Genomic DNA, 144,179 nt, shown 5'->3' on the forward strand with positions numbered 1-144,179 from the left:
GAAGGTTCCAGACTCATTTTAGCCACACCCACATGGCCAGAAAGCAACATCAGTTACGCCAAGTATAAACCAGACAGTCATAGACAGTGGTGGGGCGATTAAGATCATGGCAGTAGAGAATTTCAATAGCTAGTCTCCTCTGCCATGCTTCACCCATCAAACGTGAAGGTATACATGTGGGCTGCCTCTGAACTGCTGCAGAGTCAAGGGTTATTCACAGTGACAATGTGACATAAAGAAGTATCAGTTCAAGCACTATTCCATTTTCTTCAAGGAACTTCATCCAGGGAATGTCAGTTTTGCAATGGCTGCTGACATGGGATTGGTATCTCTCAGTTACAATCTCTACACTCAATCTGAAACTGTGAGGCAGTTCCCATCATTGTTTCATTGCCTAGGAAGGCTCAATATAATAAAAGTGCAAAGTCACATTAATGCCCTGTTGCCCAACGGCACTGCAGAGTCACTTTTCACTTGAAAGAAACTGTTGAGTAGGAACTGGAAATTCTGCTGAAGCATGACATCAATGAGCATTTCGCCGGTCCTACGTCATGGGTTTTGCCCATAGTGGTGGTGCCAAAAAAAGGCAGTGGAGGTACAGTGCACATCTGTGCTGATATGCACCAAGGGAACAAAGCAATTCAGAGAGAAAAACCTCATGGTCCATACATACCAGAAATGATCATACAACTGAACAGTGCCATAGTCTTCTTCCGTCTTGACCTGAGCAAGGGGTGTCATCAACTTGATTTGGAAGACAGCTGTAGGCACATAAATACTTTTTCAACTTTATTCAGATATAAAGGTTTTGGAGTGTCATCTGCTGCAGAAATATTTCAGGATGTTGTATGACAAATAATTCAGCCTTTCACGCATGCTTTTAATCACAGTGATAACATACTGGTATTTGGGGCAATGCAAAAGGAGCATGACAAGGCTCTTACAAAAGTATGCTTGTTACTTGCTGATGCAGGTCTCACTCTGAAAGCAGCAAAGTGTGAGTTTCACAACACCAAACTCAAATTCTTTCTGCACTTATTGTCTGATGGGGAATGCCTCCTGACCCAGATAAAGTGCAAGCACTGTCAGGCACCTGCCCCCTGCAAGATATTACCATGCTGCAATCCTTCTTAGACATGGCCAGTTATTGCGCAATGTGCATTTCTGGTTTACAACTATGAGTGCCCCATTAAGAGTTTTCAAAAAATAAAATGTCACTTTCTAGTGGTCTGCTGAATGTGATCAAAGCTTCAAAAGAATAAAACATGTGATTGAGTCGGCAACCAGGATGGTCTATTTTAACCCTAAGTTACATACTGATATCACAGTAGATATGAGCCCAGTGGGGCTAGGGGCAGTTTTTGCTCAAATTAATGGTTATCTAAATGATTAAAGACACATTGTGTCCTATGCTAATCGGAGTCTGTCTGACACAGAACATGCATATTCTCAGCTAGAGAAGAAAAGTCTGGCTTTACTATGGGCCTGTGAACATTTGCATGTGTTTCTATTTGGAAAACATTCGCTATCATTACAGACCATCAAGCGCTGCTCACCATTTTTGGAAACCCAAGAGGCCAAGAAACCCCCTCAAAGTGAGAGGTGGGGCTGTGAGGACCAGAGTACGACTATGCAATTGTAGACAAGCCGGGTAAAGAGTACCTCTACATCATCACAGTTTGTCATCCAAAACAGCTGAGGAGTACATTAACTTCACTGTGGGGTCCAGCACGCAAGCAAGCCTATCCATTGAAGAGATTATTGCTGCTACTAATGCTGACAAGAACATACTTATCCTCCAAGAAATCATTTCAATTTAATCATGGAAGAAGAATGCTCAAACTTTTGCTGATGATTTTGAATAAAAAAAATTACAGGATGTACTGTCCATTACCAGGTAAGGTATTGTATTAAGAACTAGAGAATCATCATACCTCAGAGTCTAAGACAGCAAGTCTTTGAACAAGCCCATGAAGGACAATTGTGGTATTGTAGCCACCGCTATAATACAGCACAGAAGAATCTGTCAACAGATTTTAACAGATGTGACAATGCACCAGCATAACCCTGGGAGGGTATTTTACAAAGTATAATTATTGGTATGGAGAAACACCCCCTGTTCTACATAATAGTATATTTTCTGTTTGGGATATACCTTGCAAACTACACATTAGACAGGGAGAAGAGCGTATTTGTGTGTGTGTTAGTTTTGCTACGTTTGTGTCTCTGTGTGTGTTTGTCAGAATAATTTTGTGCAAGCCATGATAATGCATTGGAGAAACCAATATAGGCAGAATAAACACAAACTGTGTGCAAAATCTGCACCAGTGTGTTGCACAAATGGGAAAATAGTTGTGCAACATCATATTACCCCCAGGTCCCTCCTGTCCTCATCCCATTCATTACAAAGTGGAGATATTCATCTCTAGACAGAAAAAAAGAACAGAGGAATGCTGGAACCTAACCACAGCCCATCCCACTGAAAATACATAAGCAATACTTACCCAGCTTTCCACCTGTTCTTTTTTCTGGCTGTCGACAGCATTGTGACGAGGTGCTGGGGTTGTTCCTGCTGGGCTGGAGTGGCATTTCTTCATCCTCTCCCCGTACGGCTCCTTGGCTGTGTGGACAGGGAGTCTGCTTATCTGCCTCCCAGCCTGCCGGACTTGTTGGGAGGCTTAGTTGTTCCCAACTGGCTCTTACCTGCTGGCCGGCCCATTGCGGCTGGTGTGCTGGCCTCTCGGCTGCTTCCGGATTGCTGGGCTTGTCTTCCTGTGGCATGGCTGGGTGGAAGACCCACCACAATTGCTGGTTCCCCTGCCTTCCTCTCTAGCAGGAGCCTTGGGCTGGCTGGTGGTGGAAGGGGGGCCTTGTTCCTCTCTCTGGCCCACCCAGGGTGAATGCCACGTAGCAGTCCCTTTTTTCTACCCTCTTCATTGGGAGCTCCTTGCTCCTTACGCCAGTGGGGCTGCTTCCTCCTGCCCAGGCGTGGTTCCGGGTGATACGCCATTGGGCTGGCTGGAGGGGGTTTGTTCTGGCTCCCGCCCCCCAGGTGTATGCTGCGTGGCATGGCGGTGTCTTCTTCCTCTGTGTGCTGTCCACTGGCTGCTGCACTGTGCTGGTGCTCCTCCCGCCTTTTTAGTCGCTTGGATGGGCGGTGGTGCTTTCTGGGGTTCCATTTCATCGTGCTCTGTTTTTCCTTCCGTCTACTGCTTGTTTTTCCCCCTCTTCCACTGTTTTTCTCTTCGTGGATGTGTGGGATAGGCCCTGGTAGTGTGCCTTGGGCAGCGTTGAGGGGGAGGCCTTGTTCCTGTTTCCTGCCCCCCCCCACACTCTCCCCCAGGTGTGTTCAGTGTGGCAGTGGCTGTTTCCACCTTTGCCCTCATGTTGCCTCTGTGCTTCTTTTGTGTGCTGTTCATAGCCTCGTGGGACCGGGGGCTTGTTCTGTTTCTACGGGCCCGCCTCACCCAAGTGTGTGTCATGTGGCAGTTTTGGCCATTTTTCTCTGGTGCTGGTTGGGGTTGTCCTGCTGTGCTTCTGGCAGGAGTTCCCATTCCTGGCTGTGTCTGTTCTGGTTGGGTGTCCTCCTGGGCCTGCTGGGTGCTGTAATGTTTGGCATCTTCTGTCTTGCTTTTGGGACTGGCGATACGGGTTCCTGGCTCGTCCTGGTTTCCCTTGCTTCTCCTGTGCCACGATTCCTCTTGTGGGGATCCTTAGTCCACCCTGCCTTGTTGCTCTTGTGGTTTTTGTTAGCACCCTTGGCCCTGGCTCAGTTCTTTTTCTCTTGGGTGCATTTGCCCTCCGCTTGTTCTGGCCGGTTGCTCCCTGGCTGGGTGCCTGCCTGAGTTTCTGGGGACTGTGGAGTTGTGCCCCTATGCCCTGTTGGGCCCTATTCTTGCCTGTAGCTGTTGGTGTTTATGTTGGCTGCCTGGGGCTGTTGCTCTCTAGCGGGTCAGTCGCGGGTAATGGGTGGTGTGGTTCTGGGGCTCCAGTCTTTGAGGCTGTGGTTCTGTTCTTGGGTCTCTGGCCCCTCTTTTTGCCTGGTTTTGGGCTGCGTCCTTGCTGCCTTGTCCACCCCTGTTCTTGCCTGGTTTCTGAGTGTTTTGCTGGTTTGGGTCTGGTCCTTCCCTGTTTGCATGACCGCCTGTGTTGCCTCTGCCTGCAGTGTTTGTTCCTCCTGCTGTGGCACCTTTGGGTGTGTTTTTTTTCATTGCACCCTCCATTACACCAAGCTGGGCTTCCCTGTTAGTCCTCGATCTGCTTTGGTCTAGGCCCTTTTGTGGTGAGTCGGTGCTGGTTGGTAGCCTGCGTGTGCTGGTCTGGGTGGTCCGGGGGTCTGAGTCTCTGCTGCCAGCTGTTCTCCTCTGCCCTCTGGCGTTCAGCAGGTTCCGGCCTGGTTGTTTCCTGGTTGGGAGACTCCCGGGTCTGCGGCAATGCCGCATTGTCTCCTTGCTCTCCTCTACTCTTATAGGGTTTTGGCTTCTGGCCCGGCTGTGGTCTCTGGCTGGCTTGGTCTCCGCCTGTGGGTGGTTGTTCCCTCAGTGGTTGTGTCCTGCTCCTTGGGGGGTGAGTTAGTCCTGCCCCTTGTGGCCTCGTCCCTCCTTTCCGGCTGCGCAGGTCTTTGCCTGGTCAGCCACTCCGGTCTGCCCTGTGTGACGCCTCTTTTTTTTGGGCCCGCTATTGTTGGCGGTGTCTTTTGTTCTGTTCCCCTCCCCCCTTCCTCTTTCGGGAGTGCAGTCACTGGGTGTTTGTCTAGCCCTTTTGCTGCATGTCTGCCTGGCTGCTAGTTTCCCAGGGCTTTCTGCTGTGGTTTGGGGAGGGTGGTGGGGGGCTTGTGCCTCTGGCTGCTCTAGCCCTCCCTGGCCTTTGCTTTTCCTCTGCCCTACTGGGGCCTTCCCTGTTTTGGGTCTTCCCTAGGAGTGGGTTTAGCCGCCGGGTCATCCTGTTTGTGTGGGTTGCTTGGCTTCTGCCCTGGCTTCCGCCTGCTTGGCACTCTGTTGCCTTGGTACTGCCCTGGAGATTGCTCCCCTACTCCGGCCCTCCCTTGGTGTGGCTGGCCCATGGAGTTTGAGGCCATGGGCAGTCTGCTTGGCTTCCGTCCTGGCTTCTGTTGCCTCTCTGGCTTGGCTGGTATTGGCCTCCTCTCATGGGTTGGGGGTTTCAGGGTTGCGGCTGTAGGCCCTGTCCCGCCCCTTCCGGGCCTGTGCGGGATCCCGGTTGTTGGTCCCTGGTCATTTGCTGGCCTTTATATTATTTGGTTGGCTGTCTGCCTGGTCTCTTTGGCGGTTGTTCTCGCCTGCCCTGGCTGCTCGGGCATTTCGTGTAGGCCGTGGTTCGGTGTGGGGCCTTGTTCTCTGTGGGGCATTTGGCCTCTTGGGTTTTTCGACTCTGGCTCTTCCCCTGCCCTTTTTGGTTTAGTTGTGGTCTGGCTGTCATGTTCTCCTTCTTGGTCTTTGGATCTTTCGGTGGCTGGTTCTGTTGAGTGCTTGTCCTTCTCCCTTCTGGCTCTGTGGGCCTTGTGGGGAGGCGCTCCGGGGGTTATGTTCTTGTTTCCCCAGCTTCTTGTTTGTGTCTTGGCCTTGGCTGGCTCTTTTCTTGTTCCTGGGCTCTCGCTTTGGCTTCACCTTCCTGGCTGGGTGCTTGGTGGTTGTCAGATATCGTATCTGGTGGGTGGTGCTGGCCTTTCTTTCCTGGGGCCTGGTCCTTCTCTGTGGGGTTTCGATGGCTTTGTCCTCTGGGCTCTCTGGGAGCCGGTTCATTCTGATTGAAGGGCTGGTGCCTGGCCAGTGCTTCCCTCCTTCCGGATTTGGTCTACGTGGTCCTGCCTTTCGGTGGTCCTTGGGGTTGGGCCCTTGCCCTGTTGATTGACCCTGGCCTCTTTTTTGTCTTCTCCAGTGTGGCTGTCCTTTGGTGTTAAGGTTTGTCCTCTGGTTGCCCTTTTTTGCCCTTCATGCCTTGGTTGCATCGGGGGTTGTGGGGCCTACCTCTCTTCCCCTTGTCTTTTTGGGGTTGCTTGTGTGTCCATTTGGCTATCTGGGATTCCCTTCTGCTCTTGCCGGGGTCGCTCTGTGTCTGTACTGCTGCTGGGTCCTGTGTGCCTTCAAGGTGGTGCTCGGCTTGTCAGCCCTTTTGTCCAGTGGGCACCTTTGGTCTTGTCCTGTTGAGGCTTCGCCTTCTGTGGTCCACTGGGTTCTTGAGTGTTGGTTGCTTTGGTGCCTGTTTCCCTTCTTGGGCTTTGCCTTTTGGGGTCTCTGTAGGGTGCCTCCTTGTCAGCTTTTGCCGGGTCGACTTTTTGCCATGCTCCCCTATGCTTGGCGGTATGCGGTTTCCCTTGGGTTGGCCTGGTTGTTATGTTTCCCATTTTTCTGGTTGACTGCCTCCTTGCTGTCTCTGTTGCCTTCTGTTTTGCTTGATTCTGGTTTCCGGTCTTTGGTTGTGTCCCTGCTGGCATGTTCTGGCTTGCTAGCCAATTGGGGTGCTGGGGGTCTCCCATTGTATTTGGGGAAAGCATCCCTGCTATGGTGGGGTGCTTTCCTGTCTGGGTGCTCTGCCTGTTGTGTCCTGCTGTTCCTTGGGTTGTGCCTTTGGTGTGGTTTCCAGGGTATGATTGGGGTTTTGGAAGGCTGAATTTTCTGCTATGGTATTCTCCACTTTGTCATAAATGGGACAAGGACAGGAGGGACCAGGGGGTTATGCTCTATTACGTACCCGTAATCCCCATTACTCCGGGTCCCATTTTCCTCTTCCCATTAATTACGCCCACCAACTCTCCCTGACAATCGGCCTTCCTGTTGGGGGCTTAGTAAGTACTGCTTTAGTACTGCCAGTGTGAAGCGCTGGGGTTAGAGTCCCGGTACAAAAGGGGGTGGTGATGGACGGAGCATCTGAACCAATCAAACACTCACATCCATTCAACAGATCTGGGTTTAATCCATCACCGTTCTTTAACCCACTCTGCCACCCAGTTCAGACATGGCCATATGCAAATCAGTCTGACCCTGTGCCTCATGGTGCAAATCAGTCTGACCCTGTGCCTCATGGGTACAGTCCAGCCCGAACTGCCAAGCCATGCCTTCCCTGGACCGGAATAAAGCTTCCTAGGACTGGTTTCTGGAATTCCAGCCGTCTTCAGCCAGGCTTGCTTAAATCCAGTGGCAAAGTGAGCAAGGGACTCAACGTCTGAGCATACCTTGCCAACTTATGGCGAAAAAAGCGGTACAAAAGGGGGTGGTGATGGACGGAGCATCTGAACCAATCAAACACTCACACCCAGTCAACAGATCTGGGTTTAATCCATCACCGTTCTTTAGCCCACTCTGCCACCCCAGTTCAGACATGGCCATATGCAAATCAGTCTGACCCTGTGCCTCATAGGAGCAGTCCAGCCCGAACTGCCAAGCCATGCCTTCCCTGGACCAGAATCAATCTTCCTAGGACCGGTTTCTGGCATTCCAGCCGTCTTCAGCCAGGCTTGCTTGAATCCAGTGGCAAAGTGAGCAAGGGACTCAACGTCTGAGCATACCCTGCCAACTTATGGCGAACAAAGCGGTACAAAAGGGGCTGGTGATGGACGGAGCATCTGAACCAATCAAACACTCACACCCAGTCAACAGATCTGGGTTTAATCCATCACCGTTCTTTAGCCCACTCTGCCACCCCAGTTCAGACATGGCCATATGCAAATCAGTCTGACCCCGTGCCTCATGGGAACAGTCCAGGCCTAACTGCCAAGTCATGCCTTCCCTGGACCGGAATCAAGCTTCCTAGTACCGGCTTCTGGCATTCCAGCCGTCTTCAGCCAGGCTTGCTTGAATCCAGTGGCAAAGTAAGCAAGGGACTCAACGTCTGAGCATACCCTGCCAACTTATGGCAAACAAAGCGGTACAAAAGGGGGTGGTGATGGACGGAGCATCTGAACCAATCAAACACTCACACCCAGTCAACAGATCTGGGTTTAATCCATCACCGTTCTTTAGCCCACTCTGCCACCCCAGTTCAGATATGGCCATATGCAAATCAGTCTGACCCTGTGCCTCATGGGAACAGTCCAGCCCGAAATGCCAAGCCATGCCTTCCCTGGACTGGAATCAACCTTCCTAGGACCGGTTTCTGGCATTCCAGCCGTCTTCAGCCAGGTTTGCTTGAATCCAGTGGCAAAGTGAGCAAGGGACTCATCGTCTAGAGTCCCAGCATTCCTCTGTCCTTTTTAACTGTCAGGAGATTATTATCTCCAATTTGTAATGAATGGGACTAGGACAAAGGGAGCAGGAGTAATGAAGATTACCAGTAAGTAATAGAGCATTCGCACCCTACCATGTAATGATGATATCATCCACCAGGCAGATACCTACAATGCAATGTTGTGTGAAGAAAATCATGGTTTAGCATCGCTCAAAGGCAGGCCAGTGGTATCTGGCATCACATTTGAATATGATGCATACAGCCGAATGTCCAGGGTTCAATTCTGCACAAGGTGTATTTTTTCTGAAAATGACTTGCATTATCTGTCAGAATGACCTGATTTCGTCTTTCCAATTGTTGGTGCCTAATTTGGATGACTTTTGTTGATCTGAATTAATATGGAAACCTTTGGATGTTTGCACTATTCCTGTCATGTCACTCCCCCCCCCCTTTGTACTCAGGTGCCCTCAGATTTATGTATGGTGCAAAACCTGAAAGTTAATCATTTTTTATCATTCGTGTCGCCTAGCATCACTTTGCATAATGTGAGCATGTGTGCAAAAATGTAATAAATATGTCATAACATAATTTTACTTTATTTGTGTTTTCTGCATCTAAGAAATCATGAGAAAACTGTGCCTGCTGCTACTTTTCCTGACTGATGGAGGTTTGTAATGTATATAAATATCTTTTTTTTAATGTTTTAAATGTTTGATGAATATTGATTCAGATATTCAAACAACACTAAGCCTTGGCACAAGAGCTACACATCAGATGACAGTGTACAGGGAGAAAGCAGTTGAGTAATCATGGATGACACTGTGCTCTTGTTTGCTGGACGTTCAAAGAAACAGTTTCACAAAGATTAAACAAGATTATTCTGCAAATATTACTTTAGAATTAGGATAAGAATTTCAACTTCCCTCAGGGCATTTTATAGTAGGATTTCCCATGTTCAAATGAATTGATAACAAAATGATACATCAACTAAGATTGTCGAAGTTTTTTTTCAACCCTGGCCAAGGACTATGGAAACATTTCCAAACTCTTTGTAGTTTGCTTAAGTATTTTCTTAGGAGACCCGATGACCGAATGAGTGATGTTTACCACTATTTAACCTACTTATATGCTTATTCAGTGCAAAAATGAACGTTTCCATGGAGATGTTCTTTAAAAGCGTACAGCTAATGGTCGCCTTTTCGTGGAAGATGTTCTTTACAGAGAACAGCTTACGTTCTTCTGATCTGCAGCGCATCATACTTTAAAAAACACCATGAATTAAAATAAGTGTATGGCCATATATTATTTGATGTGGTGGAACTTTCATAAAAATACACCTGGAAGTAAATTACCTAATTGACACTACTCGGCCCGGCTTTCGCTACAACAACAGAACCACGGTTGCCCTGATAACCGCAACTGACAACATCAGATCCATCCTCGACCATGGTAAGGCAGCAGCCCTGATCCTCCTCAAGCTTGTAGCAGCCTTTGACACAGTATCCCACCACACCCTCATCACCAAACTCCACCACATCGGTATAATAGGAAACGCCCTCAAGTGGATCACCTCTTCCTGCACACAGAAAATCCACCTACTGACCTTCGCCTCCGAACCCAAGAGCATTATCTGTAGAGCTCCACAAGGATCCTCCCTCAGACCCACCCTCTTCAATGCCTGCATGATTCCTTTAGCCAACATCACCCACCCTCACGGATTCACATCATCTCCATATGCTGACGACACCCAACTCATCCACTCCTTCACGGAAGACACCGTAAACAACAGATTCAACTTCCAGAACACCATGATCAACGTCGCCAACTAGATGATATCCAACTGCCTGAAGCTCAACACTGACAAGACGGATGCACACATTTTTAGAATGAACACCTCCCCATGGGACAGCACATTGTGGCCCACTACACTTGGACCCTCGCCCACACCTACCAACTATGCCGGCAGCCTCAGCATCATCATAGACAGCGATCTCTACATGAAGTGCTAGGTCAACGTAGTAACTTCCTCCTGTTCTACACCTTTTGCATGCTTCATAAAATCTTCAGGTGGATCCCCTCCAGCACCAGGACAACGGTGACCAAAGCCCTTGTCATCAGTCGACTGGACTACAGAAATACACTCTATGCTGGATCTACCACCTGCCTCTTCAAATAACTATGGACCATATAGAACACCTCAGCCAGACTCATCCTTAGCCTCCCCAAAAGGGCCAGCATCACCCCACAACTCAGAAACCTCCACTGGCTCCTCGTCAAGAAGAGATGCCATTTCAAACTGCTGACTCATGCCTACATGGCCCTCCACACCGCTGGACTCACCTACATCAACCACCACATGACCTTCCACCAGACAAATCTGATCCGCCTCCCTTGAACTCACACATATCCCTTGCATCCGGCAGAGCAGCAGTCGAGGTCGTTCTTTCTTCTACCTAGCTGCAAAGTCCTGGAATAACCTCCCACTCTATCTCCTTACCTCCCCTTCATTCGCTGACTTAAGGAAGGGCCTCAAGACCTGGCTCTTTGACTAAGGCTCACCACTCCTGGATACCCGCCTGTGATGATAATCTGCGCTATATAAATATTGATTGATTGAATCATTTGGTTACATCCCAAGAAATGTACCTTTTCCCCAGAGTTTGGGTACATTAGTGATAAGGTATAAAGTTATATAAAGCTCTGAGCTTTGAGGTTAACTTTAGGTAGATTCTGTGTTAGAACCCATACACTGGCAGTCCTTAAAAGGTAAGAGTTGGGAGAATCAACTTGGTCCAAGCCAACTAAAGAGGAACAACCCGGATGAGGCAGTCCTTAAAAGGTGAGATTTGGGAGAACCGACTTGGTCCCAGCCAACTAAAGAGGAACAGCTCGGGTGATCAGAGGGGCATAATATGGTGCAGATGGCAGTAACTGAAGGATGGTTCGAGATGCGGGCTATGGGAGCTAGGGTAAAGGAAAGAATGACTCTCCCAGGTGGCAGATGAAAAAGTAGGACTTTGGGACAGTTTGACTTGTCAGCAGGTCCTTGTTAAACTCTGCCAGCCATCTTGATCTTGTTTCACTCAAATTGTTGTTGTTATTCTGTTGAAAGGAAGTACTCTGAGGCAGGGTGAGTACAAACGTCTTTATTCTGTCATCCACTCTCCATAACTGACATGCTCCCCAACATTCTAAAGTGAACTCTCATGGAACGCTTCAACTGGGAAGGAGGGAGGGGGGGGAGGATTGTACCAAGGGAAGAAGGAAGAAAGAAAGATTACAACACATCTCCCTTTGCAGGGGAAGTATACAAAGAAAACAGACAGATGTTGAAAATGGGTACAGATTGCTGCTAGGGGGAAAATACAGTAGGTTACATCTAAATAGACGTTTTGTCTACATACTGTTGGCAAAAACTAGTTGCGAGAGACTCATTATCAGGATGCAGATTACTCAAGAGATCAGAATTCCCTTGACCTTGCAAAGTGGTTTCCCCATACTAGATGCCCATATCGTTTAGGAATGCCCTCAATTCAATAAAAGAGACTTAATGCTTTTGTTGGTGACCATGCAATCTGATACATCTTCACATGGGAAAGAATCTCTTAAGGCGAGAACACTGCTGCCTAATTGAAGGAAGCTGGAACAGAATTACATTATGATGAGGGCAATAGGCACATAAATCCGGGAATAGTAGGTTTGGCAATCGGATCTCTTCCCCTGATGGAAGCAAAAGGGGTTACTCCCGTTACCAAGTCGGAAGAGGTGTGATATGCCCAAACGCCCAAACGCTATCTCTTAACGTTTTGTCTACATCTATATTGTTGGCACAAGCTATGTGTGTGAGATTTTTTATTTGGGAGATAAACATCCAAATAAACATCCAAATGGGGTCATTGTCCCTGTGGTCTTGTACAGTGGATCTCTCATGCTTGATGTTCAGTTCATTAGGGAATGCCTTCATTTCCAATTAAGAGAATTGTATATTATTGTTGGTGACTATGTAAGCTGGTTCACCTTCACATGCGAAAGAGTCTCTTAAAAAGTCAATGAGAGTTTTAGTCGAAACACAGTGAACCAACTTATATTTGATCCAGCGAGAAGTGTAGTCTATAAGTACAATCACAAATTTCTTCAGGAAACCTAACTGTCCCGTGGGACCAATTATGTCTAGTGCCAACTTAGTCCATGGTATCTTAGGGACTGCTGTGGGATTATCTGGCACGGTGCAAACTTCCTCTGCGAGCCAACATTTTACCACGTCAGTTCCTGAAGCAGCATGAAACAGCTCAGGTAACCCCTTTTCTATTGGGGTTTTAGCATTATGATTTGTAATGATGTTCACTCTCGTGGGAGTTACACTGCAGGCTATAGCATTTACATTGTGGTCAAATAAGGAGAACAATTCAGGATGAATGTTTAAATTACTGCTGGTTCCCTCCTCCCGCTCAGTTAAGAGAACTTTATCTTTATTGTTAGGATCAAGAATCATCCCCAACTCTCTTTGATGATGCCAACCGAAAAGATTGGCACCTTTGCTTACCATGTACACCTTGCCCCATGTAGTTCTCCGTTTGAATTTAAAACAAGCCATCATCATCCCTAACAATGGAATGTTCTTATCAGCATACCCAATAGTTGAAATGTCATGTTCCAGCATATTGAGGTTGGAGGTGTCAATTATGTCCTTTATGCCATCCATGTTAAGTACGGTGACCGGGGCACACGTCTATAGGAATATCATTCACAAAGATAGTGCATTTTGGATAATCATTAGATCTGTGGTCATTGAAATACCCTAGAGGAATATGAGAAGTTTGGTAGCCCCTTGCTCTTATTTGAAACACATGCTTAGGGGTAACGTCCCCTTTGCTGTGCACAACTTTAACTTGACTGTTCTCACTATTTTTGCAGACTCTGCGTAGGTCCCCCCTCTTATTACATTTGACACATGTGACGTTGCGGGCAGTGCAACGCACATCATTGGCCAGATGATTGCTGCTGCCACATCTATAGCATTTTAACCTTTCCTTCTCTCTAAATGCATGGTTCTCCTTGACCTCGCTAGGTCTGACGTTGAGCACTTCATTTTCACTGTAATTGCCTAACATATCATTGCTGTTTTGAACACTGGCAATGAGCCCGTTTGGAGCCTTCATCTCTTTAATTCACGTAGCCGTGTGTTCTATCTAAACTTTATTGACCGCTTCTTTTAATGTGGGGGTTTTTGCTAGAAGCTTTTCTTGGATGCGACAATTATTCGTGCACCTGACTAGTTGGTCCCTGATGAGTGAGTCAGTAAGCTCACCAAAGTCACATAGTTGTCTCAGGCCTCTAAGTGCCGCAATATCATTATTGACAGACTCATGTTTGCCTTGGATGCGGGTAAAAAACTTATATCGCTCCAAAACTACATTCACCCTGTCACCAAAATGTGCTTCTAACTTTAAAAGGGTAATTTTAATTTACTCATCTGTCTCATCCACATCCTCCTCTAACTCAGGTTCAGGTAAGGTGTCATAGATTTTCCTGCCTTGTATCCCTAGGTTATGCAGCAATATATGTTCATAATTACAATTAAGGTCTCCACCTATTATTATGCTTGCACTTGAGTCCACTAAGTTTAAAATGGAGTCCATTTGACCAATTATTATTGACTCCTTTGATGCCAAACCTGGTCGGTTATAAACATTATATATATGCAGCACCCTTTTCTCCTTGGTCACTATTTTAATCCAAAAGTATGTCTAAGGAATCCTTCACTAATTGTGTTACACTGATATCAAGGGTCACTTTGACCCAGGTAACTAGACAACCAGAGGGTCTTCCTCTTGTGGACGGAACAGCTGCTATATAAAAACTTTTGTATTCCACCCTGTGTGAAATCTTAGTTGCCCAGGTCTCCTGTAACAAGCAGATATCACTTGATTCAGTCAATTCATTCCACTCAGGATCCCTGGCATTCTTTTTAAGGCCCGCCATATTCCATGAAATAATTTTTAAATCGCCGCGGGCTTTATAATTTGCATCTCTCATGGGTTCTTCACTAAATAATATATCAATGCCATTTAAAAGTAATGACTCGTCCTTGCTCACACACATTTTTCATCCCCTCCACCCTCTTTACACAAATTCCTAGTTGGTGCTAAACTTATCCTCTCTACTTCCCTATCTGGTACAGTAGATACATTTACAATAGCTTTTGGCCGGTGCAGTCAATCTACTGCTTCCAACAGGGACAATTCCTGGAATCTATTAGAGGTTTCTGGGAATTGTGGATTATCTTGCTTTTTGTTCACTCCAGTTTCAGAAGGTTTATAAAAATATCCCAGTTTTAATGCGTGAATATTGGCTTTCCAAATTGGCAGTTCCTCATGTGCTCTCAATAGGGTACGGACTACGTGAGGGTGTCTAAAATTTACAAAAATGCAATCTCCCTGTATGTCTTTAGGAGAAACCCCCACCCACCCTACCCTACACACCATCAGGATCTTGCTTGTATTGTTTAAGTTACATTTTTTGTATTTGGATAACCAATCTACAACTTTATTCCTCAAATTATGTCAGGATTCATTTTGGTCCCTTTTCAGTACTGGGACACCTGCTAGAACTAAGACATAAGGACATGTAGCAGGGGGAAGGTTCAAAATGTCTGAGTTAGGAATCCAGTCTGTCCCCTTTGGGCTATACGTTGTTGCCCTACAACTAGCACGCTCCGGGCTAGATGTGATGTTATCGGGACAGACAGGAACCTTCTTCCTTGGCTCATGTGCCCCTATAGCCTCTGTGCTATTTCTTAACTGGGCTCTACTTGAAAATGCTGCACTTGATTGATTCAAGATTTTCAATGTTCTGTTCACGTCATCACAAGCTCTCTTGTCCCCTAGGAGCAGTTTTAAATCGGCTATTAAGTTTGCCCCTTCTGTAATTATTGCATTTCCTTCTCCAATATTCTTGCCTAAATGATGTACTTCGTCATTTAACTGGGCGATTTTGTTGTCCATGGCCCTTAGTTTGCTGTCCTTACATTCATTTATTTGTAACTGGATGGAATTTAGGGCAGTTTTAGAAATGTCTGCCACAGTTTGTTCTACGTATTACCTCATTATCCCTGCCTAGACCAAAATGATCATTTGCATCAGTTTGTATTCCTATTGTTCCAGGCCTGCTACCCTTAGTTTCCAATATGTTTGAGTCCCCATTGCATGAGTTCTCATTCCCCCCTGATTTCCTTTTTATTGGCTAGCTTTTTTCCCCTTCTGAGATTTTTCACTTTTTTCCTCATTAGATGTTCCCACTGTCCCCACTATTTTTTGTGTCCGCAGCCTACTTGAGATCCTCGGGCTTGCCTGAGCATTTACATCAAGCAATTCCAATGGGTCTATTATCGGGTTGTTCAAGGATGGTTGAATATTATCACTATCATGTTGTTTATCTATGCCTGAATTTGAACGCAAAGTATTTATTGGAGACTGTGCTGCAATCGATGTATATGTAGGAAGTTTCGAGGGGTCTAGCGAGAGTCTTCTTTGTACAAGTTCAATTTCATGGCATAGTACAGATTCTGCTCGTGTTCTAAAATCATCTAATGTCCCAGCCGTTCCCTTCCTTTTGCTCATCGTTAAATTGGACATAATCAAGCAGCAAACGCTGGACAATAAAAATAAACAAATAAAACCAAAATGATAATTCAATGCAATCCAATTAGCTACTTGTAAATTCCAAGCACACTAATAGATAAACCAACTTGGCTAGAGTGTGCCGCAAAATGGAAAATCCTCTATAATTGTGCCTTACAGTGTGACTTTAAGGAAGCCAAATGCCTCCCATTTGCCACAAGGTATCTAATAAGTGTCCGCAAAAGAAAGTCAGTATAATGGCGGAACACAAAGGCAGTCAATGATAATAAACAACCAAGTCATTTGGCCAGGCAAGTTAAAAGTCAATAAAATGACAATGCGAGGATTATCTCAGAGTATATTTTGCCAGAAGTACCTTAAAACAAGCCGAAACCAAGAGGGCGGGCCCGGCCCGACCTCCTTCGGCCTCGGACGGCCTTTGATGGCCCCGCCCTTGTCCCCGGCACGCCCGCACACGTCCCACGTCACGGGAGCCCCACTCCTGTTTTGAAGTGGTCAGTAGCTCCGCCCTCTCGCGAGACCGCGCTGCCTTGTAGTTGTTGTAGGCAGCGCGCAGTCCGCGGCTGAGGAGGAGAGGAGGCCCGGGGCGGCAAGGACAAACAGCAGGTAAGGTTCTATCCCCGGCAGTGCAGCGCACAAACGTAGAAGGGCAAGGTAAGGTCAAACAGGAGTCCCGTGTTGCGGGAGCCCCGCTCCTGTTTTCAAGTGGTCAGTGGCTCCACCCCTCTCGCGAGACCGCGCTGCCTTGTAGTTGTTGTAGGCAGCGCGAGGTCCGCGGCTGAGGAGGAGAGGAGGCCCGGGGCGACAAGGAAAAACAGCAGGCAAGGTTCGATACCCGGCAGGGCAGCACACAAACATAGAAGGGCCAGGTGAGGTCAAACAGGAGTCCCGTTCACTTAAAACATGCTTATGCGCAGGAGGGGGCAGTAACCCAAGCTCCAGCACTGTACAAAAATCATGCAGGGTTGGGATGAGAATTCAACCTACCTCGTGATCCCGTTAAAAGTTTCATCTAATGCTCAAAGGCAATATCCTATAAAGCAAGAAGCTAGAAAAACAGGTCAGGGAGATCTTAGATGAACTTGATTACCAGGGGGTCATTGAAAAATGTACCTCTCCAATGAACAATCCTTTGTTTCCTGTCGCTAAATCCAACAATACATATCATCTAGTTTTAGATTATAGACATTTAAACTCATGCACAATGATATTTGCTGTCCAAAATGCACATAGTGACGCATTAATAAATAACTATGTGCGCAAAAAATACAAAACCACTCTTGATATCTCAAATGGATTTTTCGACCAAAATATAGCGCCTGAAAGCAGGTATCTGACTGCCTTCAGTGCTTTGGGGTCCCAGCGACAATTTTGTAGTTTACTTCCTATATTCCCAATAGGCTCTGTGCATTGGAATAATATATACTATAGATTAGACGTAGGACTGAGGTCGACTAGGTCTCTATCAAATATATTAGACTTAATTGTGAGTGCCAGCTAGCTCGGAGGTCACTAGAAACTTTCTCGAATAAACAAGAAGGTATTTTTTTCTGACAACCGCTTAAAACATGACAACTTTGTTTGCCGAGATAAAACTGTATCTTCAGAGTCGTGGAAACAATAGATAGTTTTTTTACTCACTCAACCTAGCATGCTACGTTTCACCAGAGGTGCAGAGAAATAAAGAGACGGGCGTTTTCAATAAAAGTATTTATTGAACAGTCTTCTTTCTCATGCAGAGGAAATGAACTGCTACAATCGTAATACTGGTTGCAAAGTACAATGCGTACAGTACGAAGAGTATTATAAAATAATACTGTAAAAGCATGATATGGTTTCTAAGCCATAAAATACAAAGAATACATAAATTAATAAATAAAGACTAAAAGTACTCAACTGGTGCTTCTAAAATAAGCCTACCCCGGTGTACCTAACCTAGGTCTAGTACAAGGGAAGAAGTAAGTGAGGTGTAGCTTAGTTTCAGCATTCTTTTGCCAAGAACCTATCCAAGATTTCTCTAAGGGTCTAATCAGCTCAGTACCTTGGTTTTAGAATGAAGGAGGTCTTGTATCTCTCTCTCAGGACTCGATTTCCCAACAACCTGCAAGGGTAGATTGGAAACACTGGAGCTGGATTTCTCGGCAAGAGAAAAGACAGCGTATCTCTCAGTGCGTCTGCTGGAGGATCGGCTTCCTTCGGCACTTGCTGCGGCAAGTTGTGTCGTGTAGGTAGATAGTCGAACTGCTTCCAACCACCGTTTGTTTGTCTGGGCAAGTGTGGGCATATTTATACCTTGAAGGTGCCTAGTTTGATGTAAGGTTGGACATAATAACCTCATCAAAGACTCAGTTCTTTGAAAACTCCATGAGTTCTTGGATAAATCAATATTCATGCAACGGGCAGTCCCTGTCTGCTGAAGGCCGATTTTTCCAAGAAATCGTTGTGGATTTTCGGTACTAATGGAAGTAGCCATGCCGTATTTGGATTGCATAGGCTAAGTCTAAATATGGTTATGATTTCTATGCCTATACAAGGACAGGGTGATTTATACCTGTATATGGGCATTATTTGGTAAAATTACACTAGGATCCTAAATTCATATACAACAATTTTGGCGACTAGCCCATGGGTACAAAAACAGCCCAGGTGTATTTTCAGCAAGAGTAACAGAGTTACTTCACAAATTTGATGAAGGAGCGTTGTCCTATGTGGATGATATTTATCTGACAGACAACGACTTAGAGAGGCATTTTACCAGGGTAAGCACCATTATTATGGATTTACCACAGAGGCTACAAGTTCAACTTTAAAAAGTCAAAAATCGCTCACCTCAATGTCCTATTTTTGGAATATGAGCTGTCAAGTGAAGGCAAAAGTCTAGCAGATAACTTTTTAGAAAAGTGTATGCTGCTCCAGCCTCCAAAATCTTTTAAAAAGTTACAATCAATATTAGGATTCCTAAATTTTGGCAGGACATACATTTTAGATTACGCACAAAGGGTAAAACCTTTCTATGAATTAATAAAACCTGACTTTTCAGTCAAATATTGGACACAAGAACATACTATTATTCTTTGTTTACTCCAGGAAGACATGATTGCTTCCCAACACCTACAAACACTCATAAACGTACGCCACTTAGTGAACCGAATAATTGCGGGTCAATGCGGGTACACTTATTTTACTTTTAATGAAGGAGAAACTGTACCAATCTCATATAAATCATACCTGTACAGAAATGCAGAAATGTTTTTCACTTCAACAGAAATAATCCTGACAGCAGTTCAGACAGTGGTAGCAAGAGATGGAGCACTGGCTCAGGGGAAACGCAATATTGTCGTAACTCCAGTACCAGCTTTAGAAGCTGTTACAAAAGCCACCGTCCCAAATGTGAAAGCGTTACATCCCAATGGGCTAATTCTCTCACAGCAACAGACGTTGAATACAGATTTGATCCCAGTTTAAAAACACAGGCATTCCTGCAATATGAACAATAATATACTCTACCAAATGAAATCTTGCCTCTAGATCAGTATGAATATATAATTTACACTTACGGATCTGCTCGACCGGCAATAGGGAGTAGGCAGCAATATTTTTTAGCGTGTGCAATTGAAAAGGTCGCATGCATGATGGCAAGTTCCATCCTAGTTGCACAAAGACGTAATCTCAAGGAGACTGACCGGCTCAGTTGGCAGAATTAAAAGCACTGATGCTGGCACTTGTAAATATGGATCATGAATTCCCCACACTAATCGTGTGTGATTCCTTTTACTGTGTACAGTCCTACAATGAGTACTTACGACATTGGGAGCAGAACAGGTTTAAAGATGCAAAAGGTGGCACAATAAAGCACAAAATGCTATGGGAACAGGTGGCGGAATTGAAATCCAAACTACCAAGGACTCACGTGATCCACACACCGAGTCATCAGCGTGATGACATGCACGTTGAAGGGAATTCATTGGTTGATAAAGCCGCAAAAGGGGCTGTATGGAAAGCTTTCTTATCTGCGCTGACTCGATCAAAGACGAGAATAGACGGAAATATAATGATAGCTGTCATCGCATCATGCAAAGGCAGAACACCTAAATAATTTCCACTCAAATACTCCTACAAGTTAGATGCACAAAACATTCCATATGCTCAGATTCCTGGAGCGGGGGATAGAGGAATACCAAATAGGGATCGTAAGCAAGGGTTAATACCAGCTGCACACAAGGGTTTGGGTTCTGCGCACACAGGCGCTACAGCGACAATTTCTTTACTGAAACAGCACTATTGGTGGCGCTATTGGTGGCCAGGGTTATCTAATCCAACTGAAGACAGATGAAAGGCTTCAGCCTTGCATGCCCGGCACAGACACTATTACTGAAGTCAGATAAACGTCTCACATGTGTCTACTTGGACCACTGCGGCCACCTTACAAACGGACGGGCTTACAGATATATCATGGTAGCAGTGCATTCCTGTTCAAAATTCCTATGGGTATGGTCCCAGCGTTCTGCTGATGCTCGAACTGTTATAAATGATTTGTGAGTCTTTATCGGTACATACGCAGTTAGCACGTTACCCTCTGACCGCGGCCCTGCTTTTAGCTCTCGGGCTTACAAAGAGGCCATGGAAGGAATTGGCGTAGCATTGCGGTGCTCATCTCCGTATCATCTTGAAGGAAATTCAGTTGTGGAGAGAAAAAACGGGACTTAAAGCAGTCTTTCACAGCTAGGGTATTAGGCAAGGGTGGTACATGAGTCACACACCTTTATGGGGTTCAGCGGGCATTAAATAACCAGCCAAGAAGCTCTCGGGGGGGAGTCACTCCATATGAGGTCCTTTTCGGGACGCAAATGTGGGTAACTGATCTTGATTGTGAAGGCACGGTGGTGGAAGAAAAACCATTTGATATCCATGATCGTTTGACTATTTTACAAGATCTGAATGAATCCAGGACTAAACAAAGCAATGTCCATCTAAAGCAGAACGCCACTGAAGAGGTCAAGGTACTCATGGCAAGACCTGTCAGGATCCCAAAAGTCAGGGATCTGGTCAGATAGAAACTTGCGGACAAAAAGGAATTTGGACCTTCTTACAGAAAACCTGCACCAGTCCTTGCAGTACACGGAACAAGAACTGTGCTGCTGCCGTCTCTTGCCAGAAAAAGGGAGAAAAGATTTGTCTCAATTGACTTAATCAAACCACACTATGTGGCCGGTTCTAAACAGTAGGCCCAGTGGACTCTGATGTAGCAGACGTCCTCCTCTAGCTAAAATCCAAGAAGTTCAAACAGAAAGACTCGTCACGTTTGAAGAGCCACCTGTAAGGAATGAAGGACTGAGCAACAATGGTATGGAACTTGTTCCACTTGAACTAAACATTCAAATTCAAAACAAAATTTAGAATAATTCACAAGTTGCAATTCAACCATATGCAGACGTCTACATCAACTTGCCTCATTGAGAGGATAATAACATTTCAACCAATCCCGATGCAATTCCTACAATTGATCAAACAGCACCTGGCTATTTCATTAATTTGATACGTTTTCACTGGATCCAAGCAAGCCGGAAACGACGCCAGCCAAAACACCATTCATGCAAGAATTAAAGAACTTTCTTCTCTTTTTTCAAAAGACATACCTGGTATCACCTTGGATTGAACTCTGGGTAATTTCTGGGATAATGTTGTTCTTTTATGGCTAGGTTTAGTATTGACTTTTAGAAATGGTGGGACGTATCTTTAACATATGTGATACGAGTGGCATTATACACCTATTTAGGACCATAGTGTCCGGATTCCTTAGCACTTTCTAAACAATCCTCGGAGTACCTCTGATACTGCTTGCTGTGGCTGGAATCCTGATTGTTGTTTACCTGCTTTGCAATGGATGGACCATCCGCCAGCAAGATTGCGAGAGCTCTCCTGGAAAGATATTACTGTGAGCGTCTGGGTGCACCTCGCCAATGGAAACTAAGTGCTTTTTGGTTCCTATCCTTCAGACCAGTCTTTGAGGACTATATCGTACCTGTCTTCGTTTACTCTCAAAAGAATTTTCTTTTTTCAAATTGACACTTTCTATCTCAGTGCATGGCCTTCTAAGTGCGCTTACAGTAGTTCAACTTGTATGATCGAACTCATTTAAAACTGTGACTTGCAGAACGTTACCACATATCAACACTACCAAAGAAACGTTTTCCTCTTTTTTTAACCTGTTTCTAAATGAACATTTGACAGTTTTTAAACATTTTAAATGACTGCTTGATAATTTTATGCACTGACACTGTTATCAATGTGCATTTCGAAAATGTTCATTATTATTGTTAAGTAATAGGTGGTGTGGGTGTTATATCTCATATTGGTGTACTAATATAGCTCCAGGGAACATCGTACACTTTCCCTACATCAGCTCCCGTCATTTCATATGAACGAGCCTTATAAGGACATAACTCCAAATAAGGAAAGACTGCCTTGTATGGACATACCACCGTATAAGGTCTGCAGCCTTTTATGAACTAAACCTTTCACCTAGTTCATGACAAGGGTGGGTTCTCCCCGATCGATACTGCTAAGACGTCATCCTTAGCACATATGAATAATTAATGAGTACACTCTCCAGGAGGTACACTTCAACTCTCCCATCGACGCAGAAGGTTTATTCCCTATTTGTCATCCTCATACCGAACAATGGGTAACACACGTACATAGACTGTGTAAATACAGCACCTCTTACTATCAGTAAGCAGGAGGGAACCGAGACATCAAGGCCGACACACTGACCAGAGACGCTGCGGCTCCGGCATGACATCACTCCAGCTGACAGTGGTCTAACAATCCCTTGTGGTGTGTCCAACTCAAGTCCAGGATGTAGTCCAACACTCTCACTATTCAGGTATGGGGGTTCGACTAACTCTTAGCAGGATTCTTGGTTCTTATATTCTAGGCTATTAGGCTATTTGGTTCTTAGACTCATTAGCTCTTTCGCACCTACTCACATGCTAGGTACACTTAGGTACATCTAGACAGGCATCTTAGGAGTAAGCACTTGTTTTTGTAAATGCCTTTTTATTTTCATGTATATGTTCGTGACTGTTGCAAAATGGTAGAACAATACTATTCCTTTTTATTCATTGAACTGCTGGTTCTATATCTCTGTTACTGTGTTAGGGTCGTAAGAGCACACTTATTCTGCATGAGAAGAACTACTGTACAATCAATTCTTGTTGTAACCACATTTGATTGTTTCTTCTCTGTATCTCTCTGAGAGCAAAAACAAGCTAGCATAAGTGATTGGGTCAAAAGTAATATATTGTTTCCACAAATCTGAGGTTATTGTGTCCTAAGTTTCACAAACTAATCTCTCTGATAACAGGAGATTCTAGTGGCACTGCGAGCTAGCTAATGCAAACTATAGGCTAATAAATGTGGCGGGAGTACAGAGTCAGTCTGCCACTAGACCCACAGTATATGTTATCCGTAATCGTCGTAGGTCCTGCATGACAGGGTACTTTTTGGGGCAACAACACAACCTCCACCGTTGGTTCTCCAACTGTGCCAACACACTGGATCCCCTCAGGAAACCCTCAGGCAAGTAGGCCTCCAAGAAAGCCAGACGACTCTCCCACACCCTTAAAGAGTTCAGGCGTATCTGCAGATGGCTCGAGAAAATGTGGAGGAGCAACAAGATCATGGCATACTACGCCGCCTTCAAAACCGCCATCACTGCTCACCACCACCTCATCAGAACAACAAAGAAATCAGACATGCAGTAATGCATCAATGCCAATGCACACAACAGCAAATAACTCTTCACGGTGGTCAAAGAATCCACCAAACCCAGCACAGAGACAGCAGACTTTTGCCCCTTTCAAGACCTTTGTGTCAACCTCGTCACCTTCTTCAACTGCAAGATCAAGGAGGTTTACCACAGCTTTTAAGCCAAAACCCACCCACCCCACCTGCAACCACTGCACCCAAAAGGCTCCAGACCCCACAGACCTTGCCCAACTGGACCACCCTCACTTCTGATGACACCGTCAGAGTCATGAATAACATCCACTCCCAAGCCCTCTGAGATCGATGCGCTCACCATATCTTCAACAGAGCCTGCATCTCCATCACACACAAATTCTGCCACACCATCAGCTGCTGCATCGAGTCCACTAACTTCCCTGGAGACTGGAAGCATGCAGGGATAACCCCCCTGCTGAATTGACCCTCTGTCAGCCCGACAGACCTCAAGAACTACTGACCCATCTCTCTGCTCCCCTTCCCATCCAAAGTCATTGAAAAAGCCATCAAAGCCCAACTCTCTAAGTTCAATAAACCACATCCTGGACATCTCCCAATTGGGCTACAGAACCAATGACAACCGCTATTCCTCGTCACTACAAAAGACATCTGCACCCTCCTCAACTGAGGCGAGACTTCTACCCTCATCCTCCCGGAACTCTCAGCCGCCTTCAACACAGTATCCCACCACACCCTCTACGCAAGACTCCACAACTCCGGCATCCACGACAAAGTCCTGGAATGGATCCGCTCCTTCCTCACCGGCCGACCATAGAGAGTCAGACTTCCACCGATCAACTCAGAACCCAAAGAAATCAGCTGAGGAGTGCCTTAGGGATCCTCCCTGAACCCCACCTTCATCAACATCTACATGGCCCGTTTGCAGTCATTGTCAGAAGCGACAGACTCAACATTGTCCCCTACACCAATGACACCCAGCTGATTCTCTCCCTCACCGATCAATCCACAGCCACCAAGAGCAACTTCCACAATGGGATGAAGGCAGTCATCACCTGAATGAAATACGGCTGACTCAAGCTTTACTCATACAACACCGAAGTCCTAATAGTGGGCCTCTCCCCCTCCACCTAGGACGACTTCTGCTGCCCGTAGTGCTCGCAACCCCCCTACTGTTGCAGGGATTCTGCTCACACACAGAACTGTGCAAAGAGACCCAGGACATCAGTGAATTGTGGTGGACCAAAAAACTCACATCAGTACCTAGAACCCCTAACCGACTAGCATCAGTGTCACAGTGTAGCTCTTCGTCCTATAGAAAAGGTACCAAGGTACCAATGATTAGACAACCCAGAACATGCGGCATAGGTTACTCTGAGGAATGGTGGGAATCAAGAACATTCTTTCGTTATATTCTCATACCAGTCCACAACATGGGAAAAGAAAGAGATACGATAAAGTTTAAAATATTATTTTAACGCCGTGCTCTAAGATGCAGTATTTTTGCGAGCATAAACAGACATATGATTAAAAACAATATGATCAGCATGGTTACAACTCAATAAAATACAAAAGGAGAAATCATATTATAATGATGGTGGGAACAGGTTATGTAGCACCTAGTATGCCACCCTCTCTAGCTAAGAACTATGGGCCAGATGTAGGTAGCTAAATACCGGTCGGTAACGGACGAAAATAGGTGAATTTCCCATTACTGACCGGTATTAAGCCCTTCCCAATGTAGGAGACTGTAAAGAAGGATTCGGTAATTTACCGATTCGTTATTTTAAGGAATCTGTAAAATACCGATTCCTTATTTTAAGGAATCGATAAAATACTGAATCCATATTTTAAGGAATCAAATTACTGAATCCTTAAAACCTATGTAGGTAGCACTTAAGTGAGTGCATTTTTGCTTAAGGACTTGTTATTTACCACCAACTACAAGTTGGTGGTAAACACCGAATACCTTTAAAAAAGCAATTATTTGCTTATCTTAAATTGCCATGTGCAGACATACATGCCCTTAGGGCATGTATGTGCACCACATGTGCACACATGAACAATTCAGGGGTGCAACAGAGTGTCAATGTGACACTGTGACACCCATGAATATGCTCCCGCTATTACCAATTTGGCAATAAGGAATATTACAGAATCGGTAAATGTTACCGATTTTTTACCTACATCATATTTACCGATTCCTAAATATCGAATCGGTAAAATTTGGTATTTAAGAATCGGTAAATTGAGATTACCTACTTCGGACACTATGTTTTATCATATATAGAAGGTCTCTTAGGCTAGTGTGGGGGACCCCATACCTCCAAGATCAGCAAGAGTGAATCACATCAGGATCTGCAAAAGCTCTCTGTTTCTCTGGAAACGGAATTATTCCAAGTGCCTGAAATCATGCCTACAGTGCAATATCAAAGGCACCAGAATCTCAGTAGACTGCAGCTGCATGTATGTTATGTCTAAAACGTGTGCCGATCAGCCCGAACAACAGCCACCTTGTTATGATAACCCTGGAGGCTTTAGCACTCACTGTGCAAACTAGGGTCGCAATGTAAGTCTAGGGATGCCGAAAACAAGCGATTCTCATGTGAAGTATTTCACGTAGCCTAACTTACAACAACAGCTATATGCAGTGTTGTGTGCAAAAAGCAGCAAAAGGTAAAATGGCCTTTAAACTTCTAATAAGCCTATGCAAACAAAGCAATGTGTGCAAACAAGGCCCAGCCCTCACTACACTACACCCCCGGACCATGCCCCTCAGCATCATCCTGGACGACTCGTTCTCAATGAACTGCTGAATCAACACTGTTTCGTCCTCCTGCTTACACATGCTCCACCTGCTTTCTTCAAATCGATCTCCACTGAGTTCAGAAAAACGGTCACCCATGTGTTCTTGAGCAGCAGACTCGACTACATCAATGCACTCAACTCCACCACCACCCAGAAACTCCTATAGAAGCTGCAGAACATCCAGAATGCCTCGGCCAAAATCTTCCTGAACATCCCACGCCACAACCAAATCACCGGCCACCTGAGAGACCTTTACTGGCTACCCATCAACAAAAGAATTACCTTCAAGCTCCTCACTCGCTCCTACAAAGCCCTTCAAAATGACAGACATGAATACCTCAACCGCTGCCTCTCCTTCTACACCCCCACCAGACATCCCTGTCCCATCCAACTGGCCCTGGCAACCATTCCACATATCGTTAATAGCACTTCTGGAGGAAGATTCTTCTCCTACCTTGCTGCGAAGACCTGAAACTCCTTGCCACCCCAGCCAATCACCATTGCTGCAGCAATTCAGAAAAGACCTCAAGATCTGGCTCTTTGACTGAACTGCAGATCCACCCTCCCCCACAGTGTCTTGAGATCCTTAAGGGTGAGCAGTAGTGCTCTACAAAGCCCTGATTGATTGATTTTTTGGGTAAATGATGGACTTGGCTTTGTATTGATGTTAATATCTCCTAGCTATTGCATGTAGGGCTGGTGATGTCTACTTTGCTGTCATGCACTGTATGAGTGGGATAACAAGGTTTTAATTTTTGTATACTATTATATTGTTAAATGTTTGTAGAATGTGACTGTCGATTTGTTTAGTTTATTATACTTCTACACAAATTAATTATTGGAAATAAAGACATTTATTTGAATTGAGCTGAATTGAATTGAATTTCATTTCATTGAATAGGATTGCCCCAATATAGCACTTTTGTAATGTATAACCATACACACAAAAGGCAAAGTGCGTTGCTTCTGAAAACTAAGCCGCAGGCTGAAGGAGTACCTTGCCTATTAATTATTCACCTACTGGCACCATCTTGCTGTATTAGAATGTGCCTTTGTAATTTATGAACAAATGTGAAGCACACATTTGCACCTGTGTACTGAGTGAAAGCTACCTCATTAAAAGACTGATTTTCAGTATCATATTTTGGCCTTATTATTTTGATTGGATTCAAAGGAAAATGTCTCCATATTTTAATTTTGATAAATGGTTAGTTTTTAGAGGCAACGAGCAGCATGGTATAATCTTAGACAGATGAGTAGAAATTATGAATGACTGACTTGCCATGATCAAATCCATTATTGTATAGCATACCCCATTCCTGTACTCACAAATTTCCTTTTTTTGGTATCTGTTCTTGCAGCCTTAATTACAGGCAATGAACGTCCAAAAACAAATTGTCTCTGTGTTCAGGGACAGTGTGATGACGGCTGGGTTCAGTATATGAATGCCTGCTACAAGCCAGTTATGGAGAGGATGTTTTGGCCCGATGCGGAGGTAAGAATTATTGTTATAGTGTAATAAACGTACATTCTAGTTGGTGGATAAAGGTTTGGGAGCCGCGCAGGTTTGACATATAAAAAACTTGTGCAGAATGTGTTGTAGATTAAGTGTTCAGAAAAGGGAATCATTTTGTCCACCATAAGCGTGGAAGGGTATACTCAGATGTGAGTCCCTTGCTCATTGCACCATCAGGATTCAAGCAGGCCGGGCCGACGACGCCTGAAATGGCAGAAACCGGTCCCAGGAAGCTTGTTTCCTTCCCAGTATAAGAATTGGCTTGGTAGTTTGGTTTGCCCTGTTCCCATCATGCACTGGGACAGGAACATACTAATTTGCATATAGCCAAGTTCTGAGCTGGGATGGTGCAGTGAGCTAAAAAACGGTGATGGATCAAGCCCTGATCTTTGGACTGGGTAAGAGTGGTCTGCTTAATTCAGGCACTCTGTTCATCACCACCCCCTTTTCTGAATCATTTTGTCCACCATAAGCGTGGAAGGGTATACTCAGATGTGAGTCCCTTGCTCATTGCACCATCAGGATTCAAGCAAGCCGGGCCGACGACGCCTGAAATGGCAGAAACCGGTCCCCGGAAGCTTGTTTCCTTCCCAGTATAACAATTGGCTTGGTAGTTTGGTTTGCCCTGTTCCCATCATGCACTGGGACAGGAACAGACTAATTTGCATATAGCCAAGTTCTGAGCTGGGATGGTGCAGTGAGCTAAAAAACGGTGATGGATCAAGCCCTGATCTTTGGACTGGGTAAGAGTGGTCTGCTTAATTCAGGCACTCTGTTCATCACCACCCCCTTTTCTGAATCGGTAGATTAAGTGTGGCACTGATCACAACATTCCGTCTTCGATTACTAAAGCACTTATGCATTACTTCCAGCTCTTGGGGTACCTAAAAAGTCAGGTAGTACCTGAATAGACTTCTCTACCTGGACATGTTAATGTGAGCTGCATGTGGTTCTTAATGTCTCACTCTCACATATATAGTTACTTTCAATCTTTGCGGTGGTCCTCAATAATATGCAGCAGTGATTCTTACACTTTTGACTCCTGTGGACCCCAACGTAATTATTACTGGAATCCGGTGACCCCCACTGAATAACTATTCGAATCTGGGGACCCCCACTGAGTCGTTGCTGGAAGCCATATACACCGGCCCAATCAATTTGAGGAGTCGAACTGCAAAAAATACTTACAAATATTAACACAGTCATTCTTTAAATAAATTAACAAATAAAGAAATCGTTTATTTAATTCACAGACTCATATAAAAAATCAGTATTTTGTATTTTAATGGGAAGGTAGGAGCTTTTCTTAATTCAATTGAGGTCATCACCATCCACAATATATTCTGTTTGAAGCACTTGCACTGCTTCCACGATTCCATTTGAGGATACCAAATATATGTTTAGTCTCCAGTTTTCAAAATCCTTCACATTTACAGAACGTTTTGAACTTTTCAGTTTTAATACGGTGCTTCTATGATTTATATACATCTTATTATTCTATTAATATTATATACATTTTTAAGCAGTTGCTGATCCCTTGAGTAGGTGTTTTGGGCCCCAGTAGTCCCCGGACCACAGATTAAGAACAGCAGATTTACAGTATTGACTGATGAACAGTAATGGGGCTCTTTTGGTCCTCAGTGGGACAAGCCGGAGCACAGGAGGGCGAAGTGTTTGCTGATCACAAATGTGTGCATCTTTCCTTTGCAGGGCATGAAGCTGGCACAGTGTAGACCAATGGATCCTTGGGCTGCAGGCATTAGTAGTGACTTTCTCGAAATGTACCACAGAACTCCCAAATATTGTTAGCTTGTTCTGGCCAATAGAACCTTCTTCTCACAGTACTTTGTTTTCTTGAAAAAAAAACTAATCCAGTTTATTCCGTGAAGCTACGTTAGAATCATTCTTGGAGCTTCAGGAACAGTGCAACTATCTGATACTGGTCTGAGGGGATCTTCTTGGCCTCTATCAGATTGCTCTAGAAATAGACAGCCTTCTCCAATCTCCTAAGAGGATCCAGACCTATTCATGAAAAGGCCTGCGCGAGCACAATCAATGTCAAGTGTCATTTGAACCAAAATGCCATACTAGGGATGGGAGATTATGACCTTATGGCCATTCACTGCCGTCTATTTCCTGGTTAGGGGCTAAGGAAGGCCAAGGTGAAGACACCATAGCAAATAAACATGGCAGTCGGTTCCCCGTGTACTTTCTATTCCTGCTGATTCTTTCTTTCATGAGCTCTGGGACTGTAGGTTGCAGATGGCTGGATAGATGGATTAACTCTCTTCTCAATCCTATGGTGTAATGTGGAGGTGGTCAAACCTTTGCACCAGAGCTGCCTTGTGTTTCTTCCCTGGAGGCTGGAACACCTCAGGTGATCACCACTCCCGCTGGGATAGTTTGAGTGGGCCAGGCCAAACCATGGCCAATGAACAATGTGGGCAGGGAAATCAAAAACGCAAATATTTGGTATAAAGGATGTGGGTAAAGTTAACAGATGCCGGCGGCTGTTAAGATGTTTTAAAGAATGGATGACAAGTGCCACAGCATTCTGACTCACATCTCAGTCTGGCTCACATTGCTTTTTCTAGATGACATTTTGTAATGTGTATCCTCTCATCTCTGTCCTCTCTGTGTTTTTGCAATGTGTGATGAGTCCCTCAGCTGAAATCTTATTGTGCCTTAGTGTGTGGCATCAAACACCAACCCACTACTTGACACTTAGAAGCTCAGAGACTGCCCACACAATCACAGACTGCCCACACAATCACCACCGCAACCAACCTAACTCCTTTCTTCTTCTTTAAGGCAGCGTGTGTCGCTCTCGACTCTCACCTGACTTCCGTACATTCCATGGAAGAAAACGAATTTATCTTTAATCTGATGGGGCGACCCCTGAATCATGGGGCAGGACATGCCTATTGGATTGGAGGACATAATTTATTTAAGGTTAGTGAATGTCTGTCAGTCAATTCCCATGTATCCATTCACTCATCCATACCCATTCCTCTATCAATTCATGGGTCCATACATACTCACATACATTCATCCAAGCACCACTCACCCACTATATCCATACATGCAACCATTCATCTAGAAATTCATCTTGCCATCCATAACCAACAATTCATTCCCACGCTATCCATCCAACCAATCCTTTAACCATGCACCCACTCACACTTTCTGACTGTCTTCTAAATTCCACATACTTCCATTTACGCCCAACCGAGGCTTGCATGCCTCCAGCGTTTGATCCATCCATCCCTCCCTCCATCCATCCATCCATCCATCCATCCATCCATCCATCCATCCATCCATCCATCGATCCATTAGAAGGAAGCATTAATTTAAAGCATTGCACGTGTTGAAGGACAAGACTGCATAGAAACCAAACGAGGTATTCTAAAGTGAAAGTGAAAATGTACACCAGCACTTTCCTCACAACCGATGTTAATGCACTCATTCATTTTTTTTCATTTTTGCTGTTATTAAGCAGACAGCATTGTTTTGAAAATCCATAATTTATGGCACAAAGTTGCTATAAGAGCACACTTGTTTATCGTAAATCAAACCAGTTACCTCACTCCTTTAACTTATGCATTCACACAATGGAAATGTTACAATGTATTTTTTAACATTTAATGTAGCGAATACACAGGTGGCTCATGTTCCAATTTGATAATTACAGACCGCATGGGTAAAGTACTGTCAAATCTGCAGTAGAAGCGTGATGCAATTCACAGAAGGGTCTAGTGATCAGATACCGTGACAAGGCTGCAGATAGTTTACATTCAAATGGGCTCGGAACACCAGGAAACTTGAAGTAATATTTTAACACATGGGCACTCTAAAAAATCTAAACACACCCAGGGGTCTGTGATGTTAACCAGGGGGCGCAATGATGTCAGCAGGGAAGGTAGGTGGAAGGTGAGCGTAGGGGAAGCGAAGCATTTACTTGGTGTGAACAGTGAGTTGTGTAGTTATCTTGAGGATTTCATTGCACACTGCCCTCTTAATTAAGCCCCTAGGAGAGCCATAGATTTGACAATATTGTGTGATGCCGTATCTAAGCTGCTATCCCTCTACCACACCCTCGGGTAAGTCTTCACTACTTGCTCTCCCTACTTTTGATGCACTAAGTTCGCAAAGGAAGTAATTTGATTATTGAATTGGAAAGAAATACACTCGTAGGCCTCACAATATCATTATGCCTTCAGGGTCATCATTCCTTTAAATATGTAGGGGTTAGATTTACAATTACTTGCACATCCCTGCATATCAGCAGGGATGCGCCAGTAATTGTGCGCCGCAGCTCGCACCATGGGGCAAAAACGGCACAGATGCGTCACGCATCTGTGCCGTGAAAGCGGCGCATTGCTGGAGTTGCATCGCAAGTGCGACGCAGATTCAGCAATGCTCTGGCGGGCTCTATCTCCACAATGCTGCATCAATCCTTACGTGTGCTTCAAGCAGGAGCAGGGTTTTGACGCAGCATGGGCCCAAAAAGTGACTGTAGATTTCACTCTGCCACTTTTGGAAGGCGTTCCTGCGCCGGAACGCCTCCCCCTGCGATGGAACACCTCCTTCTGGCACAGGGCTTTACAACATGACGCGTCACGTTGTAAATACCCCGCACCATGGCGCATCTTTTGTGCCGCCCCTGCGTCACAAAAGGGACGCAACGGCGGCATAAAAGAGGCTCAAGGGGCTTGTAAATCTGCCCCAATGTTTTTGGAAAGCTTTAGTGGATGTTTTCACAAAACAGCATAACACGCCGCTTGCTGGTGAGGATGATTCCGTAGCACATTAACGAACGCTCGTGCAAAGCTATTGAGTTTCCCAGGTCTGTGCACAAGTAGCTAATTAAATCAAGGGTTTTAGTTTGCATTCTGCTACTTGTGATATTGATCTTTTAATTGGATATAGAGAAATACAAGTCCCAGGATGCAAAGAAAAAAACCTGTGATAGTCACATATGGAGATCATACTCTTTTCGTTGCAGGGCTTGCATTTGGCATAAATCGATAGGGCAACAATACTTTCTCCTCAAAAACAACTTCTTATGATTTCTGCACAGTGAAATTAACTACCGCTGACAGCTGATTGAGGGTAATGGACACTCAATTGCCAAGCCCGCATGCTTTCACAGCACCTCCTCCTGCAGTATGGATATCACTGAAGAAAGCTGACACATTAATGCGAGATGAGTATCTCTGGTTCATCCACTCTCCATGTTTTAGTATTCTTTATATTAGCCTAGCAGAACGCCTTCACCCCACAGTGACGAGTTGGCGCATTCGTACAGTACATCCATAGTCTAGATATAGACACAAATGCTTTCATGATAATAAGACAAAACCCATGAACCTGTGAATCACGTACTCATGTGCTTTGTCTTATTGTTCTCTTTACATTCATAATTCACGGTATTTAAGCACTCTTTTCATACTTTGCATAATTTTTCCAAGATTTTTCTAGATATTCCCTGTATTTTTCAGTTTTGAATTGAATATAATTTCTATTTTTGTTATATGTCCTTACTGGTTGGTTTTTAGTTTCTTTAAAAACAATTCTCCTTGAAGAAACAATGTCCTGGTCTATACACATTTGGCTTGGTAGCGAGGGTTTTTAGGTCTCGTCTAGGCGGCGCACATGTACTGCATAGTTGAACCTTTAGCCGTCGCTCTGGTAATTTTCAAGCACTGCATTTGTGCTTGTGAAGGCATCCAGCTTGCAGGAGCGAGTAGGGGCGCCCCACAAGCATGAGTGCAGTGCTTGAAAATTAGTAGGCTGCATGTGCACGCAAGCAGCACTCGCAGGCTCACCTCCTGTTCCCCCTCTCTCTCAAAACAATTACCTTTCGTGGGAGCGGGGCTGCGCTTGTGTTTCATCGCTTGTCTTTACCACCACCAACTTCTCAAAACTAGGAAAATTATGTATCAAATGTGCATCAAAGTATGGGCATGTCTATTCTTCACACCATAAAATTACCAAAATCCAGTTTTGGACAATTTTGTTCACATGCAAATTCTTGTCGCAACTGGGCATGAAGGGAAATATTGTTGTCCTGCTGATGGTTTCTGGATGAATGATTAACGCTGTCACCCTGCTCATTTGATATGGGTGATCTTCAGGCATTCCTGTGTATTTAGTCACCAGCACTGAGTGTGCTGTGACTTGTAGTTTCTCTTTCTCCATTCTAACGAGGGGCCTACAAGTCCCTGCATGCCTAGTGCTGTTGTCTGAAAGAACAGGCTTGGCTATAGAGCACTTTTTGGCGTGGGCCAGTTACTTCTACGAGGCCGGCTTGATCCCACAGACTTTTCCACAGGCTAAGTATGGAGTTTGGGCACCTGATGTTGGGTCACTGCATGACAGTCAATATAATGGGGGCTAGGGGTTATCCAGCAACTGTAGACGTGTCGAACCTGTACACAAAAGTATGGACAACTCTAGCCTGCTTTAGTATTCATTTGATGCACAACCGTCTACACGTCAATAAAGGTGGATTGTTCCTAGTACTGTCTATGCTTAAAGACAAAAAACAGCTTCTACATGCTACGTAACAGCAGTGGATGTATTTCCTCTTGAGAAGCAAAATGTCCACCTCATTTTCTTTTTGTTGAAAATATTCCCGTAATAAACATAGTTATTTTTTCGAAAAAGTTGCAGGATATTTCATAAACACGTTATTTTTTTTTCCATCAAAATCTACTGCCACTTTGTCTGAATGTTCCTCTATATAAAACTCTTTCTTCTGCATTTATCACTTGGAAGTGACTGTCAATGGAGTGAAAAAAGTTATAAATTATGAAAGCTATATAAGGTCATACTCTGGGCAACTTGAATTATGTGATTCTGCAGTTTGTCCCGCATAATGAAGACTTTCCCACATAATCCATCATCTGCTGCAGAATCTACAGATAGTAACAAAAGAAAACTTTGTTTCTAGCTCAAAGAGATCAAAGTTTATTAAAAAAACAAACAGAAACACATGTTGCTGCTTTTTGATGTGTTTAAATACGTATTAATTAGGTGAAACATTTGACCATACAGTGCTAATATGAGTAAACAAGCATTTGCAATGCAATAGGTCTCGCATTTACGCAGGTTTAAGCTATTGACATTGTAAATGACAATGCCTTTTATTTAAGTTTTAAAAACCAAAACATAAATAAAAGGCATTGTCATTTACAATGCCAGTAGCTCAAACTCATGTGAAAGCGAGACCTGTTGCATTGCAAATGCTTGTTGGGATACATATCAATCGATATACAAAGCCGCTGCTCCCCTTCAGAGGGTTGTCAGAGGCCTTCTGATAAAATACCTACAGAGGGCGCTCCAGTGCTGGAATTACTCAACAAGCAGCTGCACGTGTTCCTTCCTTATGTTTATTTCTAGTGGCACAACCATTGGAGCATGATAAATGGATGCAACATCCTTCCATGGAAAGCTTTTGCCACGTCACTCAAAAATTATTCGACCCCTGGCAATCAGTGCCTTATGTTATAGATAATCAGTGCATTTATTGTGAGAATCATGTTAGTAGTGGCGGCTGACGACTTTTCAAAGTGGTGATGGTAAAAGTTGGGGCAAGTTTGACTTAGCAAATGATCCCGACTGCCATAAAGAAGGATCTGGGGGGTTCTACCCCTGAGAAATTTTTGAAAGAGAAAGGGGCAAATAATGGGTAGAGAATGAAGCCTTACAGCTAGAACGGTCGACCTTGGACCTAGGGAACCGGGCTCGAGTCTCTGCAACGACACTCAACATCCTGTGACTCTGGGCAAATCACATACAGCCTGATTCATGAAGCGAAATTGCGCTTGCAATAGCAGCGAAAAAGCTATTGCGAGCGCAATTCACAAAATCGGCATTCATCACAGAATAGCGTATTCGCTAAAAGAATCGGAGAATTCCCGCAGGAAAGCATTAGCGATTCGGAATAAAATAGCGATTGCGCAATACATTTGCAATCGGTATTCATGAAAAATCGCTAATAGAGAAAAAGCCCAAAATCGCTTATTGCAAGGCGCAAATTAAGGACAACCCAAAGCAGGTGGTAACCATCAAAGCCATGGACATTTTTTGGGGGAAAAACCGTTGCCCAATCAGTAACAGATGCAGGCCTGACCAATCACACATAAGGAGATGCAGCAGCAGCATTAGGAGTTTCACAATGCCAGGACTGTACATGGTGGTCAGGCGGCGAAGGCTACAGCGAGCAGCACGGAGGAGACGCAGAATCCAGGAGAGGATATTCCACCAGCGGGTCACCCTGCTGGGCCAAACCAGAGAGCAGATATATGCCAAGTACCGCCTGAATGGGGCAATGATTATCAAGCTAATACAGGACCTTGACCCCCTGATGCAGCACCCAACAAGGCGGACCAATGCCGTGCCTACACATGTCCAGGTATTATGTAGCCTGCACCTCCTGGCCTCCGGGAGCTTCCAGGGGATAGTTGCGGCTGCTGGGGGGATATCCCAGCCCACCATGTCCCGCTGCCTACACAGTTTCCTTGACGCAATGCTGACCCAGCTACACCAGCACATCAAATTTCCCACCAGCCAACAGGATTTGGATGTGACCAAGCAGCAATTCTACAATGTTGCGCAGTTCCCACATGTGATAGGATGCATTGACTGTACTCACGACCACATATGCCCACCAGCTGCAACGGAGTACTTGTACCGCAATCGCAAGTCCTACCACTCCCTGAACATCCAGATGGTCTGCAATGCTAAGTCATACATCACGGACATTGTAGCACAGTACCCGGGGAGTACACAAGACTCCTTCATTTTCCGGCACAGCGGCCTCCACACACGACTGGCCCGGGGAGACTTTGGTGAAGGACACCTACTTGGTAAGTACACTTGCCCCACAATGTCACACTGTGATGTAGTATCTGCACTGCACAGGCACTCACCCTCTGCTCCTCTCATGCAGGTGACAGTGGCTACGCCCTCCGTGAATACCTCCTCACCCCATACCTCAACCCTGCGACACCACAGCAAAGGCGTTACAATGTAGCACACATACGCACAAGGAATTGCATTGAGCGGACATTTGGGCTACTGAAAAGCAGATTCCGCATACTGCACAAGACTGGTGGGGCCATGTACTACAGTCCTGATGTGTGCTGCCGCATTGTGGCTGTGTGTGCAATACTACACAACATTGCTACCAAGCGCCGGATACCTGTAGAGATGTCTGGCAGTGAGTCGGAAGGGGACGACCGGCCACCTGCACATGTGCATCATGCACGCGGGGAGAACCCAGCTGAAGGACACAGACGCCGCAACCACATCACAATGAACAGTTTCTAGTGCACCCACTCCCCTCACCCAACAAATCACAATTGCATGCCAATGTAAATAATGACAGGAGGCCGATGTATGATGCATGAATAAATATTATTGTTGCTGCTGCGCCAGGGAGCGTCGTGAGAGCTGGGAGGTGGCATTCCCGATTATATAGTTAGAGCGGGTGTAGGCTGACAGGCGCGTAAGAAGCTGCCGGTGGCGGCGGCGGGCGGAGTTGCGCTGCGATATGAGCGCAGCAGTGTTGGCCTCCATGGCTGTCGTCATGCGCTCAATCCTCTCACCCACATTGGCCACATTGCGGCCAATGTTGTTTAGCTGCAGTTGAATGGCCCCTTGCCGTCGTGCCTGCAGTTAGTGTATGCGTAGCATCCAGTGCTCAATGCTCAGGCCTGGCACGCGCACAGCCATCCCCCTCCTGGCGCTGCGTGATGTGTTCTGCTGGCGAGCCCTGCCATGCTTGCTCTGCTTGCTCTGCTGGCTGCCCACAGTGGGTGTGTGCACTGTCTCCACAGTAGCTGCACCAGATGTAGATGGTCCAGCTGGTGGTGGAGTTGTGGTTGTCAAAGGTGCTGCGCCGTATAGTGCTGGCGCAGTTGGTCTTGCCCTGCCTGCAGGGATAGGTGCTGCGCCTGATGGTGCTGGCGCTGTTGGTCTTGCCCTGCCTGCAGGGATAGGTGCTGCGCCTGATGGTGCTGGCGCGGTTGGTCTTGCCCTGGCTGCAGGGAGAGGTGCTGCACCTGATGGTGCTGGCACAGTTGGTGTTGCCCTGGCTGCGGGGAGAGGTGCTGCGCCTGATGGTGCTGGCACATTTGGTGTTGCCCTGGCTGCGGGGAGAGGTGCTGCGCCTGATGGTGCTGGCACAGTTGCTGTTGCCCTGGTTGCGGGGAGCGGTGCTGCGCCTGATGGTGCAGGAAGTGTCGGTGTTGGCACCTCCTCGGCATCCTCTCGTGCCTCGTCAATAAGCAGCATGTCGCTGTCGCTGCTGTTGTCAGCGCCACCTGTGAGGGGAATTGGACGTACATTAATTGCATGTCTCTGTCACACGTGCAGTTGCTACATGCATGCTGGTTGACATTCCCTGCCTGGCTTTGGCATTGCTTATTTTGGGACATGTGAGGCTGCATTGGGGTTCATGTACATTATGGGCAGACTACATGTCCCACAATGCTTTTGGGCATGACCTAATGTGCATGGTTTGCATGACTTGGGATGAATATGGGAGGCTATAGGGCCATGACCATTGTTAGGGGACAGGGTCACAGTCGCATGCCACTTACCTTGGCTGTCTTGGCTGGGTCGGGATGAGTCCAGATTCACAACACCTATGCACGCCTCTGGCTCCAGGGTGTCCTCCACGCGGTCCTCCATGGGGGTGTTGGGAGGGACTGTAGGTTCTCCGCCCCCAGTAGCATGGGTCTCGCCCAGCCTCTCTGCCACCCTCTCCTTGGCACGACCTCGGAGGTCGTACCACCTCTTTTTGAGCTCATCCAGTGACCTGTGTGTCACGCCCACAGCGTTCACTTTAGCAGATATCCCAAGCCAGATTCGACGTCTCTCCACCTCCGGCACCCTCCTGGAGTCCTTCCCAAATAGTTTGGAGTGGTTATCAACCACTCCCTCAATGAGGTGCTCCAACTCCTGCTCAGAGAACTTGAGCTTCCTCTTGCGCCCGGTGTCACTGGGCCCTGGTGCAGGCTCCTCTGGCATTGCTGCAGTCACAAATGGGTTGGTTTAGCAACTTTGGAGGTGTCCTGGTAGGAGCTCTGTTCAGCTGCAGCCTCGAGATCAGCCTCACAGTTCTGAACGGGGGTGGGAACTGCCTGCTTCCTGGTTGTGATGTCATCACTGTGCTCGAAAAGCGACTTCCCGTTTTTGCGATCTCGCTACTTGCGAGATTTCGCTAATGGGGATTTACGATAGCGCTAAATAGAGACGGGTTTTGAGGGTAATAGCGATTTTTTGGCGATTTTAGTATATCGCTAACGCTTTTTGCGGCCGTGTGCGAATCGCTTTTTTTTCTCGCTAACTATGATGAATTCCGATCTGCGACTTTCAAATTGCGATTCGCCTTTAAATCGCATTTTGAGAGTCGCAGATTTCCTTTTTCATGATTCAGGCCGTTAATCTCCCCTGTTTACCAAAAATGGATCCAGAATCCAGGAGAGGATATTCCACCAGCGGGTCACCCTGCTGGGCCAAACCAGAGAGCAGATATATGCCAAGTACCGCCTGAATGGGGCAATGATTATCAAGCTAATACAGGACCTTGACCCCCTGATGCAGCACCCAACAAGGCGGACCAATGCCGTGCCTACACATGTCCAGGTATTATGTAGCCTGCACCTCCTGGCCTCCGGGAGCTTCCAGGGGATAGTTGCGGCTGCTGGGGGGATATCCCAGCCCACCATGTCCCGCTGCCTACACAGTTTCCTTGACGCAATGCTGACCCAGCTACACCAGCACATCAAATTTCCCACCAGCCAACAGGATTTGGATGTGACCAAGCAGCAATTCTACAATGTTGCGCAGTTCCCACATGTGATAGGATGCATTGACTGTACTCACGTCCACATATGCCCACCAGCTGCAACGGAGTACTTGTACCGCAATCGCAAGTCCTACCACTCCCTGAACATCCAGATGGTCTGCAATGCTAAGTCATACATCACGGACATTGTAGCACAGTACCCGGGGAGTACACAAGACTCCTTCATTTTCCGGCACAGCGGCCTCCACACACGACTGGCCCGGGGAGACTTTGGTGAAGGACACCTACTTGGTAAGTACACTTGCCCCACAATGTCACACTGTGATGTAGTATCTGCGCTGCACAGGCACTCACCCTCTGCTCCTCTCATGCAGGTGACAGTGGCTACGCCCTCCGTGAATACCTCCTCACCCCATACCTCAACCCTGCGACACCACAGCAAAGGCGTTACAATGTAGCACACATACGCACAAGGAATTGCATTGAGCGGACATTTGGGCTACTGAAAAGCAGATTCCGCATACTGCACAAGACTGGTGGGGCCATGTACTACAGTCCTGATGTGTGCTGCCGCATTGTGGCTGTGTGTGCAATACTACACAACATTGCTACCAAGCGCCGGATACCTGTAGAGATGTCTGGCAGTGAGTCGGAAGGGGACGACCGGCCACCTGCACATGTGCATCATGCACGCGGGGAGAACCCAGCTGAAGGACACAGACGCCGCAACCACATCACAATGAACAGTTTCTAGTGCACCCACTCCCCTCACCCAACAAATCACAATTGCATGCCAATGTAAATAATGACAGGAGGCCGATGTATGATGCATGAATAAATATTATTGTTGCTGCTGTGCCAGGGAGCGTCGTGAGAGCTGGGAGGTGGCATTCCCGATTATATAGTTAGAGCGGGTGTAGGCTGACAGGCGCGTAAGAAGCTGCCGGTGGCGGCGGCGGGCGGAGTTGCGCTGCGATATGAGCGCAGCAGTGTTGGCCTCCATGGCTGTCGTCATGCGCTCAATCCTCTCGCCCACATTGGCCACATTGCGGCCAATGTTGTTTAGCTGCAGTTGAATGGCCCCTTGCCGTCGTGCCTGCAGTTAGTGTATGCGTAGCATCCAGTGCTCAATGCTCAGGCCTGGCACGCGCACAGCCATCCCCCTCCTGGTGCCGCGTGATGTGTTCTGCTGGCGAGCCCTGCCATGCTTGCTCTGCTTGCTCTGCTGGCTGCCCACAGTGGGTGTGTGCACTGTCTCCACAGTAGCTGCACCAGATGTAGATGGTCCAGCTGGTGGTGGAGTTGTGGTTGTCAAAGGTGCTGCGCCGTATAGTGCTGGCGCAGTTGGTCTTGCCCTGCCTGCAGGGATAGGTGCTGCGCCTGATGGTGCTGGCGCTGTTGGTCTTGCCCTGCCTGCAGGGATAGGTGCTGCGCCTGATGGTGCTGGCGCGGTTGGTCTTGCCCTGGCTGCAGGGAGAGGTGCTGCACCTGATGGTGCTGGCACAGTTGGTGTTGCCCTGGCTGCGGGGAGAGGTGCTGCGCCTGATGGTGCTGGCACATTTGGTGTTGCCCTGGCTGCGGGGAGAGGTGCTGCGCCTGATGGTGCTGGCACAGTTGCTGTTGCCCTGGTTGCGGGGAGCGGTGCTGCGCCTGATGGTGCAGGAAGTGTCGGTGTTGGCACCTCCTCGGCATTCTCTCGTGCCTCGTCAATAAGCAGCATGTCGCTGTCGCTGCTGTTGTCAGCGCCACCTGTGAGGGGAATTGGACGTACATTAATTGCATGTCTCTGTCACACGTGCAGTTGCTACATGCATGCTGGTTGACATTCCCTGCCTGGCTTTGGCATTGCTTATTTTGGGACATGTGAGGCTGCATTGGGGTTCATGTACATTATGGGCAGACTACATGTCCCACAATGCTTTTGGGCATGACCTAATGTGCATGGTTTGCATGACTTGGGATGAATATGGGAGGCTATAGGGCCATGACCATTGTTAGGGGACAGGGTCACAGTCGCATGCCACTTACCTTGGCTGTCTTGGCTGGGTCGGGATGAGTCCAGATTCACAACACCTATGCACGCCTCTGGCTCCAGGGTGTCCTCCACGCGGTCCTCCATGGGGGTGTTGGGAGGGACTGTAGGTTCTCCGCCCCCAGTAGCATGGGTCTCGCCCAGCCTCTCTGCCACCCTCTCCTTGGCACGACCTCGGAGGTCGTACCACCTCTTTTTGAGCTCATCCAGTGACCTGTGTGTCACGCCCACAGCGTTCACTTTAGCAGATATCCCAAGCCAGATTCGACGTCTCTCCACCTCCGGCACCCTCCTGGAGTCCTTCCCAAATAGTTTGGAGTGGTTATCAACCACTCCCTCAATGAGGTGCTCCAACTCCTGCTCAGAGAACTTGAGCTTCCTCTTGCGCCCGGTGTCACTGGGCCCTGGTGCAGGCTCCTCTGGCATTGCTGCAGTCACAAATGGGTTGGTTTAGCAACTTTGGAGGTGTCCTGGTAGGAGCTCTGTTCAGCTGCAGCCTCGAGATCAGCCTCACAGTTCTGAACGGGGGTGGGAACTGCCTGCTTCCTGGTTGTGATGTCATCACTGTGCTCGAAAAGCGACTTCCCGTTTTTGCGATCTCACTACTTGCGAGATTTCGCTAATGGGGATTTACGATAGCGCTAAATAGAGACGGGTTTTGAGGGTAATAGCGATTTTTTGGCGATTTTAGTATATCGCTAACGCTTTTTGCGGCCGTGTGCGAATCGCTTTTTTTTCTCGCTAACTATGATGAATTCCGATCTGCGACTTTCAAATTGCGATTCGCAATTTGAGAGTTGCAGATTTCCTTTTTCATGATTCAGGCCGTTAATCTCCCCTGTTTACCAAAAATGGATGTTTTCATCTCTAAAGAAACTGGTGCTCATGTAAAACGCTCTGATACCCGATGCCTCAGGTCTTGTTCGCACTATATAAAAAAACAAAAGGAAAACAAATAATGTATTTTTAGCTAATTTTGGCAACAATCTTTTTGAAAAAGCAGTGAGAATATAGACCACATAATAACTGAATTGCCTGTTAGTTCATTAATGGCATTATTGTAAGGTGGAGGGAAGATGAATATTTGTAGTACAGTACACTTGCACCCAAGTGTGCATTATTTGGGGACATCGTGTTGGAATAAACCTGACTTGAATTTTTATCTGTCACAAATCTAACATAAAATAAAAAACATCAGTGGACTGTGTAAGGTCCAACACCCACTGTGAAAGCTGAACTGTGAAAACACACTTCCTTCCATAGTAGATAAGTAATACACAGCAATAGTCCTACCTCAACATCGTGGCTTTTATTAAAAACAAGGATACTAGTTAGAATACATTATCTCCCAAATACATTCCTTATATTACATAGCAGATTTATTTTTCATAGAAATATGGTTACATCCAGGGAAAAACTTTCCCAATATGCCCATATTAAATAAACTAGTATCTGGAAGGAATTGACTAGCATCTGGAAGTTAATTGAATTCTACATAAAATAGACTGGTGAGTGGTTTAATTTTTATAAAGAGGATGTCAATCAATCAAGTAGTATTTGCATAGCCTGGCTAATCACAGAGCTGTGCTGCAGGTATCAGTTGAAGAGCCAGTTCTTGAGTCCCTTCCTGAAGTGGTTCAGCGAGGGTGAGGTGCAGAGTTGGAGGGTGTTCCAGGCTTTGGCGGCAAGGTACGAGAAGGAGCGTCCTCCTGTGTGGTTGCAGTGGATATGTGGTGTCTGGGCAAGGACAAAGTGTGCAGAGTTGAGGTTGCTGGTCAGCTGGTGGAAGATCAGGCAGTGGTTCAAGTAGTCAGGTCCTTGATTGTGGAGGGCTTATAAGGCATGGGTGGACTGGCATCTCTTCTGTACTGGTAGCCAGTGGAGGTCTTTCAGTGCTGAGTTATGTGTCTTCTCTTCGGGAGGTTGAGAATCAGACTGGCTGCTGTGTTCTGGATGGTCTGGAGTCTTTGCTTGAGTTTGGTGGTAGTGCCAGCATACAGTGGGTTGCCATAGACGAGCCGACGGGTGATGACTCTGCCTGGAGCAATATTGCTTCTAATTTGCTGTTGTGGATAGAACATCAGTTTTTCAGGCCACAGTGAAATTGCTAACATTAAAGTAAGGTCTGTAGCTGTGTTACTCGTATAACATGGTGTAAAAAGGCGGTACCATCAAGCGCTTTGTTTTTATTTAACTTTCCAGAACCCTCAAACCAGTGCTAACTACATTGTTTCTAACATGTAATATCTGTGATAAGCTACTTACAAAAGAAAAGAAAAATCCTTCAACATAAAGATTTCTTCAAGTTTCCTCCTGATATAATCAAATAGCTCAACATACAATACAAACATAAACCGTGATTAGTAACATTCGGGTGGTTGGAATTTGTTGATGTCCCAGTATGCACATCAGCGGGAGATGGTGTGGCTTTATTCTCTTTTAGAAGTAAACAGCATGAGAACAACAAATGGATTGGTGGGAGCAGGAGACCCCAGAGCTCCAAAGGAGACCAGGGGAGCAGTACTATGTTCCCCTGGGGTCCTTATCAGCACTGGCTCAGCAGTTTGTCTGGTCGGCCACCCTATGAAACCTGTCCAACCACACATGCACACTTAACTGAATACCTGCTGCCTGCAAATCAGCAGGTTTGGCCATGCCCTGAACATGAGTAGAACACATGCTCAACAGAACGCCAGCCGCACTTGGTCAGCCTTTATGAATTAATTAAAAAAATCAATAGATTTTTTACATTATTGGTAATGCATGTGGCTGCTCATAGCAGGAGTGGGGGAGTGACACTCCCCAATGAAGAAACCACCCCTGTTTAATTGTGCTTTCATTCTGCAAATAGCATTTAAGCACATACAGCTGCAGGTGAAATAATAGAGGATGTGTGATGTTCACGTAGCACTTTCTGTGGGCTAGATTCATGTAGAGGAGGTATATCTTGCTTTTGACATACTCCTGACTTCTAAATTAACTACTCATGGACCTGAATCCGACACTTTGAATCTACTTTCCTCGCATCTTATAACAGTCATTCAGCCAGTTGCCTTATGCTCCTCTGCTGTACCTTCAATAGTCAGGCGTTTAGTTGTTACATCTAATTGATCACAATGTGTTTTTATTCATTTTTCAAAGCAAGAGGAACATATGTGGACCGATGGATCTAAGATGATGTTTACAGGATGGGCCGTGGGCCAACCAGACAACCCCACCAATGAACACTACATTGGCTCTTGGTACATTCAGAATGGTGAGTGGATATTGACTGCACTCCACTTGGGAAATGTGCCACTGGTCGCCCACTTCAATGCTTTGTAAGGCGAGACCCAAACATCAAATGTGATCCAGAAGTTACAGGGCATTTAGTCTGGGGAAATGGTTTATCAGCCAATATCAACTGAACAGGTTATAGGAAACAATTGTTCAGTACTTCATATCCAAGTGGTCAACTTATAATCTGAATTCACAGTGCTGGGGTTGATAAGAAACTTCATATTATTTTGCAAGGTGGACATTTGTGGAATGGGGATTTATGATTTGGTTTGCAGACTCTACTTTTATCAAATAAACGTACAAACAATTCCCTTAGTAATACCTTGATTGGTCTAATGCATTATATGGTATATTATCTTTAATACGTAAATGCCAGAATCTAGACACTGCACACAATAACTTAAATTTACTACATGGACCACATTAATGAGGCGAAACAGTTCCAAGATTCAGAAAAGGACTAGCCTGAAATTCTAGTGAAATGAAATCACAAGATTATACTCATAGTAGGAGTAGAACAGGGAGGTACATACAAAAATAGAACATTGTACTACTGACTAAACCTAAATAATGTAACAGATTAAAAAAAATTAAAGATGTTAGACATAATGGAAATCTCAACAAGGAAGTCAATCTAGAGCTGAGGCCTCGAATCACGTATTAGACACCTCCTTTCAAGCAAATTGCAACTCGTGCTGGATCTAAGAGCACAAGTTGTGGTTCTGCTCTTCGAAATACTATGTGGCTGTTTCATGAACACGTACAGATTTTGGGTACAGATCATAGCATATAAATATAAAATATACAATCTTCTAGATCTAGCAACGCATTAACAAATATCAAATGCTTTGAGCGTTCTTCTTGTATAATTTGTACATAATATCATATATTCTTTATTTTTCAGGGAATATTACCTGGAATGACTATCCCAAGCAGTGCCACTTTCCTTTTGTTTGTAAATACATCCAGGGAAACAGGTAAAGCTCCTGCCTTCTGTATGTGGGTGCACATATATATTGCACTGCTTTGAAAGGCCATGTGATGCCTCGGTGTCAAAATGTCAACTACAATCCAAGAGCCTATTTAACCCCTTCCATGCTCATGACGAGCTCAGCTCGTCATGCAGTACACTGCTTGTGTGCTGATGACTAGCTGAGCTCGTCATGAACAATGGTAAATATGCATCTGCAGCACAGAGCATGAATTGCTGTAGCATTCATGTGGTTAAGTAGTTGGATTTGCCATAGTGATATCAGAATGGGGCTGGAGCCATATTACACAAAGTGCCTGAAGAACCTAGAAACCTTCTCAGGGGTCTCACTGATACGTGGTCCTTTTAAACCAACAACAAAGAAATTGGCACAGAAGCTGAAATATAAAAAAAATGCATTCATTCACCTCAGATGAGGAAGACTACGTCACACAGAAGCCTTAGCAACTGAATGAGGACGCCCAAGGAGTACAGAAAACAGAGGCCTTATATATGCTTAGGGTTACATAGTCAGCATAAGACCAAGGGGCAGTCCTGGCTCATGTAAGCATGCAAAATGACTAATATGGGCATACAAGATCTGCTAGCTCAACAAAGTGGGAGGAGCTAACAGTTGCTAATTCTGGTGAACACAACCTGACATTTACAGACGCTGCAAGGACAGCTGCAAGCTCAACTGAGTATGTGCGAAGGTGGAAGATGTTAAATATAGTTCGTTTCTAGGCAGATTACAAGAGCAGTCAACACTGAGGGAGGACAGAGCACATGGCGAGCACGTGGCAGCACATGGCAAACAAGATGGCTGCCAGAAATACAAAATGGCTTTCAGCTCATGCTAACAAATCCCTCCAATCTTTAACATGCCCTTGAGGCACAACAGACGAATGCGCCCGTTTTGTGGGTCCCCTGGGCGCTTTCTGCGGACCATTCTGTAATACTGATATCCTTGGCGAACATGTAGCACCAGAGCTATCTTGAGAGGGTATTCCCTCATTTTCATGGGGATGTGGCCCTATGCAAAGGAGGGAATCTGTTTGCCTCGACACAGCCCTTGTGCAGTGTAATGAACGTGGACGCAAGGGTAAAGAAGCTGTCAGGAGGTACACTGAAAGTTTGCCACAAAAAGGTGATGTCAGCTCTCTGGATGAGGGGGAAAGGCTTGCCTGGATCCCTGCAAGACATCCCTTTGTACACTTGTGCAGTCCTACGCTGGACCCGCCTGCAGGGGGATCTCTGTCTCCTCACTAAACTACAGAGATTTGTGCAGTCTGCACAATGAAACAGAAAGCGGCTGATTAAAGCAGCACATGCAATGTAATAGAGCATTCACTGTCATAGAGCATACTTTCCTTGTTTGTTTGCTCATGGCAAACCTATTTAAAAATAAATAATAAAGTTGTACCATGGCGCAAACAGGGAAAGGGTACTCTAGTTTTAATACAGGCCCTGGTTCGCTGTGGATGACTGAACCATTAGGGAGAAATAGATATGCATTTAGTCTTACCTGCCATCTTGGAGAGGATTAGCTTTAACATCTTGGGTCGGTATTAGTGACAGGGAACCAACTGAAGGAATTTACAGGTTACAGGCAGCCAGGGCAAATTATTTACAGAGTCTCACCAAAAATGACAGGAGCAACCCAGTGTTTTTCCTTGTTATTTTTATATTCAGGTCACTTTCAGTACCTTAAGCTACTTCTAAAAACCATAAATATTAACTAACCGCCTGCCAGCCTTTAGGTTTTTCCAAATGTTACCATTCATTAAGGTCTCCTTCTATTTTTGTTTGAGAATTTCTATGTATTTTATTTGCCATTTGATTTAATTGATGTGCTGAACTGTTGTAAAATGATTTGTACTTATCACGGAATGTGGGAAGTGTACTTTTAAGGTTTTAACAAATCAATAAAGTTTTGATTTGTACTGTAAAGAGTTTTTATCTTGGGGATCAAAATATATCTGCAATGCAGATACTGTATGTCACTGGTGACTCTATATTTACTTTTTGTTTTTATAGCATATTATGCTATAATAAACTAATTGACTAAATGATAAGTGGAGATCAGCGAGAAATGGGCAGCAAGTTCAGTAAACTTTTACCCAGAAGTCAGCTCCAGCAAAATAACATGCCATTTCATCCATTACACTCTTATGAAAACACATATTACAATGTTAGTGGTGTGTACAGAAATGCAAGATACCCAGAGCCAACAATTGAGCCATGGTTTTGTTGGGTTTAACTATTGTAATGTGGTTTGGGGTTAGAGTTGGACTGTTGTGGGTGGAATCTTGGGGAGATTGGAATGTAAGGTGCTGGGTTCCAGGACGGTGGTTGCTGCCTGGAGCCTGGTGTCGCTGGTGACTAATAAAGCACCTCCGGTCCCTTTACCAGTCATCTTCCTTTTAACGTGGCGACAAGCGCCAGCAGCAAAGAGTTCAGCATATATGGACACTGCGGTGGTCCAATTGAGCCTTTCAAGGTAGGGCGATTCTGACATCATGATTTCCGTGCTGATTGTTATCTAGCTGTGTGCCGTCCATCCAGGCATTACCAACTGATTCTTCACAGCATTGCATGTGTCCTACGTGCCTGAGGTGTATATCCAGGCAGGTTTCCGGCAAGCATCAGTGCCTCACAGGACTCGATTACAGGTGACACAATGCACTGTGCATATACTGCAGTTAAAGGCCATTTCAAAGTCCTAGTGCACATACTTAATGCAACAAACATCATGATCGCCTGCCATTTTATAACATTGGGAAAGTTTCCTGACTGATGTTGAGTTCTGATGACCATTTTAGTTTGGACTTCGCAATTTCCAAATCGGACGGCCATCTTTCATTTTGGAGATATTTTGCCAGCTATTTTTGACTGGGCATTTACAAACAAAAAAATGTAATTATGAACAGATTGTCATCAACAGCCATTAAAAGGGAAAGGAAGTAAAAACAAGCTTTGGTAAATGCAATATGTTGCACCTATGTGATTAATAATAAGCTAGTGATAGTAGCGCTGTTCCCAGTTCCTAGGGAGCATCCCCCAACTGCACTCAAGACTGTTTGTTCATCAATTGTATTCAGGTAATCAAGTCAAATTTTTATTTCATTATATTTTTCTTTCCATGAATTATGTTCTGATTCCTCTCACAGAATCCATTCGGATTATATGTTTTAAACTTTTTTGTCCATAAACATAAATGTGCCCAATGCATTTTGGGCAACACCTTTCATCAGGGGCTTACTAGGATTTATATATGTTAGTGTACGCAACAAATTCATCAATGATCTGATCAATAGTTCTTAATATAGTCCCAGGAAATGCAGTTTAATTGAATATAGTGACGATTGTTGACTTTTACCTAGTATGCTCATGCCTTTAACAAAAACTAATTATAAAAGATGTGTTTGTGCCTTTTATATAGTAGTCATCTGTGTACATTGCGTGTGTGAAGAAATTGCTAGAGATAGAATGCTGTTTTAAAATTTGTCCAAAACGTAGCACCCAGTAGTGGTGATCCGTGCAACAAATCTCCCGTATCACGTGTAACTCAAGTGATTTTGTAACCCTTATGCCCCAAACTACCAAACTCTTTTGGAGAAGCTGTAGAGTAGTTTTTAATACAATCCGACATGAAGTTAACCCCGCTGCCTTGATTTATACAAAACCGATTATGACAAAACGTTCAGAGCATGAAAAAATAAAATTGAGTATGTGCGGGGGTGCTCTGCAGAGTTTGAAAAGTACAGGAACCCTGAAAATGCCAAGGAAAGATAATAGGGTTGAAAGACTGCATGAAAATGTAAACCACCCAAGAGTTGGCTTTGATCAGGAGCCCCTGGAATTATTCTGCACACAGAGTTTTATTAGATTACAAAATAACGCCCTGAAGAAAACAACCAAAAGTAAGAAAAAAGCAAAGGAGAAAGCGTGTCATGCATATGATAATGTGGAAATCTCATGGTAATCTCTCTTTGTAAACTTTAGTAAATATGGCACAATTAACCTTTAATTACCATTAACATTTTTCCGTGCCATCATCTATTCTCAAGATGATAAATCTTTGCCATCGTATTTTGACCAAAAATGCTCCTTCATTAACACAGGCAAGTAATGAAATACAAATAAACACTTTAGTCATTAATGAGAATTGTTTGTAATTTTAAAGGGATTTATTTTCTAGTTAATATTTAAGATTCTCTGACTCTTCATTCATTAGTCAGGGATCAATCAGGTTACAAAATTTATAATAGAAAAATACAGGTAGTACAGAGCATATCATAAATTCCATACAGCGCATTCCGTAATAGAAATGAACCCTATTCTAGGCAAATGCACCCCAAATGATGTCAGAACTCATAAAGAGTTAAAAAATAAAGGAAGGGTGAGATTATCACAAAGCATTAAGCTTGGGGATTTTAATAAACGTCAGAATGGGACAAAGCCTGCATCTAATCTGCCTTTATCTGCCTTAGTTATGCTATCCATCAAGTTCTGATCTCCCCTCCTCTGCAGTTCTGAAAAAGTCTGCAAAGGTCTCCGTCCCTAAATCTGTCTGATTCTGCCTTTCGCAAAGATCTCTGCAAAGGTTCTGAAACTCTTAAAACTAGGAACATGTTTATATAAAAAATAGTGTTACAAAGCATTTGACATGACTTTTGTTCTGCATCCAATTGGAATCCAGCATTCTCATCTCCACCACGCTGAAGTGAGCATACGTCATCCATCAGATAGGTGAAAATCCTTTCCACAACATATTCTGCATCTTATTTAAAAGTTACTACATCTCCTAACCTTCCTTTAAAGAAACATTTTATTTTCAACTAAACACATAACATAATTTAAGTAAATGGCAAGAGTTGTCCCAACATAGGGGAGTCATGTTTTAAATGTGGCAAGAAAGTGCATTATGCTCAGGTATGGAAATCAGGCATGAATCAAAAGGGTTAAAAGGTTGATGCAGTGGATGATGTGGAGACTGTTGAAACTTCATGTTGACATTATCCCACCTGAAGATGAGGAAGGTACAGTTGTATACATTGCTCTGTAGGGTCATTTACGAAAATAGAAAATAAAACTACCTCATTGTGGCATATTGGTGAATGGTAGGAAGATCAAAGCAATGGCTGAATCTTGTGCCCCTTATACGTTTGTGTATATAGGCGACTTTCAAGTATTTCCTAATATTCAACTTGAAACATCCCAAATACAAATCTTTGTGTGTGGGGGAGAAGGAGTGGAACTTTGGGTAAATTTCACGCCAATATTAAATTCGAGCACAACTCCACACAACATACAATAAATGTGATGAAACATTGATTAAGCCTTTTAGGATGGAATGAGCAAGGGGAGTTAAATATTTTACTTGACTCCAATCATCCCAAACAAGTATTTTCAAGGAACAAGCAAGTCAAAGAAAAAGAATTAAGTTAACTCCAAAGTGTATTGTTGGTGCATAATTGCAAGTGGGTTTTTCAGTGTCCCAGTGTGTTTTCACAAATGATTTGGGAAAGTTGAAAGTGTTTCAGCAACAAGGTGTTCTTAAGAAGAATGCTTGCCCGGTGGTTCACAAAGTACTTAAGGTGCCATACATTTTTAGAAAGGAATAGAAAGAAGAGTTGGTAAGATTATGTGTGTTAGGTTTCATCGAGCCAATGGAGGGATCTGAGTGGCTTGCCCCACAGTTCTAGTGTGCAAAGTTGAATATCTGTGCATGTGTGGATCTGTGTGATTTGAATACAAATATTTGGGTGGATCGGCAACCTCTCCCAAATATTAATGAAATGTTTACCACTCTTGAAGGGGCTGACGTTTCTACATTCCTAGATATGTCAGCAGCCTACCACCAAATAGAACTGTGCAAGGAATCAAGACATTATGTGCGCATGCCGTTCAGTCTAGCTTTTGCCTCAGCTGCATTTCAGAGGTTGATGGGGAATTTATTGAACAATATGCTTGGTGTAGTGTATTTTCAGGACAACAAATTGGTGTATTGTACACATTCGAAGGAACATGATTTAAGGCTAAATGATGTGTTGCAAATAATCAGAGTGGGCTTACATTAGGGAGAGATGAATGTAAATTCAGTCAACCACAAGTAGACTACTTGCAACACTATCTGTCTGACAAGGGAGTAGAGGCTTACTTTGAGATCTTGAAAATTATTGAGGATGTGTCCGCAACTAGAGACAAATAATAATTAAGAGCATTCTTGGGGCCCATCCAATATTTCTCAAAGTTTGTTGATAATTTTACTGCAAAAACTGTGTGTCCCTATGCATGCTATTGAAAAAATACTGCTATATTCTTGTTGGCCGTGGAGTGTGATATGGCCTTTAATTCCAACAAGCAGGATATTATTGCAGCTGGTCCTCTAAAACATTTTAACACTTGTGGTGTGTGTATCACTACCACTGATGAAAGTACTTATAGCTTAGGGGCTGTCCTCATAAAAAAAGAAACAGCGAGGTAGAATAGCTTATTGCATTTGCATCAAGAGCCTTACAGGGTGCTAAATACACTTACTCTACCATAGAGAAAGAAGCTTTGGCAATGTGGCAGGGTGTCCAGCACTTTAAGAACTTTATCTGTGGCAATTAATTTCTTTTGAGAACCAACCAGAAGCCACTGGTAGAATTGTTCAAAAACAAAAGTGGTGGTAGCGCCACTCCACACATTGCCAAATGGCAATACCAATATAAGTTGCAATATGTTCCTGTGGTGGCTAACTTTGCTGCTGACTGTTTATATAGGTTGTCCTTGGATGATCAAATGCAAGAAGTTGATCAGAACTCTGAGGACATTGAATTTGTGTGTGCAATAGATGCAGTATTGAATATCTCACTTTCAGAGGGAGAGTGGAATAAAACATGTTTGGATAATGAGGGTTTGCATGAGGTTGTGCAGTATTCGTCAAGTACATGACCCACCCAGTTCTAGGGAAATGTGAGAAACTCTAATTCCCTTTTGGAGATATGCATAGGAATTGTCTATAATGAAAAGAGTGATGTGCTGATGTGAGCTTTGGTTGTGCCTTGTGGTCTTTGCAGTAAGATATAAAATTTTGCTCATAAAGGCCGTTTAAGCATACGTATCATCAAAAGAAGAGTCAGGGAAGACTTTGGTAGTAGGGTGTGGACATGAATATTGAACATCATGTAAACATGTTATGCAAGTGTTTTGAGGTACAAAACACAAGTAATTGTCCCTGTACCTGTCATGTCAGTGCAATGCGACAATGTACTATTGAGCTAGTTAGCATTGGACATCACTGAGCCACTGGCCATTTGCGGTGCTACTCCAAACTATGTTTTGGTCCTAACAGATTATATGTCAAAAAGGTCTGAGTTATAGTTTCGTAAACATTGAACACTACAACGGTCATTGTGTTTGTTAGAGAAGGCTACCCAGAGCAGCTGGAAACTGACAGTAGGAATCATCAAGCACATCGGACACTCATTATATTATCCTCGCAGCAATGGGTTAGTGGAATGATTTAATTGCACCATTAAAGATCAGTTACAATTGGCACTAGTTAACTGGGTGAATTGGAAAATAGGTATCAGAGACATGCTTAGGACAATCAGGGCAACGCCTCACATGAGTACTGGAATTTCACGTTTTTCAATGCTGAGGGGGAGGATAGCGGGTTCCATATTGAAAAAGGAGTGGATGGGTAGAAAAGTTATTGCTTTGAGTAAACTTGAATGGGTAGCAAACATAAGAAGTACGGTGCAAAAGAAATACAGTACAGTTGAGAGTTTTTGGAGAGCTTTACAGGTTAAAGAGGTCATCCAAAGTTCCGTTTAGAGTCAAAGAGATCATAGAACACGTTGTGGTGCTAGAGATAGGTAATATATAGAACAAAAGTATGATTGCTACTGCTCCTGATGTCATGTTTGATTATGTGTGGAAAGGTTTAAGCACCAGTCCCACCCATGAAAGATGTGGTGTGCCAGATTCAGAGGGGCATTTCATGCCAGTAGAGGCTAAATCCTCGCCATCCGAATTTAACTATTATGTAATAAATGGAAATTGAACTAATTCTGACCATAATTGTATTCTTGAGTTAATGTATTTCTTCTACACTATGATGATGCTGGTTCAATGTTATGTCACTGTTAGCTTGTTCGTATTCTACAAAAGGATTTCTTATTGTGGAGTTCTTATTGGTAAACAGTTACATGTGTAAGTGTACTTCGTCAATGTTATTTTTCCTCTTGTAACTGAGTGTCAGATTTTGGTCATTCCATTTGTGAATGATTTCCCATTTTATTTTATTTCCATAGTAATGTTGTTGAATATTATTTTGTAGGGAGGGAGATTTGTTGTGCTAAACTATAGACGTGGCGTTTGGGGTTTGAGTTGGAATGATGTCAGTGGAATCTTGGAGACAATTGTAATGCAGGGTGCCAAGTTCCAGGATGGCAGTTGCTGCCTAAAACCTGGTGTTAGTGGTGACTAATAAAGCAACTCTGGTAGCCTTATCAGTTATCTTCCTTATCAGGTTTATAGTGTGCTTTCACTGTGCATCATCCCCACATCAGTTGATTGTAAAACATCTAGGGCCAGATGTAGGAAGGCAAATACCGGTTGGTAACGGCCGATTTCGGCCGTTACCGACCGGTATTCAGAGTTTGGGATGTAGGGGCATGTTAAAATACAGATTCAGTAATTTTACCGAATTGGTAAAATACCGAATCGGTATAATTACCGAATCTGTATTTTGACAAGTAGGTAGCACTGTAATCAGTGCTACAGGGGTTTAAGAATTCTTAATTTACCACCAACTAGAAGTTGGTGGTAAATTATGAAAAACCTTTAAAAAGCATTTCTTTTGCTTTTTAAACAGTGCCATGTTGCAGACATACATACCCTAAGGGCATGTATGTCTCTAAAATGTGCACCCATGCACAATTGAGGGGTGCAACAGGGTGTCAAAGTGACACCCTGCCACCCATCAATGTTTCCCCCAATTACCGATTCGGTAATTGACATTCATTCCTATGGGCCAGGCCCATACCGATTTGGTAATTAAATCGGTAAAATTACCTACATCCTGATTGCCAGTTCTTAAGAATCGGTAATCTGGGATTACCTACATCTGGCCCCTAATGAATAGGATTTACGGGGAATGGAATTATACATTTCTGTAATGTTCCCAAGAATCTGAGTTTAGGGATACCAACCATTTGTACCACTCCGGATTATGGGTTATGCATAATGCCAAGAGATGTTAAGGAGATTTTTTCAACATGTTTTGTTTGCAGACACTGATTTACAGCACCAGAGCAGTAACACAGCTGACAAACAGCATAAGCACTACACAAACACCCATAAGTATGCTAAACTACTTCTGTGTGTTTTCCCTTTGCTGCCTCTGTGTATGTCTGTCTGTTGCTTTTCCACAGAATAGTCTCATTTGGGCCTCAAGACAATTCTACAAGGCTCAACTATTCTGAATTCTAGAGGATTTTTATCTTCATTTGACAACTCAGGAAGTTCTAATTTTAGTTCTTTGCACTCTAGGCCATTGCATGTGGATTTTTGGCATTCAAGGTTTATATTGAGTGATCATTTGTTGCCAGCTTTAATGCAGGGTTGTTTCTCCCTGTAAATATAGCGTCCTTTTCATAGTTTATTTCATGGCATTTACCGCATTCTCCAATGTGTTCCTTAAAACGTTTTCACCATCTTATCTTACAATATCGTTATTGTTTCTATAATTCTGACATTGGAAGACGGAAAATTAGTTTATAATATAGAGAAACCAAACCAAAGAAAAAGCTTTAGAAAAAGAAACTGAATTTCCTTTGAAGAGAAACCACAACAGAGAAAAGTGATTCAAAAGTAACAACACCAGCCCATTCAGTCTTCCTCATCACAGTCATTACCACATGAGGGGGAAGTGCACCCAAAAAACACAAAATCTTGTTCCTCATTGCAATAAGTGATGATTTATTTGAATGACAAATAGTGAAATTATCTCAGATACCTCCTTACCTCTTAACTAGTGGTTTAACTACAACATACCACCGATTTTAGCATTCCAGATCACCAAGTAATGCCTAACAAGCAAAGTATTTTTTTTCCTTAAAGCAAAAAATAAAGTTAAGAACTAATGATTAGGTAAGGTATTTAAAGAAACAAATGACACTACTTCTGAAAAGCAGCATGACAAATAAATCAACTGAACCCTAAAACAAACATTTTAATGTAAACTCTGCACAATGTCAAGGCTTGATATGATCATTATTCAAATAAATGAAAAGTGTTTTTTTAAAAAAAATACTCTATGATAAAAATGTTAAAAAAGAAAACAAGGATAGGATCAGCCAATCTGCCTCACCTTTAAAGCATGCTCCTGGCTTCTGAAAGACGTTGCACTCAGGGGCTACGCAGGTTTCTTACAACCACCTGTTATGACTTCCCAAGAATGAAGAGTCAGCCAGACAGTAGAGAATACAAGCAGTTAGTTTATTAGAAATACTCTGCAGAGGCGTCCATCATGATCTGCACCCTAAGATGTCTGCCAAGGGACTGGCCCCTCAACAGTCTACAGTGGATAATCATTCCTCTCGTGAAGCCCACAACCACGCCCGCAATGGAAATATACCGGCCTGGGCCGAACATGAACAAAGAGGCAGAGTAGGATGAGCTAACACTTGCCAGATGGGTACACGTTATCAAGACTCCAAAGCCACGATGCTAGGTCTCAGCATCTCCTAACATGGGAGAAGAAGCTACACATTCAGCTAGGCATGCAATGGCAGAATAACCTATTCATTAGCAAGTCGAAAAAAACGGCCTTGGACTGGAGAGAAAATAATACCGAAATACAGAGTTCTGCTGAGGCAAGCAATATGACAGTGAGGCCTAACTCGGGCACAGTCTAAGCAGCCAAAAGGGGATACGAAAAATGGAGTCACACTTGTTAACTGAAGCCTACACATTATGGGGTTAACTCAGTGGGTTGCATAACTTGAGCACAGATGTCGTCTATTTAGCCACGCACTGCTAAGTAATATAGCCTGAAACAAGTTCTTTGCATGAATGGGGGTTTCAAACCTAACACTTTGCCACTGCTTGTTTAGGAAAAATAGAATGTGCATTATGAAAGGGCAGAAAAAAAGCATTGGATCAGATGCAATCTGCTCTTCATTAAGATAAATCTAAATTTAACTGGAAGGGCAGGAGTGGAAAACAATGATGAGAGAGTCGCAAACAACAGAAGTGTAAACTCATAAAATTAAAGGATGGTCTAAATGAAATTCTCAGAAGCTGTGACAAACACAAAACAAACACAAGACTATAGAGGAATGCCAATGACTCAGAAGCATCTAACTGATATAGACTATAAACTTAGCCAACCATGACTAAGGGCTGACCCAAAGCCCATTCTACGTTTTATCTATTGCATTGGAGACAATATGTCTTCAACAACTGACAGCTAAAGCTCCCTGTAGACTAGAACAAAAGAAACCGACAATACTAATTTAAAAAAAAATGTACCTTCCTGCTCAAAAAAGAGGTGTTTTATGGATTAATGTGGACTTGAAAAATAGATGCCATATTGAAACTAATTCATTGAACAACAAAGAAATAATATATAAAAAGCATAAAATAGTATATCTTATTTTACATGTCATGTAATGGATTAATGACAGAACGAGGAATACATTCAGTGGAACCAAAAGAGAATGTTATAACTTAGAAAAGTGTGTTGGTGAATTGACCAAAGTGCAATGAATATCTTGTCTCAAAATGGTGAGGCCCTTTTGATCCCTTCCCATGTAGGGTTGCAAGGGTGGCTCTGCATAGTAGTGGCCTGCATGGACCTGTTTTTTTTGTGCTTGTTAATCTTTTCACCACCCTACCTGCCTGTGGCCTCTGCCCCACAGAGTACTTGCATTGTAAGTTACGGGCAGATCAGCCGGGATTGAGGTTCCCACTGAACATTCCAGTGGTACCATGACATACAGGGAAGAATCAGGAGTGAATTCCTTACCCTTCAGGACGCTTTGCCACCATAGTAATTTACTCACTTCAGCAGGAACCAGGATATCGTTCAGTTATTTTATCAATCCAAGTTTTTTTAAGTGAACTTAACCCCTTCCACGCTCATGACGAGCTGGGCTCGTCATGAGGTAGCCTCCTCGCACGCTCATGACGAGCCCAGCTCGTCACGTAACATGCGATTTAAAAAAACTCAGCGTACGGGCGGAATTCCGCACGCATGCGGTTAATACAGGGTTACTTTTACCTCTTACCTTTCTGTGTTCATAAATCAATAGTAACTAGAGTACACATTATTAATATGTATATATTAGGGAAAGTGCCCTTGTCCTGCAATAAAACCCAAAATATAAAAAAATCCTACTTAATTTTACAGGCTATCACAAATTCAATCAAAAGGATAGTAAAGAGTAGAGAGGATTTGAAAAGGGACTTCTAACTGATATAAACAATAAAGCTAGCCAATCACGAGCAAGGGGCTGAAACAAAATCAAGTTCTTTAAAGGAAATGTTGCTTTAAAATTAGTGTATTTGTGCTTTTGATCTTAATAAAAATGAAACGGTGTACAATTAGGTGGGGTGTTGTATTTGAAAGTTCGAAATGTTAACTTTTACATTACTCAACCACAATCATACTGAAATGAAATTCAATTGATATCTTTTTAAAAGCCAGGTTCTGCTCTCCTGTGTAAATCTGTGGTAGTCAGAAGCATGTTTTAGCTGAGACTTCAATTCTCATGCAGCTATTACAGAACAAGTTTGTCCTCCCAGCATAATATGGCAAGCACTGAGGATCAAGCAATTGGTTCTGTGACCTAAGACAACACAGTGGCTGATATAGATGAAATTGCAGACTTGGAACAGAGCTAGTTGGAGAGAAAATGGATCTATATACCAAGCACAAGGGCATAAACAGAATAAAAGCTTTCACTGGCATCCAGTGTAACAGATCAGGGCGGGAATAATGTGATCTCTCATCTACAACCTTAGAACAAGTCTGGCTGAATTTTTTTTTTTTTTTTTTTTTTTAAGTATTTTTATTGGTATTTTTACATTACAATATGAGGCATGACATATAACAAATAGCACATTTCCCGGATGGTCACATTGGGGCATACGGCTTACAAAATTGGCTTCATGTAATTGTGGGTGAGTGATTGGTCTTTCAGTCCGCGCTTATCTGTCCTTCTGACTTGCACACATATAACATTGAACATTTGGTCAATAGCGATTGGTCGCATATCTAGCAGGTACATATAAGATAACACAAAACATATATGTCTTTGGCGGTTATTTAGTGGCTGACCATCGGTTTTGCTAGGGATTTTGAGCCCCCTGCAACCTCTCCACCCCTTCCTGCCCCCACACCCTTCTATTTGGCCGTACCCTAGTGGGAGTGCATTTTGCTGGTGTATCATATTTTACGTTGTTTATGGGGGTTCGTATGGGTTTAGGAATTTGTCTAGTGTTGACCACATCCCTCTGTTGGAGTTTTTCCATGGTGTGTTTCTTAGCGCAGTGTTGTCCGCCCCCTCAGATATGTCACCCAGTTCAGCCACCCCTTGAATGTGGCTTTGGTAGGGCCCTTCCATTTGGCTAGTACTGTTTCGAATGCTGTCGTCAGGAGGAAGTCCAAGAGGTTTCTGTCTTGTTGTGTGGCTATGTCTGCTGTGATGTGTGGTGTGGTGATTGTGACAAATTCTTCTTTTAGAGTACAGTCTAGGGCCTAGTTAATGAAATTGAAAACCTTCCCCCAGAAATGTCTAACCTTACTACATTGGAAGATGAGGTGGGCTAGGTCCCCCTTTTCTGAGCCGCAATTCCAGCAGCAGTCGCTATCTCTCAGTCCTATCGATGCTAAGCATGCTGGTGTCCAGTATGCTTGGTGTAGTAACCAGAATTTCGTCTGTGCTTTTATTAAATTATTATTAAAGGGGCTTATAAAGCGCATGGTGACGCCACCAGGCGTGTCCCCGCGCAGTGGAGAAGAATCAGGGAAACTGAGGAAGGAACCTACAGGGTGAATAGATGGGTTTTTAGAAGTTTTCTAAAGGTAAGTTCATTTGTTGCTAGCCTAATGTTGGTGGGGAGAGAGTTCCATTTGTTGGCTGCCAGCGAGCGAAACGAACGGCCTCCCATTCGTGCTTTTTTTATACGAGGGATCTTGAGCAAGCACATTCCCATGGAGCGAAGGGATCTGTTAGGCTCATAGGGAACGGCGAGGTCAGCCAAGTAGGAAGGTGCTTTATCAGAGATGATTCTATAGCACCAGATAAGAGCTTTAAATAAGATTCTTTTCCTAATTGGCAGCCAATGCAGGGTAGCTAAGGTAGGTTTGGAGGGCACTCTTCTAGGAAGTCTCAGCACCAGACGTGCTGCTGAGTTTTGTAGCACCTGCAGCCTCCTGATGTTATTTTCCGAGGTACCTAGAAGGAGCACGTTGCCATAGTCCATGCGGGAGGTTACTAGGGCCTGAATCATGGTGCGCCTGGACTCCAGGGGAAGGAGATCCAGGGTACGTTTGAGGGTTTTCATGACTCCAAAACATTTCCCTACCATTTTGTGTACATGGCTATCGAACGAAAGTTTCGTATCCACCCAGACACCTAGGTTCTTTGCTTCCCTACCAGGAGTGGGAAGAGGTCCCAAACAGGGTGGCCACCAGTCTTTGGTCCAACTCGTGTCCTTACCTCCAATTACTAAAACCTCTGTTTTAGAGCCGTTGAGTTTAAGGCAGTGTTTGGACATCCATTCTGCTAGATCACACATGCAGGCTTTGAAATTTTCAGCAGCCCCAGAGGAAGCATGGGATAGGGAGATCAGCAGTTGAGTATCGTCGGCGTAAGATACCAGCTCTACGCCATACGATTGGACCACTTCTGCCAGTGGAGCCATATACAGATTGAACAGGGTGGGACTCAGGGCAGAGCCCTGGGGTACCCCCTGTTCTAAGGCAAAGCTATCCGAGAGAAAGTTGCCTCTCTGAACCTGAAAGCATCTGTTGGTTAAGAAGGCTTTCAGCCACCCCAGTGCTTCCTTGATGACTCCCGCTTTGTTTAGACACTGTAGCAAGATGGAATGTGCTACAGTGTCAAAAGCAGCACTGAGGTCTAGCATAATAAGTGCCATGGTCTTACCCTCATCGGCTCCTTCACGTAAAGTTTCGGTCGCTCTCAGGAGAGCTGTCTCCGTGGAGTAGCCTGACCTAAAACCTGATTGAGAGCTATGTAGGGCCTTTTGGGATTCGAGGTGAGCTATAAGTTGAGAGTTAGCAATTTTTTCCGCAACTTTAGCTAAGTAAGGTAATAGGGAGATCGGTCGTTGATTCTCAAGGATGTCCTGACTCACATTGGATTTTTTCTTGATGGGAAGTACAATGGCGGATTTCCAGTCCATAGGCAGACAGGCTGTGGCAAAAGAAACTTCAAGCACATGTCTGAAGTGGGGTTCCAGAGCAGTAATACTATCTCCTAGTATACTGGGGGGGGCAGGGTCTCGAGGGGAGCCAGATTTTATACTTCGGCAGGTTTTCATAAATATTTCCGGTGAGGGGATGGTAAAATTACATAGGCAAGATTCTGTGCTGGACTCATCTGCCATCTCAGCAAAGTCAAGGCCTGATTGGATGGTACCAGAAAAATTTGCATAAATATCAGTGATTTTGCCCGCAAAGTACTTGGCAATTTTATTACATGTGTCCACCGAATCATTCTGGGAAGTATTGTTCGTGGTTATAACAGAGATTTCCCTAAAGATTTTAAAAAGCTCCTTAGAGGAATTCTCTGCCTCCACAATACGTTTGTTAAAATGGGATGCTTTGGTCACTCGAATCTTTTTGTTATATTCTTTTAGTGCTTTTTTATATAGGATTTTGATTTCTGGGCAGAAATTAGTGCGCCATTCCCTCTCAAGTTTTTTGCAGGCAGATTTGGCTGACTGTAGTTCCTGATTGAACCACGGGGTCGTCTTCTTGGTCCTCTGAGTATTGGTTAGGGTCCGGATAGGGGCAGTACTATCTAGGGCCATAGTGATGCATTTCTGTAGTTTATTATAGGCTGTCTCGCAGTCAGATCCTCCTGGAGGTTCAGCATTTTCCAGGGATTTTATGAAGGTGTCTAAGGAGAAATTTTTCCACTTCCTACATTGGTATCGATAAGCCCTATCAGTGTTAAGTTCTATTTCGGCTATCTGGATTTGTATCGGGACTATAAAGTGATCCGACCAAGGAACCGGTTGTGGAGACAGGGTAAACACTCCATTCCAGTTTCCAAATATAGGGTCCAACAAATGTCCTTGTTGGTGTGTCGGGCCCTGGTTCTTAAGCTCTAGCTGTAGGGAGAGTAGTTCAGACTTAATGTCTGCTGCTTCTTTATCACAGGGATCATCAAAATGAACATTTAGGTCTCCCAGCACTAACAGTCGAGTTTTTCTTAGTGCTAGATGAGTAGTAGCCTCCATAAGGCTGGCAGTAAAATCATATAGCTTTCCTGGGGGGCGATATACTAGAACACCCGAGAGCGAATGTTTCGGCCCTGCTATGATGGTGAAAGCGCCCGCTTCACTATGGTCAATAGACATAGGTGATAATGAGCATTCTAGGGGAGCTTTAGTTGCGATAGCGATCCCCCCACCTCTACCATTTTTCCTATCGATCCTGGAGAGGGAGTATCTGGGTGGCATAGCCTGTATTATATCAGGATCAGAGTACTCACCTAGCCAGGTCTCGGTGAGGAATAAGATGTTAATATCCTCATCCTCCAGCAGATGGTGTATTTGAGTGCTGTGCTTCCTAAGGGATCTGCAATTGAGCAGTGCCGCTTTTAACATCCCTTTAGTACTAGGTGTAGTAAAAGTGTACTCCGGGGAAAAGGGGCATGCGGGACAGCTATGTAGCGATAGAGCCTCCATAGAATGTTTACAAAGGGGGGAGGTCATGGGACATAGATCGACCAGTTCTTGTCGGCCATACCGTATAACGTAGGGCTTGGGACTACCAGGGTGTATGGCCCCGCGCCCCGTCCGGCCGCGGACGGGCGCAGACGGGCTTGACTTTGGCTCGACTTCGGCGCGCTTCCGGCGCGCCCGCTGCACGCGTCCGCTGCGCGGTCGCTGGCCCAAACACATTTATAGGGGAAGTAGGGGTCGCTAGAGCGCTGACCTGTGAACCCTGAGCCCGGAAGTGCTGGGCTCCTCCTCACCCTCCGCTTCAAACGCCCATGATTGGACGCGGCGGAACGGGGCGGGAGTGGGCGGACTGCGTGGTTCCCCAAGCTCTAATTCAGCCTGGAGGTGAGGTGCACTTTTCAAGTTTAAGTTTAAGTTTTCAAGTTTATACAAAGTGAACACAAAAGAACGTTTTTTTAAAAATAGCCTCACTCGCTACATAGAAAAACGGTACGCTATGAGTACAGTGAACACACAGGAACGTTAATTTAAAAATAGCCTCACTCGCTACAATTAAAAAACGATACGCTAAGAGTACAGCGCAACAGTGTGACCATCAGCTTAAAATGCGCAAGTAGATAAAGCCTGCCACTGCCACCGGCAAGACTCTTCTCCACAGCGCGAGTTCGCTTTTTTCTCACCTTAAATAATAACCACCCACAGCGTCGCTAGAGCGCTGACCTGTGAACCCTGAGCCCGGAAGTGCTGGGCTCCTCCTCACCCTCCGCTTCAAACGCCCATGATTGGATGCGGCGGAACGGGGCGGGAGTGGGCGGACTGCGTGGTTCCCCAAGCTCTAATTCAGCCTGGAGGTGAGGTGCACTTTTCAAGTTTAAGTTTAAGTTTTCCAGTTTACACAAAGTGAACACAAAAGAATGTTTTTTAAAAATAGCCTCACTCGCTACATAGAAAAACGGTACGCTATGAGTACAGTGAACACACAGGAACGTTAATTTAAAAATAGCCTCACTCGCTACAATTAAAAAACGATACGCTAAGAGTACAGCGCAACAGTGTGACCATCAACTTAAAATGCGCAGGTAGATAAAGCCTGCCACTGCCACCGGCAATACTCTTCTCCACCTAGCACTGGGGATATCATATTTTTTGATGGGGCCACCCAAAGGATGTGTAACTCTTGTTCGGTGAGTGTGGAACCTAGCTGCGTTTCCCAATAGCTGGTGTTCTTGGCATTAAGTTTGGAGGAGTCAGGGCGGATTAGCTTGTATAAGTGAAACACCTGGTGTCCTACCTTGTTTATGTTCTCCATATACTGAAAGATTGAGGATTTATGCTTGGTTATTTTTGAGTTAATTAAGGCTGTTTTCAATAGCTAGGAAATTGTATAGTTCTATGTCTGGGAGGTTATGTCGTGTTTTCCGTCTGTTGATGGTGTGAGGCTGTCCCTCGTCCTCCAGCTGTGCTGGATAAGAGAGTCCTAGCCTTTTCCATGACTCTATGTCCAGGGGTTTCCCTCTGTAATTAAACTTGGGGTTTGCCCTGAGTGTTTCCCAGTGCGAGTTTTTGATGCTGTGTTCAAGCTTCTGGTCTACCTTGAGAAGCATGTGCCTAGTGATTTTAAATATCAAGTTATTCTTTTGTGCCTGCTTGTTGGCGGTGAGGAGAGTCAAAGGGTCGGTGTTGTTTAGGATGGCCTTCTCCATAGAGAGCCAGGTTGGTGTGTATTTCTGGTTCGGTTGTATCCAGTGCATTCCTTGTCTGGCTATGAAGGCAGTCTGGAATGACCTGAGGTACGCCACGTTTAGTCTTCTAGCATCTTTTCTAGTCTTAGTTTTGGGAGGCTTATTCTAGGGTTTTTGTCCCGCCATATGAATTTGTTTATCATTTGGTCTATCTTTCTGTGGAATTCGTCTGTGAGATTGAGGGGGAGCATTCCTTCTAGGTAGTTAACTACCGGAGTGATCATCATCTTTACAGTGTCTATTCTCCCCCACCAGGTGATGAACTTGGGCGACTAGGTTTCCAGGAGCGCTTTGATATTTTCTAGGGTTATTTTCCCATTCTGCTCTAGAGTGATTCTCAGATTTTTCCCAAATTGGATCCCTAGGTGTTTAACAAACCCTGGTTGCCAGGCTAGCCTTGAGTCTCCTATTACCTCTCTGGTTGTGTGTATGTTGAGTGGCATGCATTCTGATTTATCTCTGTTAAGTATGTATCCTGAGTGGTTAGCGTGCCTCTCTATGGTGTCCATGAGTGCTTGTATGGAGTGATCTGGGTCCTCTCTTATTATGAGTATGTCGTCCGCATAGGCTGCACGTTTGGCTGTGGTCTTGTTGATGGTTACTCCTGCTATATTTCTGTTTACTAGGATGTCCTTTAACAGGGGTTCGAGTGCTAGTAGGAACAGCGCCGGAGATAGGGGGCAGCCTTGTCTTGTTCCCCATTGGAGGCTGAATTGGTTTGATGTTGACCCGTTAATAGCTATGTGCGCCTTAGGGCTTTTATAAAGTGCCATAACTTTCTTCATGAAGCTTTCTCCCAGGTTGTATGCTTGCATGCTCTTTTCAAGGAATTGCCAGGACACTCTGTCAAAGGCCTTTTCTGCGTCTAGCGTAATTGCTACCGCCGAGTTGTCTGATTTGGAGGAGTGCTCTATGACCTGGCAAAGGAGGCTTGTGTTGTCATGAGACATGCATGTTTTCAAATAGCCTACCTGTGTATTTCCAATCAGCTGTGGAAGCACTTTGTTTAATCTTGTGGCTAGGATTTTGTCATATATCTTGCAGTCTATGTTGATTAGTGAAATGGGGCGGTAGTTTTTGGGCCACTGTGTGTCTTTGCCATCCTTGGGTATGACAATTATGTTGGCTTGTGACATAGATTCTGTTACCTTCCCCTCCCTTTCGCAGTGGTTGAAGACTTTTTTCATGACCGGAAGTAGCTGGTTTTGGAAGGTTTCATAGAAGGGGCTGTGTATCCATCTGGCCCTGGGGCTTTGTTGTCCTTCAGGGACCTAATAGCTAAAGTAATCTCATTGGTTTTTATGTCTTGGCCTAGTACCCTTGCTTCCTCTTTTGTTATTTTGGGTAGGTTAAGACTGTCTAGGTAGGCCATACAGCCTTCCTGGTCCAGAGTGTAGTCTCTTTTGTAGAGCTCTTGGTAGAATTCCATGAACGTGCGTCAGATATCTTTGTGTCGGGTATGTGCAATGTTGTTTGCGTCTGTGATTGTTGAGATGCAGTGTTGTCTTTGTTTATGTTTAAGATATGACCCTAGGATTTTCCCTGCCTTGTTTGCCTCGCAGAGGTTGATTTGTTTGTATTTTCTTATCCATAGGCCTGCTCATTCGCTAAGAATTCTATTGAATTCATACTTTTTCCCTGTGAGCTCTACAAGCGTGTCAGTGTTCGAAGTGTCCCCGATATGTTTAATTTCTAGTTGTTTGATGTCACTTTCCAGTTGGTCTAGCTGTGCTTTTGCTTCTCTATCACGTCTGGCTTTGATCTCTATTAGTGCACTTCTGATTGTCGCTTTAAACGAGTCGCACAGGCTTTTTGGGTCTATGTCTGGTGTGTCGTTGTCCTTGATGAAGTCCCTGATAGCATGCTTATTAGAACTGGCTATTTCTGGTAGGCTAAGGCTGAAGCCAAAGCCAGGCAGAAACCACCATTCTAGTCAGGGCAAGGAAGTCACACGCCAAGATAACCCCTGCTCACCCCCTTGGTAGCTTGGCACGAGCAGAAAGGCTAAACTCAGAGGCAATGTGTAAAGCATTTGCACCAGCACACAACAGCAACAACATCCTAGGCACACCACAAAAGGAACTCCACACAAGGTTATATGAAAATAACTTTGGTATTGTCAAAACACATCAGATAGAAATCACACATGTACATTGTGCCAACTGGCACGGGCAATATTCATAAGGGATTATGTACAGGACAGGGCCACATGGGCCACTGTCAGAATCAACACTTTTAGAAATAGAAATAGTGTCAGAAATTAGAATAAAAGGATATAAAATCACTGTAGCACAAAGTAAGAGTTATAAATCACAATCAGTATCTACTGGTAACAGGTAAGTATCACTTACGCAACCCTAACCACCTCAGGAGAATGTCACGCAGTGAACCAGGACCTCACTAGGACCACCTGTATTAGAAAGAACAACCACCTAAGAATAAAATACATTTAGGGGTATAAACAAGAACACATTACCCATGATGCATGAAACACATTCAGAGGAGTAGTAAAGGAAAACACATGATGCATAAACCTACACATTCAGCGGTGTTAAGTACAAAGCACATGATGCATCACAAACCCATTCAGAGGTGCAGCGCTAGGACACACATGACGCCTAAAACATTCAGAGGTGCAGCGCAGGGAAAGAAAGACACAACTCAATAGCGCAAAGACACATGATGCCTAAAACATTCAGAGGTGCAAGGAAAAACCACACAATTGCACAAAACCTTACATAAGCCACCACCTGTGGCAGTCCCTAGGCCAACTGGCCTTGTTGGGGCTAGGACGCCCTGTGTCTCAATGTCAGGGGCCTAAACGGGGCAGGTGCCCACTAATTGCTGGGCAGCTGGGAATCATCAAAAACTGCGACAGGGCCCTCACTGACCCTTAGGCACAAACTGCGCCCACTGCTGGAGCCACACAGGCTCTGTCACTAAACACTGGGCAGAACGTTGGAGCCACACAGGCTCTGGGACTACCCATAGTCAAATGCTGGAGCCACACAGGCTCTAAAGCAAAATAGGCTCCATGGAGCCCTCAGGCTCTCAAAACAACTGTGCCCCCAGAGCCTCTCTGGGCTCGAGATCAATGGGGCCTTTGAGCCTCTCTGGGCTCCGAACATCCATTATGCCCCTGAGCCTCGTGGGATCCTCAAACACCGATGTGGCGCTTTAAGCTTCGCGGGGCTCTCAGACCAATCTTTCCCCGTCGTTGGAGCCTTGCAGGGCTCAACACAAACAATGGCCCCTCGAGCCTCGCTGGCTCGTAAATTCAAATACCCCGGAGAAGCCTTCCCAGGCATCTACACACCGTTGGAGCGGCCCGCTGCCATCCGGGGTCGCTCTGACCAAGGGAACTGCCCAGGCAAAGCCCCACTCACCGGGACTCCCGAGGCAGCTCCTCTGTCTCCCTGGGGCAGGCGCCGACAATGCGCCTCGGGCCCCCTTGCTCTCATCTTCTCGCTGTGCGGCGGCCGCTCCCCTTCGCCGGCGCTTCCTTCTCTCCCTGGGGCTCCCTCAGCACACGGGAGCCCCAGCAGCAGGCCACGCGTCTTCTCCTCTTCCCGGGACTCCCTCCTCCTCACGGGAGCCCCGTGAGCACCAGCAGCCTTCCTCCTTCGCGCCGCGGCCCCGAGGGCGGGACTTCCGGTCCTTCTCCGGGGGCCGCGCTGGGATTGGCCGGCCGGCCCAGCACTTCCGGGTCGTCACGGGCAGTGCGGCGGCCCATTTTTAGGCAGGCAGGCGGGGAATCATTATCCGAGGGGTGGGCTCCCTCGAGATAAATAAATAAAAAGTGAATACGCGGCGTGGGCAGCCGCGGAAGGCCATAACAGCGCTACCACGCGCTGAGGGGTAAAATTACAGCGCTCCCAGCGCTATAAATGAAATTAAGCGCTAGCAGCCAGATAAAGTGCTTCCCAAGCGCTACAGGCGAAATAGAGCGCTCTTAAGCGCTGGAAGCAGGACAAAGCGCTCCCAGGCGCTAGGGGGAATCAGGAAAAGTCCAGCAAAATCCTGGGGGGACAGGAAGAAGGTCTAAAGGATCCCAGGGCAAAGCAAAGTCCCCCCCATCCGCCCAGGCAAGGCAGAGGGGTCCCCCAGGAGTCCTCCAGGCATCCAGGGGCTGGGCAGCGCCCGCCCCTGGTAGATTCAAGTCAGAAACAAGAACAAATTGGAAGGGGACACAGCCCCTTCTTATACAGAGAAAAGTCTTTGAAGTCTTTGTGCAGGCAGTCTGAGAACCAGCTAGGACTGGTTATAGGGAACTCCTTTCAGTATCAGGGACAGAGGTAACTGTCGCCCAGCAGGGAGGTGGAGCCAGCATTGTGGTCAGGCAGGCACAGCCCTTCACTATCAGGTGCTATCTCCTCCCACTTCCCTGGCAGCAGATGCTGCCTTTCATCCACGGGCTGACTCAGACGACCTCCTGGGGGCTCTGCAGCCCCTGTCACACTCAAACCAGACAGTCAATCCACAAGCAGGCCCTGGCACTCCTGGGCCAGGCTCACCAGCCAATCACACGCCAGCCACAAACTACACAAATATGCCAACTTCTAAAAGTGGCACTTCTAGACTAGACACAATCATGCCGCATACACCATTACGCAGCATTCAGTCTCACGAGTTCTCACATATCAAACTCGACCCTGCACTCCTCACACATCAGGAACTACCATGGGCATACATATTCCCCATTCATTCCTATGGGAGGGCAGGTCACTCACCACACATACACAGAGAGCTCACGCACTTTACACTGTACCACAGTGAAAAAGTGCGCAAAGGCCTAAAACCATCAACACTAGGTTCCAGAAACAGGCTAGGAAAAAGCAAAAAGTTTCGGGGTGAACCTGCCAAAAAGGGCCAGGTTCAACAATGCTCAATTCTAGTTTTATTCTCCTGTTTTGCCATTACTATGCTGTTGAACCGCCATCTGTGGGTGCTGTGTTCGTTGTGTCGACCTGTTAGTTGTAGGCTGATGCATGAGTGGTTGGAGATTGTTCTTGTCACAATTTCTGTGTGTTCCATCAGGTGCATGTGCAAGCCTGAGATGAGGATGTAGTCTATTCTACTATAGGAGTTGTGTGGGTTGGAGTACAATGTGTAGTCCCTGGTGTCGGGTGTTGTAAACGCCACAGATCTTTCAGAATGAATCTGTTACATATGTTCTTTAGAGTGTTGTGGGATGCGGAAGGCCGGCCTTGGGACATCGATTGTCTGTCTAGGGTGTGATCTAGTGCAGATGTATGACATTACAACGCATGCTTTTACATCGCATGCTTTTACAACACGGTTTTTACAATGCATACCATTACAACGCATAGTTTAGGCGCTGGGTAGTGAATTGTTTAATTTACTATTCCAACTCCAGTCCCCGTGGATAGTAGGGAAGGTGTTGGATAGTACATTAAACATATTGCCTATCCTAGAGCGCCCCCAGCGCAATGCATTGTAATGATTTGCATTGTAAAAGTTGCGTTGTAAAGGCACTGCGTGGTAAAAGTTGCGTTGTAAAGGTTGTATACCATCTAGTGCTAGGTTGAAGGCACCTGCCAGCACAGTCATGTCTTTTGATTGGTTTGCCTCCAGTTTCCTCGATATCTCCTCCCAGTATGATGTGTCGTCTGTGTTTGGTGCATATATGCTTGCTACTAGTAAGGTTTTGTCGCCTCTCTTCAGCTGAGTTATGAATAGTCCCCCTTCATCGTCATACTGTTCGTTCTCAATGACTATCTTTAATTTTCTGTTTATTAGAGTGATAACTCCTCGTTTCTTGCTCACCGCTGGTGAGCAGGCTACCTGACCTATCCATCTCGCCCTAAGCTTAGTCACGTCTTCCTTGGAGAGTTTGGTTTCCTGTAGTAGGATAATATCACCTTTAGCCTTTGCCAGGTAGTCTAGTACCATCTTTCTCCTAATCGGGTGGCTTTGACCTTTTACGTTGAGGGAGACAATCTTTAGGTCTGCATGCAGGGCCGGGTTGTTATTCAGTGCCATGGCTTACAGTGTGTGGGCTTCGCTATCTCTTCCCTCTCGGGCTCTACATGGGTGTGGTGTCTGAGGTGGTTGGGCTCCTTTGGCCTCGCAGCATGTGCCAGGGTAGCTGGTTGTGGTGGCAACTTCGACCTGGGTGGTCTGCCAGAAAGTTTGGTGTGGGCATATACATAGACGTGGATGAGACATACTGGGAAAACAGGACAGACAGGACATACACAACAGACAAGACAACCCCCCCTCTCCTGTTCCCCCCACCCCACCCCGCGAGCTAAAACGGCATACTGTAGGCGTGCGACGGCAAGGTCCCCCCCGCCCGCTTCTTCTCCTGGGATAATCTAGCGCGCTGTGGTTGTTCTAGTTTGCTTAGTCTAAGCTTTCGACATTTATGGACAAGTTTATCTGTTACGCTTATCTATGTAGCCGCACTTTTCAACATAAACAAATAAAAACAAGGGATATAGACAGTTTTATGGTTGATCGAGCCGGACTTTTCTTCGCTGTGTGGCTGAAAAATTTCAAGTCGTCCCTGTAGATGCCATGGTCTAGGGATCCAACCATTAGGGAAAAAAGATACTCGAAATCTTCTATCAATAAGACACTTTTAAACCAGTAGAATGTATGCCTGTGATTTCCATCTGTCCAAAGCACTTCAGAAACTATTATGGTCAGTGCAATTAAACGCTGCTGATCAATTCAAAATGATCAAAGACAGCTGCAATGTTAAGATTGGCACAAGAATGTAGTTCATCAAGGACAGTAATTGTGGCCATTCAGTATTTACACCAGCGAGAAATCCGAGTTGGGCAGTATGAAACTCTGTGTTTGTAGTTAGAAATCCTTGTAGCCGATCAGCAACAGTTAGCTCAAGAAGTTAGGCTATACATGCTAATTGGGAAATCAGCCTGCAATTCACTAAAGAGTCCAGATCTAGTGATTTGATTTGAGAATCTAAATACCCGAAGCAAGATTGAAAAGTTTGAGGACTGTTCTTTTTTCCAAAGTGACATTAAGACTAGCTAATGACCAGGAGTGTTCCTGAAGGAGTAGCTCCCTATTAAATTTAGCATGAAGCACAGCAAAGGAGGAGCTGAAGGCATACTCATTAACAATAAAGACTCAAGACAATCTTCAACACAGAGAGACCATCCAGAAGAATACGAAAGTCTCCTCTTTGGATGAAAGCAACTCAACCAATCTTAAATTCCTTGTCAAATAACTGCAATTTTGGACGTGAACAAATTGCAAACAGATTGCACCTAACGTCTGAATTGGGTTTTTTCTGCCTCTATCTTGGATTTATTGAGCTCATAAATCACCCAAAAAAATACTTTAACTATATTTGGAACCTTAAAATTAAAGTAAAAAAAAACTAAACAGTTGCTTCGCTCTCTTTCTGACAGCTTTGCATTGTTAAGTTTAGATCATTCTTTCTTCAGGGCTAGAGAACAGTCAGTATGAAAGCATCTTTCTGCTAAGTGAAGGGCCTGTTAAAGGGGAGCTAGCTCAGTGGTAAACCACAGCTGTGAAGGTTGATCACACTTTTTAGAAAATACCTTCTTAAAGGTAAATTTATTAAAAAATGGAATATTAAATCTCCTCCTTTTTATTTATGCAACATTCCAAATATTGTTTGAATGCATTTCAAATATTAAACCTTACCCCAATATATGCTCTTTACCTACGTTTTTAATGCGATTGCAGTTAGAATAGTAAATCTAACTACAATAATTTATGCACTTTTCCCAATTTTATTTGGATTGGATCTAGAATAATATATATTGCCCACTTATTTATGCACTTTACACAGTGTTTGCAAGTCTGCAGATAGAATAGTAATGCAGCAAAGTGCATGTCCATTAGTAAGCCCCATTTGATGTCTCCATATCTACAGGATTAATATTATAATAGCATATTTTAGCACTTCATTTAACTTTACTTTAATTTGTAGTTATATGTTTATCGCCAGTGCTCTGGGTGCAAGGCAATTAATGCAAGGCAATACAAGTGGGTTCAATGTGGTGGGATTTTCTGGTTTGTCTACTCGCATCTTTCATAATATATTGATTTTTTTTTAAATGTATTTTATTACCAGTAAAACTAAAAATATATCATGGCAATTGTGTCTAGGATATTTTAAATCAATTCAATGTAGTCACTTTCCTTTAATCTTATATGTACACATATTTATTAAAACTACTCAATCTAATTTCTACTGCAAGGTCAAATAGACATGTGTTAACATTTATATACTTTTTCAATAAAATAAAATGATTCCTTTAATTGATGAAGCCTGTAATTTAATTTGTTTATTATAAACATACATAAACTTTATATGCGCTTTATAGATCGTTGATATTACCTAGATTTCCTAAATAGTTACAGTTTTGTTCGAAGTTTAGTTAGTATTATTCAAAAATATTTTTTCATTATGTTTTTTAAAATGTTCTATACTATATTTTGTAGTACTAGTTTTGATTGTCTGTCATTATTTTTTTATCGTTACATTTTTGTAGTGGATATAGTTTTTCTGTACTATATGCTTTAATGTTGATATTTTGTACTCATTTTTTTAATGTCGTTGTATGTTATCATAGCCAATGTTTTAGCAATCGACATTTATACATAAATATTTTGCATCATTATGTCTTTGTGCTTGCTATTGTGACATACAATTGCAACTACATTCTAATCATCATTGCCCCTTTCGAAACAGCAAACGTTGATCCCATACTTCTACTCCATATCCTGTCTAAATGAGGCAAAAACAAATCATGACACATTTCAGACTTATTGGGCCTCATTAGTAATGTGTAGTTTGAGGCCCAGCTGTTGCGATCTGCCAGTATAAAATAAAATATAAAGTTGTGAATGCATGAATTATTCTAATACGCTGGTACATACATCATAACCCAAAAATATAGACTGGATTCAAAATTATCCATAAACCACACCACCTACACTTTACTGCTGAAATGACTAAAACTTCTGAAATCTCTTGTGATCATTAAAACAATTAATGTATGCAAAATACTACAAAGTGCCAACATTCTGAGCACAAGTTTGAACTGATTGGACATCCTCAAAGAGGGGCATCTTGAGTCCTACCTATAATGACCTATGGGGCTATCTCGGACATACCTCCCATACGTAGGACATCTTACTAAGAAAGAAAAGGTTGGAAACAAGATTTAATCCCAGTTACTGGTATTTAATCTTGACCACATTGCAGTCCATCTTTTTGCTTTTCACACTGTCTTTCTACTACCAGCTACATGCAAATCCGTATTTTTTTCCCTACTCCTAAATGAACAGTTTGGCTACAACTGTTGAACCATGTCCCCTATAACTGGCAACACAAGTAATCCCAGACTTGTTACAACCTTTTCGGGATAGCCTCATCAGTGTGAAGAATCTTGTTTCCTAGTCATATTGTGCTAGAGGACTTGGGTTTGGGCATACCGGTCACGCGTAGAGCATGACACTGAAAGTACACAAAGGTGATAGGTGGAGTGCTTGAATTAACTATATAAATATATTGCAATGGACATCTACACCATGCTTTGCAATTGTAATCAGCCATTAATATTTCCCAAATGTACTCTTGACTATATTGGTTTAATCTGCAGTTTGCAACATTATTGTTAAAGATTTAGCTACAGTTACATATGAATATACCTCATGTTTAATCGTATATCCCTTGCAGTTGACCTTCTTCCCCTAATCTATGCAATTGGAACTCATCTTCACCTTGCAATATTTCTGTGGAATATGTTGCCATAAGCAGCCCAACAATATGCTTGATATTGTGACTGCAAAACATGAGCAGTCCAGAGGTCAGCTCCATAAAATATGCAATTCAAATTAGTAAGCACATTACATATTCATTTTCCCATTGACACACAAATCTGCAGAGTGTGTATCTGCAGATTTTATAATATGTCTTTCAAAAGATGCACATTGATCATATTTATGAAATTTTATATTAACAACCAACATTTTGGTCTCCAAGCAAAAACAAGCGAGGACAATTATGAGAGATTGTTTTGCTGTATCAAATGGCAATAGGTTATTGGTAGACAGTAACAAGAAATGTCTCTTCTGTGTCAGGGATTATTAAAATTTACAGGTACATTATGAAAAGTTAAGAGCAGACAAATGATTCAGTTTCTTTAGAGTTCCATTAAGAAATGTGTGTATAGGCTAGTGAGACTTCCAATGAGATGTTGTCTGTTAACAACCCTTATATAGCAAATTAAAGGCACACATCTGTTTTCTCACTCTCCCTGGCTACTTCATGGTGTTAGTCCACACTTTTAGTAAGCCTGTAGAACTTCAATAGATCATTTGAGGAATATTACATCATATGTATGCAGTTTCCTAAGCACTTACCAATTATATTTGCCAGATTATAGGCTGAAGAAGCAACTTCCTTCTACCAAACTCTTGGTATCCACCTTCCCTCCAAGGAGGAGAGCCATTCAGGCCCTCTGCCATCAGAATAGGAGATCAGTATCATAAATCACCTACATTAAGAGGGGACAGGGCATTAAGTATAGTAGAGCAATGGCTAGTGGAGACTTCAGAGTAGACAAGGCCTCTACTCAAGTCTAAATGAGACACATGGGGCCTAATTTAGAGTGTGATAGACATGGTACCTTGTCACAGCACAACAGAGTATCCTGTTTGCCAAACCCTTGGTCAGCCCACCTCATTTTGTGATGGAAAGACATTAAGTATTCCGTCAATGGAATCCCTGTAGGCTCCTTTGACAGAATACTTCTTCAAATGTCCTGATGGAGTAGGCGCATCAGAGGTTGGACATTACACTGCTCCCCCTATTTAGAGTAGAATGTGCAGTGTATTAATTTCCTGTTAGCCACCACCAGTACAAACCTGGCAGTGAGGGATAGGAAGAAAATAAGGAACCTCCACCCTGGTCGAACATTTTTAGCATATGAGGCTCATTAGATTTGGGTTTTTCAGAAACAGCCTCCTGCTTTGAGGGTTTATTTCAGAAAAACATAACATTATTTACATAAATGGAAATATGATGTGCTTCCTTTCAATGTGGTGAGAGGAGAGCTGGGTCTGCAATTATTTTTAAACTTGACAGGTGGGAGTAGTCCTCCGACGCCCTGAGGGACTGTACCCTATTTGCCAAGCTGTAAATCATTCCCTTATTGAAATGTTATTTAATGCAGCATGAGTTAAAAATGTTACACTGAAAACGTTTGTACTGTTCTGCTGCTGTACCCTTTCTCTGCCTTTGCGTTGAAGGCCTGGGCTTCTGTTACCCTTTTGAAAACCAGATAGCTCATGTGAAGGAGATACAGAAACATCTGAATGGTGTTTGTTGAGCCTTCCTCTATGAAACTACCTTGTAGAATGTACATTTTCCTTGCCTGGCAATGGGCTTCTATATGGCATGTACATCTATATCCCACAAAACAAAGCACAAGTAAGATGAGTGGTAAATTTGATATTTCACTTTAGTAAGGGGCGTGCAGATTTAGCTTTGGAGAGGTGACAGTGAATCAATACAAAGAGAGCAGTAAAGCCATCAAAAACGGCTGATTGCTTAGTTCCATGTGAAATCCTATCTGTTCTAGGCCAATATTGCTCTGGGAAAAGGAGAGACCCTGTAAAAGCTTCTGTATATATTTTGGCATTGGAAATTCAGCATTTCATTGATTAGCCACAAACTTGTTATTCATCCAGCTACTCCCACCCTGATTTTTCTTCTTTTTTTCTTCATTTAGATTGTGTGGCACCCAGTGAAGTAAAGAAAGACCAAGATGGAAGCAAGAACTGTTGCACAAGAACAGAAAAATTTAATCTATTTCTGATACAAATAAAATGCCTCACCAATATGACTGTCCAGTGTTTTTGTAAATGTACTTCCATCATAGTTTACACGCATGTTATTTCACGGGAGGTGAAGGATAATTATGTGATGGTAGAATGCACATATGATGATTACAGTAGCCGGGACCAAATGAATATATGAAGCCATAGATCGATTTATCATGGGAGATTTGAATGTTCTGCTCTTACCTGTTTGTGGGTCAATTTGAATAATCAGACCTGCCAAAGACCGGACACTTTGCTGGTGAGTTCTGCTTGCCTACAACACCTCATGAGGTATGAAATACAGAACCCACATACCTGGATACCAAGAATAAGTTCAACCAAAGCTTAAACGTTCCATGGTCTGTGTCAATTGCCAATGTGCTAATCTCTGCTTAGCGACAGTGCATGATATACTGTTTGTATCACCTAAGACTGAGATTCATGACCATGAGGTATGTTTTGAACTACAGTGTATGGAAATGTATAACAGCTGTCCCTGTATTGAGGTGCAATTCCCCTTTGTCTTACCATAAAGGATAGTCAAGATCACTCCTAAAAGGTAGTGGTAGGCACCACTGAAATATATTACAAATTTAGAATGAACATAATTAGGCTATTATAACTGCTAATAAAAATGCGCAGGCTTGCCAGAGTTATCATGAGGTGTTCTATTCCAGGCCCTGATAGCTTTGTAGAGGAGAAGAGTGGGAAGATATTTTAATATTGTTTTAAGTTTTGTATAGATTTATTTACAATTTGATACATTTAATTGGTTAATTAAATGTATATATATGTAAATTATTTAATGATTCCATTATAATTAATATTTATTAAAATGTTCTCTCTTTTCGTCAAATGCTTAGTTAGAAGATATTTTATGTAAATGTAATAATCCATGAGTGTGTGAGTGGTTGAATGGGTGTGTGAGTGGTTGACTGGGTCTGTGAGTGGGTGTGTGAGTAGGTGAGTTGATGTGAGACTGGATGTGTGAGTGGTTCTGTGGATGATGTCTTCCATGATGTCATTTGAGATTTCATGTCACTCAATCCATCGAGTTTGTAAAGCATGCTACTCACCTATGAGGATCTCAAGGTGCTGGTGGGGGTGAAGCTTCGGATCAGTCAAAGAGCCATGTCTTGAGGCTCTTCCTGAAGGTGTTCAGAGTGGGGGAGCATCTGGTGTTGACTGGAAGCGCGTTCCAGGTCTTTGCTGTGACTTAAGAGAAGGCTCTTCCACCTGCTCTGGTTAAGCAGATGCATGGGGTCTCTGCCAGGGCAAGGTCGGCAGAGCGGAGGTTCTTTATGGGTACGTGGAAGGAGATTCTTTCATTGAGGTACTTGGGTCCGATGTTGTGGAGGGATTTGTAGGTGTGGTTGAGTAGTTTGAAGGTTACTCTCTTCTTGATGGGGAGCAAGTGGAGGTCTCATAGATGAGGGGTCATGTGCTCCTGCCGTGGGGTTCCGAGGACGAGTCTGGCAGTGGTGTTCTGGATGGTTTGGAGCTTGTGTAGCAGGGTTTTGTTGATTCTGGCGTAGAGGGTGTTACTGTAGTGCAGTCTGCTTGTTACGAGTGAGTGGGTGATAGTCTGCATTTGTGAGGGATCCACTTGACGGTCTTTCGGAGGATGCAGAGGGAGTTGAAACAGGTCGAGGCACCGGCATTGAACTGTTGGGTCATGGTGTGGGAGGAGTCTAAGATGATGCTGAGGTTCTGGGCACGGCCCGTCAGCGTCAGCGGGTTTACGAGAGCAGGGGCCACCAGGAGCTGTCCCACAATCTGAGGGAGGGTCTAAGGACGAGGACCTCAGTCTTCTCCGAGTTCAGTGTTAGGCAGCTGTCGCTCATCCAGGCTTTAACCTCTTTGATTCCTTCTTGGAAGCTGAGTCTGGTGTCTCCGGGGTTCTTCGTGAGAGAGAAGATGAGCTGGGTGTCGTTGTCGTAAGATACTACGCTGAGCCCATGCTGTCTGATGATGGCTGTGGGGTGGGACATGTAGATGTTGAAAAGGTTGGGGCTGAGCAAGAATCCTTGGAGTACTCCACAGTTGATCTCTGTATGTTCGGAGACGAAGGGAGGGAGTCTGATCTTTGGGTTCTGCCAGAGAGAAAGGAGCGGATCCAGTCAAGGGCAGTTCCTCGTATCCCAGTGTCGTGGAGTCTGGCTGCCAGAGTGCAGTGGGAGACGGTATATTGCTCGAATGATCGGGTTTTACTGAGTGTGCCACGAGGCAAAAGGGCAAGACTGGGCGGTCGGACTTTTTCAGCTAACACGGCTCGACTGTGGAACACCCTACCACTTAACTTGCAAAGGGCCCCGTCAGAACAGAGCTTTAGGAAACAGCTCAAGTTTTGGCTATTTTCACTGGATCATTAACTTTGCTCGCTTACCGGGCAGTCTGGCTTTGTTTTGCTCTCACATCGCCGGGACACCTCCTAGTTGAGGTAGCTGTTCGCGCTGTAGAAAATACAGTATTATTATTATTATTATTATTGAAGACTGCAAGGAGGTCTAGTAGGAAGAGGGACGCAGTGTGGCCGTGGTCGAGTAGCATACAAACGTGGCGGCGAGAAGGGCGATCTCGGTGCTGTGGTTGGTGCAAAATCCAGACTGGGAGGAGTCGAGGATGGCGTTCTCTTTGATGAAGGTGGTCAGCTGGGCGTTTATGAATCTCTCAGTGACTTTGGCTGGGAAAGGAAGAAGAGAGATGGGCCGGTAGTTTTACAGGTCCGTCGGGTCGGCCGAGGGTTTCTTGAGGAGGGGCTTGACTTCTGCCCACTTCCAGTCCTTGGGAAAGATGCCTGATTTGAGGGAGGCGTTGATGGTCTGGCCTAGTTCAGGAGTGATGGTGGCAGATCTGTGGTAGATGCGCGGCGGTTGGGTCCATGGGGGCTCCTGAGTGGATGTTCCTCATGGTCTTGGTGGTGTCGTCAGTGGTAGCAGGTTTCAAGTTGGTGATGGTCGACTGGTTGTCAGAGGGGGAGCAGGGGGTGGTTCGCTGAATTTGTCATAGAGGGCCTTAATTTTCAGATGGAAGTAGGAGCCGAGCTTGTTGCAGAGGTCCTGGGATGGAGTGACTGCCATGGCATCGCCGGGGGGTTTGATGAACTAATGTATGACGTTGAAGAGTTCTTTTGCATTGCTTGCATTAGAGTGGATTTTGTTCTTGATAAAGGTCCTCTTGGTGGCTCTTATGCGATGGTGGTATTCATTCCATGTCATGAGTGATGTAATATGAGAGGTCGCAAGCAGTGCATTGCGGAGGCATAAATTATGGTTAGCTCAAGTAATTATACCTGCTAAATTTGTATGGTTTTGTATGGGTGAAATCTAAGCCTAACTATGAAGTCCATGTAACCTTTGATTTTTTTCAGTGAATATCTAAGGTTTTTTCAAATTCTATTTCCAAGCTGTAACGTCCCTGTAACCTTAGTGTTTTCAGTGTAGTTCTACATATTTTTAGATCGTATTTCCTAACTGTAACCTGTAACCTGTAACCTTTCAGAGTGTGTCTAAGTGGCCGGACAGGTTGGTGAGTTATTGTTTTAGTGGTTGTATGGGTCTGTGAGTGGGTGTGTGAATGGCTGTATGGATCTGTGAGTGGATGTGTCAGTGGTTTTGCGGGTATGTAAGTGAGCGTGCAAGTGGCTGTTTGGGTCGGTAAGGTGTGTGTGCATATTTGCAACATATGTGGTCGTTTAGCAATGGTGTTTATAGATGGAAAATCAGACTTCAAGGGAATCAGGTATGCGTTATCACAGGTCAGGTCAGAGCTTTTAAAGTACTGTGTCTTCTGCTGTAATTGCAAGCCACGTTTCACCTGTGTCTCACCTTGTTGATTCTCATTTCATAGGGTGGAACCCTATTTCTTCAAAATCCTGCAGTTGTGACACTTCGTTACTTTATCTGCTTTCACCGGTGAAGTGTTTCCATGCGTCATTGTTACTTAGCTTGAATTCTCATCAAAGGAGCTAGTATGACCATTGATCATCAAGGTCTGACTGACCTAAGTGTCCATGGCAAAAGTAATCCTTTTAATGTTGCTGCTGATGTGATGCATTTCCTCATTTTTATTACTATAATTCAGATTATCACTATTATTCTCTCTGATTTTTTTCCGTTCAGTTTTATATAGCACCAACACAACCCAAAGGGGGAGGAGGGCTTTATATTAGCAACACTTACTTTACACAAGGACACATTCATTTTTGTAGGCACAGGCAGATTATGTGATTTGCCCAGAATCGAGGATGTCAATACTCAAACCCAGTTTCTCAGCTCCATAGTCAGCAGCTGTGGCCCTTTCGCCACATCCTTTCCCAAGACAATGCCACATCATCTCCCTAGCCTCAGCCTCAGCTCCACATTTTGCGATTACAGCCAAATCATTTAATCTCCCCGTGGCAGCCAGCATTTGCTATTTGTTTCCGGTACACCTCCCACCCGTCGCTGCTTGCCCTGCTGAACTGCATTGCACACATCCCCTCCTCCCCAACTCTGTTTTTTACTTTCTTTTTTACAGGTTTACATAGTGCCAATACCACCAGAAGTTATTGGAGCTCTTTACATTAGCACCAGTTATTTTTTTGTGCAGTTTTATGTAGTGCGATCACCACCTGAAGGTATTGGAGCGCTTTACATTCACACCAGTTACTTTCACAAGGACACCGTAAACGTAGGTAAATCACTTAATCTCCCCATTGCAGCCCACATTTGCTGTCGGTTGCCCGTCAGCTTCCTGCCAGTCACTGCTTGCCCATGCTGAACTCCCATTGCACGGATCTCCTCTTCTTCCAGATCCCCTCTCCCCTGACTTTGCTTTTCACATTTGTTTTTTTGAGCGGTTTTAGTTAGCCCAAACACCACTCAAAGGTATTGGCAGTGGTGACCCCGCCCCTAAGGCAAAGGAGCATCGCCTCACTGCTTCTAAGCAGAGTCACCAGGCAGCTTTGTGGACAGGACGGGGTGGGACTGCTCTGCTGACAGTGCAGGGGAGGGGTGGTTTGCGCTTCCTAAAGTGCGCATGAATTATTGGCCGGGCCTCTCGGGCTGGCCAAACATTGATGCGCACTTTGCACTTTCCCCATGCAGGCTGCATTACAGCCTGCTTGGCGAACATGCCCTGTCTCCCATTCTCTGGCTAAGTGCCGATACATGGTATTCAGAGCAATCACAACGTTGCATTGTAGAGTTGTGACTGTCTATCTGGAGGCTGGGAGCCGGGTGCATCATGCTTCCTGCCCTGGAAGCGGGTAAGAGGACCGGCAGCAGCAGACAAGTAAGTGTGAATTTTCTATATTATTATTGAATTTCCTCCTCCTTCTCCCCTCCACCCCCGCACACCGACCACCTTCAAATACCAGCCATCACTGATCAAATTTGGAGAGTGTGAGTTGATTTTGATTGAAACTAGTTGTGTCTAGTGTACTGTCACGTAAGCAGTGGTGATTGCTGGCCATTAGTTATTTCTAAGACTATTTCTGGAGGTATATTGCTGGCAACGGCATGTAGACTGCCTATGGGCATGCTCTTTTTTGCAGCTAAAGTTCTCTACCCACAGAAAATCCATTGTTTACTCTAACAGGTCACTTCACACCTCATTAAGCAGCTCTGGCTCAGCCTGGGAAAGGCTGGCCAATCAGGAGAGGCAGCTGGACAGTTGGATTTTAGATCACAGAAAGGAAATATTAATAACTTATTTCCTGTGATAGTTGTTTTATATCAGTGGCAAGTTGTTGGATATATCATAGCTATCATTTTAAGTCCCTGAATGATATTTTGAGCTGCTTCCTAGCGATATTCATACTTAAATACAATATTCCAATGTTAGCCTAAGGATTCAATTATCTATAATGGGGAAAACAAATTTGGCAGTTTTCCCCTCATCAGGACTTATAAAAAGTCTTTTATAATGTTCCCATATTTCCTAGTGAAAGTTGTCTTAGTTAATCACACTCTTTCAAGATTTCCCTTCAGAATGTGTAGTGTTGCAACTTCGATCTGCCCTAAGCATCACTTGTGTAACCGAATTGCCCATGGGCTCTGGGAAGTACAGGTTAGTGGAAGGCGGGATCGGCAGATAAGGCATTAAGAGGAGCGGGCGGGTGGTTAAAGAGCACTCTACAAAAGCTGATTCTGACTGATAAGCAAGATCTGCCCTGCTCGCGGGGTCACAATGCCTCTTGTGAGCCGCTTTGAAAAAATGCAGAAGAAATGTAGGGGTGAGCGAAACTTTGTGGATTCTTGTAGACTTTTTATGTAACTCCGTAGAATTCCACAGAATATAACTCCATAAGTTACGCCCATCCCTAATGAAATACTCTCATAGACATTGAGGTTTTGAAGCTCAGTAGGAATCCGTAAAAATTGTATGTAAACACCTCTTCCAGGCATGTTATTATCATCCAGTCTGTCATTACAATATTTATAGACAATCTGGTTTACAAACAAGCCAAAATGATTCTCATCTACTAAGTAAAGAGCCAGTTCAAATCACTGTACTAGATCACTGTCTTCTGTGTTTCAATTATTGTTTTGTGTATGTATGCTTTGTAGTGGGTTTACCTACAACAAACACAAACTTTATCAGGAATTTCTGCAGCTGTTTTAGCAAATGCAACAATTTCCTTTTTATATGCTTCTAAAACATTATTTGCATTGGAAATGTCATTGTTCATCTCCACAATCTGGATATGTAATTGTTAATCTCCACAATCTCGTCATTCTCTTCAATTGGCCTTTCAGGTCCAAAGTATATAATCACATTATCATGTATAACGGAGGCTAATTCAGAATGACTACCTCTTAGTAGTGAGTTATTCAGCTTTTGGAGACAAAGGAGTGGACTTTTGAAAAAATACTACGTTCTTATTAGATTATGCATTTTAGTTTGGTGCAAAGACAGCATTTGTTTGTGATGGAAAAAGCTGTCACAAACATGTTGCGATAAGCAAGCTCTGAATGTCCCTGAAGGTTTGCTGTCAGTCTTTTATTAGACAAGAATAAAGGCATTGCAATATTTAGATTTTTTTTTTACAGTTCTTCCGCTAAGACTTCTCCAAGTTTTTTAATGGACTCTTGTCTGGATGTTGGGGACGTTGATCTAACACTTAATTTTCTAGATGTTAAAGCACTCATTTTTCTTTCTCAATCAGCACACTTTCATACATTTCATATGCACGATCATCTTTATAAAGCACAAACACCAATTCATTTTCAAGTAGGTAACTTTGCTCGTTAAAAAATGACTCACTACTGAAGTGTGTTTCCACTCTCCCTTGAAAACAGTGCAAAAAGTTGTATTTTTTATTTTAGCCTTTCGTCGACTTTTTTTAGGAGAATCAGCGAGTTTATCTAAACACTTCTTTTCTAAACAATTCTTTCTGTATAAAATCATAATAACATTGTTTCTCTTTTTAATATATATAACATTTTGTATGGCATTGTAAGGCTGTACCTAGAATTGTTTAAGAAAAATAAATAAACTGTATGAGTTTTGCTTTGTTTATGTAAATCTACGAATCGAGTAAGATGCAAACAAAGTAAGAGAAGAACTTTTGAGACAGGGTGACCAATAAAAAGATGGTAAAAAATATTGAGTTCTAGTAACAGTACAAAATATTTTATTTAAAAAATAGTTAAAGTCTGTAAAATTTCTAATGGATCTGTCACAATGTATCAATCTCCAGGAAAAAATTACAATCTTGTTTTAAAAAACAAATATTGCAAGGGAAACTAAACAGCAAAGTAGATTAAAGAAAATGGAATTCAAAGAGCTTCATCAGAATGTATTGCTTACTATATTCGTGAAAAAATATGAGTACGATGAAAACTGTGAAGAGAAGAAAAGCAATAATTTGACAAAGAGTTTCTTGCTTCAACGTCAGACAAGGCCTTTGTGCTAAAGAGGTCTTTCCAGGAGAGACCGTAGTTACATTTGGCTGCCTGCTCCACCCCTTTTTCATCATCGCTTGCGGCAGCCCCTGCAGCGACCTCTTCCATTTCTTTGTTACTGGCGATTGGTTTTGCCCCCTTTCAGGAAAGGTACTGTGGTCATTGTACTCCAAGGTTGCTTCAATTCTCCCCAGTGGCCCTGGAGGTGGTCCCTGATGTACCAGGAGGCAGAATACCCTTGTGGATAGGGGAGACTCTTGTTCAGGCCTGGGCAGTGAACTCCTCTTCATTCGCGGAGTTTGCGGAGTTTTTTGCACTCCATGTTTTTTCCTTGATCGGGCTTGCCAACGTCAACAGGCGAGGCCCAACAGACCTGACTTTTCTAAATCGACCATTGATAATCTCATCCTCTGCCCTTCCAAATCTCAGACCAAGGAGGCTTTCTAGTGGGTTGAATGATTTCTTTTATTCATAATAAAGCAAGGGCAGAACTAAGCCTGGAGAGTCATTTGGCCTATGTGCATTATACTTTAAGGACCTGTGAGGGGGTGGCCTCAATCTGTTACAAAGTTTGCCATCTAATAGATTCTCAGCATTAGCAGAGCTTGCTGAAGCCAGCAGGGGTTCAGTTCTGGAGGGGTATCTGCTCAGGTGGGAGCGGTTAGATGGAAAATTGGAAATGAAAGGGTCTGATGGGCTTCTGGTTGGGGGAGCCAGGACTCAAAGATACAAGCTGATTCAGATAGTTCAATTGCCTAGCTTTTCTCAAGCCAGTCGGCCATCCACATAGTTAAGTGTTTCCTGACAGTGATCATGAAGGTTACGAAAACTTAAACTGGCTTGTAGTTGTTACAGTCAGATTTGGAAAAATGGTTAGGTCCATTACTGAGGAAGTCCTTGGGCAAAGAAAATGCAGAGCTTCCCACTGAAATCTATCAATAGTGAGGTCCCAAAGGCTCACAGTAGGCACCTCTTAGGCGGGCGCAAGATCACAAACTATTATTGCCTGTGTTCAGGAGTTTTGGATCAAGGAGTCAGTCCTGGGTTCTGCGAGATCAAGAAAATCATTATTTCTTCTGATAGGGGCTTTACTTTTTCAATTTCCTCAGACTTGGTGGATCTGGCCAGGAGGCATAAATAGTACAGAGGCCTGCTCCCAGAATTGAAGACCTGAGCAATTCCAGCATCTATCCAATCAGAAAACCTAAGGATCAGTTGAAGAGAGAACTTTCAGAACTTCACTGATAATAATAAGGCTTGAAATATCCTCTCCATTTGCAAAATGTCTCTCGCTGATTAGGGGGGTCCTTCAAGCGGGTGGGGAGATGAGACATTGGACCAGTTAATGGTACCCCTGTTGTGTTTGAGTTATTCATCTGTTTTTGGGGCTTTCTCAGAGAAGATGTGGAGGATCAGGCCAGGGTCGGCTGCATGCTGACAAGCGGGGTTTGGATTCACGTTTACATGTGCTCGGCCATGAAGACTCGAATGGGTTAGGGATTGCTGGGTAGATGGACTGTACAGTGTTTTTAGAATGTGTTGGACAGGCAAGGTGTGGAGCTTCGTTAATTAGCTATGGTTTCTTAATTTCAGTTTTTTGTCCCTTCTTTTTCTCTGTTTGCGGGTTGGGGTGGGTGTGAGGAGGGTCGGAGATAGAGAGGCGCCACCCATGGTTGGGTAATGATGTTTAATAACACATCAAAGGTTGCCAAGAAGGGGGGGGGTCTGCCTCATAACTGGGTGGCTTCAGGGTGGTCGAGACGAATGGGTGTGGAAGGACTAGGGAGCAGGTGAGGAGCATAAGAAAAATAGATAGGTGAAGTTGAGGTACAGGGGCAGAAGGGATACAAAGCTGTAGATCATGTCATGCCATTGTCTTTGGCTTTGGGTGTTTTTATCCAGGGATCACAGCTGGGGGTCGGCTATCTGGGGTGGCAGGGCATGTGATAGGGATTTATTAGAAAGACTGAGAGGCTTGTTTAGACAATGACTAATTTAACATTGGTTAGCTTTAACACTAATGGTCTAAACAGCAGGGTTGAGTAGGCAGCCCCGTTTGTGTGGATGAGACATTTCAAGCCCGGCATCACTGTACTACAGGAGACACACTGGGTGATGGGAAGGGAGAAGGACAAAGTGAGACATCTAGATGCATAAGATGTATTTTTCCCTTAAGCAAGGACAACAAACAGGTGTTTTGTGAATTTGTAAGGAAAGATCTATGGGCAAAATACCATCAAGTAGTTAACACCTTAGGAGCTTCGTAAATAAACCTCCCCAGTGCTGCGCTGTCCATTATCCAGTGCTGAACTGGACGTCCAGCGGTCGCACGCAGCACTGGGGAGGTAGTGCCCGTGACGACCGTTGGCCGACGGCAGCACTTAAAGGGTTAATGAGCCGGCTGGGTATTGTGCCATTCTCCCTATATAGTTGGGGACCCATAAAATTAGTGTTAGACACTATTATGGCTCAGTCAATAACACCTTTAGAAATTAGCATGTTTTCTTAAGTACGTTACCCTGGGAGGTCATCCTGGGAGGGGAGGTGTTTCATTTCTTTCAAGTCCCGGCTATGGATTCTTCCAACTTATCACGTACCCAGCATAAAAGACATACAGAGAACATTTAAAAAAATCTATGTTTCTATCTGGGTTTGTGTAGTATAAAGTTTATTAGTCAATAAAAAAACCATAAACATTGCATTTGATCTTCAGGGAGTAAGCAGTTTCCAAATTGGGAGCTCTTTTTGGATATCATAGGATTTAATTACCAGTTGCCCATGTGACCGCTCGGCCAATTTGCCTTTATCATCCAGCCAACTTTGCAACTCGATAGATTTGTGTACTGCTCTTCTAAAAATGTGACAGGATGTATTTAAATTCCATTGTTCACCCAATTCAAACTTTTCAATGCTTCTTTTAAGGTATTATTTATGTTCACCATTCCCCTTTTGAAGGTTTATTTCAGAATAGACACAGTTAGCCAATGAGCAATCATCAGTTGTGGCAGCAGTTAACAAATGCTGCATGCCTGGTGAGGGACTGTTTAATCAGCGAAAGCTCCAGTCTAATTTGGGAAGGTGATGTTGATCCCAATAGACCGAATATTTGTTTATAGGATCTTATCACAATTTTATTCAGGAGATTGGCCTCTACACCTATCATTATTTCTTCCCCATATGAGAGTGCAGGTATCAATATAGTATTAATTACATCGGCCACTGGCTGAAGATTAGGCAACCGGATGGATTTTGCTAGCAGTGTAAAGGCATAGGGAGGGACTTGAACTTTTGCTTTGATTGATTCCCTTTCAGTTGTGAACATAGACCTGGAGTCTACCTTGACACCTAGATACACATATATGGAGATTTCATCAACTGTAGCTCCTCTGAGATGCTATTTAAATTGTTTTAAAATGTGGCAAGTAAGAAAAATTACTTTTGATTTTTAGCGATTTATTTCCAGCCCATTGTCCTCTGCCTATAGTCCTAAACAATCCAGTAATATCTGCAAGCCAATTTTGGTGTTACTAAGCAATAGCAGGTCATCCTCGTACAAGATGTTCAACAATGGATGGCCACCGAGGCTAGTGAGACCTGCCCATCTATAGCCAGGATAGATCTGCAATATATAGATAAAAAATACGGAGCGCTAACACGCAATCTTGCTTTAATCTGGACAATGTTTTCACTTCCCTCAACAGGTGGGTACCATTCCCGATCTTATTCTTGACCCACGTGGCTGATTAAAACAGCCTGATGGTCCTTAAAATATTGGACGGGATTCCCCACTGTTGGATTTTTGCACTTAGCTTGCCACGTGGGACACAGTTGAATGCTGCATTAAATTGATGAACCACATATAAAGCAGAGTGCTTGTGGCCTTTGCTCTACTGAGAATTAGACCCACTGCCATAAGATTGGTTAATGTGGCTTGGCTCTTTGTAAACCCTGTGTGATTTAGTGGAAGCGTCTAATGCCCAAACTTCCAGGTCATGAAGCAGCAGAGTGGAAAAGTACTTGAGATGCACATCCAATAACGCAATTAAGCAGTAGTTGCTTGGTGAATATGCAGCATCTCCCTTAAAGATGGAGTGAATGGCCGAACCTTTCCAACTTTCCAGGATCGCTCCTTCTGCCACGATGGAATTGAACATCATGGCCACGAAGCTGGCCCACCACACAGCTGAATGCTTGAGGGCCACCTGTGGTATTTCATTTGGGCCATGAGCACAGCCAGGCTGAGATTTTTTGATGATCTTAATTATCTCTGCAGGCATCTATGCCAAATGAGCAGAGCTGTTGGTTTTCCAGTTTTTCCCCTGGAGCTAATCCAGCCAGGTTGCGCCCTGGGATATGTCTTTAAAGAAGGGGCTTGACCCAGTCACCCTCACTTATATTTGCAATGTGGGCTGCCTTTGGGCCTAATTCAATATTATTAATACATTTCCAATTTTGAGGCATTTAGCAATTGAGCCACAGCACTTCTTGTTTGTCTCTGTAATGGTCCAGCTCTCTCTTTTCAACAATCTCCTCTCATTGTGCAGAGCCCTTAGTAGATTTCTGTCCTCAGGGGATATCAGTAATTGCATAAGCAGTTTGCCTACTTTGGCTCATCTCAAGCAGACAGACTGTGCCTGGACTGTGCTCTTATGGCGCCCAAGTTGCGCCGCCTTGTTCACACTGCTCGCCGCATATATATTTGTAACATTGTCTGTGAAAGCTTCCCATACTAGTATTAGGTTGGAATTCTCTGCGGCCATGGTCTCGAGTGTAACCACCTCTTCTTCTGCCTGATCGTTAACTGTGCTAGAGTCCCATTTTAGGTACTCTCTTCATTTGAATAGTGACACAGATTGAGGTTGAAATCCCCTGAGACCAGTCAATATGATGGGCAACACAGTTTTTAGATGAAGCATGGGTGAAGCCAACTTGTCTGTGATTACAGATTACCATTTGGAGTTAATATGCACATTCACGGAGATGCCTGGCCCAACCATCCAGATGCAGAAGCAAAAGGCATGCATCGTATGTACTGAGTTCTGGAACCTTTGCAGACAAGTTTGTGTTTACATAGACCGACAGGCCAACTTTTGCCATTCCGAAGGGGCTGCTTTTCTTTGCCGATTTTCTAAGTCCCTTATATCAAATAAGTGGATTAATAACTCTGGACCAGTTTTCCTGAATCAGTATTATGGCTTGCCCCCCTTGACGCCAGATGCAATTGAAATGAACTAAATTACAGAGAGAAAGGTTCTGGAGGTATTAGGAAAGCTGACCAGCAGTCAGGCTTTGGGGAAGATGGCCTGGGCCAGGAGTTGTATATGGCTTTTGCAGCAATTCTCTCAGGACCTCTGACTACTGTGTTTAATTGTCTTTTGGGAGGAGGGTGGAGACCAAACTCTTTTTTTTTGAGGGAATTATGATCTACATTCCCTAAAAATGGAAACCTATAACAGAACTGAGGTCTTATTGACCAATCACATTATTACATACCGATTATAAACTATATACTAATATCTTAGCCAATCGGATTAGTATCGTGACCCCCAGCTCTGATCTCTGTTGATCAAACTAGGTTTATTAGAGGTCGAAGCATGTATACAAATAATCAATTTAAAGCCATTATCCTATTGGATGCAGAAAAGTTATTCGATCTGATGAGTTGGAAGTGTCTATTTTTTTATCATGGGCAAGTTTCGGGTATCATCCAGCCTCATAAGGTCAATCCAATCCTTTTACCATGGTGCAAGAGACCAACTGGTTATTAACAATGCACAGGCAGTTGAAACAGTGGTAGAGCGGGGTACCCAGCAGGGGTGCCCTCTCTCCCATCTACTTATTGCTCTGTTCTTTGAATCATTGGCCCAATCCCTGCCTCAGAGTAGACAGGTTTTAACACCTGTTTCAGGGACTCCAGCAATCAAATTGTATGCAGACAATGTGGCATTGTATTAAACACCTACAATGGACACTAGGAACACAGCTTTACAAATAGTTTAAGTTTTTGCTATTTGGGAGGTTATGAGATAAATGAGAGCAAGACAAAATGTTTACTATTTAATGTTTCTTCTTTTTTTGTTTTTTTTTCATTGATATTTCCTATAAATTAGACATTTCTTCATTCAATATATTCGCTCAGATGCTACCCTTGTTTGTGTGGAACTTCAAATGCCCCCAAGTTAAATTAAGTGTTTTGCCATTGTCTAAGAGTAATCGTGGCCTGGAAATTTCAGACCTGCAGTTTTTATCAACAGTGTATCCTTGTGTGTGAAACCCCCTGAACTCAGAATAGAATGATATAAAGTGCTATCCCAATTTGCCACACTCCAGCAGAAGATCTTTTTAAGTCAGTGTATACCCAGTATTAATGTGAAAACACCACTAGGTTTTTGTAGTTTACTGTCTCCCAGTCCCACAGACAACTTCACTTTGAATGTATGCCCATATAAGAGCTTGCCTTAGTAACATTAATGGGTCAACACTGAATTTTCTAGGCAGATAGCAAAGGATCTGTTTAGGAAGGATGGAGTCAATCTCTCTTTTAGGTTTTGGTATCAGGCTTTGAGCCCAGACCCTGTGCAGTTAGTAGAGGATATGTGTGTTATGCTGCACACAGGAACTTTATTTTTTTTTTTAACTCTTTATTAGCAACTGCGTATCATCACATTACACAATTAAACATTCTATCAGTGTACAGTCTTTTCTTTTAATTCCCACAACCAGCAACTCCGGACCATCAAGATGCAACTGTAAGAGCTTGTTACTAACGGATCTTTCAATTCGTGCACAGTCTTAAACCGTTAAACAATATTCCTTTCACCTTCAGCGTAGCTTCTCTTACATCGCTGTGCATTCGGCTTAGATATGTAACAAGAGTCCAGGAACACCCCAGTCCGTCACTTCCCGTCCCGCCCCTCTCCCTCCACCCCGTTTCGTACGTCTCCTGGTCCATTCAAGTACCTGGTATTTTGCCCTGGCCTTAATCATTCGCATCTCAACTAGTGTATTCAGACTCAGCTGACCAACCTGCGCCCTGTCTGGGCTAGGTTGCTTCATCCATCCCACCTCGCTCCCCGCTGTTCCCCTCCTAGGGGCCGTCTTCATAAGTTGGCTCCTGCTCCCCCTCCATTTCCTCCACCTCCAGTAGCATCTGCTCCCACTCCTGCGCAATCGGGTATTTCCGTTGTCCTCCCTTTTCCTCCCTACGCAGAACCATTCCCTCTGCTCTGCCCCAGCTAAGTAAGTCAGAATACCATACCTCTAGGTCGGGAGGCCTGGCGGACTTCCACCTCATGGTTAGGACCCTGATTGCCAACAGCAAGGATAGGTCTAAGAACTTCACCTGGGCCTTGTGGTGTTTAGGGCGTTTCCGGTGACCAATCAGGCAAGGCAGTACCTCCTCCGGGACCGGGGGACCGTAATTGTACTCAGGGCCTGTCAGATCCCACCCCAGTAGCCACGCAACCAAGGGCACGCCCACAGCATATGTAAAAGGCCGGCCTCGTCAGCTCTGCAATGAGGACAGTGGTGGGGGGAGTCTGGGAACATTGTATGTAGTCTGTGGGGGTGAGGTATGCCCTGTGTAATACCATAGCTTGTATGAACTTAAACTTAACGTTCTGTATGTAGTCTGTGGGGGTGAGGTATGCCCTGTGTAATACCATAGCTTGTATGAACTTAAACTTAACGTTCCGAGACACCCTTCTAGGGTGTTCTAGGATGATCTTCCAAGCCCCCTCTGTCAGTGCCTCGCCGGAGTCTAATGCCCAGGAGTCGCGGAGTGAGTTAAGAGATATGGCAGCATGTTTCCTGACCCCAGTGTAGAGCCAGTGTACCAAGCGTCCCCCGTTACCCATATAATAAAGAAGGTGTACCAGTTCGTGTTGTGCAGGTTTTACTCGCTGTGGGGCCCATTTAGTTTGTACATAATATGACACTGTGGCGTGTAGGATGTAGAGCTTTGGGGGTGCCCCCGTAATTTGCAAAAAGGAGTCGTGGTCTAGTAGTGTGTCATCCCCAAAAAGGTCCCCACTGTGTTTACACCCGCATCTGTCCAGGGCTGCAATCTGTCTCGTGTCAGTCGTCCCTGCGGCGTCGATATGCCCAGTAGAGGTATGTTGTCAGCGTAAGGCGAGACCTCTGACGTGTACACTAGTGCTTTCCGCTAGCACAGTAGGGCAGTGTGTAATAGAGGGTGGCAGTCCCGAGGAGTCCTGGCTCTCGGGCGTGAGGTCAATCTCGTGTAGATCTCTACCTGCAATCCATCTCGCCAGCCACTGAAGCTGGCTCGCATAGTAGTACCCTCTAAAGTCCGGCACTCCTAGACCTCCCCATCTGGTACTCAGTTGCAGTTTCCGGAGACTAATTCTCCTCCTACCGGTTGCCCAGACCAGCGTGGTTAGGAGCGTATTCAGCGTGTTAAAGTCTTGTCGTGGGATAAGAAATGGTAGGTTGACGAAGTAATATAGTATACGAGGGAGCATCACCATCCTAGAGACGGCAATTTTACCCATGACAGTTAAGGGCAGTGACGTCCAGAATCCCACACTACCACGCAGACCATTAATGGCTCTACGTATGTTTCCCTCAATCTGATCTTCAGGCAATCTGTATACGTTAATACCTAGGTACTTAAACGTGGACTGCGCTATCGGAATCAAGTGTCCTCCAAATTGAATATGTGGGGGGTGCTGTAGTGCCCTAAAGTAGAATCCTGTAGATTTTGCAGGGTTAACGGCTAATCCCGACACAGCTCCAAAGCGATCAAGTATGGCCGCTATAGGCGCATGGTCACCTTCCAAGTCCCGGAAGTACAGCAGGATATCGTCCGCATAGACCGATATCAAATTGTGGGTCCCTCTTATGGAGATGCCCACCCTCTCTGCGTGAGTTCTGAGAGCGATAGCTAAGGGTTCTAACATCAATACAAATAAAAGGGGCGACAATGGGCAGCCCTGGCGGGTACCTCTATGTATGGAGTAGCTGTCCGAGATGTATCTGCCGGTAAGTGCCCTAGCACCTCGAACATGAACATGAACGGCCATGCCAGGGAATCAAATGCCTGCCGGAGATCAAGTGCGACACAGCCAGCCCTGGGCAATTCCGGCGGTGTGGCCGCCATTAGAGAGTGGAGTCTCCGCGTGTTTTGGGAGGTACTCCTACCGGGGAGGAAACCACACTGGTCCGGGTGAATCAGAGCAGGGAGTCGGGCCTGTATTCTTAGAGCAATGGCCTTACTGAGTATCTTATACTCTGTGGAGAGCATCGAGAGGGGTCTATAATTAGTCAGTTCCAATGCGTCCTTGATGGGGTTAGGGATAGGGGTAACTAGGGCCTGCATCGTTGATATAGGTAAATGCCCAGACTCGTACGATGTCTTGTAGACGGTCTCTAAAATAGGCACCAGGGTGGCAGAGTAAGTCTGGTAGAACTCCACCGGGAGTCCATCCATGCCCGGTGTCTTGCCATGATTAAGGGATCGGAGTGCTATTCGTATTTCTTGCTGAGTAAAGGGTCCATCCATCGCCGCTTGCTCATCCCTGGTCAGGGTCGGAAGAGGCAGATCCCGCAGGAAGTCTCTGACCTCATCGGCGGTAGTCATGGGGAAGGGGGCGTATAAGGCCCGCAGGTGATCTCGGAACGCCATGTTAATCTCTGACTGTGTGTGTACTATTCTACCCGACCCGTCTCGAATCTGCGTGATTACCGGGGTTTCAGGGCGGTTTCGCACCAGGCGGGCTAGCAGAGCCCCGGACCTATCTGATTCAGCCTGCTGTCGTCGTAGGTACTCTTTATGGTCTATGACCCATAACGTTTCCAATAGCTCTGCGTGTTCGATATTGCCAGTCTATAGTTCCCCCTTTTGGGCAGGGTCTACGCTTGCTTCCCTTTCCAGGGTTTTCAACCGTTCCTCGACCCCACACAATTTCTTGTGGATCTCCTGCCGGGCTCCCACCAGTTGTCCAATGGCCGCCCCTCGTATTACCGCTTTCATGGCATCCCACACCACCAAGTTAGACGTTGCCCTGTCCCAGTTCTCCCGGAAGTAATTATCTAGGACCTCTGACAGCGACCTGCGGAAGGGGCCATCCTCCAATAGCTGCGGGTTGAGCCTCCAGGTCGGCACCGGGGACGGTACCCTACCCCACTGCAGGTCCAATGTGTGTGGTCTATGATCCGAAAAGGTTTTAGCGAGATACTCGGATGAGGAACACTTGGACAGCAGAGATGCAGAGCACAGGAATCTGTCCAATCGTGTGTGTAGGTTGTGTACTGGGGAGTAGTAAGAGTATTCTTTGTGGGTTGGGTGTAATGCACGCCACACATCTACCAGTCCCCATCCCGCAAGCCAAGGTTGGAACATGTCCACCGTTCTATGTATTCTGGTCAGTTGTAGAGGGGGGTGTGATCTATCTAGCCCCACATCTAGTGCCATATTCCAATCCCCTTCCAGGATCCAGGGAACATCCACCCAATCTGCCAGCGCTCGACCAACCCCAGCGAGGAATGTGTCCTGATCATAATTCGGGGCATAGACACTACCCAGGACCAACAGGGTGCCGTCTAACGTACCCTTCACCAGAACATACCTCCCCTGCTCATCCACCCTCCGGTCTAGTTCTACAAAAGGGGTACCATGACGTACCCAAATAGTGGCCCCCTTGGAGAAGGCGGAGTAGGAAGTGGAAATTACAGTTCCTCTCAATCTCTTCCGTAAGGTGTTTGCCTCAGACACTGTCAGGTGCGATTCCTGCATGAAGGTGATTTGAGCGTGATTGCGTAGTAAGAATGCATGAACCCAGTGTCTTTTCTGAATGGCCCCGAGCCCTCGCACATTCCAGGTTGTCAGTCTATACCTCGCTATAGTGTCAGCCATGATCGGACCCAGGTATAATCACTGTTTGGCGCCATGCACCTCATAGCGCACGACGTAAGTGCTAGCCAGGAGACGTACTTTACCCCTCCCATGAACAAAACTAACTTGGCGCAGCCTGAAAACATTGCTGAGCCGAACGAGAAATTCTGCAACATAACCAACCAGATACATGTGCATACGCCAATGGGGGGGGGTGGCCAGGCACAGATCTATCCCAATTAGCCATTCTGTTCGGTGCCGCCGGCTCAGCGGCGCCGCCAGGGGTGTAAATATCACGATATTAGTTCCAAATATCTTCTGGGGGGGTCCCGCTCTAGTGTCAAGTTCTCTCGGGACCCCATTTACAAGGAATGCATTAGTCTCTACCAGTGTCTTATTTGCGAGATACATGTACTCTGTCCCATTCCTCACGAGTGTACAGTACTTTTACATTATTAGCCTCACATCAACTCCTTCCCTCCTCCCACCCGTGTATGTGCTGCCATCCGGCAGGTAACAGAAAAAGGATATCGGTGATCTTCAGGGTATGCAGTTCCCACCTCCACAGGTGATTACTCATGTCCGTTGTCCAGTATTTCATTCGCAGCTCTGGGCGTCACAGTCGGAAATAATACCATACTGTGTTCAGAGTCTGAGTGGATCGTGCTGTCATCCGTGTCCGTATTGATAGTAGCCCGATCTTCCCTGAAGTTGCCCACCAGGGCGACGGCTCCCCACTGTCCATCTTCCTGCTGTTCCCGTGAGGGTCTCCTGCGTCCCGGCCCTTTACCCGAGGCGAGGGACGCTTCATCCTCTTGTTCTGAGCCTCGCTGGGGCGTGTCCACCGACGCTCCCGGGGTCGTGTCCTGACTTCCCTCGATGTCCATTACCTCAAGCCATTCCTCCACGTCGGTGGGGCTTTCGGAGAAGTGCGTCTTCTTATCGTACACTATCTTGAGGCAGGCCGGAAAGAGTAGAGCATAACGTAGCTTGGCCTTCTGCAGTCTCTTCTTGACCTCGAAGTACGATGATTGTTGCTTCTGTACCACATTGGTATAGTCCGGATACAGAGAGATGCGCCGGTTTTCAAACTCTAGGAGGGATTTTTCTCGGGCCTTTTGCAGCAATGTGTCCCTGTCTCTATAGTTGAGTATCAGCGGGCGTGGTGGCCGGCCTGGACTGGGCTGCCCGGTGGGGACCCGGTGCGCCCTCTCCACACAGAACAATGATGATAGTTCCTCAGGGGCCACATAGTCGCGAAACCACTGTTCCATAAATTCAGTCGCACGGGCTCCCTCACTGCGTTCCGGAAGGCCTATAACGCGAATGTTATTCCGCCGATTACGGCCTTCCGCGTCCTCCACACGGTCCATCAGGGATACCACATGTTGCTTCAGCTGTTGGACGGAGGCCGTGTGGTCCGCAACCGTCAGTGTTATATCTGCTATCGCCATTCTCTGGTCTTTGACTTTGTCGACCAGCTTAGTATGGTCAGCTTTTAGTAAGGAGAGGTTTGTAGTCAGGGTACCCAGTTGCGATTCCATCTTTAAAATTAGATCCAGTTTGTCCAATTGTTGGTCCCCTCCGGGGGCCAGGCCGGCTGTCTTCGGGGGGGCCTCCCCCGTTGCAGTCTCCTGGGTGGTCACAGCCATACTTGGGCCCTCCCGGCCGTCCGGTGGTTTGGTACTTTTGCGCACCATGGCCGATTCAGATCGGGTGCGGTCAGTTTTGCCGGGAGAGTGCCCTACGAAATGCCACCAAAATCGCCGGGCAACCCCACCAGGCCACCCCTGCGTCGCCGCGCTCCTGGCAGCACTCGTGTCCACTGCCATGCACCCAGGGGGACCTCCTTCAGGGCCTTAGGTCTGGTCAGTCCTTCGCGCCAAGGGCCAGTGCACTGTCCCATGCCCCCAGTGTCCCCGTCAATCAATAGCAGGAAATGATCCCAGTGTCACTCAGGGGTCCTGTGTTTCTCGGCAACCGCCTAGGGAGAGAAGAAAGGGGAGACGAAGGGAGCGGGGTGGGGGGAGTGCCACACAAAGATAGGTCCAGCTAACGTCTCCCCCAGTGGCCCCAGCCCCGCTTCCCTACCTTCAGGGTCGTTTTCTGCAGAGGCGCCGTCCAGCGCGCAGGTCCGCCAGCCTCACGTCACGATGTTTGCAGGATGCGCCGCTTCCAGACGCCCTCCTCAGTCGGGAACGGTCGAGTCACGGGGCAATTCTCCTGGCACAGAGCACCTGGGCGGTCCGGTGAGATTCTGGGTGTTCAGCTGTACTCCCCGGTCCCGGTGTGGGACTTCCGGTTTTTAGCACCTGAGGTCACTCGGGCTCGCTCCGAAATCCAGTCCCAGGCTTTCCACGAGGAGGGAGGCCACAAACGCCTCGGGCGCAACCTCCGGCCCTCCTCCCCACCGCTCCTCCAAACTTGGATCGGGGGTTCCGAGTGTCTCTGCGGCTCCCAAACCGCCTGTTACGAGCTGTTTGGGCCCCCCCCAGAAGATCCTTTCAGGATAGCTAAGCCCCGGCGGCACCGGAGCTCTAGCAGACTCCGTCCGCCATCGTCGCTCGCTTGCCACTCCCCCCTGCACACAGGAACTTGACCTAAGTGTCCAGCAAGGGGAGAGGTATTTGGACTTGAGCTACATTGCCTTTAGGGGCAAAAACTTCCAGCATATGGCTTTTTTCAATGGGTGGATGCTATACCAATGCCATGTGTTCTGTATAAAATGTTCCCCTCAGTGCCTGGGAAGTGCCCAAAGTGCAGCTCTGAGGAAGTTTGGCTACGCATGTTTTGGTCCTGTAATTACTTTAAATGTTTTTGGGAGGAGGTATTCAGGACGGTCAGTTGGACCACCAAGAGTATGTCTGTCTCTTGCCAAGAGTAGCCCTCTGGGCTCTGCATTCGCAAAAAGCCCTCTTGGCTGGGAATTCTGTTTTTAATGCAATGATGATTGTCCTATCACTAATTAATACTCATTTGGAAGAGGAAGTGGTCTGACGGCTAGATTGCTGACTTTGGAGCTGGGAAACCAAAGATCGAGCCCCGTTTCGTGTCTAAATCCTGTTATTCTGGGAAAATCACGTAATCTCCCCGTGCCTACCAAAAAAATGAATGTGTCCTTCTGTATCGCAACTGGTGCTCATGTAAAGCACTCCAATACCTTCGGGTCGAGTTCACGCTATATAAATCTACAAAAAAAAACTAAAATAAATTGGAGGTCTCTTGATTGGCCTAGCTTTGAGCAGTGGGTAATGAAAATGAGGAAAATCAGTCAATGGGAAGCCTTGTTTCATGCCAGCATGAATAAGAGCAATATATTTCATAGAAATTGAAGATCATGGGCCTGTAAGAAGAAGATGAGGAGTAGGCAAAGGCATAGAACAGAAGAGGGTATGCACAAGCACTTTTTGGAGGGCTTGCAGAGGTGTTGATTAGGTTAAGGTCTCCTCTAGGAGATAGTTTGATATTATTACAAAGTCACTTTAGGGGGGAGGCCAGGAAGAGGGTAGTGGGGAGGGAGGGTGTGGTTTATTTTACATTTTTTTAAAGATTTGGTATGGTTTGGGCACAGGTTGCAGTAGAAGATATTTAATAGACTGTGTTTTATGATTTATGAATGATTTTGTTCCCGAGAGGTTCATTTATTCGATAAGTGTATTCTCCGATACGGTCAGACACTGAGGATTATACTATATGTTAGAAATCAGATTCCTGGTTGGCTTAGACCAGGACCTGATGACCTTCAGGAGACTTCTCAAGACCTGGATGTTTCATCAGTAGCTGCTTCTCCCACCCCCCCTCCGCGCCTTGGGACCCTAACGGGTGAGTAGCGCACTTAAAAAATGACTGATTGATTGATAGGTATGCACTCAAACCAGACAGCAACAACCACTCAAGTCAGGGTGAACTAGATACACAATAAGATAACCTGTGCTCACCCCTTGGTAGCTTTGTACTTAGCTCAGTCAGGCTTAGCTGCACAGTAACACAATGAATACACCACAAAAAGACTACACACAGGTTTAGAAAGATAGAGAATATTTATCTGAGCAAAATAAGACCAAATCAACAAAACTCCAATAAGTAGAAGACAAGATCGTAATTTTTAAAGATTAAATAAAAAATGATGCTTAGAAGTCACTAGCAGTCAAAAGGTTACACGAGGTGACGAGGGACCGGTACAAATCCAAAGTTCATGCCAATTGCAATAGAGGGGAGGTCAGATACAGGATGCATGCAGGGCCCGACTGAAGGAATACCTTGGATGGAGCAAAGCGTAGCCTCTGAGGGCATAATGCGTAGATATTTTCCACACAGTCGGGTTGCTGTGTCGTTGCCAAGCTTTGCTGAAGTAAAGGAAATTTGACATAATCAAACCACTGTCATTGGGTAGCCTTTTTGTCGGCATCGAAGGGTGATGCATTGGAATGTTTAATGCAGTTGATGCAATGCATTGGTTTTTGATGAAAATAGCTACAGAACCCACTTCTGAGGCCCAGAGCTTAAAGGGGGCACCTCAGGCAAAGGTAGGACTCACAGAAGGCAGAGTCCAGCAGCACCAGCAGAATTGTAGGAAGTGTTTTGTATTCCTGAAACTTTAGAAAACAGGAGGCACGCCATTGCAGATCACTTGGATGGAGGGCAGAGCACTTTCAGCAGAGTAAGGGAACAGAAGGCAGCAGGCAACAAGCAGAAAAATAGTCCTTCAAGAAAAGCAGTCCAGTTGAGTCCTTTAAACAGCACAGCAGACCTCCTGACAGAGGTTCAGTTCAAGATTCAGAAGTGTCTGGTTTTAGGGGATTGGAGGTCCAGTACTTATACCCAAAAATGTCTTTGATGTGGGGGGCGACTTCAAAGGATCTCTCTGAAGTACGCAAGTATGTCCTTCAACCCAGCTCTGTCGGTGAGGCTACCTGGGGTGTACATCAGTGCATTGTGTGGACAGAACACTACCAATTGAAGTGTTAGGGGACGATTAAGATCTTGTTAGGAAAGCATTCCTACAAAATCGGTTCTGAAATGCTTTCCGAGCGACTTGCACTCCGGGACTCCCACGGAGCGAGTACGATGTGTTCATATGTGTATGGACTCAGTTTGGTTGGACTCCCATTGAATTCAATAGAAGCCGGTGTACCCACCGTAAACATGGGCTCCCATTGAAAAAAAGGGGTGGATAGGGAAAAATGTGCACCCTGTGGCGGGCATCCCATGGTGACCGCCACACGGTGCCTGCATGGACCGTGACCAAATCGGAGGGCCCTAGATGAAGGGGGGCCTGCTATGGGCCCCCAAAGTCCAATTCCCACAGCCGTTTCATCTCGGCATAACTAAGTCAGTACAGCTGTAAAAATCAGTCATTGTACTCGCTCGTTCGGAAACCGTCCCCATTGAGCTGCACAAATTGGCTCTGAACGACTCGGATTGACTGAATCGCGTTCAGAACTGATTCGGTCAGTGTGGATGGCTTCCTCGCATCGTACTTGGTCATTAGGAATGGGGGCCAGAAGCACAGGCTCCAAATTGAATTTTCTTTTTCTGAAACCCGTTTGGAGTACTTCCTAACAAGATCGTAGTCGGCACCTAAGTGTCAGTGCCTCCCATTCCGCCCTACCTAGAAAGACCCATCAGCATGCAGATGAGTGCTCAGGATGCAGATGAGACTTACTTTCCAGTATTTGTGGCTGTCTAGAGGGAAAGCACAAAGTTTAACCTTCACCAAACCCAGACATGTATCGGAGACAGCTTGTTAGGCACAAAGAGAAGTAAGTACAGAAAAATGTCCACTTTCTGAGAGGGGCATTTCGAAAACAGTAAGGTTAAATGAAACTTCACCCTTAAGGAGGATTTATCATTGACATTCTAAACATATCAACAATGAAAATGCAACTCTGCTCGGATCAGGAATTACCTCTTTAAAGTATATTGAGGACAAAGAAATAGGCTGTTTGTCACTGCCAGGACATACAAGACATAGAGCTACAGGTCCTACCTTTTATTTACAAAGCACCCTGCCCTTAGGGTTACTTAGGGCCTACCATAGGGGTGTTTTATAATGTATAAATGTGAGTTTAAGGCTTGAACACACAGCAGTGGCAGGCCTGAGACAGGTTTGAAAGGCTACTTCTGCAAGTGGCATAATCAGTGCTGAAGCCCACTAGTAGCATTTGAAGTACAGGTCCTGGGAATATGGTATACCACTTTACAAGGGATTTACCAATACAAGAAATATGCCAATCAGATATACACCAATGTCATCATGTTTATGGGAGAAGCACATAGCTTTTCCTAACGGTCATCTGGACGTTTTCCAGATAGGCCATAGTTTCTGCTGTCTCACAACACTGCGTGACCTGCAACCTGATGAGGGTAGCTCCTAAGGTTCAAACAGGTAGCACTTGTAGGACCTTGCCACTATTTATCCTGAACACAGAATTGTGCCATCAAGCAGATGTCCACACAGATAAGACATTAGTACATTACAATAGTCCTTAGGATGAGGCAGCTTCTTTCCTTTTCAGAATCTCTCCTGGGAGTGAGGAATTATGATGTAAATTATGACTAAATCAGTCCTCTATTATAGATAAGCTAAGTCTAATTCCCAAATGTTCTTACTTAAAACTCCCAGCAAAGTGATACTACTGAGCTAAATACATGGGACCTGGAATCAACCTCTCTCCCCATTGTTACATATAATAAAAAACTAAATTCTCAATGGTTGTCTGAGTTATACAGATCTCTCTTGTAGCTCAACGCCCAGAGTTTCAATAGAAACCTACTCCTCTCACATTCTGGCCTCATAAATAATAGCCCAAAGGACGGACTGTCACCATGGGTAAAGATACGTGGTTTTCTTACACTCTGACTCCATCTGGTGATACTTTGAAAAACACTTACCTGTGGGCAACAGAAAAGAAAAGGCTGTTCATAAAAATGTACAGAGACTACCCTGTAGAGATGATTGAAGGAAGCCTATTTCAGGCCCAGACATTGACTCATCACCTCACTTGACCTGGCATAATATCCTCACCCTGTTCTGCCCCTGCATGCTGTGATAGATCCGCTCAAAAGGCCCGATTCACAGAATGAATTTAAGACTCAATCCTAAACTTACTACTATTTTGGTATTCACAGAATGCACTTACTACTTTTGGCATTCACAGAATGAACTTTTGGTATTCACAGAAGTTAGGATTTTGTCTTAAGTTTGTCTTAAGACAAACTTAAGACAGACTTAAGTCAGACTTAAAACAAAATCCTAACTTCTGTGAATATCAAAAGTAGTAAGTGCATTCTGTGAATACCAAAATAGTAGTAAGTTTAGGATTGAGTCTTAAATTCATTCTGCGAATCGGGCCCAAAGTGTCTTGGACATTAGCTTTTTTTGGCTGACACCCTCTCATGGCGTCTTTGTTGCAGGAAATGTAAAACATGAACTTGTTACAGAAAATATAAAACACGCAGAAAATGTAGAACACAATTAGAAAACAAACAGCAGTCCGTGGTTAAAAAACAGTTTACGCACAAGTATTCCAATGACAAAGTAAGGTGAAAAGTTCACCTGTGGACACAATAGGATGAGTAACTTGAAAGGGCTTCAGTTAAAGGTCAACACGTATTTAGCAAGCATGAAAATATTTATGGGTTGAACACACAAAATCATGAGCAGGCTCTCCGTGTTTTCTTTTTTTTTTTTTTTTTTTTTTTTTATGTTTGAAAGCTTTATTAAGGTAAAAATTGATATTACAATAAGGTGTCATCAGCAAATAACAAGAAAAAAGGTAAATGTCGGGAGAAACCAAGCAGAAGTAGCCGGTGACACAATGAAAAAGCAAAGCATTTTGAAGTTTTTTAGGGGAGGGTGGGGGGGAAGGGAAGGGAGGGAAATAAAACACATGCTAATACCATATAAGAATGAATAAAAATAAACACAATGAATATTGGCAATAAAGTACAGTAAATACGCAATGTTCAGCAAATACATGAAATAAGAACCTTAGAAAAAACATGAAGAAAGAATAAAAACTGCATTAGTGAAATTGAAAACACTATAAACTGCAAGCAGGAGTACAGGCGCTCAAGGGGGTTTGAAATTATCAGAGGAAAGTGGAGAGTATGTCTTTTTGGCGGATTGATCCAAATACAGGGTGAGAGGCAACCAATAGAGTTCAACATTTCGAGAAGGTTTGCAGGAGGACACAAAAGCAACATCAAGTCTATGTGAATGGCATACTAGATTCCACCAGCAAGTTAGGGACAGTGTGTTCAGGGATTTCCAGTTGGAAACAATATGTTGTAGTGCAAGGGCTAGCATAAGGTCAAAGAGACCATGTGAATGTGGAGGGAGCACCAAAGCTTCTGAAAGGCTACCCAGAAAAACGAAAGAAGTGGAAAAAGGAATAGAGAGGCTAAAGATAAGGGAGATACGAGACCATATCTGAGTCCAAAAAAGTCGAACTGAGGGACAGAGGAAGAAGAGATGAAAAAGATCAGCATTAGGGGCATTACAGGTCCAACAATTAGCCACAGAAGAGGATAGAAAGCGAGAGACAGAAAGAGGAGAAAGGTAAAGTCTGTGATAGAAGAAAAATAGGGACTGAGTAAGAGAGGCATTACGGGAAATCTTCAAGGACTTGGCCCAGAGCTTGTCCCAAAGAGAGGTCGGCCAGGAGCAACCTAAGTCCTTCTCCCAAGAAAGTTCCAATTTTGATTTGGGACGATCCGGATCAGGAGCTGAGAAATATCGATAAATAAGGGAAGCTTTAGGAATAGTAGAAAGAATGGTAAGAAGAGAGGGAGACGAGGCGGGTAAAACTTCAGAAGTAAGAGAATAGTAACGATCAAGAATGGTTTCCATAAGAATGAAGTATTTCTTTGCAAAAGAAGAGGGGCAATGAAATTGAGATTGAAATTGAGGAAACGAACGGGGAGATGAGCCATCAAAAAGATGACGCACCCAGATGATACCTTTCGATCTCCACGAGGGCCAGGCGATAGGTCTATTATGTATTAAAATGAGTGAGTTATACCAGATAGGTAATAATAAGAAGGATTCCCGAGAGACAGAGACAGAGGAAACCAAAGGCCGCAAAAGAGAAGAAGTGTGTTTAAATAGGAGGGGATTAAGACATGGAGCTTTAGCAGTGAAGCGAATTTCCTCCTGGAAAGAATAAGGGAGTAATAATTCATGTTCAACAGAAAGCCAAAGGGGAGAAAAAGGGGAGATCTCCTGTGATAACCAGCGAGAAGCTTGGCGAAGCGAGAAGGACTTATGGTAGAGACGGAAGTCTGGAAAATTAGTGCCACCATTAGATTTAGACTTACGAAGAGTTGAGAGAGATATACGAGCCTTTTTCTGTTTCCAGAGAAATTTGGACAAGACAGAGTCAATGCGACGGAAGTAGAGCGCTGGGATACGGATTGGGAGCATGGACAATAAGTAGATTAAGATCGGGGCAATCATCATTTTGATGGAATCAAGACGACCCCACCAGGAAAGAAATAAAGGATTCCAAGAGGAGAGTAAAGAATCTATTCTAGAGATGACCGCACTCATGTTAAGTTGAATAGAGGAGGAGATAGAGTTAGAGAAAAGAACACCAAGATATTTTATTTTCTTAGAATTCCAAGCAAAGCCGGTAGAAGTGAAAAAATGAGGAAGGCAAAATTTAGTTAGAGGAAGAATTTCTGTTTTATCAGAATTTATTTTATAGCCTGAAACCAAGGAAAATTTTTCAAATTCAGTTAATAAAGAAGGAACAGAGGTAACAGGGTCTGAAATGAATAAAAGAATATCATCAGCATAGGCAGATAATTTAAGATGATGATCACCATACGGGAATCCAGAAATGGAGGGATTGTTACGTATAGAAGTTAGGAAGGGTTCAAGAGCTAAAATAAACAAAAGAGGTGACAGAGGACAGCCCTGACGAACTCCACGTTGAAGTGTGAATGGGGAAGTGAGGTGACCATTGACGAGAACGGAAGCCTTGGGCATAGAATATATTAAGGAAATATAGGAAATAAATTTAGGACTGAAGCCATGCCATTTTAGGGAAGCCATTAGAAAAGACCAGTCAACCCGATCAAAGGCTTTTTCAGCATCGACTGAGATGGCTGCAATGGGAATCGATAGCGAGGGGGCCATACTTAAAACATTAAGGAAGAGTCTGGAGTTGTCCGAGGTAAGGCGGCCCTTAACAAAACCACATTGCTCTTTTCCGATGAGATGTGGCATGAGCGGGTCAAGGCGAAGAGCTAATAATTTTGCAAAAATCTTATAGTCCACATTAACTAGAGATATAGGTCGATAATTCTTACAAAATTTAGGATCTCTACCTTCTTTAGGGATAAGACATATGGTAGCATCTTGAAATGAGCCTTGGGCCAGACCAGCAGAACAAAAAGACTGAAAAAGAGAGAGAAGTTTGGGTAAGAGGAGATCGGAGAAGTGTAAGTAAAATTCAACTGGAAAACCATCAGGCCCTGGAGTTTTGCCTTTAGTTAAAGAGGACAAAGCAGTGGATAATTCAGAAATAGTTAGATCAGTATCAATGTCCGAAAAATTAAGTTGGGAAGTATCTGGCTTAGGTAGGTTCTCAAAATAAGATTGGAGAAGTTCTGGGGTAGGGGGATTTTCAGGAGAGTATAAAGATTCATAAAAGGAATGAAATTGCTCCAAAATTTCTGCATCTGTATGTACAAGGACATTAGAAGGGGAATAGATAGAGTCTATGTTAGTTCGTTCTTTACGCGATTTTAGATAGTTAGCTAGTAATTTACCCGATTTATTGCGACCTCCATAGTATCGTGCACTGCTCCGGAGAAGAAAAGAGGAAGCTGAATCCGTAGTAAGTTTGTTAAAAGCAATTTTAGCCTTAAGAAGTTCAGGAGACATATGATTTGGAGAAGAAGTGTAGAATTGATGCTTAATGTGCGCAAGGGTAACTTTACGTTTTTGAAGGAATTTTTTCTTCTTTTTAGAGACAAAATCGATAATAAATCCGCGGGCTGTGGCCTTGAAGGAATCCCAAAGAACATGAGGAGGGGTGTCAGGTTTAGAATTAAGTTGGAAAAATTCAGAAGTGAAAGAGCGAAAAGAGGAGGAAAAAAGAGGATCAGCAAGAAGAGAAGAATTAAAGCGCCAGCGAGAACATTTAGGAGTAGGAGGAAGAAGATCAAATACAGTGATAATAGGAGCATGATCAGAGATAACAATAGGTTCAATAGAAGAGGATAGAAGGTGTTGAGATAAAGATGAGGATAGAAAAATATAGTCCAAACGAGAGAAAGAAGCATGAGGAGGAGAGAAAAAAGAAAAGTCTATAATATCTGGGTGAGTGAGTCTCCATGAGTCCACAAGATGCACCTGAGTGATAGTGTCAAGAAACTGTTTATGGGGCTTGTGAGGGGTGAAACGAACAGAGGATTTACGATCTAAAAAAGGATCGATAATCTGATTACAGTCTCCGCCTAATAGGAAAGAGTCATCTTTGTATTGAATACATTTTGCTGTAATGGAGGGCCAAAAAGAGGAGTCAAAGCATGTAGGGCCATAAACGTTGAACAAAGTAATTGGGATAGCATTAATGAGCATTTTAGCTAAAATCCAACGACCCTCATCATCCTTTTCTTCAAGAAGTACTTTACAATTAAGACGTTTGTGAATCAAAATAGCCACACCGTTCTTTTTATGAGAAGCAGGAGAGAATAAAACAGTACCAACCCACAATCTCTTTAGCTTTAAAGATTCAATATCTGAAAGATGGGTTTCTTGAATAAGAACAATATCAGGATTGTAAGAAGAGAGGTGTGAAAGTACTCTCTGCCGCTTAATAGGATGGTTAAATCCTTTCACATTCCATGAAACAACTTTGAAGGTGAAAGAATAATAAACTGTTCAAAATTGAAAAATGCAAAAACATACTGTACAAGCAATAATTCAAATTTTAAGGGGGTAAAAAATATGTAAACTGTTAAAAGGGTAGAAGGAAGAGTGGGAGGAGGAGGAAAAAGAGAAGGGGAAAGGGAAAAGGTTAGGGGAAAGGAAAGAGGGTCAGCAAAGGAAGGAGAAGAAAGAAAAGAGAGAAGGCATAGAAGACAGTACAAATCCAAAAGGATGACTGTAATAAACATACCTGAAGGGGGGAAATACACAAAGGGGAAGTGGGGAGGTGGTGATGCGTTACAAGACGGGTAGACCAGGAACAGGAACAGAACCACACCGAGACCTCACAAAAAGGAACAAAGGATGGAACAAGATGATGAAGGGAGTATCCGATACACATCTGCATGGGGAAAAAGGAGATAATTATTAACATACGGAACATGTGACACAAGGTATATAGCCAGAAATCAGAGATAAGATTTATGTAGAACATACGCAAGGAGACACAAGAAAAAGAAGATGACCAAGATGAGAAGATTGAGAAGACCAAGAGAAGGAGTAGAAAAGAGTACATGAAACCAGAGAAAAAACAACTAGAGAGCAATACATGGATACAACAAAAACATTTCAGCCACTGTTCGAAGGAGAGGAAGAGGCTTCCATCCCCTCCTCACTCTGCAAAAAGATGAAGTTGCGTAGTTCACCAGGATCTTGAAATGACCAAGTCTTATTCCGATAAGTGACTCTGAAGGTGCAAGGGTGAAACAAGCCATATCGTGCTCCAAGGGATCGCAAAGAAGGACGCATTGCTAGAAATTCCTTACGTCTGGAGGCAGTAGCATTAGAGACATCTTGAGATAAGTAAACTCGCTGACCTTGCCAAGTCAATTGTTTTTTGCTCCTTGCTGCTGAAAGGATCGAGAGAAGATCTGTGAATTTCAAAAATAGGATAATAACCCCACGAGGTTTAGTAGATGAAGATGTTCTTGCGCCTAGTCTGTGAGCTCTTTGAATACTGATGGACGTAGAGGGGGGCATGTCCAAAAGTTTCAGCAGGAAGGAGGTAAAGAAAGTCACTGGATTGTCACCCTCAAGATTTTCTGGTAAATTGTAAATACGAAGGTTGTTTCTTCTATTGCGATTTTCCAAATCCTCCGTATGTTTCTGCAGAGAGAGGACAGTCTTTTCCAATGCTCCAATGCGTTGCGTGTTGGATTGAACCTCAGGAATCTGTAGTTCAACAGAAGAAAGGCGAGCATCCATAGACTCCCATTTGTCCTTCAAAAGCTGCATATCCTTGCTTGTCTCTTCGATAAAAGGACGCATTGCACGAAGTTCTTCCAAAATTTGATCAATAGGAGATGAGGAAGAGGGATCCTCCGGTGTAGGAGAATTTTGTTTAAGACGTTTGCCGGAAGGAGCAGGTGGAGAGGTTCTACTGGAAGATGAGTGGCCCGAAGGGACTCGCTGAGAGGAAGAAGTCGACATTTTTGCAGAATGAGTCGATGTAGATGCAACAGTTGAAGAACCCACCGGAGTATGCACAGAGGAAGCAAAGACAAATTTAGGTTTGCGTAATTTCACCATAGGAAGTTCCTACTATCAGTCAACAACTAATCTCAATGCACTGAAGTAGAGAAAAGTAAGTTGGCAGTGTCTCAGAAGGCCATCTTAGCATAAGGTAAGCCAGGTGCTTATATAATACAAGATGCTCCAAATATATAGCACTGTGAGTAATGCCAATAAGAGAGAAGTAGTAGCATTGAAGACTTTAGTTGAACATGACAGGGTGCACCAAAACACCTTTATCGGGTCCAAAGCATATACTTGGCATGAAAACTAGTATATAAATAATAAGAGTATAGGACCGAAAGGTGTCATATCATGAGGTGGATGAGATGAAATTATCTCCCTGAGCAAGCGCTTGTAAGTTGCATTAGAAAGCGCCAGTGAATTGAATGGTGCATACGATGTGTTGAAGAGAGAGGGCGCTGAACATGGCAGTTAGGGAAAGCGTATCATGAGGCACCTGAGGCGTAATGAAATAAACAGAAAGTCAGTAAAAACTATGAAGAACAGCACTGGTGCACTGTCAGTAAGTAGCGCTGAGGTGGCAAAGCGTCTGAAGAAAGCTCCGTTGGGTAATAAATGCAATTTACACAGAGTAATTGCTGCTGATGATGAAGAGAGGAACACACATCTCAGAATGACATTTAGCATGCGCACTAGACTATAGTGGCCGCAAAATAGTCACTTGACCTTGAGGATGTAAGAGAAGTTAGAATCCTGGAGCATCAGAAGGTAGAAGCCAGTGCCAAACAATGAGTTACATATTCGCTTCCGTGAGGATAAGACATTCAGTAAAGGGTTGAGATGACAAGCTGAAAGATGGTCATCATTGGTAGCAAATTGACAATGCGTTGGCAGAAGATTATTTTGAAGCAATGAACTGCATTAGAGGAAGTTCACAGGTATTAGAGCTCTGCAGTATGAAGATTCATGAGAAATAACGCTGGTCTGGCGCTCTAACAGAATGCATAAGACAGATGAAAATTACAGCAAGAGCAGTCTGCCAATATTCAGGGATTACATTTACTGGGGACGGTGCAGCAGGAGGGCATAGTAATGTAGCCATAAACAATGGTGATATGACAGTCCTCCATATTCCATGAGATGAACTGCACAGTTGGAAATGAGGCACAGTCAGAATATTATTTTAAAACAATAATCTGCATTAGAGGAAATTCATAGGCATTAGAGCTCTGCAGTATGAAGAATCATGAGAAAAAACGCTGGTCTGGAGCTCTAACAGAAGGCATAAGGCAGATGAAAAATTACAGCAACAGCAGTCTGCGAATATTCATGGGTTAATTGCCACTCGTTTACTGGGGATGATGCAGCAAGAATTCACATGCTGGTATTGTTAAACGAGGGAGCAAAGGTATTGCCATAAATAATGCTGTGATGACAGACCTCCAAGTTCCCTGATATAAATTGCACCGATAAAAAAGAGGCACAGGAATATTCAGGTCTTAAAGCAAAAGCAGTCCACTGTTGAAGTTTGCATTTCAAGGGAAGAAAAACATAGGCAAACCTCTTTCTGCGCAGTGAAGTGAAGCGCTCGTTCTGTGAGGGAAGATAACACCGTGAAATGGCGCCACAGGAAGCTCCAATGTCGAGAAGGGCTGGCAATAAATAACACGCTGTCAGAAAATCAATTAGGTGGGCGCGTTAGAGGCAGCTCACATTCCGGAGCTTTTCCGATGCATGCAGGCTCACGGAGACGACGTGGAAACACCAAAAACCATGAAGAAGAGGTCCGGTGAGGCGGAGGTTCAGCACAACGCGGCCATCTTGCGTGGCGTCGTAGCCACGCCCCCTCTCCGTGTTTTCTAACAGATTGCAACCTGATTAGACAGTTGATGCAGGAAAATTAAATTAGCTCATAACATTCAGAGGTCTTAGGTGCACAATAATAGAAGCACACACTCAGTTTAAATTACCTTTACTGCAAATTCACATGCATTTCCATGCAGAAGAATTATTTGTTGAGCATTGTTTGAAGTGCATTGAAAATGTGTAGCGGATTCAGTTGGAGTTTGGGTTTATGAGGTCACTGGTCTTTGAGTGTTTTTCCGTCTTCAATCTATAACCTGCGAGTCAATTAATATTTATTGTTTGTAATAAAGTATTGTGAAAGATGTGTATATAAAGAGCTGCAAGCAGCAATGAGAGACCTGGAACCTGCCTGTCTGAAAGGAGGGGCTTCAGTTTTTCATTTTTACAGTTTCAAGTCACTCTGCAACAGTTGGTGAGTGTTGGCACCGGAAGATCGTCTACCCAACACTGCATAGATTATTGCGCACTTTTTTCATGAGGTAAGCAGACACCGTGTTCTACTGAAGTTCGGTCTATGAACGTGAGTTGGGGGGGATCTGGGGACTACTGTCTGTTAAAGGTGAGGACAGAGCGGATTACGATCCTTGTTTGTATATTGACTTGTTTTTTCTTGCCAATGCTAAACGCAGCTGTATAGGAGAAACAAAAGCAGATATATAGGAGAAACATATTTTGTATTGTATACATGCCTTGCACAACAGTTAAGGCACCCTCACAACCAGTTAACATGAAATTCCCAATATAACTTTGGAAGTGGTCAGTTTGGGTAATTTGAAATTGGAAGGTCCCAACATGTGTATCACTGCTTTCAGCTTACCTCCAGGTATGATCTGACCATGCAAATTTCTGCCTGAACTTCATGTCCAGAAGTCACTCAAAGGTCTCAAAGATGCATGGTTTGAAAGTAATCCCCTCTCAATCACAGACGGAAGCGGCCAGGGGTTGCTACTTGCATATACCAAGTAGAATAGGAAATATTGATTCTTGCTTAGAAGAAGTCGAAGTGTCAATGGTAAGTGCATGTGCGTGTGAATGAAACATTTCTACAGTATAAGAATTGACATGTCATAACATATGTTCGCATACATGCCGAGAGTCAATGGTGTGAATCACCAATCTAACTCGGGTGAGTCCACCGATTGTCAGCTACCAGATAATTACTGGTTATTTATTTTTATTTATCATTGATTCGCCACTTTCTGAACGAGCATGTCACGATTGCGTGATGCATGTTTTTGGCACCATGATTATATCACCAATGCTGCGCCATGCGCACAATGCATGGTAAATCATGTAGGGGACACATATGTTATGGACTGAACTGCTTCTATTCACGTAATCTAATCATCTTGATTTGTTTTATCAGGTTGGCCATCATACACACAGGTACTACTTTTAGGGTGCTGCTTGTGGTCTATCATGGTTATTTAACTGGAAAACCACAACCAGTGTAGATAGACTGTTTTTAGGTCCTGATGAATTGCCATCAGATTTTATGACACTAAGGCAAGCAACATGTCGACCACAATGTAGAGCGCGGTATCCTGATGCATCACATCAGGATTGTGCCACATCTATATATTTTAACCAGGTTGGAAACCATATTCTTTAAAATTGTTCTGGTTGGACTTCCATTTCCTGTTTTAACCCTTGCATGGTCCCTTGACCCACACTTTACACATCTACACCTTTAGTTCCCTCACACCCACGGCACCAAACGGCATGGAATAAAAGATCTCCGTCAAAGAGCCCCTCATAGGGAGCCCATTAGGTATTGCAGCGCCGACCTACAAGGATCAAGCCCAATGATGAAGCATGACACCCAGCTGGCTGGGTGTGTGAGGGCTCTAATTCTGAAAGGAAGAATCCCCCTTTCCTCCTGCTATTAAGTGAGGACATTTCCCACGTAGCTAACCTCATTCCCCTTGCCTTTCAGGAGCAGCATGCCTATTTTGTATGTCTTCATTTGGGCATGTGTGCTGCACCTCAAAAAAGCCCTTAGTCCCCCCTTCTTCTTGTTGTGCCACGGGAGGGTTGACACTGCAGAATAGACCAGTACACCACATGAGTGTTAAATCAATTTTGAGCAGCTCAGATCTCACTCCCAGTGAAAGAGTCACTGAAGGTGAGAATAGCTGGTACAATTTTGTAATTTGGTAAATTGGACTGAGAGGTTAGCTTCAGAAATGAGTCAATGGCCACAAGAAGGGTCCCTTGGCCCAAGAGATATGGTGAATACTGAAAATTACATTCTGTATGGTGAGGGAGACCCAGGCTAGGATTACCATTATATACGGAAATGTTTGCGTGTTTGGAAGAAATACACTAGACAGTACAATGCCCAGCATTCAACCACTTCCTTGCACTAAATGCCCCTGATGCTCAAAGGACTTGGGGCACAACGTCATGGCCACATGATCTACGGAAAATCTCAGATGACTTTTGAACTGCCTACAGAGGGAGCAGCTAAATGGATTAGAGAGTTTAAAAAGCAAACCGCAGTAAACACCTTAGCAGTCGGGGACAGGACACAAAGAGTCTGCTTAATTCTCTCATAGTAGATGAAAAAGACACTAAATTTCAAAAGGCTGGAGTGAGAATTGTTACCCTCACTAAGACTAGATGTGACGAGTCTCCATTTAATTTGGCTAGAACAGTAGTTTGGGATCAACTGAGGATAATGTATCTTGATAGGCTCTCATGACTCAGTCAATGCAGCCAAATGAAGATTCAGCTCAGTCTCTTATAAGAATGTAAGAGAAATGGACCCAGGAAGTAGGTCAGGGTTGAGAGGTAACAGGATAAAATGCTGGGTTGTTCTACAATTTAGTTAAAAAACGGGTTGCTCTCTGATGTGCAGGACAGCTAAGACAGAATACTGTCACTAGAAACCAAACCTTGGATAGAAATACAAGTGCACATAATACATTTTTGGAAGAAAAAGCAGGAAAAAGAAAGGAATAAACAGGAGGTGATGGAGAAAATAGCAGCCAAGTTAGTGCAGCAGATGTTGACAAAGAAAGGAGTAGTGGAAGGAGCTGTAGTGACAGTCGCCTCTTCGACGACTACAGTGTCTGTGGGACAGGTCCCGGGGGCCACTCCACCACAGTACCCAGAACAGCAGGATGATGTAAGGATGCAGGGAAGTAGTAGAGGAGGATGAGGTGGAGTAGGAAGAGATAGGATGAGTCCTCCAAAGAGGGATCAGGTATTTTATTATTGTCAGAGGTTTGGGCATTTTACCAGAGACTACAAAACAGAAAGATGGGATGAGCAAACTGGTGAACAGGAGTTTATAATCAGCCAGGAAATGCAGCAGTACAACCACTACAAATCCGCAAATAATATATGTGCCACAAAATACACAGACACCATTTATGCCCCAAGCACAACAGATGCCACCTCAGCAAAACTACTAAACATCGCCAATGGTGACTCCACCTCAAAATGGGCAAGGAGGTCTAGTTATGAGGGTAGGAAATCCTTTCCAGATACAATATAGGTGGCCACAGAATATATCTCCAGTCTTGTCAGTGACTCACGGGACACATAAGGAACCCACTTTGATGGTAGCTATCAATAACATACCTTACTCATAGACACATGCACATCTAGGTTCTGTATTAAAGAGGGAAACCTTCCGATTCCCAACTTATCAATGAGCACACATGGATTCTCTTGGGAAGTGATAAGGGTTCCTCTTCCAAACCAGTAGAGATAGAAGTAGCAGTAAGGCAAATTGATGGCTGTTTACTGCTTTCTGCCCCAGCTAATCTATGAGAGAGGGATCTGATGGGCAAAATATGACCATTGATTCTGAGTCTCATGGTACCATGATTTCTTCCACCTCTGGAGTCCCCCTTCCAGGATCATGACAGTGACCATAGAGTCCTCTACTCAAGATAAGGCCAGAGAATGACCTGCTGATATGGCAGTATTTACTACAGCAGTGTATAAATCATAGAGGAGGCACTACAGTTACTGTAAAGCCCAAACAAGTGCTTTTCCGGAAACAAGGACAAGACTCTTGGTGGTGCTCTGATGGCCAGCAACCATAATCGTGTTTTATGGGAATGTGTTATCTTCATTGAGCCAGGAAAAGCAGTTAATGAAATAGTGAATGGCCAACTGTTTGATTATGATCCCATGAAAACAGAGGTGATTTTCCAAGATGACATACCATTGAAGACGGTGTTAGAAGTAAGGACACCCACACCAGGTAGAGCTTTTGATTCTTTTAGAGAAGCAGATCTGTCCCGAGTACCAGACAATTTATGTCAGTCAAGGGAAAATCCCTGGGTGCACATATATGTATGGCCTTATTAAATCTCCATACCTGTCTCATCTAAACACTCGGTCATCGGGTTAGGGAACCTAACCAAAGAATTTAAATTTCCACACTAAAATAGGAACGTTCACAGTCTTTTTTAATAAAACATTAGACAGTTTATACACAATACCAAATTAAAATTTCAAAGCGCGATCTTTGAAAGGATATAATAAAAACAATTAGTTTTAACAGTTGATCATAGCAATTCACTACATTTCTCATACACATATAGATTATTAAATCAGATATTAACCATCAGAATCATTTAAAGTAAAAAATCACATGCAAGGTTTACATAGAGTGAAAAAAATCTTTTGTAATATACAAGCAAACACAATCTTCAATACACCCCTACACAGTGTGGCTGTATGATATTATTACCACTCTTGATAATTTGATCCAAAGGTCGTTAGGTCATGGGAAAGTGACATCAATGGTACTACTTTTGTGTGCGTATCAATTGTTCACTGGACCTGGTTTGGATTCTACAAGAAAAAATTGCGTCGACGCGTTTCGGTGCGGAGAACAAAGGATATTGTAGCACCTTCCTCAGGACTGCCGTTTCTTTGGGGTCACCGGCTTCAAAGGTTATTATTAACACACCCTTTCAAATGGGTATATAGGCAGGACACCCCTGTTGGTGGGGATTAGGGATTCAGGTCCTGGCTTCTGGTATAAATATCGATTTTCCTTTGCAATCTAAAAATAATTGTTGCTGTGCTTCTTCTCCTCCTTGTTTGTATTTCCTGGCATTTACACTTTTCTTGAGCCAGCTACATAGAAATCTTTCTTCACGGGTGTGGAGTGTGGCAGTAATGAGCCACTCATCTATCTTTGCGATATACAATGGTATTTCCACTCTTCTTAGACCGTTAGGGTTTTTTATCTTAAAACATAATAAAACTTATCTTGGACGGGCATATATCCACGCGACTTCGTCCGTGAACTGGATATGTCCTTTTTCTTCTGAAAATCGCGTTTCTGCCTCGTCCTCTAGGCAGAAACGCGATTTTCTGAAGAAAAAGGACATATCCAGTTCACGGAAGAAGTCGCGTGGATATATGCCCGTCCAAGATAAGTTTTATTATGTTTTAAGATAAAAAACCCTAACGGTCTAAGAAGAGTGGAAATACCATTGTATATCGCAAAGATAGATGAGTGGCTCATTACTGCCGCACTCCACACCCGTGAAGAAAGATTTCTATGTAGCTGGCTCAAGAAAAGTGTAAATGCCAGGAAATACAAACAAGGAGGAGAAGAAGCACAGCAACAATTATTTTTAGATTGCAAAGGAAAATCGATATTTATACCAGAAGCCAGGACCTGAATCCCTAATCCCCACCAACAGGGGTGTCCTGCCTATATACCCATTTGAAAGGGTGTGTTAATAATAACCTTTGAAGCCGGTGACCCCAAAGAAACGGCAGTCCTGAGGAAGGTGCTACAATATCCTTTGTTCTCCGCACCGAAACGCGTCGACTGAATTTTTTCTTGTAGAATCCAAACCAGGTCCAGTGAACAATTGATACGCACACAAAAGTAGTACCATTGATGTCACTTTCCCATGACCTAACGACCTTTGGATCAAATTATCAAGAGTGGTAATAATATCATACAGCCACACTGTGCAGGGGTGTATTGAAGATTGTGTTTGCTTGTATATTACAAAAGATTTTTTTCACTCTATGTAAACCTTGCATGTGATTTTTTACTTTAAATGATTCTGATGGTTAATATCTGATTTAATAATCTATATGTGTATGAAATGTAGTGAATTGCTATGATCAACTGTTAAAACTAATTGTTTTTATTATATCCTTTCAAAGATCGCGCTTTGAAATTTTAATTTGTTATTGTGTATAAACTGTCTAATGTTTTATTAAAAAAGACTGTGAACGTTCCTATTTTAGTGTGGAAATTTAAATTCGTTGGTTAGGTTCCCTAACCCGATGACCGAGTGTTTAGATGAGACAGGTATGGAGATTTAATAAGGCCATACATATATGTGCACCCAGGGATTTTCCCTTGACTGACTGTCAGTGTACCCTGTTCCCTGGTGTCAGTGGGGTACTCTCTCTCTAGATATCTCCAGACAATTTATGGACTGGGGGCATCCAGGATGTAGGCCTTATTCATACTGCCACACCTTTCTGAATTACATTAAAAGAAGGAGCTCTCTTACCCAGTGTATGGCAATATCCCCTGTCTAAAGAAGCTGATGAGGGCTTCGCCTTTGCTATACAGACATTGCTAGAGCAAGGAGTAATTTACCCAGGAGTGTCTCCTTGTAACACCATGATTTCCCCTTGTCAAGAAAGCTACGGGTAATACTTGATGAATGGTTCAAGACTGGCACCGCTTGAATGACATAGCGGTATCAGAATTTCCAATTATTCCTGAATCCCACCATCATTTTGATGAATATTCCTCAGGATGCCAAGTATTTTCACTGTTTATGATTCAAAAAAGCCTTCTTTAGCATCCCTCTCTATCCAGACATCCAGTATTTGACAGCGTTCTCCTATCGCAGGACACAGTACTTGTACTTTTGTTTCCTCCAAGGGTATTGTGAATCCTTGAGCATGTTTAACAGAATGATATAGAATGACTTGTCACATTTTTAGTGTGGCAGCACACTGTTGCAATATGTTGATGACATATTGATTTGTAGCCCTTCTGAGGATAAGTGCAGAAAATACATTATATCTCTTCTACTCACTCTTGGTCAGAGAGGAAACAAAGCGAAGAGAGTGCAAATTCAGTACTGTCGGGAAGAGGTCCATTATTTAGGACAATTGTTGTCAGCTTCTGGTACTCAAGTGACCCCTGAAAGGGCTGCATTCATTCGGAAAATGACTGAACCAGAAGCTGGCAAAGGTGTGCAGAAGTTTCTTAGTCTCTGTAGTTATGTAAGACAGTGAGATTTTGATTATAGCTCATGAGCTTGATGGGTTTAACTAAAGAAGCAAGAGGCAGAAATGACAAGATAACATGGACATCAGATATGAGGAAGACTTTCCAGAAATTAAAAACTGAAATAACAAATTCTTCAGTTGTGTGAACTCCTGACTAAAAATGCCAGCATTTGTAAAGCACCCAGCTACCTTTGACGGAGGTGTCCCGGTGCTGGGGGCCGTCAGGAAGATTAAGCAAGCATGGTACTAACTCCAGTTAGTGACAGCTAGTAGGATATAGCGACCATCTTGGGCCCCACTTTGCATGTCAGTGATATTTATCACTAATGACATGCAAAGTGGGCGTGCCAAGATGTTAGCGACTGGAAACAGTCGCTAACATCGCTATCTCTTATTATCAACTTTTGGAGATAGTCGCGCTAAGCGCGAATATCTCCAAAAGCTAACACCTGCCCTGAGCAGTTCTTAGCCATGTTATCCAATGGAAGGTGGATAACATGGCTAAGAGCATTAGCTCGGTAATGCATGAATATTGCTGACTTTTCAGCGATATTCATGCATTGCGCCCGTTTTTTATCGCATTTGCGATAAACCTTGGTAATACCAAGGTTTATCTGCGATAAAAATCGCCGCAGCTCAGCGGTAAATTTTTGTCTCTAACCAAGCAATAGCGATAATTATCGCTATTGCTTGGTAATATGCCCCTATGACTTCAAAAAATAGCTCTTACCCTCTCTTTCCTCTCCTTTCCTTTATTTTTCCCCTGTGAAATGGATCCAAAAAGGAAAGAAAAGCTTTGGCTGCAAATGCTGTCTTTTTCTGAGATGTTTCTATTCCAAAAAGCAGCCTGAGGAAGAAAAAAGTGTTCAAAATCTGAAACAAAAAGTGCATAAATAAAGAAAACTATAGAGGCAGCAAAATGATTGGTTTTTATTCACAACCACACACATTCGCTCCACCTTACAGAGCTTGCCAGTGATGTGCTACTTTTGTTTTCTCCCCTATCTTTGAACAACTAACTTTGGGGCATATTATCAAAGGGGTTTATCTCCGCTTTTTTGGCTTTAAAAGCGGAGATAAAATTATCTCCCTATTACCTAGCTGTCGCTAACACCAGTTAGCGACAGCTAGTAGGAGATAGTGACCATCTTGGGCCCCACTTTGCATGTCAGTGAAATTTATCACTAATGACATGCAAAGTGGGTGTGCCAAGATGTTAGCGACTGGAAACAGTCGCTAACATCGCTATCTGCTATTACCAACTTTTGGAGATATTTGCGCTAAGCGTGAATATCTCCAAAAGCTAACACCTGCCCTGAGCAGTTCTTAGCCATGTTATCCAATGGGAGGTGGATAACATGGCTAAGAGCATTAGCTCGGTAATACATGAATATCGCTGACTTTTCAGCGATATTCATGCATTGAGGCCGATTTTTATCGAATTTGCGATAAACCTTGGTAATACCAAGGTTTATCTGCGATAAAAATCGCCGCAGCTCAGCGGTAAATTTTTGTCTCTAACCAAGCAATAGCGATAATTATCGCTATTGCTTGGTAATATGCCCCTTTGTTTTCCCTGGGTAGGGAAATGCACCATTCCTGGAGGTACTGCAAAACCTGGTGATGCTTAAAGTGGAAAACGTTTAATGTGATTCTTAGCCGCGGTTTTCCTTATTTTAGTTTACAAAATGTGTACTATGTGTTCATGGTTGTGGTCTTTTTAAACCATAGTGCTTATGTTTTTTAAGGATTTAAATAATGGACATTGAAACAGCTGCCTTCTTGCCCTATAGTCATGTTCTGAACTTTTCAAGCAAAAACATTCAATGATTTAAGAATAATAAGCGTAAAAACATTAAGGTAACTATGCTTAAATTTCACATGCTTTACTTAATCTTGCATTCACTATGAGTGTTTGCTATTTCCTCGATGATGTAATTTTTTTTTTCAGCCATCATATTACTTTTGTATTCCCTCCCTCATAACCTATTTCCCATTTTCTGGTTCTCTAGTACTGCAAGGTCTTACGAATGGCAATAGCACTATCCAAATATCATCATTCCAGTTTATACAAAAAAGTTTTAAAAATGCTTGTTTATATGTCCACTCCACCTCAAACCAAAACACATGGGTAAAAGACATTACCATTTTTAGGTCGAGCCTAGAGCCAGCGCTCACGCGCTGCTCTGCAAGACTTGTGGTGGTGGAGTAACTAATAGAAGCCCTGCCCACTCACCGTCCATATTTGCCATCAGCTTTTGTCATTGCCCTTTGTAAATGCAGGCTTCTGATTTCCTAATAGGCTTGTTAGTCCCTCCTTGGTATCGCCTTGTCTGCATTTGTCACCCCCCAAAGTGACTGGCTCCTTTACTTCGGTCATTAACATGAGATGTGTTGTTTAATCTTGTCAGCACTATTTTCTTTACTGCGTTTGTCCTACTTCAGGCACGATGACGACATTTAGCATGGGACAATGGCGGGCGCTTGTTTGCAATGCCATAGGTCTTGCATTTAAATGCAAATATTTTTCTAATTTGTGCAGAGTGATACACACACTAGGGGGCATATTAGCAAGGGTGGCGATAGGGAATTTTTGCCGCTTTAGCGGCCGTTTTCGGCCGTTAAGCAGTGATAATTCTATCGTCCTATTAGGTGATAGCAACCGTTTTGGGGCCCGCTTTGCATGTTAGCGATATTTATCGCTAATGACATGCAAAGTGGGCGTACCCAAACTATTAGCGACTGAAAACAGTCGCTAACATCGCCATCGCCTATTAGCAAGGTAGGCGTAGCGATGGAAATATTCGTGCTAAATGCAAATATCTCCAAATACTAACACCTGCCCAGACCAGTTCTTAGCCATGTTATCCAATGGGAGGTGGATAACATGGCTAAGAGCATTTCGTCGCTAATGCGTGAATATCGCTGTATTCTCAGCGATATTCACACATTTCGCCGTTATCACTGGAAATGTTATCGCTTTGGAGATAAACGTTGCTAATAGCACGTTATCTCAGCGATAAATTCCGGCGATGCTCAGCGATAAAAAAATTGTCGCTAAGCCTATTTAGCAATAAATATCGCTACTTGTTGGTAATATGTACCTTTATCTTTAAGTTAGGGGTTTCGCCTTTCCTTTTTTCAACATGGCGCCGCTCGTGCACCTCCATTTTTAATAATAACTGTGAAAATCGAGTTTGTGGTGTCACAGTAACGCGGCACATTAAGTAATTTGGATGAATATGGTGTTCTGTGCTGGAGAGCAGTGTGTCCGGGATCAGGGCAGCACTGGGAGCTCTGCCAGGGACTGCTTGGGGCAGCATCTATGCATCAGGGTGCCAGCAAATGGCGGGCCTCTTCCTTCTCTGGTAGCTGCAGATGGCCACTGACTTCAACCAGCAGATAATCCGCTGAATGTCCATACCACCCGGGGGGGGGCGGAAGTGCATGGGCAGAGAGAGTACAGTGTTTTTACAATAACATGCAGCGGCCTGAGCAGCTGAGCTTTAACGGTGACCTTACCTGGCAACATTTTCGATACTGGACTCAGCTTGTTTATCTCTGCATGGACCTGCACAAATGCTGGCTTGCCATACCCTTGCCACTTCCCTGGGGTTGTGTAAAATGATGTGCTGGTAAACACACCATGGCAGAGATCTTCACAATCAAAAAATATGCCCCTTTCAATAAATACACATACAACGCCTTATATAAATATAATTTAGTCATTTTATTTCTCGTGAATGTCGGGCAGTAATGTATGCTCATTCCTGTGAAACAGTGGTTTGAAACAATTGTGGGTGATCAACTGTCAAATGTAAATGCACTCTTAGAATGGAGCGTGGCCGTCCAAATCACCAGTGGACATTCCAGTTTATGGGTTACATAATGTTTTTGCTGGATTTAGTGATTATTACATAGGTGGGATAGTAAAATGCATAGTCCAGTGTAGTACATTGTAAGTTTTCTTTCTAGTCTTTGTAGAACTTATCTGATTCATGTTCTATATACTGTATTCTCTGTGTGTTCATACTGTATATTCCATGTTGTGGCAGTTTACTGGTTGCTGCTGCAGTAGAGGGTCTGCTCTTGCTCTACTTCTCATCTTTAATAAAAGAGTCATTTCTACTTCGTGTACTCAGCCTTTGGAGTTATTTACTGTTCCTGATGATGTAAATAAGATTTTGGTGGTGGGCAGGATGACTGTCTTCTTGAGGAAGAGTACAAACGGAAAAACAGACCTAAAGCGTTGTTTACCATTAATGATAAGGATGTTCATTTAATGGTGGACACTGGTTCACGCTATACTATCATTCCTAACTGTGTTTTCGTGGAAGTGTGGGGCATGGGTCCACTTTTTCCGAAGGACATTTCTCCAGGTGGGTACCAGGGAGAACCTTTGGATATTCTTGGTTATTTTGAAGCAAACATCAAGTTCTCTTCTAGACAAATTCAAGGGAAGGTTTATGTTTCTGTATCTGGTCCTGCCATCCTAGGGTGGGTTCACCAGTACGACCTTTCTATCATTGTTAATCGTCTTGCTGATCCTCAAGTCATGATTGTTGAAGACATTGAGTTGTACTCTATTCTTTCTAAATTCAAAACTGTTTTTGGTGAGAGCTTAGGCCGTCTCAAGGGCTACTCTCATAAGATTATACTGAGGAAAGACGTAATTCCTGTCCAGCATAAAGTAAGACGGATTCCCATTGTCATCAGGGATCAGGTCAAATGTCTTCTTGATGACATGTTAACTTCTGGTGTGATTGAACCCGTGGAGGCTTCTCCTTGGGTTTCGCCTATTGTCGTCACGAAGAAATCGGACGGCAAGCTCCGTTTCTGTGTGGACCTCAGGTCTCTTAATAAATGTGTTGTGGCTGACACCTTTCCTTTGCCCAACATAGCTGAACGTGTTACCACACTCAACGCAGCCAGGTTTTTTCCAAACTTGATCTTAGAAGCGCATACCATCAGATTGAATTACATAAAGACTCAAAAAGTTTAACAGCCTTCAACACTCCTTGGGGGACTTATCAATTCACTCGACTCCCTTTTGGCCCTAATTCAGCAGCGACTGTTTTTCAAAGAATGGTTTCTAGTATCTTTGAGGGGGTGCAAAATGTTGTTTACTTTCAAGATGACATTTTAACTTTTGGTCAAACTGAACATCAACACAATTCCACACTCAAAGTTGTCTTGGAGAAATTATCCAGTGCTGGTCTTACCTTGCGTAAGGATAAGTGTTTGTTTGGGGTAGATCAAGTGGATTATTTGGGTTATACCATTACTCCTTCTGGAATTAAGCCCAAGAAAGATTTGTGTCAGGCTATCCGTTCTGCTCCTCGACCTGTTGATAAGGATCAATTGCGTTCCTTTATGGGACTTATCGAATACTATTCGAAGTTTGTCAAAAAAAATTCTGACAAGACTGTTTGTATTAGGTCTTTGCTCAAACGTGGTGTGAGTTTTACTTGGGGTGTCCAACAGCAAGAGTTCTTTGACAATATCAAAAAATATCTTTCGATGTACATAACAAGTCTATAGTTACAGTGAAAAATATCTTTCGATGTACATAACAAGTCTATAGTTACAGTGGATGCTAGTGCGCATGGTTTGGGGGCTATGCTCTCACAGCTAAAGGGCACTTCTGAGGCTACTGTTGCCTTTGCCTCAAGAACTCTTACAGAATCTGAGAATAATTATTCGGTCATTGAAAGGGAGGCGCTGACCGCTTCATGGGCAGTTGAATATTTCCGGACGTATCTTTGGGGCATGAAATTCATTTTGAGGACAGATCATAAGCCTCTTATCAAAGTTCTTTCCCCGGGAGGAACAGGTAAGGGTTCTGCCAGGCTTATGAAGTTGGCAGCCAGGCTGCAAGAATTTCAGTACTCAGTGGAGTACATCCAAGGGTGGAGGAATGTTCAGGCGGACTGCCTTTCAAGATTGTCCTTAGACTGGCGCACATTTCATGATTCGTGTGCATCTTCTGACATGGATGATGTAGCTGTTGCCACGGTTGAGGACGCTGTCTTTGTTGGTGAGGGAGTTTTTTCAGCTAGTGATTGGTTGAAGGAGATGGCCATTGATCAAACTCTTCAGGAGGTAGTTAAGCTTATCAAGTTGGGCTCTAGGCATGAAAGTTCTGTCTCGGTCTCTGTGAGGCCTTTCATTAAGGTTTTGGATGAACTTTCAATAGTGAACAACATCTTACTCAAGGAAGAGAAATGTATACCTCCTTTTGGGTTGAGAAACAAGTTGTTGGCTTTGGCGCATGAGGGTCACATGGGTCAGACTCTCACTCAACGCCGCATTAAGGATCACTTTTGGTGGCCAGGCATTGATTCTCAGGTGGTGGAGTGGATTGAGAATTGCCCAATGTGTAGAGAGGGTGAAAAACGCTTGAAAACAGGTCCTAAAACCTCTCCTGATGCTCACATACAAAGTCCTGGCTTACCCTGGCACACTATTTGTCTTGACTTCATTGGCCCAATGGGTGGGTTGACTGAGAGGGACAGGTTCGCCATTGTGGTAGTTGATGTTTTTACGAAATGGTTAGTTGTGCATTTTTCTAATGACATCACTACGTCAAGCACCGTCAGGTTTTTGGGTAATCTTTTTAAAGACGTAGGCTTATCCTCTGTCATCATCACTGACAACGGAACTCAACTCACATCTAGAGATATGCAGGTGTTTTTCAAGGAATGTGGTATCTCACATCATCGCACTTCCTTATATAATCCCCAGGGTAATGCGATTTGCGAAAGGGCCAACAAGGTTGTCAAGGGTATTATTCAAATGGCTTCCAGCAGTGGGTGTATTGTTAGGAAGATGGTCAACGAGATGTTATGGGCCTACCGCACCACTCCTTTGGCCGTTGGAGACCAATCTCCTTTTCAATTAATGAGGGGACGTGATCCTGGTTTAAAGTTGTTTCCTTCATGGATGCGTGATGTTGTCACTTTGCAAACCCAGGAGGATGTTTTTGGAGATGAGCAGGCTTCTTCTTCTTTTGGCCCTGATTCTTTTCCTTTTTTGGTGGGGGATTTGGTCAAAGTTAAGTTGGGTAGACCACAAAGAGGTTTGTCAAAATGTAAAGGTCCTTTTAAGGTAAAAAAGGTACTTAATCATTGTGTCATCCTTAGAAATGGAGAGTGCTGGAACTTTAGGAGAGTTGCTCTCTATAAGAGAATGAAATCTACTTCCTATAATGTTGGTTCCTCCTCACGGTCGGAGGGTGGATCTATTTCTGATTTGCCTGATTGTGAGGTTCCTTCTACAAGTGGTTATTTGTTAGCTGATCACACTCTCGTAGAGCCACCCATTCACAATGAGCTCAGTAGTTCTGGGGGTGGGGATGCTCCTGCTCCTTCACAGTCCACTTCCTCTGTTCACAATGATTTAGTGTGCACACGTTCTGCCAGGTCTCGCCGACCACCTGTTTATTTGCAAGATTTTGTTTGTTAATTTTTTTCTTTGTTTGTTTTTTTTTAAATAGAAAGGGAGAAGATGTGTAGTACATTGTAAGTTATCTTTTTAGTCTTTGTAGAACTTATCTGATTCATGTTCTATATTCTGTATTCTCTGTGTGTTCATACTGTAGATTCCATGTTGTGGCAGTTTACTGGTTGCTGCTGCAGTAGAGGGTCTGCTCTTGCTCTACTTCTCATCTTTAATAAAAGAGTCATTTCTACTTCGTGTACTCAGCCTTTGGAGTTATTTACTACATCCAGCTTACAAAAAACATACATTCCACGTAAAAATCCGACTTGAAATGTGCAATTTTTCTGTTTTTAAAGACTATATCTGCGGGTGAGATGTTCTGGTTTGCCCAAAACTTCGTCTATGGCTTTAGCTAATCCTTGTCGAAGACCACGTATGTGGCACAAAACAGTGTCGCTGAGTCTATGCATGACAGAAGGAAAATTCTTCTTAAGATAACAATAAAAAAAAACTTTGTTTGCCCATGGGGGAAGGAGGGAGTAATTTAATTTGCACTCCCTTCTGGAGGTTTGAGAGGGAATACATTTAGAGGAACACAGAATTTGAAAAGGATGCTACAAATGAGATGATTTAACATTGTGCCCTTCTACTTCCCCCTTCAGTGGTACCCCTGTGAACAGGACCTGCTGTCCTCTCCTGCCTCGCCCGACAATTGTGTTTTTTAGGTACCACAGTCTGCAGTAGGGCTAGGACCATTAGCAGAGGCAGAGGAAGTGCTTCTGTTATCTCGCACATCAAAGGTCTGCTGGGGTTTTGTGCTGCCAAGGAGGCGGGGACAGGAGGGCAATACCCCCTTTGTCCCATTGAAACAAATTCTATAGCGGGACTGGTTATGGTATGGGACTGTTGGCAAGGCAATTAGCGTGCATAAAGCAGGAGACTAGAAGGGGCGGTGTCTGCTGACCACCTACTACTGAAAACGAATAATGGGCAGCTAAAAGGGTTCCCTACTTTGCCCTGATTGAGGGCCACCCTCGACTTCTGGTCGTTCTCACTTCACTGGAGGGGACACCTCGCATTAGCACATTGACACATTCATGTGTTTCTTCCTCCCTGAGATTGGTGTTTTGTTAATCAATTTTTTAGGCTGAATCTAGACAGCACTTGCGCTGTCTGCAAAACATGTTGGACCTCATTTATTAGGCCGTGCATCACTTTTACGCCGCTGGCACGTCACTTTTTGTGACGCACCAGTGGCATAAAAAATGCGCCTTATTGCGCCACATTTACAAAGTGACGCATCTAGGTAGATGCGTCACTTTGTAAACCCCTGCGCCACATTATACCTGCGCCAGATATAATGAATGCAAGGGTGGCGTATTGACGCAAGAAAGGGTCGTAGAAGTGACGCAGTGAAATCTATGAGATTTCACTGCTCCACTTCTAGGACATAAATGCGTCAATTTCTTAGGCCTGCCTTACAGCAGGCGTAGACTGACGCAGGCCCTTTCACATGGGGCTGGCGGTAAACAGTCAAAATATCGAGTTAAAAATATCGAATGGACATAATATCGAGTTTAAAATATAGAATGGACAAAATATCGAATGGACAGAATATAGACATCAAAAATATCGTTTTTAAGGTAAGTAATGTAATATCGAATGTTAAAAATATAGAAAGTTAAAATATCGAAGTATATAATATAGGTTATTAAAATTATCGAATTTTTAATAATATCGAATTTTTTATAGTGTTTTTTATGTTATTATATGTGTGAAAAGTGTTTATTTATGTTATAATTTATTTTAATTAATGATTTTTTATTTTTTTTATTTTTGCGTAATTTAATTCTGTAGCGGGTTGTGGGTTTATAGGGGAATAGGGTGGGAAGTAATTTAATTATAATTAATTAAATATGTAAATTTATTTATTGTATTCATTTTTAATTAATTGTTAACTAATTTATATTTGGTAATTAATAAAATTTTAATTGGCAATTAATTTTAATTAATTGATTAATTGCTAATTATGTTAATTTTACTAAATTATTTTCTGTAGCGGGTTGTGGGTTTATTGGGGAATTGGGTGGGAAGTAATTTATTTATAATTAATTAAATATGTAAAATTATTTATTGTTTTTTAGAAATAATTGTTAATTAATTTTTTATGGGTAATTAATTACATTTTAATTGCCAATTAATTTTATTTAATTGATTAATTGCTAATTATGTTAATTTTACTAATTTATTTTCTGTAGCGGGTTGTGGGTTTATAGGGGAATAGGGTGGGAAGTATTTATTTATAATTAATTAAATAATTACATTTATTTAATTGTATTTTATTATAATTAATTGTTAATTAATTTTTAATTGTTAATTAATTAATTGTTAATTTGTAATTAATTTGTATTATTAGGTAACTAATTGTAATAATTCATTTTAATTATAATTTTAATTGATTAATTATTATATTATATTAAATTGGTAATTACTTTTAATTAATTTTTATAGATATAAATTTATATTTTTTTAAATAATATATGAAGTATTTACTTTCCCTACTGTTGCAGTCTCTGGAGTGGGAATAGTAATTTTTACCCCTACGCTATCTAACGCTTTCCCTACTGTTGCACTCTTTGGAGTGGGAATAGTAATTTTAACCCCTACGCTATCCAATGCTTTCCCTACTGTTGCACTCTTTAGAGTGGGAATAGTAATTTTAACCCCTACGCTATGCAATGCTTTCCCTACTGTTGCACTCTTTGGAGTGGGAATTGTATTTTTAACCCCAACGCTATCCAACGCTTTCCCTACTGTTGCACTCTTTGGAGTGGGAATAGTACTTTTTACCCCTACGCTATCCAACGCTTTCCCTACTGTTGCACTCACTGGAGTAGGAATAGTCATTTTTACCCCAATGCTATCCAACGCTTTCCCTTCTGTTGCACCCACTGGAGTGGGAATAGTAATTTTTACCCCTACGCTATCCAACGCTTTCCCTACTGTTGCACTCTTTGGAGTGGGAATAGTAATTTTAACCCCTACGCTATCCAACGCTTTCCCTACTGTTGCACTCTTTGGAGTGGGAATAGTAATTTTTACCCTACGCTATCCAACGCTTTCCCTACTGTTGCACTCTTTGGAGTTGGAATAGTAATTTTTACCCCTACGCTATCCAACGCTTTCCCTACTGTTGCACTCTTTGGACGGGAATAGTAATTTTTACCCCTACGCCATCCAACACTTTCCCTACTGTTGCACTCACTGGAGTGGGAATAGTAATTTTTACCCCTACGGTATCCAACGCTTTCCCTACTCTTGCACTCATTGGAGTGGGAATAGCAATTTTAACACTCTTGCTATGCTACGGTAATAATATAGTATATTTTTTAATAATATTATGTTAATATATATATATGTTTTAAGAAATAAAATTGTATTATATTTTTGTAACTTAAATTAATTATTTAATAATTTTAAGGTTATTTCAGTATTTTTAAGTATATTTTAGTTATTTATTTTTAATATTTTTTACATTTTACATTCATTTTAATAAATTCGATATTTTTACAAAGTACATTGTTTTAAACGATATTTTTGATTCGATATTTTTGTACTTACCTGTTTGTAGATAGGACTTCGACATTGTTGTAGTCGATATTTTGGAGACGATATTTTAAATGCCTATATTTTTGTAGTCGATATTATGTCAGTGATCCGGGGCTTACCCCATGTGAAAGGATACATTGCTGGAGTTGCGTCACTTTTGTGACATACTCCAGCAATGCGTCACTTTTGCGCTGTACTGATACGTCAGAAATACTGACGTATCTGTAACTCCTTGCGCAATGATGCGTCATACTGTAAATATGACGCATCATTGGTGTATCAAGAGGGCGCAGTGAAAAGTGACGCATCGCTGTTTTCACGCAGCGATGCGTCACTTTTCAGAAATGAGGCCCGTTGTATTGTATTCTATGTGTATTAAAAAAGTAACTGCTTTCTATTGGCTGTTGGCTATGGTCACAAACTGGCTTCTGATGAACTACATAAATGTTTGGTAAGCTTCATTTCAGTAGTCACATCCATCCTAATGCTGACTAGAGTGTAACCAGCTGGGACGAAGCCCATTTCGAGTTGGTAATTGGTTGTGCTACAGCTTCTCAACTGTACCTTTTTAACTAAAATAGTATTTCTAAGTCCCAGTTGGTGATTTAGTAATACTAGTGCCTTTATTTGACAAATTAGCACACAAACATTATACGCACATTTGATATGACTCAGGGTGGTAAGCAAGACACCCATGATATTTTGTTCCAAATACATTGTGTTGACTGTTATGTCCCAGAGTTGTGGGTAAGAGGTTTACAATGATTATATTTTGCAAAGGCATGATCCCAGCTTCAGGGAATGAAGCCAATCATGGACCCCTGCTTGGCCACAAACAGTGAGATATACCAAAATAGGGACTGTCCAGGAACTTCATGAAGACATGGGGCTCTGCTGGCAGTCATGATGCAAACCATATGTAGAGGTGGCCTTGATCCAAAGAGTACATGATGCATATGAATGCTAAGCAGTGAGTTAATTTGCATCTTGTCTGTTACCTGTGTATTGCATTAAATCAAAATCAATAGAAAGTGTTTTAAAATCACTTCATTAAGTAATAGTTCACAATGAAGCAAAGCTAAAGACTGGTCCAAATATATATAGCATCACAATTGGAATGGTCACAGTGCTATTTCACTAAAAAGAACAATTTCTGTTTTTAAACAAACCAATCATATTCCTTGGATAAGCCTTTTCTTAATGCTTTTTTTGGGTTGCATGTCAATACAACGCGGTGTTTACACCGCACTACCATTACAACGCTGGTTTTACAACGCAAGTCGTTACCACGACTTGCGCTGTAGGGTGCTGGACTTAGGAATAGTAAGATTTACTATTCCAACACCAGCCTACGTACAGTAGGGAAGGTGTTGGAATAGTAAATCTACTAATAGTAAATCTACTATTCCTTAGCCTAGAGCGCCCTCCAGCGCAAGTCGGGGTAACGACTTCCGTTGTAAAACCAGCGTTGTAATGGTAGTGCGGTGTAAACACCGCGTCGTAATGGATGTTCACCCTTTTTTTGCACAAAACCTTTTTGTTAAAAAAATACTTTCGAAACTACTTCTAAAATGGTTTAATTTTTTCCAATATCTTCTTTTTAAGTATTTACAGTAACTGCATAGTGCATTTCTGGAAGCATGTTACACAGTTGATCATGTAAAAAATGATTCTCTAGACAAGCCGTTGTTGCACCACCGATTGGGCTCCTTGACCAGCCTTTCCAACACCTGTGGAGACCGCCGACCGGAACACTCGACTTGATGCGACCTCAATGTCGCTGCTGATCCCCGTAGCCATGAGAATGCCAGGACGGACTTTAATTGCCTAACAGCAGAGGGGTCACATTACCCTCTCTGACACCATTTGGGTGCCTATTTAACCTTGTACTGGTCGGCGGCGCGCTCCCCCTTCACTGAGAATCCACCGAGGAGAGCATCCCCTGCCATCACTGGGTCTCCATGCCTGGAACCTGCCCTAGGACCCTATCAGCCTTGCTTTTTCCGAGCATATTCCCGGGGGCAGACACTTTGCCCTGTCCATCAGAAACTTCCCGGTGAATTTCGACATATCCCTATTACAAGCTGATAACTACAGTGCCTCTTCAAGTTAGACGGCACCACCCGTGATAAACCAGAAACCTTACCTGTTTGTGGTTCCCCTTCCGCCCTCCCACTGTGCCCTGATGAAGGTGTAGTCCCGGACGGGGCTATACACCGAAACGCGCGTAGGCGCTTGTTCCCATCTAGGAACCCTCAGAACCTACCCGGACCTCGAACCATCGGTCCCTCTGTTATCCACAACCATCATCGCTTGGTGTTGTATGATTTGAGAATGAATGTTGTATGAATGTTGATGATATGTTAGAGCGGAATCTGAACCACTATTTATACTTATTTTTATCATTGTGTCTATTTATTATGGTGTAGGTTAACCCACGAATCATATTTATGTATCTGCAATAAAAGGCAGTCTTTAAAATAAATTTACTCATGAAAAATAAATTTTGATATAAAACGAATAAATCTGTCTTTGTGGTGTAATTTGCCTGGGCTTAGGTGTCTCTATATTAATACATTGGACCTCTCCTAGGCCTTTCTGTCCAAATCCATAGGGCAGGTACCCGTTCCGCTTTTGATGTTGCACCACCGATTGACCTTTTTTTCTGGCCACTACTCTTCTCTTGTGTTCTAGTTATGAAAATGAACTCTACCAAGTCTTGTTGCATTCAGGTTTACTAATCTTTAAGAAATATGTATTTCCTGAAGACATATCGTCTAACCTTGATCATCTTTTGCATTCTCATCTCATGATGCCACCAGAATAAGAAACTCTGGGGCTAGTTAACCACTTGCACCTGAGTCACAATGTATAGAATAAAGAATGCTGTTGGAGGGAAGACTCAAGCCTGTGTATCTGCCATTATAGAACACCATGGAGACAGTGGCTTTCCATCATATTGATATTGGTACTCAACAACATGATACACCCAAAGTGCAGCTGTACCATTTAAATTTCGGAAAGACACGATGTCCACATGTTCCAAAAATGTCATACTGAAGAATACAAAGTTGCAAAATAATAGATTTTCACTGTTGTTTGCAACAATCATAGAAGAAAAATCCTCTTCTGAAAAGTCCTCCTAAGGGCAGATTTCACTTCCTGATTCCTTAAGCTGTAGATAATGGGATTCAACATTGGGATCACCACTGTGTAGAACAATGAGACCACAAAACTTGTGGAATAGGTTGTTGATGGTTGCAGGTATACAAAGAGGAGGGTTCCGTAGAAGAGGATAACACAGGTGAAGTGGGAGGCACACGTAGAGAAGGCTCTGCACCGGCCACCTCTGGAGTTTGTGGTCACAACGGTGGAGATAATGTAACCATAGGAAATGAGAATAGTCAGAAGTGATGCCACACCGAACATGACAGCAAAGACAAATGTGACCACTTCACTGGTGAAGGTGTTGGAGCACGAGAGCTTCAAGATTGGAGGCAGGTCACAGTAGAACTTCTCTACCTGATTGGTGCCACAGAAAGATAAAGAGAAGGTAAAGCCAGTCAGTATTGCAGATTGCAGAAAACCACCACCATAAGAGATGGTGATGAGTTGCAGGCAAACCTTTGTCCTCATGATTACCCGATAGAGCAGAGGTTGGCATATTGCAACATACCTGTCATAAGACATCACTGCGAGGAGGAGGCATTCTGTCCCTGCAAAGCCTGAGAAGAAGAAAAGCTGTGTAGCACATGCACTGAAGGAGATTGTAGCATCCTCCTGAAGCAGGCTGGACAGCAGCTTAGGGGTTATAACAGAGGAGTAGCACAGGTCAGTAAAAGAGAGCATGCTGAGAAAAAGATACATGGGTGTGTGTAGGGAGTTCACAATCCGTATGAGTACAATAATGCCAAGATTTCCAAGGACAGTCACCACGTAGATGATTATGAAAATCACAAAGAGAAGGACTTGTGTCTCTGGATCCTTAGTGAGGCCCATGAGAAGGAATTCCGTCACCAGTGTTTGATTTGCTGCCTCCATCGTGTTGGATGCAATGATTGCCTGAGGAGGAAGAAGCACCAGAATAGATGAACATACACTCACATGTTCTATTAAACAAAGTAATGCACAATTCAGCTCAGTGCTTCACTGCATGAAAAACACGATTGCAAACAGAGTCCGGCGATGTGGCTGTTGAGGTCTTGCGGTGTTGGGCAACATATTTCTATATATATCGATGACTGTTTGTACATTCCCATGGCATATTTGTTGAATGCACACATATGCATGATATGTAGAGAAAAATACCACATACCCATTGCCAAAGACCGACCCATATGTGTGCAGTACCGGTAATGGGTATATGGTACTGATGGAGAGCGGTAATTTCTTCTGGTAGTTTCTCAATGTAAAACCTCCATGCTACCTCTAATTTACCGCTCAAAAGGTGTTGGGCCCTTCACACCATGTATTACCTTCAGGAGACTTTAAAAATCATGAACAGTAAAAACTGCAATCATTATTCAAGCCAATAAAGAGAGTTGTTGAGTATTTTAAAGGGTTTTATTTTCTAGTCAAAAAGTTAAATTTTCTCTGACCCTTTATTCATTAGTAAAATATCAATCAGGTTACAGAATTTGGAAAACAGGAAACATATCAATAATACAGAACACATTACAGTCTGCATATAAGCATTACATGTAGTTATGAAAAATGTGGCGCAAAAGTCTTAAAGAGTTTCTAAGAAAAATAGTCTTGCAAAGCTAATCAGTACTTAAATAGTTTGCAAAAATATGCTATTAAGAGAAATAAATGCATAAATCAAATAAATCTTTTCAGACCTAATTAATTAGTCAAAACATATTAGCATCTAATCCTATCCTGATCCACTGCACTCTCTGTCTGTCTGTGTCTAAAGAGGAAAGCAGCCCGCCCTTCACAGGCCTCAAAGGAATGTGGCATGAAGTGCCAAGATATGACGTGGAAGCAAGAAACCTCCCCCTGACACTCCTCGGACGCAAGCCCGCCCTTCAGCAATCTCCCGGGACGTTTCTCGTACCTAACCCATAGAAGCCAGCTGAGCTGAGAAAAAGAAGAAGTCCCAGCTCCCATCCAGAGAGGACAGTATTTATACCATAATTATTGGCAGAGTACACAAAGATGTAACATTTTTCAGTAAAACCTTTACGTGATTGGTCAGTCATGATGCATGAGGTCACACTTCCCTGACTCATTCTAAAAACCTGACTTCACTAGTCTTAACAAAAGAAGCATACATGAATAACTACATTTATAAACATTTGCAACATTTACTAGGAAAAATGTTTCAATCTAATTCATCCTTCCTTCCTTCTCAGCGCAGTAGATGGACACTTTTAACTAACACTGGTACATTGGCAGAATCACAAGAATGTATAAAGTTCAACGTGTCCTTGACTCCTTTAGGAAAGCTGGTACAGTCTGCGCATGCTCTCTTCTCTTTAATGCAAGCCATAGCCTTGCTGGATTCACAGGCAGCCATTTAATTGTAGGCCCCAAAAATAAAACAAACACAAAGATAATATTAATTTTATGTAAATCAGCCCATTATGTTTCCCTCCCTCATACTAATACCCCTTATAAATGTTTACCTAGCCAAGCGATTAGTGAAAAGCAGCTTTTCTATTATTTATGACAACATGCAAAATAAATGTGAAAATAGCATTTTCATGCTTTTAGTGTAACATTTAAAAGCACACACAGTTAATATAGCGCACACTGTTAATACAGCACACACAACAACATGCTTTAATGTTTTAGATAGCTTTTCATGCAAACAAGCATTTAGTCCCTTGTGTCGTGTTTGGTGCATTATTAATTCACACACATTATAAAAAGAGGTGTTATTAACTGAAAATGTTTATCAAAATATGCAACAAGTCAAAGTCTATTAAGACAGGAATAATTAATGTAGATTATATGGGATGGGCTGGGAAGAGAGAAACACATTCTATTAATCTTCAAAGCTAAAAAGGCCACGTTTCTCTAGACTGTAAAAAAATACACATGTAAATTCAGCAAAAGCATTTTCAGGCCTCACTTTCATGTTTTTCATGTGCCATGTTTTTAACCTGCACCAAAATGTGCGTTGCAATTTAAATGCAGCCTGTCTGAAGCACAAAAAAATAAACAATGCATGACTGCAGATGAAATCTGCTCCATCAAATCCACCCTTCTGATAATTCAAATCATAACAAAATGATTTATAATTAATCACACATATTTCATTTCACAAGTGACAATTTCTTTTTTTTTTTTTTTTAATTGCAAAAGCTGAGCATATAAGAATGTTACTTCTATTTCTAAGGCAAACACAAGTTTGGTCTGTAATCAGATCATATATAGCCAAGCTCAAATGTTTTAGTGCAGAGATCTGTAAGTAGCATCTTGGAACAGTTAGTCTTCTTTAAAATAAATAACTAAAATAATAAAAAAGGAATTCAACATGACAGTTTCAGCATTTCTTTGCTCTGTGTCATCAGCTTGTCATCAGAATGGCTCATAAAGTCTGGCATTCTGTACTTTTTCCATGCAAATTAGACTACTTAGGTGCTGAGAAACTCTGGCAGAGCACCATCAATCCTTTGCACTTTTTCAACCAAGGCCTTTCACTCTTATTTTCACTTTGATCAGATTCAGATGTTTCACCACAGCATCTCTCAGATCAAAACCGTTGCACCATCCATTATGCAGATCTTGTGTAGCAGCTGCAATCTGGTGAGAAACTGCACACTGTACATCAACCAGACCTACACAGCAATGGCTAGTGTTCTCCTCAGTGTTTTCCACAAGTGCATTTGCATATGCATTTTCAAGCCCGTTTAGTGTTGCTGAAACACAGTCTTTTGCAAAAGGTAACTCAGTGCTGCCATTGTGTTGCTTTATTATGCGTGACACTTCAGGCAGATGGCTACAATCCACTCTTTGTCCAATCTGTTGTTCTGCACTCATTATCTTTGAGACCACATTATGATCTGATTTCAGAGAAACTGGCAATTTATACCTGGGCATCAATTTTTGCAATAACACATTTGCCACTTTGCAGTTGTCATTTTTCTCAAAAACAGTTCTGATACAACCCTGTTGTGCTGCTTCAAAAACATTTTCTTGAGCCTCTTTGAATTCAACTGTGAAGATTCCATAGAATGTATATGCTAACAGAACACAATTTTGTGCAACTGAATTAGCATTTCTCTCTCCCATGACTACAGTGACTCCCAATTGAGCAGATATACTGCATGTTATGGTTAGGGCAATCAATTTCGAATTTTGGGCTGGGGTAATTACTAAAAGCCATGAAGCTTTGACAACATCATGTATAAGGAGCACAGCATGTGCTGCTTTTAATGTGTCACCTTTCAAACTTGGGCCATCTACAAAAAGGACACTGTTGGGCTGACTCAGATGTTCATCCTTCAAGTCTGAATTTGGCTTTATGCATATTTTCATGATATTTAGACACTCATATTCATTTTCATCACAATCCAATTCATTTGCTGACATTTCTGTGAAGTTAGGGTCAAAGGCCATTGGGCAATACATCACAGACCTTTGAAAACATTCATCTTTTTGAATAAGCAATGAGAGAGCGCAGCCCTCCCTCTCACTGCAAATTAGTGTATTTTCTTTCAAATAAACTTTCATTCCTAGTGCTGGGGCGCACCATTTTTTCTCTTTCAACTCTAGGAATGCTTTTGTGCAGTTGTTGTCCAATGGAAGCGGATCAGACACACCTGAGTGTGTCAGCCTCAGTAAAGGCTTAGCCACTAGGGAAAGGTTTAGTAACCACTCTCTACAGCAGCTAACCATTCCCAAAAATTTCCTGACTTCTTTCTGAATTTGAGGTGGATTCATCTTGGAACTTATTTCCACCTTCTCTGGTGACACCTTTCTACCTCCCTTTCCAATTTTGTGTCCCAGACTTCCATCTTCTTTTTGACAGTACTCCTGACTATTCTCATGCAATGGCACTGTGACATGAGCTTTGCAAAAATCAATAAAAATAAGCCATTCTTCACCACATGGAATGTGAAAAATATATTGGCTGGATTCGGTACCACAGGACAACATGGAAAAAATATGCTTTTAATCTCCTGCACTATTCTGTTCTTTTCATTTATTTTCTGTGAACCTATGATCAGAAAGTTACACAAACTTCTAATCAATTCCATCAAAAATCCTTTTATTGGTAAAATTCCTGCAACTGATTGTGTTCCTGAATACATGTCATCTGGTTCAAATTTTAATAAGACATGTTCAGCACATTTTATTAGCCTGGCATCCTTCTCTGTGAACTCTCTTATTTCTGTGTTTATTATTTTTTCCAAAGCAGAAGGTAATTTTTCAACAGTCTTTTCTGAAAACAATGCTACAACTGTCTCTTGATGGGCCATTTTAAAATGTACATCCTCATCAGGAATCTGAAAAATAACATTATCTGATGTACAGTAATCTGAGCTGCTTACTTTGCAAAATAATTGTTTTTCTGCTAGGCCTGAGTCACAGACAACAGTTTTGCAGTTTTCCTCAAATGGGCCTATTTTTGGTGCACATTTTTCTAAAACTGGGTTTGTAATTTCTTTCTTTAAAACTCCTGCAACTAAATCTGGACTTTCCACTGCCTTCACAATGGACTTGGTAAATTCTAAATTGTGAGTGTTAAAACTCTCATTTGCAAACACAGTAACCTGTTGAACTGTGTTCTGATTTTGTCTCTGGAAATAATTCACATTGGCTCTGGACAACTTATTTAAATTCATGTTGGCATTTTCCATATTTTGTGGGACCATCTGTGCTTGAAAAAGTCCTGCCATAGGTACCTGTTTCTGAACTGACATTTGCATTTGCTTATCTGGCATATTTTGCATCTGCATTTCTCCATGTTTTTGTGCATCATGTTTAAATTTATATTTCTTCTTCCAATGCTCAAATCTGTTATAAAGATGGCAAAAGGACACATTTTCCAGCAGTACAACATCCATACCTGAATTTGCACTAACCAAAATACCTTTACTTCCATCCTGTGCTCTTTTAATCTGTACCCAATCAACATCCTTTGCTGGCACTCGGCCCTTAAGGAAAATAATCACTGCTATGTTTTTCTCCATAACAACAGAAAATGATGGTGCATTCATGCAAACCCTTTTCACTGTCTCTTCACCTGGCCCTTGAACAACAACTTTAGATTCAAACCACAATTTAGTCAGCTTGGCAATATAAAAGAACATTTCCAAATTAATGCACAACTCTTTCAATATTTCATCAAATCCATCAACTTGTGGGTACCACAGCATCAATTTGTCTCTCAATTGTGGGATTGTGTTCAGAAATGCTGCAAGTTCACTTTTATTCTGTGGCATATGCACATACATTTCTCCCACCATTTCTCTCAATGAGTAAGCAAAAGCTTCTCCCTCATTCTGCTTATTATTTTTCTCAATTATATCTGGTGGCTTCTTTTCCTTGGCCAGTTTCCTTGCTAGGTCTGGTGGTTTCTTTTTCTTCTCATGTTTTCTTGCCCAATTGTCTCCTAGTTGCTCAAGCCCATTGCATTTTAAAAAATATTTTATTTCTGCAATGTGCAATTGCATTCCTGAAGAACACATTTTCTCATTTGCTTCATCATCCATGTGTACCCTGAAACCTTTCTGAAATGGAAAACTTCCTGAAACATCAGTTTCATATTTATGAGCCAAATCTGTCAGTCCATTATGTGTAGTTAATGCACATGCAGCTGTTTCCATACTCAGGGAAATGAATTCTTTTTCCTGACACTGGTTCACATTTTCATGATTTAAACAGCAGGGACAGTTAATTTCTTCATGTTCACATGTTGAATTTAAAACACTAAGCTGTCTCTCTTTTTCAGGGCCTGTGTTGTTATGTTCTCCCATGTTCTCTATATGTTTAATCACTGCTGCTTCCTTAAAGCAGGTTTGAGCAATCCCATTTTCAAATACATTTATTTTATCCTGGGCTGCAGAAGTTGTAAATACCATTTTTCCCTCACCTTTCAGTGCTTGGGGTAATTTCTGTTCACTAATCTGTGAATTCTGAGTTTGTGAAATAAACCCTTCCATAATCACTTTTTCTGCAGCTCTTTCAACCTTTTCAGTAGGGACCATATTAATTGGGACAGTCATAATTGTTCTAGGCACTATCTGTGCATCTGCAGTTTGCAATTCTTGAACTAAATCAGTCATATTTGAAGCAGTAACACCTGGAGGTATCACTGTCAGTACTGAATCAACAGGTAATGGGTCAATATAAAATGTCTGCACAGTTCTCTCAGTCTGTATTTCTCTCTGTTCAACAGAAGCAGTAGCCCCTGTAGTATTTACTGGTGCACTATTTTCAGTATTTTTCATGGGAACCACATAAAGTGGTGGACACTCAGTTAACAATGCATCCATTATTTCATTCCCTGAATCATTATTTATTTGAAGCTCTTTATCACCACTAATTCCCTTCACCTGAATTTAGTGCTTTACTTTTTTATCCTCACATGCTTTTTCTCTTGCTGTCTTTTCCCACATGCTTAAGGCCTCAAATTGTGAAGCTTTAGATTGTGTCTTTATTTCACATAACACTTCCCTTAATTTGCCAATAATTTGCAATTCAAAAGTACCATCTTTTGGAAACCTCAAAGCACCCTCTTTTTCAGTAATCTTGCACCATTGGTGAACCCACATACATGTGTTTTGTCCCAAATTGGTAGACATAAAATGCACAGGTGTTCCTTCAGGAGCATCACCAATAAAAAACGAATTTTTCACTTTACCTCCTAACAGCTTCTTTAAACCTTCAAACAGTTTCATTTTTGCAATAGTTCAATGCAATTTCTTTTTTCAAAGATGTCAATCTAAATTTCAGTCAGTTTTACTCCTACCACTGACCCTCCACAAAATCTTACTGCAATATTTTCTTAATCAATAACTCTGTTAGTAACAACATAAATACATTCGCTACTCTGTCTGTTGTGCTAAATAAAGGATAGATTTATATCCACTGCCGCTTACCCTTCACAAAGTAAGACCTTCCGTTTACTCTTCAAACACTACAGGTAAATCCCTTCCGCTTACCTTTCAATCAAGCTCAGAAGAACCTGCTACTCCTTTGGACTTATCCTTCAGGATATATCTTAGTCCAAAGTTTCACCAGCGAACCCTTTTGCTGTCAATCAAGCTCAGAAGAACCTGCTACTCCTTTAGTGTGACCCTTTCTAGGTGATATCAGACCAAAGTTTCACCAGCGAACTCTTTGCTATCAATCACTCACACAGAAAATAGTCCCTAATTTAACACTGCCAGCCCTACCTAGCTTCTCAGTGTTATTCCAACAGGCGAGTAACCTCAGTGCAGTGTGGCTTCCATTTACCACCCGCTATTCCTTCCCGGGATTCCACAGGTGTGCATACCTGCTGATCCAGACAACATAGAACAAGACACTAACTTAACATGAAGAGTTAAAACATGTAATCAATAACCAAAAAAATATGTCCTATGAAATTACCAATATAATCAATAACACCATCAATTCAAAATGAGCAAATTTCACCAACAATAAAAATCCTTACTATTTTCAACACTTCAAAAATAATACATGCTAGCACATTAACAACATTTCACAACCCTATTTATACTCACACCACTTCTTGCATCACCTGCCAGTACTGCTTTGCCAGTCTTCAGGTTCTGAGCATTGGAGTCAGGAATCAGGACTTGGACATTTATCTAACTTGGGCAATTATTTTATTTCCCTCTTAAGGTCAATGATCCATTAGTTGAGTAGTTGATGGTGAAATCAATAATCATTAATCACCAAACTAATCAATAATGGCCATCCTCTGCTTACCAAAAACTGATGGAGAGCGGTAATTTCTTCTGGTAGTTTCTCAATGTAAAACCTCCATGCTACCTCTAATTTACCGCTCAAAAGGTGTTGGGCCCTTCACACCATGTATTACCTTCAGGAGACTTTAAAAATCATGAACAGTAAAAACTGCAATCATTATTCAAGCCAATAAAGAGAGTTGTTGAGTATTTTAAAGGGTTTTATTTTCTAGTCAAAAAGTAAAATTTTCTCTGACCCTTTATTCATTAGTAAAATATCAATCAGGTTACAGAATTTGGAAAACAGGAAACATATCAATAATACAGAACACATTACAGTCTGCATAAAAGCATTACATGTAGTTATGAAAAATGTGGTGCAAAAGTCTTAAAGAGTTTCTAAGAAAAATAGTCTTGCAAAGCTAATCAGTACTTAAATAGTTTGCAAAAATATGCTATTAAGAGAAATAAATGCATAAATCAAATAAATCTTTTCAGACCTAATTAATTAGTCAAAACATATTAGCATCTAATCCTATCCTGATCCACTGCACTCTCTGTCTGTCTGTGTCTAAAGAGGAAAGCAGCCCGCCCTTCACAGGCCTCAAAGGAATGTGGCATGAAGTGCCAAGATATGACGTGGAAGCAAGAAACCTCCCCCTGACACTCCTCGGACGCAAGCCCGCCCTTCAGCAATCTCCCGGGACGTTTCTCGTACCTAACCCATAGAAGCCAGCTGAGCTGAGAAAAAGAAGAAGTGTCAGCTCCCATCCAGAGAGGACAGTATTTATACCATAATTATTGGCAGAGTACACAAAGATGTAACATTTTTCAGTAAAACCTTTACGTGATTGGTCAGTCATGATGCATGAGGTCACACTTCCCTGACTCATTCTAAAAACCTGACTTCACTAGTCTTAACAAAAGAAGCATACATGAATAACTACATTTATAAACATTTGCAACATTTACTAGGAAAAATGTTTCAATCTAATTCATCCTTCCTTCCTTCTCAGCGCAGTAGATGGACACTTTTAACTAACACTGGTACATTGGCAGAATCACAAGAATGTATAAAGTTCAACGTGTCCTTGACTCCTTTAGGAAAGCTGGTACAGTCTGCGCATGCTCTCTTCTCTTTAATGCAAGCCATAGCCTTGCTGGATTCACAGGCAGCCATTTAATTGTAGGCCCCAAAAATAAAACAAACACAAAGATAATATTTAATTTTATGTAAATCAGCCCATTATGTTTCCCTCCCTCATACTAATACCCCTTATAAATGTTTACCTAGCCAAGCTATTAGTGAAAAGCAGCTTTTCTATTATTTATGACAACATGCAAAATAAATGTGAAAATAGCATTTTCATGCTTTTAGTGTAACATTTAAAAGCACACACAGTTAATATAGCGCACACTGTTAATACAGCACACACAACAACATGCTTTAATGTTTTAGATAGCTTTTCATGCAAACAAGCATTTAGTCCCTTGTGTCGTGTTTGGTGCATTATTAATTCACACACATTATAAAAAGAGGTGTTATTAACTGAAAATGTTTATTAAAATATGCAACAAGTCAAAGTCTATTAAGACAGGAATAATTAATGTAGATTATATGGGATGGGCTGGGAAGAGAGAAACACATTCTATTAATCTTCAAAGCTAAAAAGGCCACGTTTCTCTAGACTGTAAAAAAATACACATGTAAATTCAGCAAAAGCATGTTCAGGCCTCACTTTCATGTTTTTCATGTGCCATGTTTTTAACCTGCACCAAAATGTGCGTTGCAATTTAAATGCAGCCTGTCTGAAGCACAAAAAAATAAACAATGCATGACTGCAGATGAAATCTGCTCCATCAGTACCAAAGTACTTACCTGTATTTTTCCATAGACGGGGCCACATTCATCTGGGTGAAGATGCTGCTATGTAGGGGGCACCTGGAGAAAGGGATCCACCTTGAAATCTGCTGAGTCGAACAGGAAAGTGGTAAGTATTCACCCCAAATCCTTTGTCTCTGCCGACCTTTGACAACCTCGGTTGGCTCGTGGGAATGCCAACTCGTAATATGGACAGCTGTGTTGTACCTCTGTACCGCCCTATGGAGGCTGCATTCCACCGATCATAACCCCAGCTGTCTGCTCTGCTGGCACAGCCAGCAGTTCGGCATTGGTCTCCACAAAGCCAATGAATACAACTTATAATAGGGCGGACGGACTACTGTCGTCGGACCTCCACCACGGGAAGGGGTTTTATGAACTCGTAAAAAGGCCCAGAATCTCACTGAACAAGAACACATATCAAGCAATTGCAACCCTACTGAGCTATATAACTTTCTTTAAAAATAAAACATAAATAATCTAGTGAGGTGACAGAGTCTATGGTTTAATAAGATACAAAGGTTGCTACTGGTCGATAACAGTTCTCTGGGCCCACCTAAAGACAGCTTTAGCTGGTTTCCAGCCACTTGAAGTAACATACATTAAAGACCAAAAACAAGAACAAAAATAACAAAACAATAATAATAATCATCATGATCCTAATCATAATCATAATAAACCGAAAGGTGCTTTATATCACCTCCTCTAGCCATTGGATAAGGGACCTTCAACCATTTCTGTAGTGAGAGCTATTTCTGCTCCTGAGCTACTGACATATTTAATCTTTGTAAAATAGTAACAACAATTTTAACATTGCACTATGAACACCCTAAGCAGGTGATAACAATAGTGACCACACAAGCATTCGAGGAAACCAGCAGCACTGCCAAGAGCATGTTTATCACTATTACGTGCCTCCACCTGACTAATGCAGGAACATTCAAATCATCCTATGCGCTGTGGCACAAAGAACAGAAGCACAGCATTATGTTTCCCCAAATCAGCTTGCACTATCATGCAACTAACAACTTCAAAGGTGTTTTAGAAATACAACCTATTTTTCTTCGTCAACAAACTGACTTTCCTAAAACAACCTTTTCTGAAAAAAACTTACTTTTGCCTTTAAAATATTAAGGGGTCCATTAGAATGTCGGGCGGATTGCCCCCGCCAGGCTGGCGGAGGCTACCGCCAGCCTGGCGGGGGCAATCCGCCCGACATCCTTCCCTGAATTCCCTCCCGCCATATTACAATGGCGGGGAGGGACAGCAGTGGACCAAAACACCGCCCGCCACTTTTCCGCTCCGGTCGCCTTGCGGCCGGGGCAGAAAATGTTTAATATGGTGGTGGTGTCTATTAGACACCGCCAGCCATATTACAATGGGCTTAGTTAGATGCCTTTCCGTGGCGGCGATGCCGCCAAGGGAAAGGCATGCGGTCTTCACTCTGTGGGCCCGCTGCGGGCCCCCAGAGTGAAGGAGAGGTGGGGGTGCACATGGGGGGTACCTGTGGTACCCCCCTTCATTGTCATTTGCAAAGCGGCAGGCACCGCGCGGTGCCTGCCGCTTTGCAAATGAAAATGTGA

At 43.4% G+C, this 144,179-nt stretch overlaps 2 protein-coding genes across 2 annotated transcripts; one reads left to right on the top strand and one right to left on the bottom strand.

Annotated features, from left to right (window-relative positions):
* Window positions 1–27,740: 27,740 nt before the first annotated feature.
* LOC144769279 (lectin-like) lies at window positions 27,741–76,534 on the top strand. The gene is made up of 5 exons (XM_078653340.1): window positions 27,741–27,867; window positions 30,700–30,840; window positions 44,883–44,997; window positions 45,925–45,997; window positions 76,433–76,534. The coding sequence occupies exons 1-5, from the start codon at window positions 27,814–27,816 to the stop codon at window positions 76,449–76,451; spliced, it is 402 nt and encodes a 133-aa protein (XP_078509466.1). The 5' UTR covers window positions 27,741–27,813; the 3' UTR covers window positions 76,452–76,534.
* A 55,418-nt stretch (window positions 76,535–131,952) lies between these two features.
* LOC144761962 (olfactory receptor 5AP2-like) lies at window positions 131,953–132,885 on the bottom strand. Its single transcript, XM_078647135.1, has one exon. The coding sequence runs from the start codon at window positions 132,883–132,885 to the stop codon at window positions 131,953–131,955; it is 933 nt and encodes a 310-aa protein (XP_078503261.1).
* Window positions 132,886–144,179: the final 11,294 nt, after the last annotated feature.

The sequence above is a fragment of the Lissotriton helveticus genome, chromosome 1_1 (genome assembly GCF_964261635.1).
Source record: "Lissotriton helveticus chromosome 1_1, aLisHel1.1, whole genome shotgun sequence".
In the NCBI taxonomy this organism is placed as follows: Eukaryota; Metazoa; Chordata; class Amphibia; order Caudata; family Salamandridae; genus Lissotriton; species Lissotriton helveticus.

Coding starts and splice junctions, on each gene's coding strand:
- LOC144769279 (XM_078653340.1), top strand. CDS start 27,814: ATGAATGCCTGCTACAAGCCAGTTATGGAGAGGATGTTTTGGCCCGAT. Junction 27,868..30,699: donor TGTTTTGGCCCGATGCGGAG/GTAAGAATTATT, acceptor TTCTTCTTTAAG/GCAGCGTGTGTCGCTCTCGA. Junction 30,841..44,882: donor GAGGACATAATTTATTTAAG/GTTAGTGAATGT, acceptor CATTTTTCAAAG/CAAGAGGAACATATGTGGAC.
- LOC144761962 (XM_078647135.1), bottom strand. CDS start 132,885: ATGGAGGCAGCAAATCAAACACTGGTGACGGAATTCCTTCTCATGGGC.